Consider the following 144,179-nt stretch of genomic DNA (forward strand, 5'->3'; position numbering starts at 1 on the left):
GGACAGGGAATTCCAGTGCTTGGACAGTGTAGTTTGCTTGCCCCTTACATTTCTCACACTAGGACCGTGAGTTTTACTGGAAATCAAGAGACAGAGAGAACATATTCGGTTTAGATTCATTTAAACTGTTTGGCCTTCGCATCCAAGAGAATGTACTTTCATTATCGGCTTTTGCACCATATTTTCCGAAGGAATGGGGAAAGCTACTAACTTTGTACCTTATGTAACACTGAAAGACAATGCACAGCCTAACTTTTTCCGGGCCCACCCCTTTCCAGTTGCCCATATCAATGATGTTTCGGTGAATGGTTTCACTCTGACACTTGTTAATGGCCTAGCATTGAAATCTGCAGCAATTTGCCGAAGCGTTGCACTTCTGTCACATTGAACGATTTTCTTCAATCGTCTTTGGGCCCGTTGTTGCAGGATTTTTTCCGGCAGCAGCGATGTCGAGGATTTGATGTTTTAGCGCATCCCTGATATTCACGGTACACTCATGAAATGGAAATTACGGGAAAATCCCTACTTCATCGCTACCTCGAAGATGCTGTGTCCCATCGCTCATGCGCCGACTGTAACACCACGTTCAAACTCACTTAAATCTCGATAAAATGCACATTGTAGCAGCAGTAACCGGTTTAAGAACTGCGCCAGACATTTGTTGTCTTACATACGCGTTGCCGACAGCAGCGCCGTATTCTGCCTGTTTACATATCCCTGTATTTTAATATGTACGCTTATACCAGATACTTAGGCGCTTCAGTGCATGTTCTCTACATAAAATGAGAGGAGGATGCCCATGGATGGAATCTGTAAGTCTATTTAGTTCATTCAGTACATAAAACAACGGACCTCATGTCTGACAGTCAGGGATAGTCTAGCATGGCGGACGTTCTTTGTAGAAAAAGTGCATGAAATCAGTGGAAGGAATTACTCGTGACAACAAATTGTTACCTGCCGTCAATCTAACAGAATGACAGTGTATAGGAAGTTAATAAGAATGGGGTCCCACGGCCGAGCAGTTCTTCATAAGCCACACATTGCTGTAATCAATGCGAAGTGACACTTGAGGTGGTGTGAAAAGAGGCGTCAATGGGCAGTGAATGACTGGAAACGAGTTATTCGGAGAGACGACTCGCACTATATCCTGTGGCAATCTGATGGAAAGCTTGACTAATATCTGCAGAATCTCACCCTCCATCATGCATATTTCCCACAGCGATGTACACGGGATGTGATGATATGATATGGATGTGTTTTACGTGGTTATATTGCAGTCCCCTTATTACGACTAAGAAAACGTTATGTGTTGAAGGATGTGAACACATTTTCAGGATATTCATATGGTTTACAGCATTATCTCTCGCATACAGGAAAGGAACAGTTCGGGGATGATGATTGTATCAGCTCCCAACAAAAGCAACATCTGTGAGGCAACTGTTTGTGGACAATAACATTACTTCTGCCAGGTAGGAGACGAGATACTGGCTGAAGTAAAGCTGTGAGGCGGGGGCGTGAGTCGTGCTTGAGTATCGCAGATGGTTTGCCGGCACGGTAGCTCAACGTGTTCGATCAGAGGGTTAGCTGCCCTCTGTAATAAAAAAACTTAGTTAATGGATCAACGACGAACTCAAAACGGATGTCTTGCGACATCCGCCCCGAGCAAAAAAAAAAAAAAAAAAAAGGTAGAGCACTTGCCCGCGACAGGCAAAGGTCCCGAGTTTGAGTCTCGGTCGGGTACACAGTTTTAATCTACCAGGAAGTCTTAACATTTTGTTGTGTTAGATCTCCCGATCTCAATCCATTGGATTTTAATTTTTGGAGGGCATTTAAAGGTCACAGTGTATTCAAGAACTATTGTGAATGTTGACGTTCTTCGCCATCGCGTTCAAGAAGGATTTCCTCGGGTACAACAGTTATCTGGAATATGAGAGTGTGTAAGACACTCTATGATGAGGTGTTTAGAAGCTTGTGTCCGAGCTAATGATAGACATTTTTAGCATTTCATTCAGCCGTTAGAACCAAGTTGGAAATCTGAAAAAAAAGACAAATAGAAACGAAGCAAATATGCAGTAACAAAAAGAGTCTGTAATAAAGCAGAAATCAATCGCCTTACTTATGCGCAAACTTTCTTGCTTATTTTTAACTCCTCTATTCATCCGTTTGCAGGCTTCCTACGTGTGTGTATACTCAGGCGCCTGGTAATGATTCAACTAGTGTGGAAACCCAAACAGGATTTGTCGTTTCTGGACCTGATAAGTAATTACAGAGAAATCCCACTCTCTACAGCTGGTACCTGAAATCTTTGGTGACCAGCTGCCCCGTTTCAGGTGTCCGTCACTTAAAAATTTGTGGATAATATGTTTTAACCCGACTTTAAGCTTTCCGACATGCTATCACAATGAATCATGCCTCAAAATACGCCTTTTCAAGAAAACGTGAACATTATTATACACAGAAACTCTCAAAAGTGCTTGTCCATATTGGAAATTATTATTTTAATTTTGTTTTTCCGCAGTTGGCCTGTAAGCTGTTTTTGAGCAACGTCTTTCGTAGAAAAGTAGTTTTTCAAATTATATTCCTTCACATCAGACAGTTATTCGCTACACAACAAACAAACAGGTTTATCTTCGTACATGGTAAAGAAATAATCCTCCATCCATTTCTCCTGGAATTGGTGACATTCAGCATCTACTTTTCTCTTCTTAATGCCAGGCATATTGCGAATAAATGCAGTAAAGGTCCACAGAAACACTTGCACAAAATTAATTAAGTAGCACAGAACATTACATGTGAAAAGTCAGTAAATAACTTCTTTGCTTATCAGGTTATGGCCCCTGCTGTCTCGTTCAAATAATCACATTTCGCGATTAGTCGGTAATTTTCGTTCCATTGCCACCTACTACCAACGTTTGCTATCTGTCAGTATGCTGGATAGACGTACGAAGTACACATTGTTTTTGTATTGTCAGCACTGATCCATAGATGAAAAGACTTCAAGGTGTGAGCTGCTTTCCCCATTCTCCAGACGCACATGGACACATGGGCCAGTAACTTCGCACTCAGGCTGGCTGCTGGCGGCTAAATGGCACTGCGCATGAGAAGAGTAACCAAAAGAATCACAGATCTACGTCCTGAGCTACAAAAGCGAAAAGAGCCGAGCGTCGGCGGAATTATCCGGACGGTGAACAATACGTTCGCCTCGCTCCTTCTCCCGCGAATTTCATCCGCTGACCGGACTGAAACCAACCGCGGGACGGATCCAGCCTGTGGGCCGAGTAGTGTTGTCAACCTTAGCGGAACTGCTCTACGCACTGTAGAGAATTTTTATCCTTACGGCGTAACGGTAGCATACTAAAACTGTTAAAATGTAGTGTAATTTAATTTCCCTTACCTGAACGTAAAACCCCCGTAAACTTCCATTCCAAGTACAAAAAATACGTAAATCGGTATTACGTTAATCTTAAAACGTTCATAAATATTGACAGTGCATGTTACGTACAGTTTAATCTGCACGTTTCATGCTCATTTCGGTGAACAGTATGTGTTCTCTAATACTGCCAAACTAGCAAAAATAATACTAATATTGCCGTACGGGTATGCAGATGTTCAACTGGTTTTCTCCATGTTGACAGACATTAAAACTTAAAACCGTTATAGGCTATAACGTGAAATACTTAGTGACTTGTTAAGAGTACGACTAGACACAGAAAACAACCACAATTGTTGCATTTCGCATCCAGGTATGGAGAAGTATATCCTTAAGTTTGGAAACTGTTTGTTTCAGCTCTCTAAAAAAAAAAAACGAGCAGGTGATGGAAACGACAACCGAAGAATTGTAATGATAGGATACGTAAACAAATTGGAATTCTCTTCGAATCACTCAACTGTGTAGCTTATGCTATCATTACAGTCTTAAAATAAATAATGAAAAATAATAAATAATTCACTAAAGATTGCATTTTATTATCGTAAGTCGTGATGACAGCTAAAAGCAATAAAATCCATGATGATTCAAAAAAACTTTACAACTTCGGAGTGAAATGGAAAGTTATTGAGATATCTTACAGAATCAGCAACGGTTTCATTTTGTAGCAAACAACATCAAGTTTCGCATAAAAGTGACAGTGTCATTTTGATGTGACTATCATTTGTGATGCGGGAAACATTCTGTTGGTAATGGTGGTAATCAGTTTCCTCCCACGCTCGTTGCAGCAAATCGGACATATCTTGTCCAACCCGTCTGAACAAAGTTCTTATGCCAAGAGTAAATTTTAGTCCTGCTTGGAGGTTCTTAGCGTATTGTGTGCGAAATTTAAATCGAACAGTTGTTTCAGAGTTCGTTTCATGAAACCAAAATACACAGCGAGCAGGCTCCGCATAAAGAAGTAGTCATTTTAACTTTGCAGTACGTTGGCACCCGTGGTGGCGGAATAGGGTACTGATGGACTATGTGAATCAAACTTGAGGCTTTTTGCTAAGAAATGACACATCTACCGATTCTGTAAGTTATCTCGATAAATTTCTGTATCATTCCAAAGCTTTAAACTCCTTTTTGACTCACCCTATATTGTGTAGAATAAAATATGTAAAGTAATATCTTTATCCAGAAAGTAAAAGTTTATTAACACCTTCTTTCGTCATTGAAATGTAAATGTACATTATCCTAATGCGTTAAGCAAGATAAAAATTTCTCCTTCTTATCCCAAAACAACATTAAGTTTGGAAAGTGTCTGCAAAGCAATCACAAAGTGGGAAAAATATTGCTATATTTACAGACTCGTATACTTCACTACCATTTTAAGAAACATTAAACCATTTTATACATAAAGCTAACAACACGCCCTTGCGAATGAATGAATATCTTACACCTTGTAAACTCAAGTTCCACATAGAGAGTAAGGTACCTGTTGCATCAAACTACAATTACTGTACTAGCAGCGACCTTGTGACTGACGCTTATCTTCAAGTTCACCGCAGCCCACTTGGTAGTGGTAGCGCCCCCTCCTCCACCCCCCTTTCGAGCATTTGATGTAGGACAACAAAAATTTCAATAAAATTTGATTTTTCAAACAGATGTTCATCTGAAGATACATAAGACATACATGTTCGAGGACATGTAAGAATGTTATCCAGTTTTAAGTATGCCAGAGTGCAGTGCCACGCCTGTTCACACAGCATTCTTCTATCTCATGTCACTCCGTGGAAATCAAACGTCTATATTTTGTAATGGCTGCCATCAAACCTATATTCACGACAGTAGAAATTAAAATATCCTGTGGCGCCTTTCCTGCCCCCAGTTGGCTGGTTTGTCGTCCTATCCCCCATAAAGAAAAGCTCACGACTGATACTCGATGGGATTATTTGTGAGTGGGAGAATAAGAACTCTTCCGAAAATTTGCCCTCTTTATTGCCTATTAGCTAATAACTTCCTCTTTTATGTGACCAAAATTAAGAATAGGAAATATAAAATCAGTAAAGATAAGAGACAAGTAAGACAGTATACATTTCTTAAATTCTTAGGTCCCAGAATTTTTTTCCATTTAATCATGCTACATCTTTACACGGCATACTTTCCTTTCTGCGGAAGAGTCTATTAGTTCAACAAAGTTCGTCAAACGTTTTGCCACACGAAAAATCAAAATGTATTTGTCTAATACTGAAATAGCCATTAATACGAATAGTACCAAAGTCTGGTGCTGTTTTTCGACTTGGTTATGTGTATTTTGTCACTGTCTGCTAAATGAAACGAATAAATTGCAGGAGTTGTAAGACTCGCCAAATAAGCAATATTGTTTTGGCACAAATGGTCATTTTATGTACCTCATTTACAGAAATAACACGTCAGAACATAATTTACGAAGTACAATATCAAATGCCTATTAGGCCGACTACAAGCAAAACGTTTTGCGTTAAGAAGCAGTTTCATAGTTCATTCATACGCTCCAGTTTCTCAAGCATGAGATCGAAAAGCGGTAGTACGAAATTTTTGTGTAGATTTGGAATCGTCATACTCTTACATACAATTTTTATAATGTCCCTGTGTCCTCTCCTTCCTCGTTCTAACAAACAATCTTGTCGTCACTAATTCTGTAACTATTCCTGCAATTGTGAAAATTTTTCTCCGGTTAACTTCGCTAACGCTGCAAGAATCACACGTTCATTTAGCCCACGTTTACTCTCCGGTTAGGCTCTACGTGTTCGTACAACTCAGCGTTTTCCGCACTGTCGCGAGAATAGAACTTAGAGCGGCTGATAACTAGGAACTGTACAACAGGTAGTGTAGCGACCAGGCAATAACTTTTTGTAAAAATATCATTTTATGGGGTACACCGAGAAGATAATATGTAATCTTTATTGCCTGTTATTCCTGTTAGTAGTTTATTTCCACTGTGGTGGTCTGAATTTACGGATTTCGCTAATAATTATAGCAATGCTGATCATTTGCACACCAAATCGACCACATAAACAAACAGCGACTGGCATTCGCCCGTTCTGGTTTATTCGGCTCAGCTCATATCGCCCTGTCCCCATTTGTCTGCGGGAATGTTTTTTTTATTTCTAGATGTGACGGGGACTCCCCTGGCAGACACATCACATACACTATGCACGCATTCAAAAATCAACCTATAATTCGTTCAGAAATCAACTTCGAATGTGTTCAAAAATATTCAAAAACCAACTGGGAGGCGCTTCAAAATCAGATGAATAATCGACAGACCAATGTGCGCTGGATGCTAGGCGCTATGTGGAATAAGACATTTTCGTCAAAAATATGAATCTGATGTCCCCTGAAATCGCCGCCCGGGGTAGAGACGCCGGTTTGCCCCCTCTCCCCTTCCCTCGGACCTACCTCTAGATCTGGGCCCCGTTCATCACTGTCGTCCTTGTTATCGCTCATTGTCAAATGGCTAGCTAGAATGTACTTGTTTATATCTCAAGTTCTTTTTTTACCCTATAAATGGTGAATATTAACAAAACCGACCAACTGCAGGGCCACATTCCTGACTGGAAATGGAGGAAACAACGTCCAATGAACATGTGTCCCGAAATGGGCGGTGTGCGTCCAACGACAACACATCGTCCCGAACACAGTACAGAGCTGCATCGCATGCACGTCACAGCAAATGTGCAAAGCGGCCTCCATTGGATGCAATTCAAGCGTTCACACGTTGCATCATGAACTGCCACACTGCTTCTCACGTTCCGGCCTCACTCCGAATAGCGTCAAAGGCATCGTGAACACGCTGTTGAAGGGTACGCACATCACGAACTGGTTCAGCATCCACACCGCTTACCACTTTCCTGATGCCCCCAGAGGTAAAACTCCAAGTGGCTTGTCCGATGATCTAGCAGGCCATGCTCCAGGGTATCCACGTCCCATCCCACGTCCAGGGATTACGTTGACCAGGTGTCGGCGAGCAGTAATGCGGAAGATAGATGGTGCTCTGTCACAAATAACCTGTCATATTCCAAAGGCACATGCTCAAGTAGCCCAGGCATAATATTCCGCAGGAAGTCCATGTACGTTCCCCTGTCGAGGTGTTGTGGAATAATAGCTGGCCCAAGTACGTGGTCGCCAAGAATCCCGGTTCACCCATTGATGCTGATGAGATCCGGCAACCATTCCCCGAGGATTGTCTGTAACTGACGGATGACGATTATGCAGACTGATGGTGCCAGTTCTGGTAAAGGTTTTTTGGTAGGTATGGAGGACTTTTAACAGTCAATGCTATCTACCGTGACAATGATGCAGTTCTAGACACATGTTCATGGGACGTTTTTCCTCATTTTTTAGTCAGGAATCCTTTCTCTGGCAGCTTGTCGCTTTTATTAATTTTCACCTTGTATGTCGTCGTCAATTTATGTGGGTTGTATAATAAATAGTATTTGTATTGTATTCGATTGGATTTCGTGTGCATAAATGGACAAACCAAAATGGCCAAAGATTTATTGAAACATGCAAAAGTTTTAACTTTAAAATCACGTCAACACGTTTTAAAAAGAATCTATCCAAACAAAAAAATTTGGCAGTCACCCAACACATTTATCGAGTAATTTCAAATCGATCATGCACCAATTTCATACCCTAACTACAAATAAATTTTAAATGTTCAAGATGCTGACCATTATTCAACGCGAATAAAAGCATAGCTTCTACCTCCAAAAATTTTTCAAAATAAAAAATGTTATACCGATATTTGACACTGCTAAAATAACACCAGCTATATCTAACAAGCGAACTTGATTAAAAAAAAGCAATCCAACAATTGGCAAAGCCTAACAGAAAATTTCATCAAGACAGCATACAGTTCAATTCCTCTTCGAAAGAAACAAAAACACCTTTGGTGGAAGGCGGATCGTGAAATAGCTGAAAATACATACAACTCCTTTCTAACTGTAAGAAAACCCAACTGACTAAAAGAAGACACGAAAATGCCCAACTTTTAGAAATCGAAAGAGAATTCCAAAAGAACAATACAAAGAAACCTTTATAAAACATTCAAACAAAACGAACCGGCTACCAATCTCAAATTCTTTGCTTCAAACATGAAAATGGCAGTTTAAATATTCACAACCACGAAAATTGTGAGGTACTTGCTAATTATATTAAAAATGAAGAAACAGGGAAAACGTGGGAATTTAAGGAGATGGGACCTGGATAAACTTACTAAACCAGAGGTTGTACAGAGTTTCAGGGAGAGCATAAGGGAACAAATGACAGCAATGGGGGAAAGAAACACAGTAGAAGAAGAATGGGTAGCTTTGAGGGATGAAATAGTGAAGGCAGCAGAGGATCAAATAGGTAAAAAGACGAGGGCTAGTAGAAACCCTTGGGTAACACAAGAAATATTGAATTTAATTGATGAAGGGAGAAAATATAAAAATGCAGTAAATGAAGCAGGCAAAAAGGAATACAAACGTCTCAAAAATGATATCGACAGAAAGTGCAAAATGGCTAAGCAGGGATGGCTAGAGGACAAATGTAAGGATGTAGAGGCTTATCTCACGAGAGGTAAGATAGATACTGCCTACAGGAAAATTAAAGAGACCTTTGGAGAATAGAGAGCCACTTGTATGAATATCAAGAGCTCAGATGGAAACCCAGTTCTAAGCAAAGAAGGGAAAGCAGAAAGGTGGAAGGAGTATATAGAGGTTATATACAAGGGCGATGTACTTGAGGACAATATTATGGAAATGGAAGAGGATGTAGATAAAGATGAAATGGGAGATAGGATACTGCGTGAAGAGTTTGACAGAGCACTGAAAGACCTGAGTCGAAACAAGGCCCTTGGAGTAGACAACATTCCATTAGAACTACTGACAGCCTTGGGAGAGCCAGTCCTGACAAAACTCTACCATCTGGTGAGCAAGATGTATGAGACAGGCGAAATACCCTCAGACTTCAAGAAGAATATAATAATTCCAATCCCAAAGAAAGCAGGTAATGACAGATGTGAAAATTACCAAACAATCAGTTTAATAAGTCACATCTGTAAAATAATAACGCGAATTCTTTACAGACGAATGGAATAACTGGTAGAAGCTGACCATGGGGAAGATCAGTTTGGATTCCGTAGAAATGTTGGAACACGTGAGGCAATACTGACCCTACGACTTATCTTAGAAAATAGATTAAGGAAAGACAAACCTACGTTTCTAGCATTTGTAGACTTAGAAAAAGCTTTTGACAATGTTGACTGGAATACTCTCTTTCAAATTCTAAAGGTGGCAGGGGTAAAATACAGGGAGCGAAAGGCTATTTACAATTTATACAGAAAGCATATGGCAGTAATAAGAGTTGAGGGATATGAAAGGGAAGCAGTGGTTGGGAAGGGAATTAGACAGAGTTGTAACCTATCCCCGATGCTATTCAATCTGTATATTGAGCAAGCAATAAAGGAAACAAAAGAAAAGTTCGGAGTAGGTATTAAAATCCATGGAGAAGAAATAAAAACTTTGAGGTTCGCCGATGACATTGTAATTCTGTCAGAGACAGCAAAGGACTTGGAAGAGCAGTTGAACGGAATGGACAGTGTCTTGAAAGGAGGGTATAAGATGAACGCAAACAAAAGCAAAACGAGGATAATGGAATGTAGTCGAATTAAGTCGGGTGATGCTGAGGGAATTAGATTAGGAAATGAGACACTTAAAGTAGTAAAGGATTTGTACTATTTGGGGAGCAAAATAACTGATGATGGTCGAAGTAGAGAGGATATCAAATGTAGACTGGCAATGGCAAGGAAAGTGTTTCTGAAGAAGAGAAATTTGTTAACATCGGGTATAGATTAAAGTGTCAGGAAGTCGTTTCTGAAAGTATTTGTATGGAGTGTAGCCATGTATGAAAGTGAAACGTGGACGATAAATAGTTTAAACAAGAAGAGAATAGAAGCTTTTGAAATGTGGTGCTACAGAAGAATGCTGAAGATTAGATGGGTAGATCACATAAGTAATGAGGTCTTGAATAGAATTGGAGAGAAGAGGAGCTTGTGGCACAACTTGACTAGAAGAAGGGATCGGTTGGTAGGACATGTTCTGAGACATCGAGGGATCACCAATTTAGTATTGGAGGGCAGCGTGGAGGGTAAAAATCGTAGAGGGAGACCAAGAGATGAATACACTAAGCAGATTCAGAAGGATAAGGGCTGCTGTAGGTACTGGGAGATGAGGAAGCTTGCACAGGACAGAGTAGCATGGAGAGCTGCATCAAACCAGTCTGAGGACTGAAGACCACAACAACAACTTGCTAATTATTTTTAAAAAACTATTAAGCTCTACAGAACCGGCGGATAAATTCCAATCACAGAAAATTGATAACACCAACCAAAACTCTAAAGAACCTCACGAAATCGAAATAACTGAACAAACTAAGAGACTTAAAAACAATAAAGCATCCGGAGAAGACGGTATAATTGCAGAACTACTAAAATCAGCTGCCTCTAACACTATAAAAGAGATCACCCAACTAATAGGACATTCCTGGTAAACTGAGAAAATACATGAGGACTGGAAAACAGCCCTAATTCACTCATTGCATAAAAAAGGGACAGAACAGATGTTAATAATTAGCGAAGAATCTGTCTTCTCCCTGTCACATACAAAATTCCTTCGCAATGTTTACTTGACCGAACCCAAGAACAGTTAGAACCTAAAATTGGTGAATACCAAGCAGGCTTTAGACCAAACAGACCCAGTCCGAAACAAATTCTTAATTTAAAACTAATTCTTGGGCACCAAAGGATTTCTAGTAACAATATTGCATATAGAATAGTGGATTTTAAAAAGGGCTAAGATTAAGCTGATCGTGAATCTCTTTCCTAAATTGTAAAGGAGCAAGGACTAGATAAAAAAACTAATACTGATTCAGGAAATGTTAACCGACACTAGCTCGAAAGTTAACTTCATGGGAGAAATTTCTGAACCATTTTTTATAAAGACGATGTCAGACATGGAGATGGACCTTCCCCATTACTGTTTAACTGTGTTTTGGGAAAGGTAATTACAGATGGCGGGAGCAAAATCCGAGTCAAAACAGAGATCAATCAATCAAGTTAGGCAGAAGTAACATTAGAATAGATTGTCTCACTGCTGATGATGATATGGCAATTTTAACTAGGGATATAACCACAGCTCAAATACAAATTAAAGTTCTTAAAGAAGTTGTGAACAAATTAGGACTACAAATATCATTCGATGAAACGGAATATACGACATGCAACAAACAAGCACCAAAGTTTTTGAACACAAAATATGGAAAAATAAAAAGGGTTTCTCAGTTTAAGTACCCAAGGGAAGTCATATAAGAAAACGGTCTGGAAAAAGATGCAAACGAAGATCGCTGTCAAAAAATTGCAGCCGCATTTATATATATATATATATATATAAACTCACGTTCTAAATTCAGTAAACTTAGGCACCGTATGAGAAATTTATGGCCTGAGAAGAAAGGAGGAAACAGAAGAATACACGGATGTACATGGTGACATGAGAAAACAATTATTTAAATTTTATGAGCACTTTAAAGCAATGGCACCGACTAAGTAGACAAAACCAATAGTAGAATCCTACTAAAACAGAAGTAAGGCCAAAACTGAGCCAATGAAATGGATCGCTGCGATGAAGGAGGATCTTAATGTAGCCTGTATAACTGAGGCAGACGTTACAAATGGGAAAACATTCATAAAAGATATTTGATTGGAAAGTTGGGCAGAGGGAAATTAGAACTGGAACACCGTGGTCTGATGAAACAAAGAGACTTCATTCTGAGGGGATGAAACAAATTTGGAGGTAATGGAAGGCCTACTATCACAAGCGACATTGACTGATTGTACCTCGCGTGGTGCTATTGGGCCCCATACGTGATTAATAATAAAATGATAATAAAAAATTGTATTTGATATGTTAACGGAATGTAGTAGAATTTGAGTACGCTAGTAGATGAAATAACTTATTTTTGGCTGGCAACACGCCGGCCGACGGTTGGCCTCCCGTACTCTACACGCTCTGAAACGGTGTATACACTACTGGTCATTAAAATTGCTACACCACGAAGATGACGTGCTACAGACGCGAAATTTAACCGACAGGAAGAAGATTCTGTGATATGCAAATGATTAGCTTTTCAGAGCATTCACACAAGGTTGGCGCCGGTGCAGACACTTACAACGTGCTGACATGAGGAAAGTTTCCAACCGATTTCTCATACACAAACACCAGTTGACCGGCGTTTCCTGGTGAAACTTGTTGCGATGCCTCGTGTAAGGAGGAGAAATGCGTACCGTCACGTTTCCGACTTTGACAAAGGTCGGATTGTAGCCTACCACGATTGCGGTTTATCGTATCGCGACATTACTGCTCGCGTTGGTCAAGATCCAATGACTGATAGCAGGATATGGAATCGGTGGGTTCAGGAGGGTAATACGGAACGCCGTGCTGGATCCCAACGGCCACGTATCACTAGCAGTCGAGATGACAGGCATCTTATCCGCATGGCTGTAGCGGATCGTGCAGCCACGTATCGATCCCTGAGTCAACAGATGGGGACGTTTGCAAGACAACACCCATCTGCACGAATAGTTCGACGAAGTTTGCAGCAGCATGGACTATCAGCTCGGAGACCATGGCTGCGGTTACCCTTGACGCTGCATCACAGACAGGAGCGCCTGCGATGGTGTACTCAAAGACGAACCTGGTTGCACGAATGGCAAAACGCATTTTTTTCGGATGAATCCAGGTTCTGTTTACAACATCATGATGGTCACATCCGTGTTTGGCGACATCACGGTGATCGCACATTGGAATCGTGTATTCGTCATCGCCATACTGGCGTATCACCCGGCGTGATGCCATTGGTTACACGTCTCGGGCACCTCTTGCTCGTATTGACGGCACTTTGAACAGTGGACGTTACATTTCCAATGTGTTACAATCCGTGGCTCCACCCTTCATTCGATACCTGCGAAACCCTACATTTCACCAGGATAATGCACGACCGCATGTTGCAGGTCCTGTACGGGCCTTTCTGGATACAGCAAATGTTCGACTGCTGCTCTGGCCAGCACATTCACCAGATGTCTCACCAAATGAAAACAATAGTGGGCGAGCAACTGGCTCGTCACAATACGCCGGTCACTACTCTTCATGAACTGTGGTATCGTGTTGAAGCTGCACGGGCAGCTGTACCTGTACAAGGCATCCAAGCTCTGCTTGTCTCCAAGGCTATCAAGGCCGTTATTGTGGCCAGAGGTGGTTGTTGTGGGTACTGATTTCTCAGGATCTATGCACCCAAATTGCGTGAAAATGTAATCACATGTTAGTTCTAGTATAATATATTGTCCAATGAATACCCGTTTATCATCTGCATTTCTTCTTGGTGTATCAGTTTTAATGGCCAGTGGTGTAGTAACTGGCCTGTTATGTTGCATGTAGCTTTAGGTGATTCGTGTTGCCGGCCGAAGTGGCCGTGCGGTTAAAGGCGCTGCAGTCTGGTACCGCAAGACCGCTACGGTCGCAGGTTCGAATCCTGCCTCGGGCATGGATGTTTGTGATGTCCTTAGGTTAGTTAGGTTTAACTAGTTCTAAGTTCTAGGGGACTAATGACCTCAGCAGTTGAGTCCCATAGTGTTCAGAGCCATTTGAACCATTTTGATTCGTGTTGCAAGTACAAATTCGGTGCTGCAGCATCCGAGCGACGTGTCCGCGCATCGCGCCTGATTCCCTTAGGTCACTGTGGCGGTGCTGCAACGCCGCAGCCGTCGCTCGGTGACCCGCTCCGCGAGAGTAACAGGCGCTCTCTGTCGTGCAGACCTCCTGGACGTGACGCAACGCGGCCTGCCGTCAGCGTGTGGTCCGGTGACGGCTGACGCGGCGGCCGCCGCTCTTGTGTTCCGACACCTCCGCCAGCTCCCCCGCCTCCGAGAAAGTAGGACGGCGCCCCCGCCCCCGCAGCCGCAGCCGCATAAATCGGTCGCCGGTATTCTCCACGCCGTTGCACTTCGGCCGGCCTCACCTGCTTCCGTTCCGGGAGACCGCTTTCCCTCTCGTTCTGCGTCAGCGAGTCGCACGGCCGGATCCTTCTGGAGAAGAGTGTCCTTCGTTGTTGTTGCTATAGCTGCTCGTTGAGGGCATTCAACATCGCGGGCGTCATCGCCCTTACAATTACTGCATCAGACGAATAGGGGTGCAAAAACGTAAGATAAAAAAATGCTAAAAAGGGACACATTCGCTCCCTCTCACTCTTCCTCACATAAGCACGCATTTAAACCTGAATCTACAACTACATGACTAATCTACAACTCATAATTAAGTTCCTAGCACAGAGTTCATCAAACCACCTTCAAGCTACTCCTCTACCGCTCCCAGGGAACGAGGTGGCGAAATGGTTAGCACAATGGACTCGCATTCGGGAGGACGACGCTTCAAACCTGTGTCCAGTCATCCAGATATAGGTTTTCCGTGATTCCCTTGAATCGCTCCTGGCAAATGCCTGGATGGTTCCATTGAAGGGCGCCGCCGATTTCCTTCTCTCTACTTGCCACAACACGAGCTTCTGCTCCGTCTCTAATGACCTCGATGTCGACGGGATGTTAAACCCAATTTTTCTCACTTTTTTTCTACCGCTCCACTTTCTAACAGCACAGGGAAAAACGAAAAGTCTAATCCTTCCGTGTGAGCTCTTATTTCTCTTACTTTATTATGATGATCACTTCTTGTGTTGGTCGGCGCAAACAAAATTTTTTCCACTCTGAGGTGAGAGTTGGTGTTGAAATTTCCTGAGAAGATCCTTCCGTAGTGAAAAACATCATTGTTTTGATGATTGTAACCCTAGTTCAAGTAACATATCTGGGCACACTCTCCTCTATTTGGCGATAATACAAAACGAGGTGCCCTTCTTATAACTTTTTCATGTCCTCCGTCACTCCAACTCGATGCAGATAACACACCGCACAGCACAGTAATACTCCAAAGAGGCCGGACAAGCGTAGTGTAGGTAGGCCCTTTAGTAAACCTGTTACATTTTCTAGGTGTCCTCCAAATAAATAGCAGTCTTTGTTAGCTTTGCTTTCCCCACAACATTCTCTATCTGATCATTCCAATTTCAGTTGTTAGTAATCATAATTCTTAAGTATTTAGTCGAATTTACACCCTTTGTGTGATTTATCGTCCAACCGAAATTTGGGGGATTAGTTTTTAGTGCTCATGTGGATGACATCATTATTTAGAGTCAACCCCCACTTTTCGCACCAAACAGATACGTTGTCTGAATCATTTTGCAGTTGGTTTTGACCATCTGATGACTTCAAAAGCCGGTAAATGCCAGAGGACAGAGATTGTCACCTACATCGTTTACGTAGCGCAGGAGCAGTGGGGGCCTGTAAGACTTCCATAGCGAATGCCAGGTATTACTTGCGTTTTACTCGACGACTTTCCGACAGTTACAAAAATATCTGACCTTTCTGAAAAGCAACCATGAATCCAATTACACAATTAAGACGATCATAGGCACGCAATTTTACTAGACGTCGCTTGTGACGAACGGTGTAAGGATCCTTTCTGAAATCTAAAAATATGAAATCAATTTTACGTACCCAGTCGTTAGACCTGATTACTTCGTCAGAATAAAGACCTAGTAGAGTTTCACAGAAACGATATTTCCTGAATTCGTGAATTTGTTTTTAAATCGTTTTCCTCGAGGTAATTCATGATGTTCGAACACAGTTATTCTTCCAAAATCTTTCTGCGAATCCATGTTAATGGTAAGGATATTGATGTAACAAAATTTTCCAGTCATTGGGTACGGTCTTCCGACGAACGAGCAGTTGTACGTGATTACTGATTATGGAGCTATTGTACGCTGAAAGGAGCTTTACCAGTATGTCAGTCTGGTCCAGTGGCCATGCCTTTGTTAAATGCTTTTAGCTGCTTCGCTACACCGAGGATAGCTACTTCTAAGTTACTCATGTAGGCAATTGTTCTTTATTCAAAATCTGCAATATTTACTTCGTCTTCATTTCTGAAGGCGTCAAGCGAAATTTTATCTGTTTTGCTGAACAGTTGTATTTGGCGTTCACCTCTGAACGGTATAAGGGAGCTTACTGATTCAAGACTGATTAGTAAAATATTGTTGCCAAACTTGAAAAGCCACGAAGAGGCAAGTCCGAAAAAGACGACTCATTGATCACTAACATAACTGGATGGGCCAACACAGAAATCTTCCACCTAAGAGCTTAGGCAAAAGTGCAGACAAAACACATAATCGTAAAACACGTGCCGCATTCATCTCATCGTAGCCTAAAATTGAGGAGAAATCTGCCAATAAACCGACTTATACCCAATCGGCATTATATAAACGACGATCGGTTAAAATGTGGCGAACTGTAATCAGCTCACCACATACATTACAAATGGGTGGTTCTTAACGTCTGAGAAGAAAGCAATAGGTCAGGGCGCTGTGTCCTATTCGCGGACGTGTTAAGCAGACTTCATCACTTCTAACTGGCCGGAAGGAGTTGCGCCAAGGCCTTATAGTCCCTTGTTATCCGTCATGCCCCGTCACTCTTTCTCCCAAAGACGCATTACAAACCTTGTCAGCAGTGAGAACACTGCACGCAGAGGCGTCCGGAATCGGGTTACGTTCGAAAGAGTACATGCCTCCTTGGTTGTGGACTCGACCAAGTCTTTCCCATGAACCCCTACTTCCCAGCAGAATAAGACGCCCTTTCCTTGTCTTTACGATTGAAGTAGGGCGTCTTGGATGTTATTGTTGGTTCTCAAACGGTTCAAATGGCTATGAGCAATATGGGACTTAACATCTGAGGTCATCCGTCCCCTAGAACTTAGAATATTTAAACCTAACTGACCTAAGTACATCACACATATCCATGCCAGAGTGAGAATTCGAACCTGCTACCGTAGCAGTCGCGTGGTTCCGCTCGACAACAGCGGCCAGTTTATGTTCGGTTCTAAACGGTCTATTCACCACGGGCTATGTTCGACGCTAGCGTACAACAACCACTCACAGAATGCAGGAGGCAGTAGTAACAGTGGGAAGTACACAAAGCGTGTTGGGGGGACATGGAAGCAGTGCAGTTATTGTCAGAATGCTTAAACGGAGTGATTTATCTGACCTCCAAAAGGGTACGATTACTGTCTTTCGAGTCTCAGGTGGAAACATTTCCTAAACGGCTAAATTTATAAACCGGACACATGCCGCCATGGTTAAAGTATACCGCGCACGACAAAAACGTGCTACCGGAAACCGGCGCAGAGCACTGGTGATGCATCACGGGTTGTTGAACGTATAACACATGGCTTCAACATAAACAAAGCAACAGAAGCGGTGTTCCTGGACATAGAAAAAGCTTTCGACTGTCTATGGCGACGCTGGGTTCCCCGACGGGCTGGTGCGTCTCATATACTCATACCTCGAGAAAGGAGTTTCAACACTGACGTGCAGGGAAAACAAACGACACGGTATCCATGCGGGAGTACCCCAAGGAAGCATCTTAGGGCTCCTACTGTTAAACCTCTACATAAAAGATCTCCCAACCACACACAACACAACGATTACAATCTATGCGGATGACACCGCCATCCTCGCACAAGATTGGAAACCATCAAACATTACGTCACGATTACAGACAGCACTCAGAGTGGCTTGGTCAGAGAAATGGCATGTTAGAGTAAACGCCGACAAGTGAGAAGCCGTTCTGTTCACTAGAAGACCGAAGCAACTGCGCAAACATCGAGACTGCAGACCAAGAGCACACATGCATCCCCAATACGTTGCCGTGAGAAAGTCAAATACCTCGGTGTCTGACTGGACCGGAAATTACTCTGGGGGGACCACATACAACACACGACCAACAGAGCAAGCGCGAAGCTCAAACAGCTCTACCCTATGCTCAACAGGTTAGCACACTGAACAGACGGGTGTCGAGGTCCATGTACATGACACTTATTCGGCTCCCCATGACGTATGCAGCTCCTGTCGGGGGATAAGCTGTGCCCACACGCCTGCGCCGTCTGCAGATCATACAAAACAAAGTACTGAAAATCATAAGCAATGCTTCACGATACACACGCATCGCGGATCTTCACCGGGAATATCGACTTGAGACTCTCACGGAGATAATCCACAAACTCACCATAAGACTATACAGAAACTCAAGACATTCGCAGAACCCGTTCATTCTGAATCTGGGGAACTACGGCTACAACCATAGATGGAAACATAATAGACCAAAAAACATACTTGCAAGGGCCTAACATGTACGGCCAAGTACACGCAAACACAACGGTACAGGTGAGCTCCTGTTTATCAGCCACCATTACTGGATACCCAGTTGGAATACACCTGCTGAAAAACCGGCACCACACAGGGAAGCCGTACCGTATACTACGTGCAGAAAAGCTATACCCACCCACCACACAATGAGGTTATTTATGGCCGATCTCTCACTAATATATAACGACCTTACTGTTCCAGGAATGCAGCGCCTGCAGCAGACCGGAATACATCGCCATCGCCTACCACGGTATTGATGCATGATACCCACACTAACAAACCCAACCTTTCCTGAACTATCGCACCTAGTAAGCCACTACTGCTCTTACTACCCATCCCAGTGTCGCAGAGGTTTTTTTTCCCCTCGGCACAAGCCTTGGCACTTTTTTCCCCTCTGCTCTTCAAATCGTTACCCTCATTCGCGTCCACAATCTATCACCTGATGGCTCGTGTTAATGTGTAACTCACCCAGACGCACGGATAACATCACAGCCAAGCATCCTGCGATCCACTGGTTAGACAACTGACATGTTAACGGAGGTGACAGTGGAACTTTTGGTTTGGTCACCACGTTGGTGCGTGCGTAGAGGGGCCCCATCTCTTTTTTAAACAGGCCATAGGTGACAGTGAGAACGCAGGCTGCAGAGATGTGTATGAGCGAATTGGCGTGGAACAATTGGGCAACTGACCGCCCAGATCAACCAAGGGAATATAAACAGTGTCTCCTCAACGGCCGTTCAGCGAACGTTGCTGCATATGGGTCACGGCAGCAGGCGTTTTGTTCATGTTCCCATTCTGACTGCTGTTAATCGGCGACGAAGGCTGGAATTTGTACGGAAATACCGTAACTTGACGTCCACCGAGTGACGACAGGTGGTGTTTTAATTAAGCGCGTTTTATGCTTTATCGAGCAGTTGGAAGTTGGCAAGGATGCCCTCACAACGACTTTTGGGAGGGTCCAGACTGAAGGAGGGAACAATATGGTCTGGAGAATATTTTCTTGGCATTCCCTGGATGCTTGTCATTCTGGAAGGTACAGTGGATCAACCCAAGCTTGGGTACCATGTCAGTCCCTACATGCAGTTTGCTTTTTCTCTTGCCACAATGGCATCTACCAACAGGACAATCCAACACACAGCTCGCACTGTCTATAAGGGGTTCGAAAAGCACCAAGATGAGTTTACAGTATCCCCTGCCCACCGAACTACCCAGATTTAAGCCCAGTCGAGAGTATGGGCGTACCACCTCGATGGCATTGTTCGCTCTATGAATCCTCAACTGAGAAACCAAGCGCACCTTGCTGCGGCACTGGAATCCGCTCCACGTCCCTGTCGGTACCTTCCAGATCCTATCTGACACTCTTCCTGCACCACCGTGCGACAAGAGGCGGTTATTGTGGCTTCTGATTGGTGGTCACAATAATTTGATTGGATCATATATCTGCTAGGTACATATCCTGGTGATCTGTGGGATGTCAAGTGAATCAGATCAGGTATTTGAAACCACGATCACGTTTCATCTGATCCACAATTCGAAGATTCGCATAGAGTTCAGCTTTAAAGGCCATAAACTCACTAGTTAGACGGAATCTGAAGATACAGGTGGCATAAACGACTGAACGACCAGTAGTGTCCTCCCGTTTGGTTGCATCACCATACAGGGTGGTCCATTGATAGTGACCGGGCCAAATATCTCACGAAATAAGCATCAAACGAAAAAACTGCAAAGAACAAAACCCGTGATGCTTGGAGGTGTAAACCAGATGGCGCTATGATTGGGCCGCTAGATGGCGCTGCCATAGGTCAAACGGGTATCAGCTTCGTTTTTTTAAATAGGAACCCGCATTTTTATTACATATTCGTGTAGTACGTAAAGAAATATGAATGTTTTAGTTGGACCACTTTTTTCGCTTTGTAATAGTCACAAACATGTGGTTCACAATTTTAGACGAACAGTTGGTTCAAAATGACTCTGAGCACTATGGGACTTAATTTCTGAGGTCATCAGTCCCCTAGAGGTGACAAAAGTGGTCCAACTAAAACATTCATATTTCTTTACGTACTACACGAATATGTAATTAAAAAATGGGGGTTGCTATTTTTAAAAAACGTAGTTGACCCATGGCAGCGCCATCTAGCGGGTCAACCATAGCTCCATCTAGTTTCCCCCTTCAAGCTAAACAAGTTTCGCTCATTGTAGTTTTTTCGTTTGACACTTGTTTCGTGAGATATTTGGCCCGGTCACGATTAATGGACCAGCCCATTTATTGCATTAATTTCATGGTACTCAGAAAGTTACAAAATTTGTTCTTAAAACATAGTTTCGAGTCAACAGTTTGTTACACTCTGTCAATAACAGTGGTACTTTGCTCCAACTCTGTCTCTGTATGTTTATCAGAGACACTCCTACAGCCAGTAAATGCTGCTTTGACCTTGTACCGAACGGTTTCGACGCTCGTGGACGAGACTGCAAGTCGATCCAGGGATGCATGGATGTTAGTATTCTTTGGGTTCAACATACCAAGAGCCGCTGGATCGATTTCAGACTAACCAAGTGAAATGAAAACTTTTGGAAGAATGTGTTCCCAGCACTGCAGCTGTGCCGGCGCAGTATCTGTCGAAAACTGTGCGTCCAAGATGTTTTCTTGCAACATCTGGTTTATATCAATGGTAAAGGACTCATTGACTGTTACTCTCACATTGTCTAGAATCTGCTCAGTTCAAATGGCTCTGAGCACTGTGGGCCTTAATATCTCAAGTCATCAGGCTCCTAGAACTTAGAACTACTTAAACCTAAGCAACCTAAGGACATGACACATATCCATGCCCGAGGCAGGATTCGAACCTGCTACCGTAGCGGTCGCGCGGTTCCAGACTGAAGTGCCTAGAACAGCTCGGCCACACTGGCCGGCAAACTGTACAGTCGACTGTAGAGTCTGAGATGAGGCGATAACAGAAACTGACAGAACTCTGAGAACTAAAAAAATTGTGTTACCATCATTGTGCCTTCAACACTCTTTTTACGTAGCTTTCTCCGTCCCTTTCCATCTGTAGCTGCTACGATTCATTCCATCGATAACAATTTGTGAAACGGTTGTTCTGGGCCTGCCTCTTGAGTCACTTCTCAGCATCGTTCCATCTAAAATGTTTTTCATAATACTATTATTTCAAAGTAGGTGTCAAATTAACTATGCTTTTCTCCCCTGTATCATATTAAATAATTCCCTTTCCTCTTTAGTCTGTTTTAGTATTTATTCATTAGTTCTTCTTTGAGTCCAGGGCGCTTTCCTGGCTCTTCTGCACGAATTTCTAGGGCGCCAGATTATTCCTCATCTTGTTTCTCCAGAGGGAACGTTTCACCACCATACCTTGAAACGCTCAAGATAAAATGTCATGATAAATTTCTTTCTTATACTTATATAAATGTGGTTGTTTCTGAATAAGTTAGTGTTATTCCTGAAGTTAGTTATTGCAAATCTTTTTTTAAAATTATATATTCTCATCTGTTATTGTACTTCTCAAATAGCAAAATGCACTAACATACAATAGCAAGCTACTTTATTTCTGTCTTAATGTTTGCCTTTCTTTGTCTGATTTGATTTATCTGTCACCATTATTTTAGTCTTATTTGTGTTTGCTTTCAGTTTGTAGTTGCCTTAGTTGCCTGAGGCATCAGACAAAATTTTTAACATATAATTTATGACCTTCGCAGAATCTGCTAAGAGTACTATGTCTTCAGCAAATCAAATACAATCTATTTGTTTACGATTAATTGTGATATCATTTGGGTCAATTTTCATTTTGTACTGCGTTTCCAATAAATAAATTTCGTAATGCCACCGGTATTTATTTCTGTACTCTGTTTTCTGTATAGATCGGTAATTAACCTTTTATCACTCTACAGTATTACAGTTTTATTTAGTTTTCTAAACAGTGTCTCCCAGTCTACTCTGTCAAATGCCTTCTCTAAGTCGATGAATGCAGCTTGTATTTTCCTGTGCATTTCATTTCTTCTTCCTAAGGTCAGTTGTAGTCCCATTGTAGCTTTCCTGATTCCTCTTTCTTTCCTAAAACCAGTTGGGATTCTGCTAAACTTTAGTTAATCTTACCTTTTAATCTTTTCTCAACTATACTGAGAAGGATTTTTGAAGTATGGCTTAGTAACACAAAGGTTCTACAATTTGAACGATCATTAGTATTTCCTTTCTTAGGTGTGGTAACTGTGTTCCGTTGATACAGTTACTTTCTCATAGCAGACAAAAATAATTCCATATTATTGTTCTTTGACCTTTGTTTTCAGTATTATTCAATAACTCGGCAAGGATGTTATTTGTTCAAGTCACTCTGTAACTGTTCACGTTGTTTAAAAGAATTTTCTTCTATTCCCTGGTAACGGGCGGGCGTATGAATTCACTTTCTGCTTCTTCCATTCCGTTTATACAATCTGAATCATCTCTGACGTCTTCTCCATCCTACAAATTTTAAATGCTTTCTTTCCACCTCATTATCATTAGTTTTCTGCTAGATCATCATCTCCTTTGCGTCTCCATTTCCTGCGATCAATTGCTTCCTTTCAAATATTGCTGTATGTGCTGCCGTCCATGTCATCATTCAGGATCTGAAATCCTTTCCTCCCTCACCTCCCCATCCCTTCCTCATACCCTTCCTTCTTTCTTAAGATATATCCAATCCATTTTCGTTTCTTTCTCCTTATTACGTTCAGTAATTGTCTTTGATCTCCTGCTCTTCTCAGTACCTCTTCACTTTTCACCCTATCCATCCAACTTTTTCTTTCCATGCTAGACCTTGTCCACATCTTAAAAGCCCCCAGCCTTGCTCTTTCTTTCTTCCTCAATGTCAATGTTTCAGAACCCTACAGGAGGACACGCCATACAAAACGTTTTGTTTCTCATTTCCTCAATTCTTTGTCCATACTGCTGGAAAAAATTCTCCATTAATCTACACTTACCTGCTATTTTTTAAGTTGAAATAGTGTGTTACCTCTTTTGTCTTTAATTCTGCTGCCATGAGTATTAAATTTAAAATGCAGTAACCTAATTTTGAGTACATATTATCTCTGCCTTTGCTAGGTCGTCTTCTCTCCTCTACTTATTTGTGTCATTCTATGCGGCACACACTTGTTACTTGGCTTTCGATTTTTCTGCATTCGTAAAACTCTATTTTTCTTAACCTGTTTCGTTCTTTTATGAGGTCTAGTATTCCTTATGCTATCCATGGTTTCCTTCACTTTTTTATTCTTCTTCCTGTGTGCTCCTTTCGAGATACATATTCATAGTCCTTCCCAATACACCGTTCTAGTATTCCTATACACCACTCAATGCCAGCTGTATTTTGTTACATTTAAATATAAAATTTCACTTGGCAGTAATTATTTTGAGATTACTATCAATGTAAAAACCAGGCTATGAATGAACAAATTTTATTTATGTGGATACCTTAAGAGTAAAGGAGAATACTCACCGGAAAGAAGCGTTGAGCCGTCGACAAGCGCACACAAAAATGAAAGAGGACATGCTAGGTTTCGGAGCAATCTCTTCTCGAGTTAAAGTACAAATACACACCGGTACGCATACACACGCCCCTATATGGAGCCAGCTGGATGTACAGTGCCACTGCTGCACATTCTAACTACTTCTCCTTTGTAGGAAAGGCATACAAACAAGTCGGGGGCACAGCCATGGGCACTCACATGACACACTCCAATACCAACCTGCTTATGGATCATGCAGACGAAACCTTCCAAGACTCCAGAAACTCCAAACGCCCAGTCTGGTTCAGGTTCATTGATGATATATTCAGTATCTGGCCAAGGCAGCCTGTCCTCATTCCTTGACAACCTCAACACATTCTCTACCATCCACTTCACTGCTCCTTCTCAACCCATTGTGACACCTTCCTGGATGTTCACATCCATTTCTCTGATGTCTCCATCCACACCTCTGTCCACATTAAACAACCCACAATTCTAGTCCACAGAGGGATTTCAAGCGCCATATCCTCACACACCCCCAATCCCCTCTCCACCCTCAATAATTAGCTACAAAGAAGCGCCTCCCTTGTTAATCATTATCACCTAGGACTGGACCATTTGAAGCCTGACCTTCGTCAGGGTTTTGATTATCTTTCATCATGCCCTCAAATGAGCGACATTCTACCCAAGTTCCTTCCCATCCATCCCAAATAAAATCCTACTCCGTGCCTGTGCCACTCCCAGTCTCTTACCATAATTTTATTTACCTTTGTAATATCCAGGTGCAAGTCCTGCCTAATGCTCCAACCGTACCCTAACTCTCCTGCACGCTGGCTGGTGTGGCCGAGCGGCTCTAGGCGCTTCAGTCTGTAACCGCGTGACCGCTACGGTCGCAGGTTCGAATCCTGCCTCGGGCATGGATGTGTGTGATGTCCTTAGGTTAGTTAGGTTTAAGTAGTTCTAAGGTCTAGGGGACTGATGACCTCAGATGTTAAGTCCCATAGTGCTCAGAGCCATTTTTTGAACTCTGCTGCAAACACTGCACAGATTTTTATGTCGGTGTGACTACCAACCAGCTGTCCTCCAGGATGAATGATCACTGCCAAACTGTTGCCAAGAATAAAGATTCATCACCCAGTGGCACAATGTGCTCAGTTTCAACGGCTACTTTACAACTTGAGCCATCTGGATCTTTCCATCCTACACCAGATCCTCTGAATTACACAGATTGCAATTACCTTCCACCTCACAGTTCCCCTTCCTCATTTCATGTCCCCACATCACCTTCACCGTGCGCCGCTCCGCACCGGCTCCGACACCCACGCGTAACATGCCTAGCAACACTTAGGAAAAACCAGAACTTGTTGATATTATTTGTTGTTAGGAGAAAAATAGGTTTAAGCTGCAGCGAAAGACAGGTAATGTGCATTGCGTAAAAGTAAAGAAGGAATAGGAATATCGAAGACCTAGAATGAAGAGCTTGTATTATAAAGCATGTAATTCAGGAATGCAGTATTTCGCCTCTACTGTTCAATCTATACATCTGCACATCTGTCAGAAATAAAAAATAGATTCAGGAGTGGGATTACAACTCAGAGTGAACGAATATAAACCGGTAAGACTAGGTGATAACATGTACTGTCCTCGGTGAAAGCGACGAAGAATTAAAAGACATACTGAATTGAATGTACACTGTAATGAAGATAGAATGTGAACTGAGAATAAACTGAAAAAAGATGGAAGTAGTTAGGAGTAGCAGGAACAAGATTACTTATCATCTAAATTATGTGTCACGAAGTCGACAAAATGAAGGAATTCTGAAACCTTCGAAGCAACATGTAAGACGGACGAGCCAAAAAGGACAGAAAAAGCAGACTAGCACAAGGAAAAAGCACATTCTCCGTAAGAGAATTCCACTAGTTCGAAACTTCAGATTCATTTTGTGGAAGAAATTTTTGAGAATATGCATTTGGAGCGAAACATTGTATGGAAGTTCATCATGGACTATGATCAGGAAAGAGAAAATCGAAGCCCTCTACCACTTGCCAAATACCGAAGTTAACACACCAACCCAATGAAGATAAGGAATGAAGGCCAGAGTAAAGACGAAGAATGATATTGTAGACACAGTAGACGAAGGTTTTCCGTTTTGTCAAGTACACAGTTTTACGCTTCAGAACATTTAACGGAAGTCTCCAATTTTTGTGCTTCTTTGATATTTTATTAAAATGCGACTGAATTTGAGTGCAGCTTCGATCAGAGAGTACTTTATTATAAATCAACGTATCATCTGTGAAAAGTTAATAAACAGCATGGACAGAAAGGGTCACAAAATACACTACCCTGAATACGGATGTAATTACTTCCACATCCGTTGATGTGAGTAAGAGTATAAACACCAACGTCATCTTTGCACATCAAATGAAGCGTAGGCGACTGTTAAATGAAACTAGACATGCGGATAATCGGTTACCTCCAGTTCTCTGCAAATAGCGCTGACGTGCGTCTGATTATGATCGTAAATATCAGCTTCCGTCATCCTGCGGAGTCCTAGATAATAGTCATTAGAAGATGCTTGTTCTTTAGAACTTCTAGATTTTTTAATGTTTTTGCTGCATTTTTTTTCAGTGTTGGCGCTTCTTGGAGCAGTGTTTTCAGCAGAAAAATTACCTGGTAAGAAGCAAGCAAGTAATCAGTTCGATTAACCATGATTTTATTGTGCTTCAAAGTTTGTATGATCAACGTAATGTGAATACCACTTTCCAAACCATGTTTTGTTCAGTTTTCACTCTGGGGAAAAACCACGTATACCAAGTGGGGTGCAAAAGTGGGCCAATGCGGATATGTCCCACACTGCAACGGCAAAAACAGAACCAGAGGGCAAAGAAGCACGCTAAGAATTACCAGAAGCTAAGACGTTTCAAGACGACGTCCCGCAAGCTAGTACGCTCTCATACAAAGTCTCTGAATCTTCTAGAACCTAAAATATTCCAGAGCGAGAAGATGAATTAGTAGCTGTTCCATGGACTTCGGAAATGACATCAGATGGTGTGGGTTGCGGTTGCTGGGACTTCTGGTACGCAATCGTCATTCCCTGTGTCTCCAAAGATTCATGTGCCTTTTCCGGAAGCTGGCTCCGCGGGAATTGCAAACAAAATCGTCAGTAGGAGACAGAGCAATGCGGAAATACTTAACTCCACTCCAAACAAAAATTATTTGAAAGCTGAAGGGAAAGCACAAAAAAGAGAAGGAAAGAAAAACCCTAAACGAAACCTTTTTATTGGGTCGAACCAAAGGCCTCAAGCTGTAAAGAAGGCTTAGAGAAAGGGACAGATGGAAAGGTTAGACCAGCACAAAAAGACAGAGAGAAAAAAAATAAAATTCTACTTCATCAGGAGAAGAAGACGCAAGTGAATTATGCATGTTTTTAATAGCCTATATTGAGATGCGTTATCAAAGGACGGACTAGTCCAGGTTCTATATCGTGGTGTCTGGCCTCATGAACAGTAGTCCAGTGATCAGGAAAAAGACAACTGCTTCGTCTGCGATGCCGGTTCTTTATAACATGTCTTTTAGGACCTGTTATTAAAAGCAATGTCTATGTTACTGTTACGTTATGAAAATTTGAATTTCATTGTAAAAAAACAGTTTTGGTAGCTAAAATAGGATTATGGTATCCCTTTGTAGTATTCTTAAGGGTTACTTTGTGTTTTCATATATTTTTTGCAGGGAAATAAAACTTGTGTCTTGTTTTCAAGTTTTTTTAAATGGATACCTCATTTCACCCAAGGGTGGTGTAAAACCGTATATTCTGCAACTAACAAGATTCTTATTTTTTATGTTGAAACCAAACTAGTACATGTCGCTGATTATATAAAATCTTAATAACCCTAATTTATTGATCACTGAAAATAATTTATGTAAATCAGATATAAGGTACCCGGTTTTGTCCAAATTTCCCCTACTTTACTCTTTGTTGTAGCTTATAGCCCCGAGAGTAAATCGAAGAAAGACGGGAGTAATGAGAAGTAACGGAAAGGAGAATAGTGAGAAACTTAACATCAGGATTGGCGGTCACGAAGAAGATGAAGTTAAAGACTTCTTCTACCTAGGCAGTAAAATAACCAGTGACGCACGGAGCAAGGAAAACATCAAAATCGAATTAGCTCTGGCAGAAAGGGCATTGCAGCCCAGATGATGTCTACTGCTGTCAAACATAGGCCTTAATTTGAGGAAGAAATTTCTGAGAATGTACGTTTGGAGCAGAGCATTGTACGGTTGCGAAACACGGATTGTGGGAAAATCGGAACAGAAGAGAATCGAACCACTTGAGATGTCGTGCTACAGACAAATGTTGAAAATTAGGTGGACTGATAAGGAGGTTCTGCACAGAATCGGAGAGGAAAGGAATATGTGTAAAACAGTGACAAGAAGAAGGAACAGGATGATAGGAAATCTATGACTGGAATACATTCAGCAAATAATATAGGTTATCGGTCTCAAGTGCTATTCTGGGATGAAGAGGTTGCGCCGAAGAGGAATTCCAGGTGAACCGCATTAAACCAGTCAGAAGACTGCTTACTCAAAAGGCCGAAAAGCCCTTATTACATAGACGACTTGGCAGGACCGACACCTCGTATTTTCCTTCCCAAGCACGTAAGCTTTATAAGGAGTCGGCCACGTGCCAGATGACCTGTATCGATACTGCATCGGCGAAAGGTCGGATATTCGGTACCCATCCTCTGTGTAGCATTAGTTATCGCGCCACTGCTTAGTGACGCACGTTACGTCCACTTCTACCAAGGTCGGAGGGGTAGAATGTAACGCATCGTTATCAGAGATATCGTGCATATAATACACAGTTGTTCAGTACTTGGTATAGAGTGACTCGCCCTTGCAACGGACATTTGTTATTATTTTAGATGGAGTTGCATTGAATGGTATATTCACTTTACTAAAATATAGTTGTTACTCAACTGATTGCCTCAAAGGTGGCATCGTTGTCATAGAGGTATTATAAAGCCGCAAGTTTGCTTTCTGCGAATAACAACACTGACTCTAGGATTCTTGAAATAAAAAATATCTGCACTTTGAATATCTGAATCTTAAATCTTCAAATATCGGAACAACAAAATGTAACTGTCATCGTCATCCCTGAGCAGTCAGTTCGAACGACAGTTTCGGCTTTCTACCGCATCACAAACACGACATGTCTCCGTAACTCCACAACATCCCGCCAACATCCCAAAAAAGATATACAAAGATACACCAGAAAGCAAATAGGTTTAAATCGCAATCAAGGAAATTAACAAAATTCTATTATTTTAAATTTACAGATAATTTATGATAGGGCTACGTCTTGAAAATCTATAAAGATATAAATAGTAGTTCTTGAAACGAAGAATATTAGAAAGTTTACTCTCATACGAATATTTGGATTTGTAATATGAAATTACCGATACCCGACCGTGTAAAAGGATTCAGAATGTGTCTTAGGCTTGGTTGCACCTCAAGCAAGAGGATATGTGGAGAAGAGAAGAAATAAAGAGGCCATGGTGTACAAAAAACACCATACTGATATTCAACTGACCAAAACACAGAAATTTCAACGTTGCCTCCCGTTACTGTGTGTCCAGTGACTTAACCGTAAGCCGCGCGGGGTAGCCATTCGGACTAGGGCGCCTGTCACGGTTCGCGCGGCTCCCTCCGTCGGTGGCGCGAGTCCTCTTTCTTACATGGGTGTGTGTGTTGTCCTTAGCGTTAGTTACTTTAAGTTAGATTAAGTAGCGTGTAAGCTTAGGGATCGATTACCTCAGCAGTTTGGTCGCACAGCACTTACCACAACCACTTAACCAGAAAGTATCCTCGCTCGAGCTCAATCCCATCGCGATGTATAAAATCAACTTTGGCTGAGAAGTGTATTGTTTAGTTTTATCAGCTCAAAAAGTGATAGTCAGTGACACAATCGGCCACAGGAATTAATTATATTGCACGAAACTCTAATTTGTATTATAAGGAATGAAGTGATGTAGTAAGTACTTACGTGGTCATGTTGGTTACTGTGTATGAATGTTGAACCAAGGGAAGGTAAGTGTAACCCGGCTTCGGAATGTTACCCATTCATCTTTTGTAACACGTAACGGACCATCAGTCTCAATGCCCCAACCCATCTGATGAATCTCCGTCAACAGTACTGCATGCTCTCACTCCATGAGGACGTTCGGGATTTAACCAAGAACATTGATATGCTGTCTGGCAATCAGTAACTGTACACCACCTCCTCTGCACTTCATGTAAGCCGGATTCTAGAAACTGTAACTATTTCATCACTCTTTACCAAACTAATCAATATCGGATCAAATGATAAAGCACTGTCGTGTTTGAGTTACCATACCCATGACGAATATTCTGAAAGCAAATACACAGGGTTAGAACTTCAATAGTGGCAACTATTTATTTACAGCTCGTACAAAGTAGATAGGTGTTTCAAAGTTTTACTGACCTACAGAGTAGTAACCAGCATTGTGTATAACCCGCTGCCAGCGATGTGGAAGTCGTAGAATACTCTTAACAGTGCCAGTTGTGTTGACAGTTCGAGCGGCACGGTCTATTGCCCGACGAATTTGTAGCAATTCTGAGGCGAACACCGTGAAGTCTTTCCTTCAGTTTAGAAATCGAGTTGAACTCACGATGGCTTAAGTCAGGGAAGTGCAGTAGGTGGTATAGCACTTAGTAGCCCCATCAGTCAAACAAATTATAGACAGCTTGTACTGTACGTGCTTGAGCACTAACCTGCAAAATGATCAGGTCCTGCAGAAAGTGTCATCACTTCTGTTTCTTAGCTGGTCGTAGGAAGTGTTCGAAAAATGTCGATAAACGACAGCGTCATATGCAATCAACCTAATACTGCTGCTCAGATTGTCTCCCAAATCGTTTATATAGATAAGGAACAGCAAAAGGCCTATAACACTACCTTGGGGAACGCAAGAAATCACGCCGCCAGACGCTACCGACCAGCAGCTACCACTAACACTGCCTTAAGCGATACAGCATGCCGACCGTGCAGAGATATGGGACAAGGCAAAGAGTAAGATACATGTCACAGAACTGCTCAACTCCAAGCGGAGAGAGTAATAACATAACGCAGAAGCTAATTAGAAAATTTGAAAAGTCGATCAAAAGTACATCTTCCGAACGATTTCTCGATAACAATGAACTGGAAATGCGAAGATAAATAAACCACGTGAATGACAGCTATATTTGGACTTCAAGTAGGTGTCACTGACATAAAAATACACTCCTGGAAATGGAAAAAAGAACACATTGACACCGGTGTGTCAGACCCACCATACTTGCTCCGGACACTGCGAGAGGGATGTACAAGCAATGATCACACGCACGGCACAGCGGACACACCAGGAACCGCGGTGTTGGCCGTCGAATGGCGCTAGCTGCGCAGCATTTGTGCACCGCCGCCGTCAGTGTCAGCCAGTTTGCCGTGGCATACGGAGCTCCATCGCAGTCTTTAACACTGGTAGCATGCCGCAACAGCGTGGACGTGAACCGTATGTGCAGTTGACGGACTTTGAGCGAGGGCGTATAGTGGGCATGCGGGAGGCCGGGTGGACGTACCGCCGAATTGCTCAACACGTGGGGCGTGAGGTCTCCACAGTACATCGATGTTGTCGCCAGTGGTCGGCGGAAGGTGCACGTGCCCGTCGACCTGGGACCGGACCGCAGCGACGCACGGATGCATGCCAAGACCGTAGGATCCTACGCAGTGCCGTAGGGGACCGCACCGCCACTTCCCAGCAAATTAGGGACACTGTTGCTCCTGGGGTATTGGCGAGGACCATTCGCAACCGTCTCCATGAAGCTGGGCTACTGTCCCGCACACCGTTAGGCCGTCTTCCGCTCACGCCCCAACATCGTGCAGCCCGCCTCCAGTGGTGTCGCGACAGGCGTGAATGGAGGGACGAATGGAGACGTGTCGTCTTCAGCGATGAGAGTCGCTTCTGCCTTGGTGCCAATGATGGTCGTATGCGTGTTTGGCGCCGTGCAGGTGAGCGCCACAATCAGGACTGCATACGACCGAGGCACACAGGGCCAACACCCGGCATCATGGTGTGGGGAGCGATCCCCTACACTGGCCGTACACCACTGGTGATCGTCGAGGGGACACTGAATAGTGCACGGTACATCCAAACCGTCATCGAACCCATCGTTCTACCATTCCTAGACCGGCAAGGGAACTTGCTGTTCCAACAGGACAATGCACGTCCGCATGTATCCCGTGCCACCCAACGTGCTCTAGAAGGTGTAAGTCAACTACCCTGGCCAGCAAGATCTCCGGATCTGTCCCCCATTGAGCATGTTTGGGACTGGATGAAGCGTTGTCTCACGTGGTCTGCACGTCCAGCACGAACGCTGGTCCAACTGAGGCGCCAGGTGGAAATGGCATGGCAAGCCGTTCCACAGGACTACATCCAGCATCTCTACGATCGTCTCCATGGGAGAATAGCAGCCTGCATTGCTGCGAAAGGTTGATATACACTGTACTAGTGCCGACATTGTGCATGCTCTGTTGCCTGTGTCTATGTGCCTGTGGTTCTGTCAGTGTGATCATGTGATGTATCTGACCCCAGGAATGTGTCAATAAAGTTTCCCCTTCCTGGGACAATGAATTCACGGTGTTCTTATTTCAATTTCCAGGAGTGTAGATGCAAAGCACCTCTGGGTCTGTGGATATTAAATTTCGTTCCCTTGCTGGAAATTAATAAAATAGTCTGTCCAAACTCTGGCCCTAAAAGACGTTTCCATCGTCAGGAGCGAGGAAGAATTTAGCATATTTATGTGCAACTGTCAGACTTACAGGAACAAATTATTGATAATACAGAATCAAATTATGGGAATTATTTCCATAATTCTACACCCTTCTGCAAACAAACCTGTTTCAAAAGAAGTCGTATTTTGACAACTATTTCCCAAAATTTTTTCTCAGTAAAGTCCTTTATCGTTCATAATATTTCCCTTTTTTCAAGAAAGAGGGCACAATGTGCCTATAAAATTACATTATAGAAATTTATTCACACTAAACGTTCATGTTACTGCACAAAGGAATCACTCATTTCGTCCAGAAGTATTTATCATGCCATCATAGTACAGTAAACATGTTTTCGGCAAAAAGCGGAGTTGATGGGTCCATTAAAAATGTTTGTTGGAGACAACTTTTACTTTCTATTGATTATAACAGAAGGGAGTGAAAGGGGCATGAATGATGGGAAATAGCAAAGTTACGAAGATATTATACGAGTACAAGCCAATAAATCGATGGAGTATTGACAGACTTGAGTTTCCATAATGGGAGCCAGAATGAGTCATATGGCTTATACGTCCTTAGAAGCTAGAAGAAAATTTCTTTCTTCCATTTCAGTTGGATTTTTAAAATGAATATGTTTAGTTACAATGTAATCCATGCATTTAGATAAAGTGTACACGTCTGACTCCTTTTCTCGAGTTAGGAATTGCAGCCTGTGGCATCTTTGACATACAGAATAATGAAATTAGGAATAATTGGACAGCGCAATCATTTTCTCACATCAGTTTAAAATCCTCTGCTTTGTGAGTAATCTTTCAGAAGTCATCATTGCACACAACGTCCAGCTCTAGCCTGGCGACAATGAGAAATCATCTTCACTTAAACCTTACCAAGAATTCAATGTTAAATCCTAGGATGTCTCCGAGATCTTTAGTATGGGGCTTGTGAGGTTCACCTTGTGCCAAGTATGCCGTGTAACACTGAAGTGGGTGTGTGCGCATGAATATTCATGTGGAGGTGATACGGAAATAGAAGCGTTGCATCAGAAACGGTGCTCGCCTCTCTGTCCATGTCCAGCCAGGGCACTAGTGCCCTGGTGCTGTCTGAGAGATAACTGGTTCGAATTCTAGGGATGGAAGTAAATTCCATTTGCAAAATGTGGCCGACAAGGTGAAGCGAAGTAGCGGCGTACAGTCCATCATCATTAATCTCTGCACCAGTGTTCTGGGTCGTATTCTGAACGTGGCTTGGTGAGTACGGAGACAAAAACCTGTATGGAGCACGTCCCATGGTGCTCTCCAGTAGCACTAGGGCATCGGGTTTCATTAAAGTCTTTCGTTCTGCGGTCATCATCTACACATCATTAGTTTCTTACCTTTCTTGTATCGTTACCTCGGAACGAAATTAGATATCAGCCACTATTCTCAACGAAGTTAAGCAGCTAGCTATTATTGTTGTAAGGGAATATTGATACTTCTGTTTTAAAGTGACAACAGACAAATAATATTTAGTTAACGCTGTAACGAACTGAATTTATTTCCTTTTATTGGTTTTTCAACTAAACCTAAAAATGGCTGTGCTGTTTTCATATTACTATCTACTTTACATTTATCTTAGTCAGCTATTCCACATTTTCGTCATACCGGAAGTTTATTTGGTTCCTCGGTCTCATAACATTGACACCACTGGCGAAAATTTTCCTGCAATATTTGACTGATAGAATCGGTTACCGAAAATAACGGATACTCGACGCCAATTATTCCGCAAGATGTTGCCGGCCAGTGTGTTGTCTTCGCTGAGTCCGCGAAAGTGTACTTTGATTCAAATTACATGCTTCAAATTATTCATACATTCATTGAAAATGTTCTTAGGACGCTCGGCATTGAATTGTTCATTTTCTAAACCAGGAAAGTAGTTGTCATAGAACTGTTCTAATGATTAAAACTGTCGACTATTTAGATTGGTCGAACAAAAGGAATTAACTGTATTTTAACGAATAGAACTACGCTCATATTCCGCACCGGAATAATAAATACTTCCTGTTGTAACATTTTATTCGTTGCCCTGAAACTGACTACTCTGACAACTCGCAGTGTTGACTATTAGTCAAGGAAAAAATAGATTATCAATATCTTTGACGAACCCGAACATATCTGAGGTGAATTAGTTAAGCGCTTCACTCGCATGGTCAAAAAGATAGTGATCTATTTGGTGTGAGTTTCTTCATATTTCTCAAATCACTGAGGCCTAGAAAGACCTAAATACCGGCTACTAATTATATAAAACCGCCTGATTAACAGAAATCCGCTGGAACTGTTACAAAAGAAACAATTTATTTTCGCTTGACACGTTAACTAATTTTCTTACAATAAGAGAAGCGTAGCCAGCGAGAAATTTTGAGTGACATCTATATTTCTCTTGTTGCCATGTTAAAATCTGTCTTCTTTTGCAACAGCAACGCGCAGATCACAGTCTGCACAAGATCACCTCACTAGCGTGCTAAGGCAGCAGTATGCCGAAACAGTGGCATATTAAATGAGGAACCGAGGAGAAGTTAAGTCAATACCTTATTAAAAAATTAATTCTCGCTATAAAACTAAACGTGTAACTTCTTCACTTAATTTGTGGTATAGCTCTACATTTCGACAGCAATCCACGACTCTTAAAACTTATATATATATATAACTCCGCTGTACCGGTCCCAAGCCCGGGGCCTCATTATGCAAGTGATGAGGAAGGAGGAGGGGGAGGAGTAACAACCTCGTTTAAAAAACCAGAGTTCACCTGGCCCGGGTGATAGTACTCTGTCAGGGCCCCTTTGCTAGGGTTACAGCGAAGACCTCAACGGTAGTGAAGGCGGAGAGAACGAATCTCGGTACGGTGGAACTAGCGGAAGAGGCACATAATACAATAAATCCACCTTGCGTCTGACTTGTAACAAGCGGCACTGTGGTCGGCGTCTGTTCACCAGAGGTGCGGCCGTAATACAAATTCTGGAACTAACCACTCCAGTCTTAACCACTGAGCTTTTCTGAGCTCAACCCTTTGATTCTAAGTACTATTATGGAGCGTTTTAGTAATTACAAAATTACCCCAGGTGGTAACAAATCCTCCACCATCAGTGGCGCAACTAGTCTATCGGATTCTGGGGAGACTAGGCTGAAACGCTATATCCCAAACCAGAGGAAATCGAAGTCTTTTGACCGACTCATGCCCAAGGTCGAAACATTTTTTGGAACTATCAATATTAACTCTCTCTTGACACCAGGAAAACTCTATAAATTAGGAGACACACTAAAAGAACAAAATATCAAAATTTTAGCCCTGCAAGAAACAAGGTTGCCTGATGAGAATACCATGGATTTTGGAAACTACCGATTGTTTAAAAGTAAAACAGACAAAAGAATTCGTAAAAACACTCCGCATCTGGGTGTTGCATTCGCAATTTCGCAAGACATTCTTGGCTCCGTAATCGAAGTAAATCCAGTAAACAACAGACTAATGACAATTTCCATGAAATGTGCAAATAAAATGTACTGTTTAATTAACGCACACATGCCTATCAACCAGGAGAATAAAACAAATCCAGAAAAAGTAAATAAGTCATGGGAAGTATTAGAGAATACAGTCTCCAAAATTCCTCAAAATTATGTAAAGATTTTAATGGGTGATTTTAATGCACAGTTAGGGAAAGAGAGAAAATTTAGAAAAACGGTCGGTGAATTCCCTGCACATAAATGGACAAATCAAAATGGAAAGAGGCTGGTAGAATTTTGCAGAAATTTCAATCTCAAAATTATGTCAAGTCATTTTAAGAAAAAACCTTCAAAACAAAAGACATGGGGATCACCTAACAAGGACATAGGTGAATTCCAAATTGACCATATTGCAATCTCGTATCCATGTCACAAAGAAATTTTAAATGTTCAAGTTCGTAAAGGCGCCAATATTGACTCAGACCATTACTTAACCCGTGTGAAACTAAAGCTAAAACCCCAAAATTTCAACAAAAGGACACCATTAATCCCCAAATTTGACACCAGTAAAATCCAACCATCATTATTAGCAGACGAATTTGACAAAACAAGTGCACAAAATTGGGAACAACTCAAACACAAGATTATCAAAACAGCTCAAGATCAAATTCCTTTACGAAAACACAAGAAACATGCTTGGTGGAATGAAAACTGTGATCATGCAATCAAAGCCAGACAAGAGACATTTAAAGCATGGAATAGCAACAAGACAGAAGACACATATGATACATTCCTGACAACTAGAAAAGACACTTCAAAACTAATTAGACAAACAAAAAGACAATATGAGAATAGTCAACTCTTAGAAATTGAAGATTTTCAGAAATACAATACCAGAAATTTTTATAAAACTTTTAAAACCAAAATAAAGGGGTACCAACCCCAGAATCTTTGCTTCAAGAAGGAAAATGGACAGTTGGCTCTTAACAACCAAGAAAATTGCAAAGAAATTTCTAAATATTTTAAGAATCTTCTAAATTGCCCCGAGCCCACAGAAAGATTTCCACCAAAAATTCCCCAACAATGCAATCCAGTTTCACTTGCACCAAATGAAGAGGAAATCATTAAAGAAATTCATAGGTTGAAAAACAACAAAGCATCTGGTGAAGATGGAATTGTTGCAGAACTTTTAAAGGCAGCTGGTCCAAAAACCGTTAAAGAAATTACTTCAATCATGCAAAACATTTGGCAAACTGAAAAAATTCCTGATGAATGGAAAACCGCCTTGATTCACCCACTTCATAAGAAGGGAGACAAAACTGATGTTAATAATTACAGAGGAATTTCTCTTCTTCCAGTCACATACAAAATCCTCTCTCAATGTCTTCTGAACCGAGCACAACAAAAACTTGAATGGAAAATTGGCGAATATCAAGCAGGTTTCAGGCCAAATAGATCTTGCCCAGAACAGATTTTAGTCCTCAAACTAATTCTCAGACATCAAAAAATTTACAATAAAAAACTAGTTTGTACCTTTGTAGATTTTAGAAAGGCTTATGACTCAGTGGATCGTGAATCTCTTTTCCAAATTGTGAAAGAACAAGGCCTGGATCCTAAAACCACGGCAATTATCAGAGACACGCTAACCGGTACAAAATCAAAAGTAAAGTTCAGAGGAGAAATTTCAGAATCCTTTGAAATAAAAACAGACGTGAGGCAAGGTGATGGACTCTCTCCGTTGCTATTTAACTGCGTTCTAGAAAAAGTAATACAAGAGTGGCGCGAACGAAAATTGGGGTTCAAAATTGACCAACCAGTGAAATTAGGACGAACAAATATTCGAATAGACTGTTTGGCCTTTGCAGACGACTTGGTTATTCTAACGCAGGACATCCAAATTGCTCAGAAACAAATAGAAATTCTTAAAGAAACAGCAGAAAGAGTAGGTCTCCAAATCTCATTTGAAAAAACACAGTATATGACTAGCAACAAACTGGCACCCAAACTTTTGGAAACTAAGTATGGAAAAATCAGAAGAGTTTCGCAATTCAAATATTTAGGTGAAACAATCTCAGAGACTGGTCTAGAAAAAATTGGAAATGAAATTCGTTGTCAAAAGATGGAGACAGCTTTTAGACTTACAAAAGACATCTACAACAAAAGATGTCTCTCGAGGTACTCTAAATTGAGACATTACAACACGGTCATAAAACCAGAGTGCCTTTATGGGGCTGAAACGCTAATTTTAAACAGAAAAAGGACATTCAAGAAATCCAAAAAAGAGAAAGAAAAGTAATCAGAAAAATTCTAGGTCCAAAATATACTGAAGAAGGAACATACAGGCTAAGAGCAAATAGTGAAATTCAACAATACACCAGCATATATTCGGATATGAAAAAACGCAGATTAAAATTTTATGGGCATATTAAAAGAATGGATGCTACCAGACTAACTAAACAAGTAGTGGAATTCTACGAAAATCGAAGTAAAGCTAAATTTGAGACAATAAAATGGATTGCTGCTATAAAAGAGGACATGAAAGAGGCAGATATAAAACAAGATGAAATTCAAGACAGAAAATTATTTGGGCAAAAAACTCATGACTGGGTAGTTGGTCAAGCTGAAAAACCAAAGAAAACTGGAACCACATGGTCTGATGAAAGGAAAAGAGCTCATTCCGAGAGAATGAAAACAATTTGGGCAGAGAGAAAGTCTAAAAGAAAATAACTGAATGCCCCGTGATTGTACTTCGCGTGGTCCAGTAGGGCCCAAACGTGAATAATATATATATATATATATATATATATATATATATATATATATATATATACTGGTATATCACAGAAGATAAAAAAAGTTACGCATAATTACCCATCTGACAAAATGCTCTGTCTTTTGCGTGGTGTTATTATGCAAAATCTCGTTTCACTATCTCGGGCCGTTTAGGAGATATGAGAGATGTTATGAATACTTAATTCTCACTCGCACGCGATCGCTACATACAGTCCATTTTGTTGAAACTGGACGTAGAAATTTTGCTCCTCTCTAGTTTGATGGAAAATTCAGTATGTTAGCTAATTTCACATGCAGCAATATAAGATCTGAGATACACTACACACAAATTCGTAACGACTCCTATTTTTGATTGAAAACAATTCAAATTTCGTGCAGTGATGTAAGTAGTCCCTAAATATCACAGTACGAGCAACTATGACCTTTAATGACAAGTGAGGCAGTTCGGCATAAAATAGCTGCAGAGTAGCCGACGTGAAAACGCAACCGCTCTGCCACACCAGCGCGCCAGCTACCGGCTTGCTGAAGACACGCAAGCAATGATTCGTTCACTAGATAAGAGTGTATCCGCTACCATCGGCGCAGCCACCGTGTTGCTACTGTGTGCTACCGCATTAGAAAAGACGCGGGTAATCTTCGCGCTAGTTCAAGCAGCCTCGCGCTGGTATCAGGTACGCGGGTTGCACACTGTGCCCTACGGTAACTGTGTGACTCTACTGGTCGTAGACAACCGATTGTGGGGGACAGTATTGTTGGAACAGCAGTGTTGGGTGGGCGTTCATTTACATTTTCACTTGATAAGTGATCTCTATTTACAGATGCTCTACAACTGCGCTACAGAGGCACAAACTGAATTCCTAGTCAAAACAAAATCATAAATTATACTATTTCTGTTAAGTGTAGCTGTAATGTGTGGGAGTATTAAAGCATACAGACGGGGCCTACTCTAGGGTCGGACAAGTAGGACATTGTCCGCTGCGCCAAAATTTAGGGGCGCCATTTTCGCCATAAGTCTGAGAAAAATATTAATACCAAAAAATTAAAAGAAAAGTTACTGATGAGAACATAACATGTATACTGTAGTCATGCGAGACGTTTCCGTCGCGTCGGTAACCTACACACTCATTATTATGATGATGTCTCTTGTTGCGAGGCCTGTAGCGGCGCGATCTAGAGCCTCCGTTTGATCTTCGCCGCTCCCTGCGGTGCCGAAGGCCTTGTCACTGTTCCGAGACATCATTGTCACCGTTGTGTGACCTATTTTTATGTGACTCGCGGTAAAGCGAGTTGCAGCCGTACACCATTCGCGGTACGAAATACGCAAAGCACGTGTCCTACCCGTAATTGCCGCTTTTTTTAAAGGTAAATGCACCTATAACTAAGTGTTGTGTAGCTGGATAGACACTTGAATTCGTCCAAAAAGTTGTTTAATGAATCGGTAAAATATTATCTCAAATTTTAAGATATTCTATACGTATACTCATTTATATTTCCGTTTTAATAAAATAATTTTTTGAACCAATACAAGAAGATATTTATTAAGTTCGTTGCTTCCATAAAACGGGCTTTATATTAATACATATGAACAACTGGACTGAATTAAATCTCTAAATAAACAGTTATACGATTATTTTTAATGAATATTTATAATTTGATGAAATATTTGTCATTGTAAAATACATATACAATACCACCAGAATTTCTTTAAGTTCATAGAGTACGAAAAATATTATCCATAGGATACAGATATTTTTATGTTGATTGAGGGGATATGATTATAAAGTTACCCTAATTACGATTTCAGCTTGTTTAGATTAAGGTAAATTTTATTCTTTTGTTGTATTTGTTATAATTTTCGGTACATAATGTGAGTTATGTGTGTGCCTTTTCGAGAATGTCTAGCAGTCAATGAAAACTGTCTGGTCACCAGTACGAAAAAAAATCGCCTTGGAGGGGAACGCGAAAGGTAAAAACAAGTTGGTGCATTGAAAACTTACATCAGAGCTGTACCAAAACAAATGCCGACTCCTAGAATCCATAGTCCAGTCCGTTTGTACAAGAAAATACGGAATCGTAAAAGGATGATAATAACAAACAAATGTCCCAAGTTCAATTGCGAATGACGACACTCTTACTTTATCTTTACCAGATGAAAGATTTGAAGAAAGTGACACCAATGTGACACCCACAGAAAGCGTCTTACAAACTTTGAGCCAGCTTCTTAGCAAATAATTGTAGGAGACAACGAAATAAGTTTTGTAGTGAGATAAGGTCCACCTAAATCGTTGCATAATTACAAATTTCCTTCCAGTGACACTGGTCGACATTTTAGCGCTAGTTATTATACACGAATTTTAAACAATGTACTCTCTTTCACCAAACAACGTTTACTGGTCCTGCTGCAAAATTTTCAGCTGTATAGTTAGTTCTCTTTCAAAGGAGGCTTTTAAAAGTTTGAAGCCCTCTGCGAAACCTCAATAGAGCTTGATGTTCCCGAAAATTGTATTCAGTTCAAAAACCATGGCTAGAAACAAACCAAAGTTAAAAACGTTATAAAATTAGACATGTGAACGCTCAAAGAATTATTAATGCTGAAACGAATCGTAGGAACGAGGTGCTTCTATGAATGGAAGTAACTACTAAAATGCTTGGTAAAAGTTATCTGGATTATCTGAGTCCTTCGAGTACAATAAAGGTAATTTCTTAAAAATAGTTGACTTGCCAACTGAACTTGATCCCGTTATGGAAGGAAATGTCTGCAGAGTGCTAAAGAAAGAAGGGACTGAAGCTCACTATCTCTGCAGATATATATAAAGGAGATAATAGATCTAAATCAGATTTTAAAATCTCCTGTTACTAATGGAATAAAAATATCCAAATATTTTTTTCGTAATTTTGGACTGTATTTCTGACATTAGTAATGTAGAGCAGATGCTACCTGTAATCAGGAATGTATCAATCAATAAATTAGGCGCTAATGATGAAATAATATCAATTAAAGCTTTTTTTGGGTTCTTACCAGTTGAAAAGATGCACATGGAAAACTCATATATTGTAATTGGGAACTAAATAATTTTCGTTTAGATTTGCAAGACATCACAAGTCAGGGACAATGAGTCCAATACGAGGGGCGATAAAGCAGAAGCGTAATCTAGAATTAAACAATTTAATTCACAAGCTTTCTGTGTTCCATGCAATAGCCGCTCTCCCAATATTATTGTTAATAGTATGACAAAGGCACCCTTTGAAAACTAATTCATTTAATGGTGATCAAAAAATATACTTATTTTTTGAGTATCTACCTTTCAATAGGCAGTACTGTTAAAATATGTTTAAGGTTCAGCTTTGAAACCATTGAGTGGCACTAGATGGGAGCCTTTCAGATCCCAACTGGTAGACATATGTGATACTTTGCAAAGCATTTACCAGAACCAAGAAATTGATAGTTTAATAAAATATGAGGCCTTGGGTTTATTAAATTCTATTAAACGATTTCAGTTTTTTTATTAGTTATTTGGTACAGAAAACTAAATTTTATTTGTCCAGTAATCAAGCTGATGCAGCAAAAGTGTGGCCTAGCCTTTGTACCTGATTTTTTTACAAACTTGCATAATATTTTCTATGACACTTCGATTGGATTCTTCCTCTATGAAACTAATATTGTTGCAAAAGATTACTGAAACTGATTTGAAGTCTAATTTTTGATCAACAATAACAGCACAACCACATAAGAAGAACGAAAAGGAACATATCACACGAAGCACAACCTGTCAGACATCCAAATACAATTATTTTCATTTCAAAATCGACCCACCACGAAATGCAGTATATGTTCGAATTGAAGAACTTAGTAATCACAGTAATCATTTCAATTATTATTTAATACATACATCTTTCAAATGCCATGTTTAAAGAAATAATAAGAATTTAGGATTTATTTTAAGTGATGGTCATTGTGTTGACAGAAATTAGTTAGAATTGGCAGAAGAAATTTCAGTACTACCTACACTTTTGGCCAAACAGCCTCAGATCTTACTGTTGCTTTAAGAATATTGTTAATGATACCAATAACTCTAGCAAGTGGCAAATAGAGTTAAAATTAATTAAGAGCCTTTCTTGCATTCAACTACCACACAAAATCCATTAGATCTTTTTGTGAATTAAGCTTGATATTGCTGATCAATTAAATTTAAAAAAATTGATTAGAAAGTCTGCAGAACTGAAAGCAAGAATAAAACTTCGTGATTTTAGCGTATTTCATGTTACAGCATATTATATTCAAAATAATGGTATTTTAAAATGTAAAAAAATACATGGTTACAATTTACAGGTAGGTACAGGTATTTCTCAATTCTGTTTTGTACTGCTTGATTATCAGTGTCATTTTACATCATATGGTTTTTTCTCAATATATAGTTTTAATGAACTTTAAAAAAATTATATATATATATATATATATATATATATATATATATATATATATATTCTTAAGTGGGAACAATTTGTCTTTTTGTTCAGGGTGATTTAACAGCTGGAGCAGGCTCTAATAGTGACTATGCTGCTCAAACCTGAATCCTCGACAGATATCATCAAATTAAAATTATAGTATAATTAACACCTGTGCTGTGTGCTAACCCACTGTTTTTCAGGAGGTTGTGAATTGTTTTTTTTCTTATCCATGTCATTAGAATGTTCATGTATGCCATCATATGCTGGTTGGCGCCTTATTAGAACTGATCGTCTCCATTTCTCAGGGTGTTCGCTGCTTTCTAGACTATGCACCTCTAGCTGACACTCAACTATGGCCTCTCTGATTGTTCACTGAACTATGTCAAGCATACACTCACTGACTACATTACCAACCAGCATAAACCCACTAACTACATTATTGGTGTCATTGCAATGCTGTGCTTCATCAACTACTATCTTCATAAGAGGAGGATTCTTTAACTGAAGGAAATCTAGTCCTTTACTAGCAGTGTGCTTGATATGTCTTACTCCACCACACATCTTAAAATGAACTTTATTCATATCTGTTTTAATATATGCTGATAAAGTATGACATTATTAACAAATTAAATCAGACAAAGAAGAAGGTCTTTGGAAAATATGCAATACCAGTTTCCAAGTAACTCATTGTACCCCTAATGTCCGTGATTAGCTGCTGCATGGTCACTGTAACGAAATTATTAGTGAAACAAGTTGATAACTTACGACTGACGTAGAAAGTATGTTATTCAGTGTCGTAGACTTGAGCTGGAGTTGTTTTTCCTCAAGACTCTCCCATGTGGGGAAGCAAGTGTGGTGTAACAGAAAGTAGACGAAAATGTGATGTCGTATGGCATGAATTCCGGGGAGAAACCGAAAGGCAGATTCAGCCGCCTTATTGGAAGCATTTTCCTATCCTCAATGCCCACAGGCTTCCTTTCCAAAGCATGAGAGCTGTGTGTGTAAGAGTATAGGTTGAGAGTAGATGAGTGTAACAGTGTATGTGTAGTCTAGTGCTGTGCTTATGTTGGAGATGATGAGATAAATCAGAGGATGAAAGCTGATGCCAGCACATGGCCTACTCCTCTTAAAGAACATCAGGCAGCCCAGCGAGCTTAATGTCCCTATCCAACTGGCTGGTCCCCATCAACCATTGTACAGAAGCTTGGAAACTGATCTATGACACACTCATGATCAGGAACTTTGGGCCACCACATCTCCTTCCTGTTCTGTTGTAAAGGCAAAGAGGAAATTGTCAAAATCACAGGGATCCCAACAGTCACCCCTCCAAGTACTGGCTATGTCTGTTAGTTCCAAACTTCGGTTACTGCCAGAAGCTGATGCATCTACCTCAGCACGGCTGTTCAGAATTAGCAGAAATTACTGCAGGATTCTTACCACCCGAGTGTATGCAGGTGAGAAAATAACGTCGCAAAATCTATTACGTTATTAGAGTCAGAACTTAATTTCTTATTTAAATATGTTGTCTTGATAATTTTGTATGCAAATAGTTGTTTCTATTTGTTTCATGTTGAGAGGAAGACTGGAGCAATACACCAATGGCAGAATCTTCGTTGCTGCCGCTAGGGATGGTAAGCCGACACCTGCAGCACATAGAAGAACATCCTCATAGCGACTGATGCCCACCTCAATTGAATTACCTAATAAAAATATTGTATTCGAAGAAAGCTGAGAGTCATTGCGCTAAGCTAATTAGCATGTAATGATATTATGATTCATTGTACTTTTTGACGGCTTACTCTCAAGATCTGAGGTGAACATTCGTGTAATGACTAACGATGTAATGAAAACTGGAAGGAGTGAAAGTCATTTCTTCACATTATCATTAAAGAAGCCTACAGTGATAAATTATTTTACAAGAACAAACAAAGTCACTTTTCCTGTGTTTATTGATAAATAATACAGTCAATTGAAAATAATTTGGTATTTATGATTTGTGGAAATATGACAGCTCAGCCAGAGATTACTTACACTGTCTAGTACAAAGTTTGGCTCGATGTTATTCTCATTAGAGTCACATGCCTCCTGGACAGGATGGCCTGCGTGTTCCTTGGACAATGGGGACTCTCATTGACTTAACCCCTCAATGCCAGGTGTTGCGAATTCGCGTCGTACCCCATTCGACTTTAATCAGTGTAAGGTTAACTGTATTTGAGCGCCGTTGTCGGTAGATGCAGATTCTACACGTAGCTGTCAACACTTTTAACATTTCCTTTCATGCCCTGAGTGTTTCGAGTACTTCTAGAGTGGCATATCTTTTAAATTTTTTCTTCCATGAAGAAATTTATTCAGGCATCAAGGGGTTAACATGATTCAGCAGCCCTTTCCTATAGGTTTTACGCAATCCCCAACAGTTTCAAGTACCACGTGCATGATTGTCATATTCCCTCCCTTGGTACACGCAAACTATTAGACCCACAGAAACAATGTAGATGACCTCTTTGTAGGAAATTTAATGAAGTTGGATACTGTATTGGCATATGTTTTTGCTCGAGGTCGTAGTTTTGGAATTATTTAATAAAAATGTACAAAAGTTACCTTCAAATGCGTTTTTCATGACTATCCCGAAAACTGTGCCCTCCAGCGAAAATATAGCCCTGTACAGAATTTAGCTACATTAAACTTCCTACAATAAAGTCCTGTTCATTTTTCTATAGGACTAATAGCTTATGAGTAGCCGAGGGAGATAATATGAAAATATCCCGTGTGGTCTTTGAAGGCGTTGCGGGCTACATAAAGCCCACAGGCTGGGGCAGCTGTACACAGACGACTCTGTGTCAGGCAGTCGCTCCCGCACTCTTTTTCAGGCAAGCCAGGAGTCCGTCACACTGCAGTTTCTGTTGAACGAGCTGGAGATAACAGATCTCTGATTCATGATCGGGAACCGTTCACGCCGCCTCAGCGGCGGTTGCACGTGAGCTGTGGGAATTTGCGCTCTTTTTCGTGATCTAGTTAAGAAGTTTCGAAAATATTCCGAATCTAAAAGCAAGGCGCGATTATTTCATCCTGTCTCATAGGCGGACGACGAGATTAAAGTTCTCACTGGCGGCTAGAATTTGCTGAAGACTTCTGACATTCAACAGAAGAGAGGTGGGCATTTCTAATAACAATTTTCCTTCCCCTGATAGGTCAAGCCAAAAAAAAAATTTTAAAAACCGAGGCCAGAGTGGCTGACGCCGGTTTAGGAACTCTCTTTTTTGTCTATGGGACGCCAAAATTAGACAGACGAAAGTTGAGTAGAGTTTTTCGTGGCAGTGTTCTCACATTTTTATCTACTTATTTACGCGTCAAGTTCCGTTGGACAAAATTGAGGAGCAAATATCCAAGGTCATGGAACGGGTCAGTACATGAAATTACAACATAAAGTAAGAGCCAAAAATATCCTTATAGAATGGGAAGAGTTACCCCAGCATATAATACCATACGACATAAGCAAATGAAAATAAGCAAAGTAGACTACTTTTCGTGTCAAACGAGTACTCACTTCAGATACCATTCGAATAATAAAAATGGCAGCATTAAAGTCATTGAACAAGATCCAGAACATGGGGTTTCCACAACAGTTTACTATCCATCTGAACACTCAGAAAATTGAACTGTTCAGTTTCATTAATCATATGCCCATTGTGAAATTAAGACGCCAGGTTTTATTGAATTGTGTGTTGGAAGCTATAAAAACTAAGTCTTACTGTGATTAACGTTAGTTCATTTTCTACAAGCCATGAACTTAGGTCTTGAACTGCACTTTTTGAAACAGAGCCAATGTTGCACACAACATCCTTTGCTACCAAGCTAGTGTCATCAGCAAACAGAAATATTTTAGAATTACCTGTAATACTACAGGGTATTTCATTTATATAAACAAGGAACAGGAGTGACCCCAACACTGAACCCTGGGGCACCCCCCATTTGACCATACCCCACTCAGACCCCACATCACAGCCATTCTCAACACAGTGAGTAATGACCTTTGGCTGTATGTTGTTAAAGTAAGAGCTGAACCAATTGTGAGTTACTCTCTGTATTCCGTAATGGTTCAACTTCTGGAGCAATATTTTGTGATCAACACAATCAAACGCCTTAATTAAATAAAAAAAAGTGCCTAGCATTCGAAACGTTTTGTTTAGCCCAACCAGTAAATCACAGAGAAAAGAGAATACAGCATTTTCCGTTGTTAAGCGACTTCTAAAGCCGAACTGTACATTTGACAGCAAATCGTGTGGTCTAAAATGATCAATTATCCTTACATACACAGCCTTTTCAATAACTTCAACAAATACTGATGGCATAGAAACAAATTTTAAATTGTCTATATTACCACTTTCTCCATTTTTATAAAGCGGCTTTACTACTGGGTACTTTAATCGATCAGGAAACTATTCATCCCTAAAGGAAAAATTACAAATATGGCTAAATGCAGGAATAACATGTGCAGCGCAGTAATTTAATATTCTGCTAGACACTCCATAATAATCATGAGAGTCCTTGGTCTTCAGTGATTTAATTATTGACTCAATCGCCCCCTTTTCTGTATCACAGACTGCCGGCTGCGGTGACCGTGCGGTTCTAGGCGCTCCAGTCCGGACCGCGCTGTTGCTACAGTCGCAGATTCGAATCCTGCCTCGGCCATGGGTGTATGTGATGTCCTTAGGTTAGTTAGGTTTAAGTAGTTCTAAGTTCTAGGGGACTGATGGCCACAGCAGTTGAGTCCCATAGTGCTCAGGGCCATTTGAACCATTTGTATCACAGACGAGTATTGCAGACATCAATCTCAGAAAGGCATTTGCCAAGACAGTTATATGATTCACTGCAGAAGCCAAATTTTTCTTTAATTCACAAGCAATGCTCACAAAATGATTGTTAAATACTGTACATATATCTCATTTATCAGTAACAGAAATATTTTTACTGCGAACTGACTTTATATCATCGACCTTATGCTGCTGACCAGATACTTTCTTCACAACTTACCACATGGTTTTAATTTTAAGCTGTGAAATAGCTATTCTATTTGCATACCACATGCTCCTTGCCTTCCTAATAACATTTTTAAGTACCTTACAATACTGTTTCTAATGGGCTACTGCAGCTTGATTGTGACTACTTCTAACATTTTCATAAATTCCCACTTTGTTCTACATGATACCCTTATCCCACTAGTCAGCCACCTGGGCTGCATATTACTGCTAGTACCCCGTTTAGAACATTCAAATGGAAAACAACTCTCAAAGAGATTGAGAAATGCATTAAGGAAAGCATTATATTTATCATCTATGTTATCAGCAAAATTAACAATCTGCCACTCTTGTTTCTTGACAAGGTTTAAAAAACTCTCTATTGCAGTTGGATTAACTTTCCTGCATAGTTCGTAATCACATGTGACATTTGTTTGAGTACAAAAGTCTTTTACTGTTAAAATTTGTGCATCATGGTCTGAAAGGCCATTCAAGATTTTACTAAAAGAATTCCCATCTAGTAATGAAGAATGAATAAAAATATTGTCTTTGGCTGTGCTACTGTTCCCCTGCACCCTAGTTAGAAAAAAAAGTCTGCATCAGATCATATGAATTTAGCAGGTCTAGCAACATCCTTTTTTGCATCATCAACACAAAATTTATATTGTAGTCACCACATTTAACTAAATTCTGGTACTTCCTAAAAAGTGAATCAAGAGCCCTCTCTAGCTTCCAAGTCAGAGTTAGGGGACCTATAAACAACAACAATTAGAAGTTTTGTTTCACTAAATTCAACTGCCCCTGCACAACATTCAAATATCTGTTCAGTACAGTGCCGTGATATGCACTCATATGGAATACTGTTTTTTACGTACATAGCCACTCCCCCCAAACCGCAAGGAACTCCTTGGAAAACAGCCAGCTAATCTGTATCCTGTTAAAGGAAACCTCTCAGTTGTCAAATTATTTAAATGTTCCTCTGACATAGCAATAATTTCAGAGTCAACATCTATAAGCAGCTCATTAACTTTATCTCTAATATCTCTTATATTTTAATGAAATATACTAGTTGCTTCTGTACTCGGAAACGTGACGTCCTAGGAAGGTGAGCCTTAGTTGAAGGGACTTCCTTTAAACAGGTATACGTATCAGCTGACTTCAGTCTAAAAAAGGTGCAGCTCCAACACCAACTACTACAGGAATTTTTCCATGAGTGATCTCACCACTACCCACTACACTGTCATCTATAAGCTTTGCCAGCCTCCCCTTCCCATACCCAATGAGGTGCACGCCATGCCTAGTGAAATCTGATCTAATGATAGGCCCAACTGCCACCACTGAAATGTGACCCATGCCCTCTGCCATCAGCGGCCAATCCAGCCCCATGTTAACGGATCTAACAGCCGCATTAAGATGAGGCCGACCATGACGGTGAACCAGTTGCACGAAATGCATATTAGTACCACCCGTCTGAGTAGCTATCTTTATCAGATTACCACCTACACCATATTCCCCGTCCCTATCAAGACTGTTCCCTGCTCCACCCACTATCAGTACCTGATCCTCCTTCGTAAAATTCCTACATAACTCCCTTATGCGGTCAGTCACCTATACCGTGCGAACTACCTAGCAGCAGAATCTTCTTCTTTCTCTTTGACTATGCAACTAACCTAGGCGACCTAACTGCTGAGGACTGCTGCATGTTCCCTACACCTACAGTTACAAGAGATTCCTCTCCACTCAACTCTGACTGTTGGTCAAATCTATTGCTGAATACCTCCTCCCAGCTGGCTTCTTGCCAAGTGCCAGTTCCCATTCCCCATCACCCTTCGTCCTCCTCAACCCATCTAGTCCCTCCTTTGCGCGTTGTAACTGCACCTCAAGGGCACGGATCTTAAGCTCCTGCTCCTGTATCAACTTATTTCTATTACAGATTCTGCATTCCCAGGAGAGGATCTCACTAGAACGCCCACTGGCTTCCCCACTGCATTCCCCACAATGAAAATACTTTTAACAAACCCCACACCGTAATCCACTACTAACAAACCTCCAACAGAGTCCACACTTCTCACCCATGGTAAATTTTTACATTTACTGATAAAACTGTACGTCTACGTTACCTAAGATCAGTTACACCAGTAGAGCTATTTATACAACTAACAATAGCGGTCTCGAAATTCTCTGTCTACTAAGAAAAGCAACTACTTGTATTAATACTAGTACACCACAGCTAATACTAATACCAACAAAACTTCACAAAATTATTAGATAAAACCAAAAATTGACGCCGCCACTGGACCACTCAACGAAGTTAAAACACTGAATGAAAATTTTACTGAAATATTTCACTAGAAACAATAAGAAACGTCAGCTGAAAACTAAAGCACGAGATTTACTAATCGACTTCAGCGCACAGAAAACTCTAAAAAACACAGCGGCGAACGTCTCCAAAAGTTTATTAAATTTTTGTTTCGCCACAAACAGCACGAAACACCACTGAATACTATTAAATTTAATAACTGTATAACAGAGCACAAATAACTTCGTCAGTACTTAGCTTTATAACCGCTACAGCTGCAACTGCACCCCGCAAAATGTAAATACACTACTCAGGCGATAGTCTTGGGCGAACGACGTAAGCACACTCACGGATAACAGACCGCTCCAATCAATAACGCAGGAAGAAAGACTGAGATTAATGAAAATCCACTAATATGTTACTTTTACAACAAATATTAAAACAAATAAACTTTGAAATAAGAAACTGAAGACTAAAACTTTATAAAATGTTGACGAGCAGCTTCAACAGCAATCCAGCACACGTGACTTCACACCAAAGACCCCAGTCCAACATTTCCATTTAAGAAGATGCTAACCACTATCGGTGACTGAATTTAACTGAGATCCATAAGGCACCGTGTGATACTACTGGAAGCTGTATTAAGGAGTCTTATTTTAGACACTCCAGTTATTCCGCCATTCGGGAGTGGACGCTTACTACAGTGTATCTTATGTTATCATGTCCTACTTCTCAACTTGCAAATTGTTTGTATTAGTTCCTGTTCATATCTGAATACCTTCTCTCCTTGTACCATGTGGAAAACAATTATTTCTATCACATCATTTAAAGTCGATCCAATCGAAATCTCTGGAAGTAACATTTATTTTGTGCTATGTTTCTCTGTATCTTGCGGGCCAATCAAGGATGTATTATGTGTACAAGAGGCAAGTTAATGTTTCGTCTACATTTTGTTAATTTTGAACGAAGATGATCGTTGTGTTTAGTGTTTCCTCATGTGTGTATATACTTGTTAAACGAATGTGCCATAATTGCGTTCCATTTCGGTAGTTAGTAAAATCTGTCTTCCTTTGATTATGGATTAACCAGAGCCATCAGCTATACTCATAAATGAAGGAGACATTTCTTTACCAGTTCAGTTGCGAAAAATTTTATCCAAATGACAGGTAGCGTTTCAATTAACCTTCCACTGCAAGGATTGTTCTCTTTTATATAGTCCCCCATTAGCAGGTACGTTCAGTTTAGCTCATACTGCGAGGATTAATTATTCACTAGTAACAGATATCTTTCATCATCAGTATTTCGAATGAATTTATGCTATTGCAGCGTCTAACGCGAATCCTTTACAGAAGAATGGAAAACTGGTAGAAGCCGACCACGGAGAAAAGGAGTTTGGATTCCGGAGAAATGTAGGAACACTCGAGGCAATACTAACACTATGGCTTGTTATAGAAGATAGGTTAAGGAAAGGCAAACCTACGTTTATAGCATTAATAGACATAGAGAAACCTTTTGACAATGTTGACTGAAATACTCTATTTCAAATACTAAAGGTTGAAAGAATAAAATAAAGGGAGCGAAGGGCTATTTACAACTTGTACATAAACCAGATGGCGGTTATGACAGTCGAGGGGCACGAAAGGGAAGCAGTGGTTGAGAAGGAAGTGAGACAGAGTTGTAGCCTGTCTCCGGTGTTATTCAGTCTGTATCTAACATTCTGCATTGTGTCTGTTTGTTCTATATCGTGTCTCCCTACCACTTTCGCGCAACGACGCTCTGAGCGTGTTTTTTAGGGAATTGACTAGTTTGAACCCGGGACCTGTTGCTGGTAAGGAGACGCCAGACCACACATGACATGTAGAATTCAGAAGAGTTCAGTGAGACTAGCGATGATATAACCAAATACTTAAAGATTTCAGCGTCAGCTCCACTGCACTCCCTGTAAAAGAATCTTAATACTAACTAAATTTAGTGGAAGGGGTTCAACGCTTTCCTATTTTTAGTTAGCTGGTAAAATAACGTCGAAAAAGCAGTTAAGTTTACCACTGGAAATTTTATTCTACTCACAAAACATCGTTTATAAATTGCACTATTGATAAAATGAAATGTTTTAGTACGGGATGGTAAAAACCAACTGCGTTCAACAAAAATGTGAACGAATATTCCCTGAATGGGTTTCCAAATTCTACAATGGATCGAAGGATGACCTATGCCATATCACATCTATAATCTAGGTTTAAATTAAGTTTCACAAGAGAGAAAACTATGAAAATGGTCTACAGTGACCCTCAATCATCTTTAATTTATTATCTAACTTGTCGTAAATTACAGTGGCTTCTCAATAACTATATAACAGAAAAATCATCGCATTTCAGATTTTTACTTCAAGTGGCAAATGTGAACACCATGAGCTTTAATTGACGATTGACACTAGTATTATGCAAAAAGGGGGTGTAACAGATGAGACTTCTGCAGTTCTGAGTCAAGCTTTATGTGCTGTTATGCGGTATCGCGTGCGTTCATTACCTTGTTGGTGTTCGTCAGGGGGCGGCGGGCAGCATAGCTCCGCTCACATCGCCGTCTCGGGAGCAACTCTCTCTTAACTTCTCCTTACTACAATTTACCGAAGTTGGTTTAAAAAAAAACTATCTGGCTGTGTTTTCATCTGACCAATCAGGGTCTCAATGTTAACCTTTAGCTCCGCCTACAAAAATTCTGTCTATCCAATGACAAACGTTATACTTTTCGTGGTGGGGCAATGTTTTTAAAGTTTGCAATGTAACAGAGACGCGAAAAAGTCTCACGCTAAAACTTGCAGCTGGTGTGGTCCTTTTAGCGTTATCGTAAGATCTAAACTGTTCTTCTGGAGGGCTCTATCTTTTAACATGGGATGGGGGGTGGTCCTGACGTAACAGAGACGCGAAAAAGTCTGACGCTAAAACTTGCGGGTGGTGTGGCCCTTTTTGTGTTATCGTAAGATCTATACTGTTCTTCTGGAGGGCTCTAGCTTTTAACATGGGCTTTGGGGTGGTCCTGACATAACAGAGACGTGAAAAAGCCTCACACTAAAACTTGCGACTGGGGTGGTCCTAGCGGTTAGCTGGCGACGTGGGTGTCCGTCCCTTATCGTAGGGCCTTCTAACTTAACACGGTTCTGCTCTCAGCTTCTGTTCTCATTTCTCCCCTCGGAACTGCGTCTGTCTCACGGTGGGAAGGTATGACATGCATTTAGACATTCTTGTGTTAGTCTGTGGTATTTCATTTGCTCACTCGCTACTCGTATTACTTTGGTTAATTTAATGTCACGATTTACTTGGAGCTATGTGACATACTACTGGATTTGCTTATCATGTCAGGGTTTTCATGGAAGGTGTTGTATTTGCCTGACACCTTACATATCACCACCCTTCGAACTTAATTTTTGCACTGAATTTAGGCAGTGATTGAATCTTTGTCTAAGTCAGTCAAAAATTATTCCTTTATCTAAATTTTGTTGCCTACTGTTCAGCCACGTTATTCTGGTTCTATGCTAGTTTGTATTACTAATTTATATTTTTATATTCTTCCACATTATTCTCAAAAATGACAAAAGAAGAATATTTTTATGTTATTATTAATTTCTAATTATTTTTCTTTCTTTATTTAAGTGTGAAGTTTGTTTTTTAAGAAGTTTGTTATCGAAAGTGAGGAGTCTTTCACATCGATTTTCTTAGAAATATTTTTTTTATAAATGTAGCAATTAAGTAACATCTATTCCTAACACATTTTCTAAATATCATGTACAAGTAAAATGTTTTTGTTTCTAGACACTCATTTCAGCATTGTTACACTAACAAATAAGAATTATTTCCAAGAATTGCTTTGACAAAGAAATATACATACACAAGTATTGAGATATTATCCTTACAAATGGTACAAATGTTAAAAAAAAGGAAATCATCCAACAAGATAATTTTTTATTCTTTGTTTTTATAAGGAGAAAATAAGTAAAATACAGTTATTCTTTTATTTTTATGAGGAGAAAATAAGTGGCATATAGTTTTAGTGTTTATTATGCCTTGCTTTTGTTCTTTATATACCATTTCAGAACTAATGACTTATTTTTATCGATAGTCTATTTTTTACTTAAGTTCATAGTCAATGACTGTTATTTTGTAGTTTATTAGCTGTCTGGTGTGCTTAACGTATTTAGTTTTTTACACGTTTCTTTTGCACAATTCCTATATCACATAATTTGATTTCACACATTCACACAATCCTAAGAATCTTTAAGCATGAGGTTGGCGAATGTTTTTTGCACGAAGGTGATGGACTTGAGCGAGATGGATGTGGGCAAGTATTTGATGTACAGCTTCGTTCGTCGTTCCTTGTTGGCTTTGCAAGTGTGTGTTGCTGTTGTGGAGGTCCCATAATATAATGGAGCTGTGAGTGCAGAATCTCGTGGTTTACTGGCTTTGTATGCGTGAAAGTCATGGTTATGTGTCGCTGAAAGCGGTCGTTTTTCGTTGTAACACTCCGCAGACGACTAGTTTACAATAGGATAGGGATTTGGGAAGGTATGTCGTCTATTCTTCACCCATCTTCTTTCTTGGTCGCAATCTTGCGAATCTTCAACTTCTGGTGGGTACTCAGAGAGCGAAAAGGAAAAAGGCTACGATTGTGGATGGGGCCGTAAACTGCGAGTTGCACAATCATACGCACAACTTTATTTTTCTAAGAACCACTTACGTACACATTACTTTAGAAGATCACAATTAGATAATATGGCTGAAGGCCTAGTTAAAGAAAACTTCAGATCCTTTCTGGGCTGAAGGCCCAAAACCACACCAAAAACAAGAACAGCTGAAGGCCTGTCTTAGAAATCAAAAGCAGTTAAAAATAGAAGGTAAATTTTAAAAAACCATGCAGTTGAAAACAATTAGCGGCTGAAGGCCTACACTACATGTCTGAAGGAGAACTATAATTAAAACACATTAATAGACAATGTTTTTCTAACCAAGAAATTTCTTTTCAAACTTATAACAGAACAGCCGAAAGCCTAATAAGGAAATATTAACTTATTGCTGAAGGTCACAAACAAATTTGAAACAACAGCTGAAGGCCTGAACAACAAGTCAGGCAAACAATTTAAAATAAACCTCTTCCTTCTTATAAAAAATTTTCCTTTAATGGATACACATGTATGAAGGCCTTATTAAAAGGGGCTCACGTAAATCCAAGGCTGAAGTCCACACACAACACATCGAACAACTAACAGCTTAGGGCCTGGATTACAAAAAATTTCAGATAGAACAAATTTTAAGGAAAAAAATATTTTTTTAATTAAAATCAATCTTCAAAATTTTAATTTAACAGGGCTGAAGGCCTTTATGTAAAATTTAAAAGAAGCTGAATTAATACACGGCCAAAGGCCTCGCACAAAACTTCAAACTAAAATGAAAATCACTCTCTAAAACAAACAGAACAAGTGGTGCTCAGAAGTGTTCTAAGAGTCGCCCTGAGAAGGTAGCTCAAACATAAGGTGAGGTGAGACAGTGAGCCAAGAGTTGAAGTTAAATAATCGGATGGCAACCCAAACTAGGAATGTCCCAAGGACTGACCAACAATTTAAATTCCCTTCCGTCCAACTAACTGCACAATGATGGAAAATATCGGCCGAGGACTAGGATACGAACAGCACTACGTCTTCAGAAACTGGCGTCTAAAAACAGCCAAGGGAACAATAACCACTCTAAGCAAAATATTAACCAAACAGCTTAAAACGCTGTCAAACTACACGCCGTGCCGGACAGCATCAACACGACAAGGAAATATACACTGCTGGAAAACTACGCTAACGACCAGGGTAGGTAACTGGGGCGTTAACAGCCACAGGTCAAATAATACCGCTGGTGCACTTGACTGGCAAGTAACAGTCAATTTAATAATTAATCGCAATATAGGAAGATGGCTGCAAGTTTTCGCCGACTCCAACACATCATACATTTCTGCTAGCCCGAACAGCACAGGGAGCAACAACCCACAAACAAACGAAGAGATGTCACAATAGTTGAGGTTTAATAACACGTTAACTAATCACTCAACTTCAGCATCCAGGTTCGCGCCTCACGATCAGACAGCGCGTGCACGCAGCCAGCAGTCCCAGCCTGGCCCCACGCTGCGGAGACATCCCCACTGCTCCGTACCAACTGACTGACCACCGCGCACACCACCACCACCCGGTCACACCAGAGATAGTACGACGGTACTAGTATCGATAAGCGCTGTTGCTGCCACTCAAGGTGGCAAGCCAGCAACTTCGTTACGCCATTAAGTAAGGAAGAAACAAGACGCCACTCCATATGACAAAATGCCAAAGAACAAACGGCACGAACACGAGCCACACACGACTCATCCCTGCTAAGACATTTGTACGTGGGACATCCTATGTACTTCACACCATATTATGCCAGCCAGTCTTAAAATGCCTTGTATAAGGCGAAACGCATCATTGGAGAACAAATAAAATAAAAAAATCCTGTTTTGCAACCAAGAGTGTTTGTTCTTTCATATTATTACCACCGGTTGGTGTACCACACAGACATGAATTGGAGAAAGTAAAGTAACGGATGCCCCGCTGACATGCCCCTGCTTCCGATAAGGGTCCTCTATAGAGTTCTTTCATCAAACATTTCCTTTGGTGTTTCTTCAACTGTATTTCATGCGTCCAGTGAATATTAAACGTTCTTAAGTTTCCACACATTTACAATTCTTCAACTTTCTTTTTCTTCAGGTTTACAATGGTCCACATACCTCTTCCATACAGAGCTGTACGCTAGATATGTTCCTTACAGAGCTTCTTCCTCAGTCTCATATGAACAACAAATACCAGAACAGCTCTTTTTCTGAAGAAAGTTTCTCCACCTGTATCACTCTGTTCCTGAGCGTGGAACACTTCAGCAAAAAAACTTGTAAGCACACTGATGTCCAGTCTGCTGTTCCTCAAAGTATAGCATTTCTAGCAGGCTGCACTGCTTAGCTCGCTTCCACACTATCTCTGTGTACCTGCACACTGTATCTCTCCTGGAGCTCCATGATTTTCTTGCGAGATCTAATCAGAAATTTGGAGCGAATTTCGGTTAGTGGAAGCATGGCTTCCCAAACAGGACGCCTCTCTGGGCCGAGTTCGATATCGTGCGGATACAGATCTGCCGTTTCATCATGCTGCAACACTTACTTGGGTGAGATCGCTATTTGCTCTTGGCTTAAGTCGTGTCTTCGTTTCTGTTTCACTTACGTATCTTGCACGGCGTGCTGTTTTTGATACATGTAGTATCCTGCACAGAAATATTTTAAACTTAACTGGGACTCATTTTTCTTTTCTGCTAGGTTGCAAAACTTGGGCCCAGCTGGATAAAGACATCTAATTGAGCTTGTCATAATTAGCATACATATCAATGTCTGTCTCTTTCTCTCTCTCTGTCTCTATCTATCTATCTGTCTATCTATCTATCTGTGGAGTATGTCGTCCGTGTTATTTCTCAGCTGGAATTAGGTATTTTACAGCTTTCATGTAACATTTGAGACGTTTTACAGTTGTTCATTTGAGGCTGCCTGACATGCAACCAAAGATTTTGAATATTAGAACGTCTTTATAAAATGTGACAACATTCGTCTCTTCATTGCATTAAATGTTCCCTTTGTGTGAGTTTGAAACAATGTGTTTTTGTTTATTCATGATCAGTATTGGTATTTATCCTACTCGTTGCCCCATTTAATGACTCTATTCCTACAAGTAAGGTACGAGCTTTGTACCACCCCGCACTATGCTGTATTTTCAGTGCTCTTTTCAGTTCCACGATAAGTACTACTGTTGCAGTGTGCCATTGAATGCAATTCCGCCGGCAGCCACAAGTCAGATCAGGACTCTATATAATTTCGTCGATCAATGTTAGGATTTCAATATTCATTTTCTTGAATACTTAGATTCAGATCGTCCAAACTACAAAGACATTTGCACTGAACACCTCTTCGCCTGTAAGATGGGGTCCGTTACTCGAAGCATTCACAACTCATGCAGAAAGTCATGCTGGAACTAAATTCTATGACAAACAAATATATGAAACCTACGTTGCACTAGCGAAAGTCTAATCATTTTCCGCAAAATCTATTCAAGGTTGTTTATGAAAAAGGACCGAGATTCAGCTAAAGAAGTCTTTCAAAATTTTTCTTGTGCGTTTAGATAAAGTTACAAGACAACAGAGCTTGCGGCTTCGACCATCCTGTGGAATCTTGCTTCATAGACAGAACTCTTTCACGTGTTCCACTGGTGTTCGCTAGCTGTTTTTACGGTAAGCAAATTGTTTATTCTTATTTCTACAGCTCTACGTCAGATTCGTCTTTCCTTCGCTTATCCTTGAGCCTTTTTTTCCTGTGTATTCCTGACAACTAGTCTTCTACGTGTCTCTAGGATAAAAGTAGAAGGACTAAGTCGTCTGCGAATCTTAGCATTTTTGTCTATTCCACTTTCATTTCCATTGCTTGTCCGAAATTTTCTTTCTGTTCCTGCAATGCTTCTTGAACGTGTTCTTATTAATGAGAAAAAGGAACAGAAAAAATCTGGAACTGACTATTTTGCAAATACCTGTGAAGCAAGCACTAAGAACTACGTGATGTGCCTGTGACTTTTTATCATTGAAATAGTTCACATTAATACTAGTTACTGGGGAACATATAGTGAATATTCAAACAAAACAAAACGCTTTTGAGCCAGATAAAGAAAAGAAAATAATGGCAGACAGTTTTTCCTCGTAAAAGCCACTTTTGAAGAAAAGTACTGGTGTCTGCCCAGGGGAACGGAAGCACAGCTGAGGAAAGGAACGTGGCTGACACGTGTTGGAAGACTGGGCGCTTCACCCAGAAGCGCTCTCTCAACCTGCTCGTCACAGTTGGCGCTGCGTAGGTGGACCAGAAACAGCTGCCGTGCGTCATTAACATGACAAATGAATTAATTATGGCAGCCATTTGCATAGAAATCCAGTGACAGAAAGAAAAGCTGCTCGTACAGCGTATGCATGTTGTTTTAAACATGGGCGAGTCCCTTTCACCTGCCCGTTACACTCATACTGAAGGTGCTAAGAAACATAACTCCAAAACGCGTCTGCGGTCTAGCAGATTCATTTGCCATCAGATTAACAGAAACGTTATTTGTTAGTTTGACTCACGTCCAAGAGATTAAGAGCGATTATCAGTAAATCGAATGAGCAGTCTCCCCTGCAAATATGAATGAGTAACTTGACGAAACCCAGAAGAGATGTAGTGTCCAAACTGAAAAGTTGTTGCATCATGAGAAGCGGCAGTTTTGTAAGCGATACTGGCCACACTGAGCACTTTTCCTACGTACATGTACAGTGATGTGTTGGCAGAAGAGCCAACACCGTGTTGCTAGAGGAGGCCGAAATGCACGCGTTTAAGCTCACGCAAACTGGCGTGAGGTCTGGAACAGGACAATGTAATTAATATAGCCAATAAGGTACGTTGCTGCTGGAATACTTAACTTTAATCCATAATTGGTGTACATCGCTCTTGTTGATACATTAATAACAATCTCAATATAAACTGATAATGGCGCCTTCCTAGGTCGTAGCAAGTGACGTAGCAGAAGGCTATGCTAACTATCGTCTCGGCAAATGAGAGCGTATTTGTCAGTGTAGCATCGCTAGCAAAGTCGGCTGTACAACTGGGGCGAGTGCTAGGACGTCTCACTAGACCTGCCGTGTGGTGACGCTCGGTCTGCAATCACTGACAGTGGCGACACGCGGGTCCGACGCATACTAACGGACCGCGGTCGATTTAAAGGCTACCACCTAGCAAGTGTGGTGCCTGGCGGTGACACCACATACAGGGTGAAAAGTATTTAAACCGACTAATACTGGGAGGTTGTACGGGACATCAAAACAAATATTTTTCCCTAATGTCATTTTTTCCTATGAAGATTATTTAAACCGGTGGAGGTCGTATTACGCTCTTCAGTTGTAGGCAACTGCTGTCCACCAGTGTAGTAGTGCATTCTCTGTTTACTAATGGAGCGATACACCTGGAGTGAGTTCACTGATATGGTTGGTGAGTACTACGTAGCGCACCACAACGGACGAGCTGCACAGCGGGTTTATCAACAACAATATCCTGATCGCCGTATCCCGCATCATACGACCTTTGCTGCTGTTTACCAACGTCTGCGGGAGACCGGGTTATTTAGCATATTACCTGGACAGGGGCGACGTCGCACGGTAAGAACGCTGCAATTTGAGGAAGCTGTCTTGCAGCATGTGGAGCGGGATCCTTCAATCAGCACTCCTGCAATTGCACGTCACATGGGGACGAATCAGACGAATGTAAGAACAGTCCTTCGAGAGCAGTTGTTACGTCCATTTCACTTACAGCGTGCCCACAACCTGGAACCAGTTGATTATCCACCCAGAGCACAGTTTTCGCAATGGTACCTGGAACAGTGTGAAATGCATCCTACATTTCCATCCTCTGTGTTGTTTACCGATGAAGCAACGTTCGGGCGTGATGGCGTCTTCAACATGCACAATTCACATGTTTGGAGTGAGGATAACCCACATGCCACATTTACTAGCGCTCATGAAGTGCGGTTCTTCGTTAACGTGTGGGTCGATGTTGTTTGGGACTGTTTAATTGGGCCGTATCTGCTACCTAGGCCATTAAATGGTAGGCACTATTACAATTTTCTCGCAAGAGCATTGCCAGAATTGCTGGAAGACGTCCCGCTCCCTACAAGACAACGGATGTGGTTACAACATGACGGGGCGCCGGCGCATTTCAGTCGTCGTGTGCGGCGATTCCTGGACCGACGGTTCCTAGAAACGTGGATTGGTAGAGGCGGTCCTGTACCATGGCCTGCTCGATCCCCAGATATGTCCCCTCGGGACTTTTTTGTGTGGGGAAAGATGCGCAACCTTGTTTACGCAACTCCTGTTGCATCAGAAGAGGATCTGGTTGCCCGGATAGTAGCAGCAGCAGGAACAATTCAGGATACTCCTGGGGTTTTTGCCCGTGTCAGACAGAACATGATCCGACGGTGTAACCTTTGTTTACGTGTCAATGGAGGCATTTTTGAAAATCTACTGTAATTTAAATTGGGTTGTGTTAATGTGTTGTATCTTGGTCATAAAAAAATGGAAAAGTGTTTGTTGGTTTAATTAATTTGTCGCCAGAGAAATCTTCCTCTACCAGTTTAAATACTCCTCATAGGAAAAAATGACATTAGGGAAAAATATTTGTTTTGATGTCCTCTACAACCTCCCCGAGTTTGTCGGTTTAAATACTTTTCACCCTGTATAAAGGAGACTCTCCGAATTCTTAAGAATAAATTATTGTAAGGTAATCAGTCCGCGTTAGCGAGAGAGAGAGAGAGAGAAGAGAGAGACTGTATTGTATAGCGTGGTGGGAAGCAGACTTGTTTACTAGTTCTGAGGCCTAATTCTAGAAAACCATTGCTGTAATTTGGAATTTATTAAAAGAAAGTAATATCCACCGGCGTGCGCAAGCTTTGCAGAAAGTGTATGTCACGCTTGGGGAGCATTTTCAGTTTTCGTTTGTAACTTTTCGTAACTTGCGTTGTTTGACTATTAAGATACTGTTCTTTCATTATCTCGTAAATGCACGTACTCCGCGAAGAAATATACCTCTTCTCATTTTCTAATGCTGAACGTAAATCTTGTTTAAAGAACTGATTTTCAGTTTGCATGAAAATTTTGCCACAAAGATTAAGTTTCCAAATGTCAGCTACTTTAATAACCAATGACGTAGATATGCTCATATTTGGTTTCTGATGATTACACAAGTCAACAGCCATTTTGCATCTGTGATGTGATACATAAAATAGTATGTATTTTGGTGTATAGAATCCGAACATATCTTTCAAAATGTTGTAGCACGCACTATTTTTGAGGTTTAAAAACTTTTTTATTTTTCGTGTTCAGTATTTCGTTTTTTGCTGTTTTTCTGTTTTGATGTTGAATTGTTTGTTTTTGATTTGCAGAGGAGAGCTAGAAGATTTGCATATCGTCAGTAAATGGCTGGTTTGGTAATCCAGTGGCGTGAAAGAGATCCTCAGTGAGGGCTTCCTGTGAAACACAGTGCAAACATTTTTTTGTTTAAAACTTGCACTAAGAGAAATGGCAACTAGTAAATCTCGTTGCTGTCTAAACCACCCCGACAACTTTTGTTATGTGTGTGGAAAATTCACTCCAAAAGCCCAAAGAAAACCAATCACTGATTTAGTTAAGAAGGCATATAAATTGGATTTTGATTGTCCTGTTGGTTATCAACATAAAAATCCTGTACTACAATCTTAACCGAGTGTTTGAAAGGAAAACGCCGAGCCATGCCATTCGCTGTTCCGATGGTGTGGTGAGAGCCTAAAGACCATTATTCAGACTGTTGCTCCTGCCTTACAAATATTTCGGGACATTGAAGCAAAAGTAGACATAAAATAAAGTATCCAAATGTATCTTCAGCGCAGTTGACTGTGCCCCATGACAAGGGGTTGCCTGTTCCTGTCTGGAACTTGAAAACCACAAAACCAGGCGCCATGTCCAGTGAATCAGAAAGTATTGAACATATGGAAGAGTACTGCCCTCAATTGCGTGACACTAGGCCTCAGCTCTCAAATCAAAAGAAACTGAACCATTTGGTTCGCGATCTAAAACTTTCGAAACAGCAAGCTGAACTCTTGGGGTCGAGACTGAACCAACGGAACCTTCTAGCTCCAGGGACAAAAATTTCCTGTTTCAGATCAAGAGGTGCTTCCTTCGCTCAATATTTCGATATTCAGAATTCAATGTGAGTATGTAGCGATGTCAATGGTCTGATGATGCAGCTAGGTGTACAACATAACCCACAGGAGTAGCGACTATTTATTGACTTGAGTAAAACCAGCTTGAAAGCAGTACTACTGCGTAATAGCAATGCATTGCCGTTGGTACCTTTGGCTTACGCAGTAGACATGAAAGAAACTTACTTTGCTGCTGGAGGCAATCAAATATAAGGATCATGAATGGCAGCTTCGCTGTGATTTAAAAGTTGTTGCACTCCTTACAGGTTTACAGGCTGTATTTACGAAATACTGCTGCTTTTTGTGCCTTTTGGACAGCCGTGACACCAAGAACCACTATACAGTCAAGGAATGGCCTATAAGGAAGTCATATGTTTCTGGAAACGTAAATGTGATCAGTACCCCATTGGTTGAGCCCGAAAAACCATTTTGCCTCCCCTTCATATCAAGTTGGGCCTTATCAAGAACTCTGTAAAAGCTCTGGATAAAGAAGGCAAGGCCTTCAATCACTTGAAAAAAAGGTTTCCCAAATTAAGTGAGCAAATCTTATTTGCTGACAACAAATAAGAAAATTGTTGATACCAAACTCATGGAAATCGAATTAGCTGTTTGGTCTTCTTGTAAAGCAGTTGTGAAGGACTTTTTGGGTAACAGAAAAGACAAAAACTATGTTACCATTGTGAATGATCTGTTGGGCAACTATGAGAACATTGGGTGTAAAATGTCGCTTAAAATTCAGTTTTTATATTCTCACCTTGATTTCTTCCGGGAAAATTTGGGAGCCTTAAGCGATAAGCATGGTGAACGCTTTCACCAAGACATTCTTATCATGGAACACCGTTACCAAGGCCATTGGAACCCTTCGATGATGGGTGACTACTGCTGTGGTCTTGTTAGGGAGAGTGATGAAACGGCAAAAAAAAGAAGAGCTCCGTCGTCGCATTTTTCAAAAACCAAAGACGATTAAAGGTGAAAATATCTTCTGAACTAATTTGGACCTTTCATTGGCAAGATAGTATTGATTTCAAACGTTCTAAATGTGCGTTTTTGTTTGACTTAATTGTGTCAATTTTTGCTATCACCATTTTTTATTCTGCTGTGTATCTATGAAATGTGATGTCATAGAGAGAAACAAATTTTACCAGTGTATTCAGCACCCCATAATTAGGTAAATCCACCCATTTACGAACCAGATGCAGAAAAAAAGTTTAAATTTGTTAAGTAGTCTTACTACAAACATGAAATTCAATTAGTTTTAAAATTATTCGACATTGAGCCTCCGCATCCCACTGGCTAATGATTAGTTCTAAGAGAAAAGTATTTTGGATTCGCATTGCAATTTACGAGATCCAACTGTTAATTTATGTTAAGCTGGCACTACATCTTACAATTTACATGGCAATATTAGTTTAATAATGCAGAGCAACGTAATTTGATTCGGGTAAATAGTTGCAATATGTAGCAGTTTATCCGTTGTCTTACACGTAAGACAAGCTGATCATTGTTTATGCAATTAGGCAACAGAGATTGCCTTTTCAAATTACAATGACTTTCAGATGTTTAGTTCTGTGGCTGCGCAATTGTTTTTCGTTGGAAAATTAATCGTTGAGATTACGTCTAAGGTTCACACACCAGTACTGTTATCACATATGGCAGATCAGATGCTTATCGGTCACAAGGAATGCGTACAGTGTACGTAATTATGCACGTAGGCTCCTCTAGCACAGAAACCGTATATGTAATATAACTAACGATTACATACAGGTACTACTGAACATAAAGTTTTGTTACGTACACGGTCAGGTTAAAGTAAAAAGGTTTCATTGAAACACAGAAGTAGAAACACTCTTTTGAAAAGTTAAACTTAGACATACACACAAGTAGGAACTTAGAAAGTAGAAAACTTAAACTGAATATTAGTCTCAGCACAAATCTTACACTCTTATAAACCTATAAAGTTTCACGTGAGTAGAAGCATAGAAAGAAGATTCATTGCGTGCAGCACTTTCTGAGATACAGATGTAATCTTTTTGATGGTAAAATAAAGGGAAGCTCCTGGTTAAGCAACGGGAGAAAAAGTATTTTATTACTGATAAACATACTGAAGCGGTTGAAAATCGATTGGAATTAAGCTTTGCTTTCTGAAAATAAAAAAGTAAACTGTTTTCTTATTTTAATCAGCCAAACATTTTTGACGCCTATGCGCTACGTAGTGAACAAAATAAGGGAACAGCATCTTTTTTTCCTTTTTAAAATGCTAATTTTCTAGAAAGTGCCCTACGCCGTGAGCATATATGTATTCACGAAAAACATATTTTCAGTTCAATATAGTTTCGAACAATACTTAGTGCATGTAATAATACTCTAGTCTATAATTATAGTGCATTTTTATTTAATATGTCTTTATTGTGTCGGCATATAGTTTAGGCATAAAAATAGTGCTCTGACCAGTAATGAAAGTAGCATAATTTTTACAATCTAGTAAGTAGATACCGACAAATGACGTAAGTGAAGAAACACGTCTGGATTATCAAATAAATGAAAACTTTTCTTGTTTTGAAGAAGGCATATTTTGTGACAGCAACAGTTATTTCGTAAACACTGATAGATGTAAGTACTGAGACTTTTATAAATATTATTGTAAAAGGGAACATTATGTGATCAAACAGAGCGTTTCCTGTTCACTATTTGATCAAAAGTATTGGGAAACCTATTAGCGCACAGTAATATAGTGACTGTCCACCCTTCGACTCGATGACGGCTTGAACTCTACTGGGGACACTTCCAGCGAGCCGTCTGAATGTCCTTGGAGGAATGGCAGCCCATTCTTCCTCAAAAGGCGAAAGCAAAGAAGATTGTGATCTTGAACGATGGGGTATGGAGCGAAGTCGACATTCTAACTCATTCAAAGGTTTTCCTCTCTGCTTTATGGCAGGGTGCATCGTCATTCACATACAATCATCGTTTAATCCTCTACTGAACGTAATACACTGTAAAATGTGCTCGTATCGCTCCGCATTTACCATTTAGTGGTCAAAAAATGGGCTGTTGGTAGCTCTTGCAAATGATTATGAGGATGAATATGACAACAGAGTATAAAGTGCTGGAAACAGAGGCACTTCATTGATGTCTGGTTATTCCTTCGCGTACCCACTTCATAACCACATTACCAACAGTCGGCTTGGACAGCTTCGGAAGGCCTGAAATGTCCGTCACAAGTCTCTTACTCAGGCGACAACCAGTGAACAGTACCTGTTCGAAGTCACTGAGCTCTCTCGACTGACCCATTCTGCTGTTATTGTTTCTCTACTGACAACACAGTACTCCCCACCTCCCTTTACACTGGCAGGCCATCTCTCGTGACATGTAGTGGTCATTTCTGCAGTACATAGGACTGTCCAAATATGCAAATAATGTATCGTTCTTAACTAAATAGTCGCCTACGAGTACACTTCACATTATGTGTCGGATTTACACTGATCAGCCAGTATATTATGGCCACCTATTAAATAGCCAGCATGTCCGTTTTTGGCAGGGATAACAGCGGCGAGTATGGAAGCGCTGAGGCGTTGGTAGGTCGTTGGAGGGAGCTGACATCTCATCTGCACACACAAAGCACCTTATTCCCGTAAATTCTGGGGAGGGGAGGCGGTGAGCTCTGATGCCACTTTCAATCACATGCCAAATGTGTTCGATAGGGTTCAGATCTGAGGAGTTGGGGGCCAGCACATCAATTGGAGCTCGCCATAGTGTTCCACTGCACCACACTACTGGTCTTGCGACATTGTGGATTAACTTGTTGAAAAATGCAACTGTCGTTGGGAAACATGATGCTCTTTATGGTGCATACGTGCTCTACAATCAGTATACGATACTCCCTGGGCGTCATGGTGCCTTGCACGAGCCCCACTGGGCCCATGAAGGCCCACGTGGATGTTCCCCAGAGCATAATGGAGCCGCCATCACAGTGTCCATCCCACAGTACAGGTGTAAATGAACTGTTCGCCTGGAAGACGACAGATTCGCGCCCTCCCATCGGCATGATGAAGAATGTACATTACATAATGCAACGCTCTGACACTGCGTCCAACATCCAGCGTCGATGGTCACGTTCCCTTTTCAGTCATAGTTGCGATGTCGTGGTGTTAACATTGGCACATGCATAGGTCGTCGGCTGCGGAGGCCCGTCCTTAGGAGTGTTCGCTGCATTGTGTGCTAACACACACCCGTATTCTACCGAACATTAAAATCTGATGTTAGTTCCGCCACAGTTCGCGAATTGTCCTGTTTTACCAGTCTGTCCAGCCTACGACGTCCGACATCTGTAATGAGGGGTGGACGGCCAACGTCAAGACGTCTGGATGTGGTTCCACTTTGGTTTCGCCACGTGTTGAAGACACTCTCCATAGCAGTTTTCGAACACCCGACAAGTGACAGTGCTGTCACCTGGACGGGTTTACATCGATAGTAGGTTGGTGGTCATAATGTTTCGGCTGATCAGTGTATCTTGTGATGTATTGGGTTAGTGGAGTCGGTCCTCCAGGCAATGCAGTTTTTCATTTCTGCTCTGTCCCCTTGGAGTGTCCGCTTTCGTCTGTGGTCTCGTGTTGTCGATCTTCTCCTCGTCCGTGCTGTACTCATAGGTTCTAGATTTTGGCGCGGCAGTGCATGCACACATAACTGCACTCAGTTACTAGAAATACACTGATGCGCCCAATCCAGGTAACTCGAATTCATCGTAATCGGACAAATCCAAACACGCGTACACCAGCTGTCAAATTCTAATACCTCGCGGTTTGCGGACCTTGGCCTATCAGACCAAAGACATTCATTATGGTTTCGACGGCACACCGTATAATGTCTGTTTGGAAATCTGTTCGCTTCAGAAAAATACTTATTTACTATGAGAGAGCCCGCCCGGTTAGCCGTGCGGTCTAACGCACAACTTTCCGGATTGGGAAGGAGCACCTGTTCCCCCTGCACGAATCCGCCCTGAGGACTTGTGTCGAGGTCCAGTGAGCGAGCCAGTCTGTGGATGGTTTTTAGGCGGTTTTCCATCTGCCTAGACGAATGCGAGCTGGTTCCCCTTATTCCGCCTCAGCTACACTATGTCGGCGATTACTGCGCAACCAAGTTCTCCACGTACGCGTACAGCACCGTTACTCTACCACGCAAACACAGTTGTTACACTCGTCTGGTGTGAGACGTTCCCTAGGAGGGGGCGGGGGGGGGGGGGGGGGTGTCCACCGGGGGCCGAACCGCACAATAATCCTGGAAGAGTGGTTCGGTGTGGGGTGGCGGAGGGGTGGAGTGGACGGCGGTAGTCGTCGTCAGGTTGTGGACCACTGCGGCTGCGGCGGGGACGGAGCCTCTCCGTCGTTTCTAGGCCCCCGGTTAACACACAATACAATACTATGTGAGAAATCAGAAGCTGAAAACCATGGTTAATACCCTCGACGAATGGGAACATAAGTGAATACACTTTTACAAATAATGAGAAAAACTTTAGGGAGCGATGTGGAGCATACACTACTTTTATATGTTGACATTGTTGCAGCGACAATGTTGTCGCAGTCCGACTGCAACAACATGTTGTTTTATACAGAAAAACAGGTACTGAATTACTCCTGCAGTGGAGGGCCTGATCGCATTTAGCAGCTTTCTCAAAAATTTCCATTACGGTTACACCCCACCACGTTGCTGGAGCCAGTGATAATGTGGCGACGACGATGCGTTACGCTGATATATGGCGAGTCTACTATCGAAATTTTTGAGAACATTATCCTTGGAGAACAGCGGTTTTTTAATTACCTAAAAATGAACATAAACATCCACAACAGCAAGAAACTTCTTTTTTTATCAGGTTACCGGTTTCGGTCTGTTTTAGACCATCTTCAGACCTCACACCATGCTGGTAGACGGTGGCAGCGAATAGAGCAGGAGTTCGTGGAGTCGTAGCGCATGCTCCGTTCACTGCCACCGGCTACCAGCATGGTGTGACGTTTGAAGATGGTCTAAAACAGGCCGAAACCGGAAACTTCATAAAAAAAGAAATTTCTTGCGGTTGTGGCTGTTTATTTCTGTGCTATTGAAACAATGTCTGGAAATCCGTTATACATCTGTCGCAGGTAATTATAGAACTACTGTACTGTCGCAGCTGTCGTCGGGTGGCTGATGCCGTGCAGGCTGAAGGTCCAGTGTGTCTACAATTTGAAATACACGACACTGGCGTATTTACGGGGTAGATATATTCGTCTATACGGTGTACTACTCAGTGGCACCCGAGAAACAGCTTCGGTTCAGCGACTGATACGCCACAGTTCAATACTTATTAACATCAAAGCTTAGTCCCCGAAACGTTCAAACTTAATATCGTGCTATAACGTTGTTGCTTTAATTTGCTATGAAAGCAGTGCTGATAGACAATAATAGCGGGTTAAAAGCTGTGAGCTGTCTGGGGAAGTTAACCTTGCATTACTGAGCAACTGTTTCACCAGGTATCCAGTCTAGCTTACCAAATTTCCAACCAGACTAACATTAATTATAATCTTTTAATCGTCATACGACAACCGGTGATATATATATATATATATATATATATATATATATATATATATATATATATATATATATATATATATATATATACAAAGAGAATTTAAATAAAAAGAAGTGAATCAGTTTATATTTGGAAATTTATTTCAACATTGATCATTGAAATTTCAGCATATTAAACTTGATTCATACTAAACTGGTGCCTTATTTAGGATTGTGAAAATGTGAGTTTGTAATCTTACAGAACACATCAAATATGGAGCCAAGATTGGGAGACTGCATACAACACTGCATTCATAAAATAACACACGAAGAACGTTGAAACATATGCAAGAGGAAATTAACCACTACCAACCTATTCAATTTTCACCCAAAGAAGTTACATTCGTAGCGCAATCCTGTCCGTCATGTAATTACCACACACTAGTATACTAAATTCATACTAACTCTCTGTGAAATCTTCCCGAAAAGAATAGCTGAGGGCTACTTTGATGATTACACCACGTGCTTCACGTGGTCAACTTGGTTTACACAAACAGTGTAACTCCACAATAATTTTGATAATTAAAATATATTAATCGAAAAGCAATTTACAAAAGAAAAATCTCGAACTGGTTACTAACGTCTTACTATTAACCTGATGGGTCAAACAATTGTATAAGCACGTGGTACTGGTCTCGCAAAGTACACCCCACGTGGGTTGAACATAAAGAAAAGTTGCTATATTGGAAAATATTGTCAAGACGAGACGTTATAATCTAACGCACATTCCCATTTAAGATTGATGATCTTAGTTAGAGTTACTGATCAACACGTGGTTCCACTTTACTCACAAAGTAGTGACAAAGCAACTACCGGAATGTATTCTGAACTTCACACTCGAATTACACTGCGTTGCAATTTAAGATAACATTAGATATTTTAGAGCTAAACCTGAAATAAAGATGATTAAATTTTCAGTTAGGCTGAACTTAAGAAATCCATTGTCCTACGGACTTAGCAGACACACGCTTAGCCGGAGATCTTACCACTTCAGACGCTCGCCACGGACAGACTGCCCTGGTCCCTTCCTGAGGGTGGCTCACAAATACAAACGGAAGTGGCCAGAGGGGCAGATTCCTATACCTACATGACAAGGGACGGACAGGACCATACTAAGAATAGAAACCTCTCTGCTTTTAGAAAGCGTAGCTACCTGTTCCGACATTGGTCCTACTGTTCTCTAGCAGACAGGCTTGTCTGCTACCCTCAAGCATGCAACTAGAAATACATTTGCTCTATCATCCTCTCACACAGAAGGGAAGGGGGATGACAGTATCTTATCATATACAGTATATAAAAGAAAGCGGATGTAGGTTCCGTATGAGACTGTGTGACATGAATTACATATAAACTGTGTTTTGAAGTGTAGTAGTGTGACAGATCGTTCTTGTTTATGTGTAAAAGTAACACGTTCCACTACTCAGTCTCCTCCCAGATAGTCAGAAACGCCACAGTAAATTTAGAAGAGGAATTTATGCCGTAAATGACAACAGATTTAAGAAATTAACATGAAAGGAATCCAGCAGAGACCTTTCAGTGCATAGACATTCTTTCACCAGTGATCCACTAATCTGCGGTCATTGCACTCGTGAGTCCGCCCGGATAGCTGAGTGGTCAGCGTGACGAATTGCCGTTTTACAGGCCCGGCTTTTATTCTCGGGTGCGTCGGGGACTGGGTGTCTCCATCACCATTTCATTTGCGTCCGGCGCGCAGGTCGCCCAATGTGGCGTCGAATGTAGTAAGACCTGCACCAAGGCGGCCGGACCTGCCCAGTAATGGGTCTTCCGGCCAATGACGCCAAACGCTCATTTCCATTTCCATTGCACTCGAGAAAACTATCTGCGAACGCCCACGAATAGAAACGCAGTACACAGTTCGCAGTTCACTCAATATTAATCACTGACGTTTTGTAGTTCACTTCAATCCGGTACACTTGTTAATATAAATGCTAATCTATGTCTTTACGCCGAGCACACCAGCCACACCTTCACGTCAATACAACCAGCGTCCCTTCTACATGGGATTGACAAAATTAAGGAAACGCCACAAACACAACACATTACCATGCCTATCACGGTGTAAGAAACCCATTGGCATTCAAAACAGCTTCCAGTCGCCTCGGAATGAATTAATGTAGGTGCTGTTTGGTTTTCATTCTCCCTGCAAAACAATGGAAAGTTCAGGTAACGATGATGGAGGTGGACAGCGATCAAGCATCCATCTCTCCGAAGTAGGCCACAGAGACGTACAAGGGACTTGCTATCAAAATTCCAACAAAGTTCTGGTTTGCATATAACACTTTTACGTGTACATTAAAAATATGCGCACAATATTTGTCATCGATAATTCCACTGTACTTGACAACCATGTACATGTTCTGACACCGTTCAAAAATGGGTTGTTGGTAGATCTTTCAAATGATTATGAGGATGATATGATGACAGAGTATAAAGTGCTGGAAAGAGAGTTGCTTATCACAGATGGAGCACTTCATTAATGTTTGCATGAAGCTGTTTTCAGAGTCAGACTGCTGCGTTTGAACATCACCACTACCTTCGAGCTGTATTTAAATCCTCCCTGATCTGAAATACATTTAGTGCATTCGCAATTGCGAATATGGACGACCATCACCTGCAGTATGGAATGACGACAGTGGAAATTTGTGTCTGACCGGGACTCGAACCTGAATTTCCCGCTTATCGCGAGCGGTCGCGTTACCATTTGGCTACCCGTGCACGACTCACGGCCCGACCTAAACTTTCATATGTCGTCAACCACCCGTCCACAGCCTATACTGGTACACCCTATCCGTTATGTATATTCTCGTACAGGCGAGACATTTTACTTGAAAGCTGCTTGCCCGGTGCGGGCGGATAAATAGATATTGCAGTGCCTATGTTATTACGACGCAAAGTTCCTTTGGAATAAGAATAACACTGGCACTGCAGTATCGTATTTATCCGCCGACACCGAGCAAGCAGCTTTCAAGTAAAATGTCTCGCCTGTACGGGAATATACATAACGGATCGGGTGTACCAGTATAGGTTGTAGAGGGGTTGTTGACGACATATGGAAGTTTAGGTCGGGCCGTGAGTCGTGCAGTGGTAACAAAATTGTAATGCGACCTCTCACTATAAGCCATAAATCTGGTTTCGAATGCCGGTCCGGCACAACTTTTCATTCTCGTCATTCCACTCTACAGCTGATGGTCGTCTATATTCGCAAATGCTAATACATTTAACGTATTTCATAACGGCTGTAGTCGCCACACTGCCAGTTCTTTTAGATATGCATAAATGTCCACAGAATCTTTGCATAGTAATTCAGAATAATAAAGGCACTGCAATGTCATATCTCTGATCTGAAGTCAACATATTCAGTTGCAGTCCACGAGTACCGAACAAAGTCTGCGAAGACTGGAAACCAGAGCTGACTGCGTAGAATACACATCAGCAACGAAATTGAGTCTCTCGGAGACTGTGTGAAATGATAATCGTTAAGGGTACTGTGATCTTCAATCTACTTCAACACCGCCTTAAACTGTCTGAATAATAGCACATCAGGTGACTGAATGTAAGGTGTGCAGCCCGGAGAGATGGTCTTGACTGTATGCACCATGTTTTGAGGTCGGATGGCATCAATATGGGTAGAGCCACGATATGTGCCAAGCGATTGAACCAGAAGAAGAAACACCATCGCTGCGCAGTCGACATCTTGAAAGAATTGCTCAGTATTTATTTCCTGATTATGCCGGCCTTCGAGGTAACTTGAATCAGACGTTTGGGTTTCAGCAGACTGACTTGTGTGTTCCTGGTAAATTATCAGCATCTTTGGAAACACCTGTCCACTTGCCTATGTAGCGGGTTGGCTATGTTTGGATTAAAGACATGTCCTGACTCCTTTCCTTCAAGGTAAATGAACATGAACATAAATAACATATTTGGTTAACGTGCGCCGGCCGGTGTGGCCGAGTGGTTCTAGGCGCTTCAGTCTGGAACCGCATGACCGCTACGGTCGCAGGTTCGAATCCTGCCTCGGGCATGGATGTGTGTGATGCCCTTAGGTTAGTTAGGTTTAAGTAGTTCTAAGTTCTAGGGGACTAATGACCTCAGATGTTAAGTCCCATAGTGCTCAGAGATATTTTACTTAACGTGCCTCAATTACTTCCCCTCAGACAAGTTATTAGCTACGCATCTAGTAGACTGTGCTTCCAAGGATCCGGTACGTGTTATTATGCCTACTGAGGAAAACAAATTCATAAAGTTTAAGAATGCTCTCCACCAGGAGCGATGCCCGTTTGTAGTGTGCGCCGACTTTGAATACCTCCTCGTTCCTGTGACCCACTGTGAAGGCGACCCTACAATCTCACACACCACCTTTACAGAGAAAAACGTACCATACGTGGCAGCGTACCAAATTGTCTCGTCATATGACTCAACGTTAACCGATACAAACCTTACGCTGGGGATAATCCTGCGGTTTGGTTGCTCTCTGAGCTTGAAAAAATTTCGCATAAAGTTGAAAAGCTTTACAGCGGCAACGTTCCCATGACCAAATGGAAGGAGAATGAAGATTTGTATAATAACGCCGCTGATTGTTATATTTATGGGCTGCCGTTAGACAGACATCGACTTTACTCTGTACACACACGCACACACACACAAATACATTTTCATATATGTTAGGCATTCAAGCTTTTGTCTGGTTCCTATTGTCTCAGAATTAAGTCGACAATATTTTCCATACCCAGAAACTTACAAACAAGGTTTTAGATGCCCTTCCCTTGACTTCCCTTGAGAAATACTGTGACTATGGCCAGAACCACGTAGGAAGGCGAATCCGCGCATAGAGGCAGAGCGACACGGAAGCATGGAGGGGATGAGGTCCGCGCATGCATGGAAGAGACAGCAGGCAAATTCCGTGATGTCGAACGTGATTCGCAGACAAGAATCAGGATAATTTGTCTACAATACATCGTATTATAGGTTCAAATGTATAAGAGGGACTAATGGATTTTAAAACCGATTTCGATCAATCGCCTGCATCAGGGCTGGCCACGGCGTACCAAACTTTACGCGTGGAGCGTGTGCAGGCCACGGGCGGTCCTTGTCGGAGGTACCCTCCATCGCGCGAAATTTCGTTTAGCATTGCGGTGCGGCATCTTTCGGTCGCCACATGTCTCTGAGTTTGGCAGAATCGTGCTGTTAGTGGCGTTTAACCTTCGCTATTTGTTCGAGGTATGGTGCACGTTCACAGATCTAGTGACTGTTTCGACAAAAAGACACAGTCAAGCGATCAATTGTCGCAATCCTTTAAAATGAATGGGTATGGCAGGAGAGAGGAATGAGAATTCCCAATTCACATAACGACATATACTGCATCTTTTCTACGAAACGACATTACAATGCTATGAAGAAGTGATTTAAAGATTTATTTGACAATGAAAGTGCAAAAAATTATTATGTTCGACAGACGGGATTACTATTCTTTACATAAAAAAGCACTTTGTGCTAAATTTGTACTCCTAGAGCATGTGAAAAAAATTGGTCGTACGAATGGTAAAATTCCTGAAGTCGCATGCGTTATTCCATTGTCAGCTGCGACCGTTTTCAGTGGAACTGAACCTAGAGCATGAATACTTCATACATTTCTGGGAAGTGCTCTGGCAAAGTCAAAACGTATTCCAGGAACGATTTTTCGATTTAAAACTCGCTATTGTTGAATTTATGAAGGAAAAATAAGTGCAGGAACGAAAATTAGAATTGTGGACTTCGCATTTTAAGTGGAACTGACTTCACACTGCCCACCGTAAGACATTGGAAAGGTAACTTATTTCTTATTTTATGTGGATGCATTTAAAAATACAATCACGTCGTTGATGAGAAAAAATTTTGGCAAAGGCCGTCCACTTCCTTAAGCTCACTGCCATTAAAGAAAACACGAGGTGTGAAGAATTCATTGTGGTCTTGAAAGAGTTACGAGGATAGTTTTATAAAGATTTTCAGGACAGTGTCTTGCGTAAAATATTCCGGAGGTAAAATAGTCCCCCATTCCGATCTCCGGGCGGGGACTACTCAAGAGGACGTCGTTATCAGGAGAAAGAAAACTAGCATTCTACGGATCGGAGCGTGGAATATCAGATCCCTTAATCGGGCAGGTAGGTTAGAAAATTTAAAAAGGGAAATGGATAGGTTAAAGTTAGATATAGTGGGAATTAGTGAAGTTCGGTGGTAGGAGGAACAAGACTTTTAGTCAGGTGAATACAGGGTTATAAATACAAAATCAAATAGGGGTAATGCAGGAGTAGGTTTAATAATGAATAAAAAAATAGGAGTGCGGGTAAGCTATTACAAACAGCATAGTGAACGCATTATTGTGGCCAAGATAGACACGAAGCCCACACCTACTACAGTAGTACAAGTTTATATGCAAACTAGCTCTGCAGATGATGAAGAAATTGATGAAATGTATGATGAGATAAAAGAAATTATTCAGGTAGTGAAAGGAGACGAAAATTTAATAGTCATGGGTGACTGGAATGCGAGGGTAGGAAAAGGGAGAGAAGGAAACATAGTAGGTGAATATCGATTGGGCGAAAGAAATGAAAGAGGAAGCCGTCTGGTAGAATTTTGCACAGAGCATAACTTAATCATAGCTAACACTTGGTTCAAGAATCATAAAAGAAGGTTGTACACATGGAAGAATCCTGGAAATACTAGAAGGTATCAGATAGATTATATAATGCTAAGACAGAGATTTAGGAACCAGGTTTTAAATTGTAAGACATTTCCATGGGAAGATGTGGACTCTGACCACAATCTTTTGGTTATGAATTGTAGATTAAAACTGAAGAAACTGCAGAAAGGTGGGAATTTAAGTAGATGGGACCTGGACAAACTGATTAAACCAGAGGTTGTAGAGAGTTTCAGGGAGGGCATAAGGCAACAATTGTCACAAATGTGGGAAAGAAATACAGTAAAAGAAGAAGGGATAGCTCTGAGGGATGAAGTAGTGAAGGCAGCAGAGGATCAAGTAGGTAAAAAGACGAGGGCTAATAGAAATCCTTGGATAACATAAGAAATATTGAATTTAATTGATGAAAGGAGAAAATATAGAAATGCAGTAAATGAAGCACGCAAAAAGGAATACAAACATCTCAAAAATGAGATCGACAGGAAGTGCAAAATGGCTAAGCAGGGATGGCTAGAGGACAAAAGTAAAGATGTAGAGGCTTATCTCACTAGGGGTAAGATAGATACTGCCTACAGGGAAATTAAAGAGACCTTTGGAGAAAAGAGAACCACTTGTATGAATATCAAGAGCTCAGATGGGAAACCAGTTCTAAGCAAAGAAGGGAAAGCAGAAAGGTGGAAGGAGTATATAGAGGGTCTATACAACGGCGACGTACTTGAGGACAATACTCTGGAAATGGAATAGAATGTAGATGAAGACGAAATGGGAGATACAATACTGCGTGAAGAGTTTGACAGAACACTGAAAGACCTGAGTCGAAACAAGGCCCCGGGAGTAGACAACATTCCATTAGAACTACTGACGGCCTTGGGGGAGCCAGTCATGACAAAACTCTACCATCTGGTGAGCAAGATATATGAGACAGGTGAAATACCCTCAGAATTCAAGAAGAATATAATAATTCCAATCCCAAAGAAAGCAGGTGTTGACAGATGTGAAAATTACCGAACAATCAGTTTAATAAGCCACAGCTGCAAAATACTAACGCGAATTCTTTACAGACGAATGGAAAAACTAGTAGAAATATTGGAACACGTGTGGCAATACTGACCTTACGACTTATCTTAGAAGAAAGATTGAGGAAAGGCAAACCTATGTTCCTAGCATTTTTAGACTTAGAGAAAGCTTTTGACAATGTTGACTGGAATACTCTCTTTCAAATTCTAACTGTGGCAGGAGTAAAAAAAAAGGGAGCGAAAAGCTATTTACAATTTGTACAGAAACCAGATGGCAGTTATAAGAGTCGAGGGGCATGAGAGGGAAGCAGCGGTTGGGAAGGGAGAGAGACAGGGTTGTAGCCTCTCCCGAATGTTATTCAATCTGTATATTGAGCAAGCAGTAAAGGAAACAAAAGAAAAGTTCGGAGTAGGTATTAAAATCCATGGAGAAGAAACAAAAACTTTGAGGTTCGCCGATGACATTGTAATTCTGTCAGAGACAGAAAAGGACCTGGAAGAGCAGTTGAATGGAATGGACAGTGTCTTGAAAGGAGGATATAATATGAACATCAACAAAAGCAAAACGAGGATAATGGAATGTAGTCGAATTAAGTCGGGTGATGCTGAGGGAATTAGATTAGGAAATGAGACACTTAAAGTAGTAAAGGAGTTTTGCTATTTGGGAAGCAAAATAACTAATGATGGTCGAGGTAGAGAGGATATAAAATGTAGACTGGCAATGGGAAGGAAAGCGTTTCTGAAGAAGAGAAATTTGTTAACATCGAGTATAGATTTAAGTGTCAGGAAGTCGTTTCTGAAAGTATTTGTATGGAGTGTAGCTTTGTATGGAAGTGAAACATGGACGATAAATAGTTTAGATAAGAAGAGAATAGAAGCTTTTGAAATGTGGTGCTACAGAAGAAGGCTGAAGATTAGATGGGTAGATCACATAACTAATGAGGAGGTATTGAATAGAATTGGGGGGAAGAGGAGTTTATGACACAACTTGACAAGAAGAAGGGACCGGTTGGTAGGACATGTTCTGAGGCATCAAGGGATCACAAATTTAGCATTGGAGGGCAGCGTGGAGGGTAAAAATCGTATAGGGAGACCAAGAGATGAATACACTAAGCAGACTGAGAAGGATGTAGGTTGCAGTAAGTACTGGGAGATGAAGAAGCTTGCACAGGATAGAGTAGAATGGAGAGCTGCATCAAACCAGTCTCAGTACTGAAGATCACAACAACAACGTCTATCATACATCTCCTTTTGTGCGCTTTTGGAGACCGACTGCTGTTTCAGATGAAAGCGCTCCTATGCATGTCCCGATGTAGTTGACGGACTTTCAAGGTAAATCCAGTATTGTGACAAATCTTTTACGTTAAAACTGTCCAGGACGTCTTCATTGTTTCCCTGAGGTTGACTTTCCATGTCTCCATAATGAGGTTGAATATTTCGGTCGACATATTTGTGTGGAATATTTTTTTTTTGATTACGAAACTTAATAAGTCATAATTATGTGGCAAATTTCAGTGCGAAACGCTTTGAAATTTTCTCTTTGTACCAGATAAAAATTATCTCTTCAGTATGACAAAAATAATTAAGTAATACTGAAAATTTGTTTTGTTTGTGGCGCATGTTGTTGAGCAATAAGAGATATGAATCCAGATAGCACGCACTGCGGCCGCTCTGCCATTTACACTGTAGCGCCGGAGAAACTGGTATAGGCATGGGTATTCAAATACAGAGATAGACTATATGATCAAAAATATCTGGACACGTGGTTGAAAATGACTTACAGGTTCGTGCAGCCCTCCATCGATAATGCTGGAACTCAATATGGTGTTGGCCCACCCTTGGTGACAGCTTCCACTCTCGCGGAATACGTTCAATGAGGTGCTGGAAGGTTACTTCAGGAATGGCAGCCCATTCTTCACGGAGTGCTACACTGCGGAGAGGTATCGATGTCGGTCGGTGAGGCCTGGCACGAAGTCGGCGTTCCAAAACATCCCAGAGGTGTCGAATCGGATTCACGTCAGGACTATGTGCAGGCCAGTCGATTACAGGGATATTATCGTTGTTTAACCACTCCGCCACAGGCCGCACATTATGAAAAAGTGCTCGTTCGTGTTGAAAGATGCAATCGCCATCACCGAATTGCTCTACAACAGTGAGAATGAAGAAGGTGCTTAAAACATCAATGTAGGTCTGTGCTGTGACAGTGCCACGCAAAACAATAAGTGGTGCAAGCCCCTTCCATGAAAAAGAGAACCACACCATAACACCACCGCCTCCGAATTTTACTGTTGGCACTACACACGCCGGCAGATGACGTTCACTGGGCACTCGCCATACCCACTCCTGCCATCGGACCGCCACATTGTCTACGGTGATTCGTCACTCCACACGGCGTTTTTCCACTGTTCAATCGTCCAATGTTTACGCTCCTTACTCCAAGCGAGGCGTCGTTTTGCATTTACCGGCGTGATGTGTGGTTTATGAGCAGCCGCTCGACCATGAAATCCAAGATTTCTCACCTCCCACCTAACTGTCACAGTACTGGAAGTGGATCCTGTTGCTGTTTGGAATTACTGTGTGAGGATCTGGATAGATGTCTACCTGTTACAAGTTACGACCTTCTTCAACTGTCGGCGGTATCTGTCAGTCAACAGACGAAGTTGGCCTGTACGCTTTTATGCTGTGCATATCCCTTCACGTTTACACTTCACTATCACATCGTAAACAGTGGACCTAGGGATGTTTAGGAGTGTGGAAATCTCGCCTACAGACTTATGACATAACTGGCACCCTGTCACCTGACCACGTTCGAAGTTTGTGAGTTCCGCGGAGCGCCCCATTCCACTCTCTCACGATGTCTAATGACTACCGAGGTCGCTGATATGGAGCACGTGGCAGTAGGTGGCAGCACAATGCGCCTAATATGAAAAACGTATGTCCTGGGAGTGTCCGGATACTTTTGATCACGTAGTGTATGTAAACAGGAAGTATACGTCTCTGCGGTCGGCAACCCGCATATAAGACAACAAGTGTCTAGCGCAGTTGTTAAATCGGTTACCTCTGCTACAATGTCAGGTTATCATGATTTATATGAGTTTGATCGTGGTTTTAGAGTCGACGCACGAGCTATGGGACACAGCATCTCCAAGGTAGCGATGAATTGGGGATTTTCCCGTACGACCTTCTCACGATTGTACCGTGAATATCAGCAATCCGGTAAAACATCAAATCTCCGACATCGGAAAATGATCCTGCGAGAACAGGACCAACGAGCACTGAAGAAAATCGTTCAACGAAACAGAAGTGCAGCCCTTCCGCAAATGTCTGCAGATTTCAATGACGGGCCATCAACAAGCGTCGACGGGCGAACCAGTCAACGAAACATCATCGATATGGGCTTTAGGAGCCGAAGGCCCGCTAGTGTACCCTCAATGGCTGCACGACACAAATTTTCACGCCTCGCCTGGGCCCGTTATGGGTCTGTTGATGACTGGAAACATGTTGCTTTGTTGGACGAGTCTCGTTTGAAATTGTCTTGAGCGGATGGACGTGCACGGATGTGGAGACATCATGAATTCATGGACCCTTCATGTCAGCAGAGGACTGTTCGAGCTGGTGGAGGCTGCGTAGTGGTGTGAGGAGTGTGCAGTTGGTGTGATATGGGACCCATGACACGTCCAGATACGACTCTGACAGGTGACAGGTACGTAAACACTTTGTCTGATCACCTGCATCCATTCATGTCCACTCTGCATTCTGACGGACTTGGGTAATTCCAGCAGGACAATGCGACACCCCACACATCCAGAATTGCTACAGAGTGGCTACAGGAACACTCTCCTAAGTTTAAACACTTCCGGTGCCCACCAAACGCCCCAGATATGAACATTAATGAGCATATATGGGATGCCTAGCAACGTTCTGTTCGGAAGAGATCTCCACCCTCTCGTACTCTTACGGATTTATGGACAGCTCTGCGGGATTCATTGTGTCAGTTCTCTCCAGCACAATTTCATAGTCGAGGTCATGCCACGTCGTGTTGCGGCACTTCTGCGTGCTCGAGGGGGCCCTACAGCTGTACCAGTTCCTTTGTAAATGCGGCTCGTCGGCAGTTTTCCCCTCTTTCCCCTCCTGGTGCTCAGACAGCGCGGCGTGGCGCTGTTGGTAATCTCAAGTGAGGCAAAACGCTTCGGCACCTTTGTTAGGGAATGGCTCTCTAGCTAAAGTCTTGGCCGCCCCTGGTCTACACGAACGAAATCTTACTTCGCGTCTTGAATGTAGCTGATACAGCTTTGTGAAGATGTCAAGAACAATTTTTCTCAAAATGACCTCGAAACTGGTAGCAATAACTGTCATTTATTGCGATTTGAATTGTATTACAAGCAAAAATGTAACACACAACAAAATTAACTTCATACACATACTGAAATGTTTATACTTGCGTGACAACTGCTTGTACTCCACAGATTTTTTAAAAGTACGTGTAATGCATTTATGTGGGTGTGTGGCTGTAGGTACATGTAAATCATTGTGCATTAAAAACTGTTACTGGGAACAAAGACAAATGCAAAAGGCTATCTTGTAAATGGTCGTTATGTTCTCATATTTTTCGCTGTCAACCGGCATTATGAGAGTAAACCAACACGTTCGACATTACAGTGAGAGACCGCATCTATGATCTATTGAAGCAAACAGTTATAGGGAACGCTGTCCGATACCTCGACAGATAACTACCCTGTCATTTTAAGGCATTTCCCATTTCGAGCCTCGAAAATGACTGGGTTTACTTGTTGAAATATCGGAGTGTTTGATGAATTTATCCGACCGCATTCTCGCGAGTTATTACAGCATAAAACACACTTTGATAAACTTAGCTTCTCCTTGGGCAAAACGTTGAACATTATAGCGTGAATGCTTCACAGGCTACAAATTCCCAATCAATAAAGTCTAGAAAGTTCTCACACATTATGTATGCAGTTGGTATGCTGAGAAACACATTTTTTTTACCCATGAGTCCTTAAAACCAAACTCTACGTCGTAATACCATATTCACTGCTATTTGAGTCTGTGTCTGAACCATCATTTACGATGATAGGTTCTAGGCTTTTATCCATATTAACATTTACTAGTCTTTTTCCCGATGCTTTTCAGCGTTCCGCAGACGGTGTAACCACACTGAATGAGGGACGTTGTCTATTGCTTCATGCACGAGCGATTCAGTTTTTCTTTTTTTTTCTTTTTCTTTTTGCCTACCACGTATCCATTAACCTGAGCCCAAATTAAATCCGTCGTATTGAACTGACAGTGATATGTAGGTGCGAGCAAAACTGTGTGACCACATCCAAGCGCAAGAAAGTCAAGTTCGTACGTTTTGTCGCGCGACTTGTGTGTGTCTGAATTAAGGAGCTGGCTCGTATTGTTCGGAAGCCGGAGCACAACATCCGCTTTCCTGGTGTTTGTACTTGGTGTTTTCTCTGCAACAGCTGAATGGTAATTGGCTGGTACACTATAGTGACCGACTCCGAAACAAAAGTTGTTCAGTGAGCTACTCCTTGAAACTGACAGCTTTCGTTTCCGAATGATAGCTACTGCTGTTTTTCGGATACCTAGATGCAAATTTACTCTCATGAATAAAATCAGAAGAACAGCCAGCACGCAGAATAATTATCCGAGAATCTTTTGCTACGAGAAATTTCAAACCACCAGTATCATCACTCATTTTACAGCAGATATTAATGGAACAATTACAATTCACTTACGTTTCATGAAGGTAATACACTGTTGAACTACCTCGTGAATCATTACAAGAAATGTGGCCAGTGCTGCGCCTATATCACTCCTTAAAAGCGCAGGATATTTACCACTTATATACATTTCAAAAACAGAGCGCTTTAAAATTTCATCGTCAAAACGATCCGTTTGTCTCGATTTAGGTGCTTTCCAGATGACACCAAACCAACATTTCCTGAAGTTTATACAGCTCTTACACTTTCCTTTACCATTCTCTCTACAATTCCCTTGCCTATATCGCAGGCTTCCGCAGGCTGTTCGTGTGTCTTCAAATGCAAAATTAGGAATCCTACTTCCAAATTCACATTTGAAAAAGTTATAAATGTGGTTAATAATACCCCTCGCTTGCTTGTAAAGCACTTCTCGTTTATTGACGTCACGTAACATTTATTTGGAAATGGCGATAACACAGTTACAGATACACGTTCACAGCTATACTGCAACAAGAAAATAACGTTGACAATTTAATGAATAATTCGGTTGTCGCGAATTACGGCAATAGCTCACATGCAGGAGAGAAATTATCGCCGTCTAGCTGAAAATCGTTGCTATCCCCCAGGAAAAAAATGGTTGTTATTGGCAGCTAGAGGTCAATGGAGGGGGGTGAGCAGAACGGCTGAAAATTGGGCCACCTTTCTACTCGACGCGGACTTTAGGAACCCCGTCCCAGATATTCCTAACTGGAAGTACCTCTCACCTATTATCAGCTCACCTTCTATCAGAAAAGTAATTACTTCAACGGCTCCTTGTAACTATAGTAACAAAAATAATGTCGGGCATAATATCTGGCAGGAAGCACAATTATCTGAGACATTTTCCAAGACGAGGTTCCTAGAACATTTGTACGGACCGTTAATACTATCCAACGCCGTGGCGTTAATTGCCACAAAAATCACCATTATTTAATCATGCAACTTTTTCCGTTACAATAAGTAGCTGTCACGTCAAAATTCATCACCATTTCCTTCAAATAACTTCGATCCAGTGTGCAAGTTTTCGCCCAGATTGGTGTATTACTTTCAGTGTAAACGTCACAAAGTTAATCATGTGTGCTCACTTCTGAAATTACTTCGTTGAATTTTACAGTAAATATGCTCCGCATTTTAAGTGGATACATTTGTTTTTCCGTTGTAATTTATTCACATGCACCAAATCACCAAAGTTCAACGTTCATCGTGAATGAGACCTGGACAATACACAGTGATTACCTTCGGCAATGAATTCCGGACAGGGTTCATTACAAACAAAAGCCTCCCATCCTATTTATAAAGGAAAAATTGACATTCAGTTTCATGTTTCTGGTGCTTTAAAATAAAAACACTGTGATAGAATTTTGCAAGTTAATGCACTTATAAAACATGTCATACAAACATTTTTCGTAACTATGTCGACGTTTACACAAGTAATAGAATTAGCGGTGAGTGCTAACAACAAATTCCTGTTTATGTTTCAAACGGTTCTGTTGCAGGCACATGTTTCGTGGGACGTTTTTATTTTAAAGCCGGCCGCGGTGACCGAGCGGTTCTAGGTGCTTCAGTGCGGAACTGCTCGACTGCTACGGTCGCACGTTCGAATCTGGCCTCGGGCATGGATTGTGTGATGTCCTTAGGTTAGTTAGGTTTAAGTAGTTCTAAGTTATAGGAGACTGATGACCTCAGAAGTTATGTCCCATGGTGCTCAGAGCCATTTTGATTTCAGTACTGAGTACTAGATCCATTTACAATGACACATACTATATTACACTAGACACTGGGCATTTCACGGTGGACGACACTTCGTGTCGTTAAAACTCTTCCATTTTGTCTTTCACACGTTTATGCAGCGAAGGAAGAAAAACTCAACTTGTGTTCACATTTACCGTGAACACGAACTCGGAAGCATGGTGCAACGAGCTTATGGCGTCATGACATGGAATATAGGCTTTGCGGAACATTCCTGAGCGCTAACAGCACAATCAAACTTGAATAATATAACTCTCGTTGTTTTTCCGCTTCCATCAAAAAACAATGAAACAATTACGCCTCCAACATTTCAAGAGCCTTTATAGCATTCCTACTCTGGGCATGCTATCGACATTGCAGTGTTCGTTTCAGTATGTCCTGAGGTGAACTGTCGCAGATCCGATCGAAACGTCAGTGCTATTCCTAGAAGATGCCCGCAATAAAGACGATGGAAACTTTGATGACGCAGCTGTTCTAGGGCTTTACTAGCTACCTGCTCCGGCGGCACACGGTTAAGTATCGGCGGCCGGGCGACTTGTTTCGCCAAACGGTAATAAATTACGTACACAAATCAGTCTACGTGTTAGTGAGAACCTTATCAAACTCCCTACAGTAGTTCTTGAGAATAGCCTTCATATTTAGAGAGAAGAAACAGTGGTGGACTTTAGCTTAGTGGCACGTATGCAGACAGACATCTATACATTGTGATGAAGCTTCGCTGCTCGCTGGAGTTGCGGCGGTTGTTTACTGCTTTTCCCGCAAGGTACCACCTCCTCTGTAGCTGGCCTGTTGAGCACTCCCATCACTGCCACGAGATGGCACTCAAACACCAACTAAACATGGTACAGATAGCTATACGTATATTACATACTCATCATTTCTATAATCATAAATTACATAAACAAACCTGAGCCGTGCTGCGGCTCGCGTTGGTGCTAATTTAGATTTCCGTCCTCTGTTGGAGGCCAGACCGTATCGTTTGCTGACATGGTTGCGGTTGTTTGTATTCTTCTCGTGTTGACTGGCGCCACTTGGTTTTCCAAGTGTTGCCTGTCCGCTAGTGGCAGCAGCGACAGTTATCGATATGTAGTAACTGTGGTCCTATCTTTGGGGCGACGTTGTGGTTCTTCCGGGTCTTGTCAGTAGGTAGTTCGGTTGGGGACTCAGAAGGAGCCAGGTCCGCTCAGTGCGAGAACACGCCGGGACCGCTGGTGGCGCAATTGGACTGCTGGATCGAAGACCTGCGGTCACGAGGGTGCACGACCTGGTCGTAAGCCGGATCCTGCAAGCTTTAAGTTGAGTGCATTTGGATTCAAGTAGAGAAACCTCCACCAACGCGAGATCTTGCGATTCTCCAGTGACTTGGTTTCGTGTTGCTGCTCATAGTGTTGCTGAGGCGAAGAGCAGCGAGTGGAGTGATGTGGAAGGCAGATCTGATTAGCTTTCCTGGACTTGTAATGACTATTTATTGCGTTTAGTTTGTTACTACTTGTTAAGTTCAAACAGCGGTATTTTTCCTGCCTCGTGGCCGCTAATGCCCCAGTTACCTGCCCTGGGGGTTAGTGTATGTAATGGCAGTGTACGTTTCCTGGCCTTGCCGCTGTTGTCCGGTGAGGTGTGTAGTTTTGACAGCTCTCTTGATTGTAAGTTGGTTGGGGATTCTTCTACTCTGGTGGTAGTGATTCCTTTCTTGTTCCAGGCGCTCTGAGCACAGTATTCTGAGGGCGGAGTCCAGACCGCCATTTCCGGCTTTTGCGTATTTTTACATCTTTGTAATTGGTTTATTGGACGTCAGGTAGCCTCAGCAAGATTATCATTAGTCATTCGTCAGACTGCCACTAGTCTGAGTTACCATCTTGTGAAGTGAATGCAACTCTTGGCTGCCTATCTCATCGTTCGCGAAAGTGTTTTTTGGTGGACCTACTCAGAGGTCGATTCCTGTAGCACCGTCTGTGACTGGCCCTTGTCTTTTATTATTGTATTTGCTGTTTTATTCTATGTTCTAAATTTTTTTATATAATTGCGATTCTTGGTGTTACAGCAGGCTTAAATGATTGTGCTACCAAGTTTACCATCATTTTGTCTTACCTGTTTGGTGATAAGTTGCTTATCCTTTTAAATTAATCTTTGCTGTAGTATTTGCTGTTTACTGTATGTTTTTTTTATAATTTTTATATAATTGCCATTCTTGACGTTACAGCAGGTTTAAATGGTTGTGCTACCAAGTTTATCATCATTTTGTCTCGCCCGTTTGGTGATCAGTTGCCTGTCTTTTAAATTAACCTTTGCTATAGCATTGCTGTTTTACAGTATGTTTGTTAAATTTTTAATAATTGCAGTTCTGTGTGTTAAAGGCCTTCAGCTATGACTGTGGTTACTTGCCTTAAAATTCTAATTGGGATCACATTGGCTTGTTTTTAAAACATTATTTGCTGTGTCTGTATTTTATGCTCATTTGGTAAATTGCAACGCACTTAAAACACTATAAATTACACAGTTGTTTATTCCTTCATTAATAACGGGTGATATCTTGATTTATTGCTGAGTCATGAATTACCATTTCAAAATAAATGTGTGTAATTGGAAAAGGGAACCACTAGTAACTGATTACGGTCCCGTCTACAAACGTAACCTAATCCTGCCTTCCTTGACTACCAGGTTTCAAAACTTTCCTTGTGTATCAGTCTACCTATTAGTGAAAACGGAATCATAATCCCTCAGTAGTTCCCCAGACTAGCCTTCACAGCCAGGCAGAAAAATGCGGTGGGCGACTTTCTTTGGTAATAAGTAACTTCTAACGAATAATATGATTTGATTCAAATTGACACTGGCTCTGGAACCTTGCGAACTTCTACTACCACAATGCCAAAATTTCAGTGATGAGTGTACATCTGAATGTTGCTGTTATTTTTAAGAACATCATCTCTTCAAAGTTCAAATGCCAATATAACAACACCGAAAAATTAATATCCGAGGGCTATTCGTAACGCAGCCTTCGTTTATTTTTTTAAAAAATGTGGATGCGCTACCAGACTTTGTTTCACAATACTGTGAAAGTACACACACTAATTTATTTTTGCAAATTGAGCCAGCTACACTGAAACACTTGACGTAAGTTTTAAAATTTCGCATCCTGTACTCACCTGGCATCACATTTTTGATAATGAGTGAAGCTGATATAAGACAATAGTACCATCCATGCTGCATTCACTTGCATCTACATCTACATACATACTCCGCAATCCACCATACGGTGCGTGGCGGAGGGTACCTCGTACCACAACTAGCATCTTCTCTCCCTGTTCCTCTCCCAAACAGAACGAGGGAAAAATGACTGCCTATATGGCTCTGTACGAGCCCTAATCTTTCTTATCTTATCTTTGTGGCCTTTCCGCGAAATATAAGTTGGCGGCAGTAAAATTGTACCGCAGTCAGCCTCAAATGCTGGTTCTCTAAATTTCCTCAGTAGCGATTCACGAAAAGAACGCCTCCTTTCCTCCAGAGACTCCCACCCGAGTTTCTGAAGCATTTCCGTAACACTCGCGTGATGATGAAACCTACCAGTAACAAATCTAGCAGCCCGCCTCTGAATTGCTTCTATGTCCTCACTCAATCCGACCTGATAGGGATCCCAAACGTTCGAGCAGTACTCAAGAATAGGTCGTATTAGTGTTTTATAAGCGGTCTCCTTTACAGATGAACCACATCTTCCCAAAATTCCACCAATGAACCGAAGACGACTATCCGCCTTCCCCACAACTGCCATTACATGCTTGTCCCACTTCATATCGCTGTGCAATGTTACGCCCAAGTATTTAATCGACGTGACTGTGTCAAGCGCTACACTACTAATGGAGTGTTCAAACAGTACGGGATTCTTTTTGCTATTCATCTGCATTAATTTACATTTCTCTATATTTAGAGCTAGCTGCCATTGTTTCCACCAATCACAAATCCTGTCCAAGTCATATTGTATCCTCCTACAGCCACTCAACGACGACCACAGCATCATCAGCAAACAGCCGCACGTTGCTATCCACCCTATCCAAAAGATCATTTATGTAAATAGAAAACAACAGCGGACCTACCACACTTCCCTGGGGCACTCCAGATGATACCCTCAACTCCGATGAACACTCACCATCGAGGACAAAGTACTGGGTTCTATTACTTAAGAAATTACCTGGTTGCAAAGGCCACCTGTGGTGGCTGTTATTGGGTCACAGCGTTGCACCCATGTTCGATCATTCTGTATTGGCGACAAGTCTAGTGATCCGGCGGGAGAGGGCAAAACGCTGACGTCCTGTGACATCAAGCAGGCACGTGTGCGTGCAGCAACATGTGATCGAGCATTGTCTTACTGAAAAACGGGGTCTGTGGTGGTGTGCACAAATGGTATGGCTGCTGGTAGCAGGACATCAGTCACGTGGGTCACATCGGTCCCAATGCCCTGGACACGCACTAACTGTGATTTGTGGCTGTATGCAATAGCACCTCACACCATAAGGCTATGAGTTGGCGCTATAAGTCTTTTGTGAATGCAGTCACTGTGCTGCGCTCCCCCTGTCTGCGGCTAACTAAAATGCGGCCATCGTTTTCAAACAAACAGAAATTGGATTCGATCAAAAACACTATGTGGTGCCATTGCTGTCCCCAGTGACGTCGTTCCGTACGCCATTGTCGACTAGCATCTTTTTGCACATTCGTCGAAGGTAGGCGGAGAAGTATACGACGCGCACGTAACCTATGCCGTAATAAATGGCGACAGACTGTCACCCCTGATAGTGTACGATGTGTTACACCGTTCCACTGTTAAGCCAGAGCCGAGGAGGACGCAGATATATCCCGGAACGCCATTCGTAAAAGGCGTCGATCTATTCGGGGGGTTGTCTGGGTAGTGCGACCTGACCCATCTCGTCGTATTCTACGGCCTTCTGCTCAGAGACGTTGCACTGCCGGAATGCTTCGTCCCACACTAGCAGCAATTTCCCGGATGGATGCCTCACATTCTCTCATGCCTACAATGCGACCTCTTTTAAACTCACGGATTTGATCGTACGATTCGCCTTTACGTCTGCAAGGCATCACGCACGTCTGCTCAAGTCACACTGACCCATTACCTTCAGTTTATAGTGACAACGTGAGTCGCAAGCACATTTTACCTGTTGGTTGTGTTGCGCCGCGATATCAGTAGTGACCTAGAACCCGCAGACCGACGCGGTTCAAGTGCCAATAATTAATCTATCATTCCCGCAGAACAGACAGTTTACGGACTTTCTGGTTTTCTACAACATAATATTGGTCTTTTTTAACATAATATTGGTCCTATCTTTTTTTTCTTTTCTTTTTTTTTACATAATATACAGATGCTGCTCTATATGTATTCTTACTTTGAAGTAGTTGTTCTGCTTCCAGTCATTCGAATTTTCGCTTCCACAACTCTGAGAATACGAACACACGTTTTCTTCGTATTTTTGCTGACTGTTGAATGTTATTGCTAACTTGCGAATGCTTACTAGTTAGTACACGTTCGACAGTTGCCGAGAATATTCAGTAGTTGGTAGCAACACCAACTTTTTAAACCCAGCAGTTTCTGTTACTGACGTTATCTTTGAGAATTTTACAATTATTGTTTATCGCTGCAACTGAGAAATATTCTTCATTAATACAAATATTTCTTTCCAAGAAAACCGAGAAACAAGTTCTCCGTCTGATCGAACCTAGCTCTCAACGATAACTAAATAGATAGTACTAAGGAATAATAATAATAATAATAATAATAATAACGATAAGGAATCAACCTCTGCCGCTGCGGGGAGAGGTGTATGAGATATTAGAGGCTCTGTCTCCTTGGTTACTAATTCAACAAAACCATAATGTACAAAAGCAAGCACGATTTCTGTCAGCTCGAAGTGGAACTAGATTAATAACGGGCATTCACAATCACTCTTATTTTATTTTTCGACTGTTCCATTGCAGTCGCAAATGAAATAACTGGTAACGGCCATCAACATTCCTCTTGATGTCATTATTTCTTTTTACACTACTGGCCGTTAAAATTGCTACACCAAGAAGAAACGCGGATGATAAACGGATATTCATTGGACAAATATATTGTACTATAACTAACATGTGATTACATTTTCACGCAATTTGGGCGCATAGATCCTGAGAAATCAGTACCCAGAACAACCACCTCTGGCCGTAATAACGGCCTTGAGTCAAACAGAGTTTGGATGGCGTGTACAGGTACAGCTGCCCACGCAGCTTCAACACGATACCACAGTTCATCAAGAGTAGTGACTGACGTACTGTGAAGAACCAGTTGCTCGGCCACCATTGACCAGACGTTTTCAGGTGGTGCGAGATCTGGAGAATGTGCTGGCCAGGGCAGCAGTCGAACATTTTCTGTATCCAGAAAGGCCCGTACAGGACCTGCAACATGCGGTCGTGTATTATCCTGCTGAAATGTAGGGTTTCGCAGGGATCGAATGAACGGTAGAGCCACGGGTTGTAACACATCTGAAATGAAATGTCCACTGTTTAAAATGCCGTTAATGCGAACAAGAGATGACCGAGACGTGTAACCAATGGTACCCCATACCATCACGCCGGGTGATACGCCAGTATGGCGATGACGAATACACGTTTCCAATGTGCGTTCACCGCAATGTCGCCAAACACGGATGCGACCATCAAGATGCTGTAAACAGAACCTGGATTCATCCGAAAAAATCCCGTTTTGCCATTGTGCACCCAGGTTCGTCGTTGAGTACACCATCAGAGGCACTGTCTGTGATGCAGCTTCAAGGGCAACCGCAGCCATGGTCTCCGAGCTTATAGTCCATGCTGCTGCAAACGCCGTCGAACTGTTCGTGCAGATGGTTGTTGTCTTGCAAACGTCCCCATCTGTTGACTCAGGGATCGAGACGTGGCTGCACGATCCGTTACAGCCATGCGATTAAGATGCCTGTCATCTCGACTGCTAGTGATACGAGGCCGTTGGGATCCAGCACGGCGTTCCGTATTACCCTCCTGAACCCACCGATTCCATATTCTGCTAACAGTCATTGGATCCCAACCAAAGCGAGCAGCAATGTCGCGATACGATAAACCGCAATCGCGATAGGCTACAATCCGACCTTTATCAAAGTCGGAAACGTGATGGTACGCATTTCTCCTTCTTACACGAGGGATCACACCAACGTTTCACCAGGCAACGCTGGTCAACTGCTGTGTGTGTATGGGAAATCGGTAGGAAACTTTCCTCATGTCATCACGTTGTAGGTGTCGCCACCGGCGCCAACCTTGTGTGAATGCTCTGAAAAGCTAATCATTTGCATATCACAGCATCTTCTTCCTGTCGGTTAAATTTCGCCTATGTAGCCCGTCATCTTCGTGGTGTAGCAATTTAGCAATTTTAGTGGGCAGTAGTGTAACTTCACATAGGGTCACTATGGAAATAAAATCATCTTTAATTTACGTTATGAGAGCAACAGGAAACGTAAGTAAGTTATGTAGACGAAGATGTCTGTCTCGTTTCCTCTAGCAGTTTGAAGTTTCTTAACTGCTGCGTCGTATGGCTCTGTCCTGTAGGAGAAGCGTCTTGGACAGTGCAAAATTTGAAACGATGCAGACGTAGGTGCGCCGGTGGCCTTCGTTAAAGCAAGAAGTATGCGTGTCTTCGAGCAAGTAAAGCTCCGCTATAACTTATGTAATGAGACGCTACAGGAGTGCCATCACCGACCAACAGGTTGTTTAACGGTATTCACTCTTACCAGGCGAAAACTGCTTCTCGTTAAGCGGTTTTCGTCACGCAAACTGAGTGGTTTGTTTTTCATTTTCTCACTGCCTTACAAACTAGCTGACATTGACAGTCATTCCTTTGGATGAGACATTTTATCATCTCTTATCTGACAGTCTGCGGTATCCTTCCATTACATGTAATTATGAAACATTTAGAAGTTAAATCGTTTCATGTCAGTGTATAGGCATATTGACACCGGATCTTACGGTCTGGGTAACAGCTTGCACGTCACTCAACAGTAATCGTGGTAACTCAGGACTGAAATTTTCAGAATATAACATACATAGAATGTTACAATGTATACAATTATCGATATATATGGCTCTGAGCACTACGGGACTTAACATCTGAGGTCATCAGTCCCCCAGACTTAGAACTACTTAAACCTAACTAACCTAAGGACATCACACACATCCATGCTCGAGGCAGGATTCGAACCGGCGACCGTAGCAGTCACGCGGTCCCGGACTGTAGCGCCTAGAACCGCTCGGCCACCACGGCCGGCCAATTATCAATATATATGTAGAAATACAGTGCATAGTAAATGCTTTTCTTGGAGAGTTTCGGTGCAAATAGAATTAAATTGGAATTTTGAGGTACATGATACATGTCAAACAACTGCCAATGACAACTTCAACTGTTCCACTGTCTGCCATCTTGTTTTCACATCTTCTACTAGTCCACTGTCCGCCATCTTGTTATCACAGCTAATAGACAGTGAAAGTGACAGCTCTAAACAGTGAACGTGACTATGAGGAAGATGAAAAAAGAAACTGTAAGTGAAACATAATGTAAATTATCTCACACACACACACACACACAACCTTTCGCATAAATTATTAATCTCGGACAAAGCCACAACAGTTCTGAACTCGTAATTTTTGCGTAAGTGTTTTGCCTACATTAAGTTGTATATAGTTGCAGGTGACAAACTGTAAAGAAAAACAGACACTATAAAAACGTAATACAACAGAAAAGCTACACCATGTGGTAAGAAGGTATGAATACACAATTTTATGAACTCCGCAAAAACCTGTAATTACAATTTAGAAACTAATATTTGTATGTATTTAAACAGTAAAGAACATTCCTTATGTTGAACAGCCATAACAGTAAAAAAAAAAATACTGATGATGCTGCAACTGCAGTGAAAACTGTGTGGGGCAAAAATCAAAATTGTGTTTTTCTAAAGGCGGACCCCACTCAAAAACATATGTTATTATCACCATGGTGATCTCTCTACCAATAATCTTAGCAAAGAAGATGGAGTTGCCGACAAAGTTTAAGGGTGACCTCTTGCCGTTGGGGTGGAAAATTGCCTCTAAAAGTCAGAAGGATCAGCAGTATCTAACAGCGTGAAGATGTGGAAAGCAATGGAAATCCTTGGATCAAAAGCACGGAATGTGTATCCATAAGACCGAATAAAACACAACGGTGATCTCTCCACTTTGCCAGACGAATTCGTTCCCACTCGGTACTCAGGTAGATGTCTGTCAAGAAGAAAGTTATCACTAGAAAAAGACTCATTACTCAAGATAACTGTAACTTACCACGGGTCGACGCGTGGAATTTCAGACGCTTGAACGTGACAGGGAAAACATAACATCGGAAAACAGAAATGCAAAGGCTCAGTCTAATTATACTGGGGGTCACTGAGGTGACAGGGAAATAAGACAAAGATTTGTTACCAGTCGAATATATGAGGTGCATTCAAGTTCTAAGGCCTCCGATTTTTTTTCTAATTAACTACTCACCCGAAATCGATGAAACTGGCGTTACTTCTCGACGTAATCGCCCTGAAGACGCACACATTTTTCACAACGCTGACGCCATGATTCCATGGCAGCAGCGAAGGCTTCTTTAGGAGTCTGTTTTGACCACTGGAAAATCGCTGAGGCAATAGGAACACGGCTGGTGAATGTGCGGCCACGGAGAGTGTCTTTCATTGTTGGAAAAAGCCAAAAGTCACTAGGAGCCAGATCAGGTCAGTAGGGAGCATGAGGAATCACTTCAAAGTTGTTATCCCGAAGAAACTGTTGCGTAACGTTAGCTCGATGTGCGGGTGCGTTGTCTTGGTGAAACAGCACACACGCAGCCCTTCCCAGAAGTTTTTGTTGCAGTGCAGGAACGAATTTGTTCTTCAACACATTTTCGTAGGATGCACCTGTTACCGTAGTGCCCTTTGGAACGCAATGGGTAAGGATTACGCCCTCGCTGTCCCAGAACATGGACACCATCATATTTTCAGCACTGGCGGTTACCCGAAACTTTTTGGTGGCGGTGAATCTGTGTATTTCCATTGAGCTGACTGGCGCTTTGTTTCTGGATTGAAAAATCGCATCAATGTCTCATCCATTGTCACAACCGACGAAAAGAAAGTCCCATTCATGCTGTCGTTGCGCGTCAACATTGCTTGGCAACATGCCACACGGGCAGCCATGTGGTCGTCCGTCAGCATTCGTGGCACCCACCTGGATGACACTTTTCGCATTTTCAGGTCGTCATGCAGGATTGTGTGCACAGAACCCAAAGAAATTCCAACTCTGGAGGTGATCTGTTCAACAGTAATTCGGAGATCCCCCGAAACAATTCTCTCCACTTTCTCGATCATGTCGTCACACCGGCTTGTGCGAGCCCGAGGTTGTTTTGGTTTATTGTCACACGATGTTCTGCCTTCATTAAACCGTCGCACCCATGAACGCACTTTCGACACATCCATAACTCCATCACCAACTGTCGATGAATTTCAATTGGTTTCACACCACGCAAATTCAGAAAACGAATTATTGCACGCTGTTCAAGTAAGGAAAACGTCGCCATTTTAAGTATTTAAAACAGTTCTCATTCTCGCCGCTGGCGGTAAAATTCCATCTGCCGTACGGTGCTGCCATCTCTGGGACGTATTGACAATGAACGTGGCCTCATTTTAAAACAATGCGCATGTTTCTATCTCTTTCCAGTCTGGAGAAAACAAATCGGAGGCCTTAGAACTTGAATGCACCTCGTACAGTAATATCAACAGCAGCGGAAAATAGAGTACTGGGAGTACGGTTCGTTATGAATAGGAGGGCAGACCAGAGAATGAGTTACTGCAATACGGTTATTCTCATCAGAAACGTTTGCAAACCATTGGAAACAATAGTTCAAGTACACACACCGACATCAAGAAGAAGAGACAGAGTATATGAGGATACTGAACTGGCAATTCCGTGTGCATAGGGAGATAATAATCTAATAATAATGGTCTATTCATATGTGGCAGTAGGACAATCAACAGAAGTAAGAGTTACGGGAGAATATTGAATTGTTAGTAAAAATGGCATGGAAGAAAAACCAACTGAGTTCTTAAATAAATTTCAGATAGTAATAGAGAATACGCCGTACAAAAATCACAAGAGGACGATGTATACTTCGAAAGGGCCTGAACACACGGAAACCTTCCAGGTCCATCACATCATCGTGAGACAGAGTCTCAAAAATAAGGTGTTGGATTGTAAGACGAATCCTGAAGAGAGATAGACTCGCATCAGAATTTTGTAATGATAAAGAGTAAACTGCAGATTAATTGAATTCTCGGAAGAATCGATGTGGAAAGAAGGAAAGAAGAGCATTACCGATGGAGGGCACCACGAACTTGTAGGTCATTTTCAGCCAGGTGCCCGGATACTTTTTATCACATACTGTACACCACATGACAGAGCTTGAAATGTGTCTCATTGTCCGTCTACATTTGGCCGGCTGGTCGATTCGTGGAAAAGACAGATTTATGGGGCATTAGGATGTGACAGTGGGACGATATTGCATTGCATGCGAACGTGAGGATAGAAAAACTCGTCGCCTAAGTTCTGGACAACCTCATCTGACCACCACAAGGGAAGATCACCGTGATATATACCTAGCACGTGATTTTTATTCCAAGGATTAGATATCTGCTATATTGTTTTAATCCTTTACGATAAATTTCACTTTCTTTCCGTAAGTTTTACAGATGAGGAAATACATGCTTTCCGTACTTGGGTGTGTGTTGTAGCCAGTCTTTAACGGTCGTAAGCCGTAATTTTAATAAAAGTAATCTTTAATTAAGTTAATTGAAATACACTCCTGGAAATGGAAAAAAGAACACATTGACACCGGTGTGTCAGACCCACCACACTTACTCCGGACACTGCGAGAGGGCTGTACAAGCAATGATCACACGCACGGCACAGCGGACACACCAGGAACCGCGGTCTTGGCCGTCGAATGGCGCTAGCTGCGCAGCATTTGTGCACCGCCGCCGTCAGTGTCAGCCAGTTTGCCGTGGCATACGGAGCTCCATCGCAGTCTTTAACACTGGTAGCATGCCGCGACAGCGTGGACGTGAACCGTATGTGCAGTTGACGGACTTTGAGCGAGGGCGTATAGTGGGCATGCGGGAGGCCGGGTGGACGTATCGCCGAATTGCTCAACACGTGGGGCGTGAGGTCTCCACAGTACATCGATGTTGTCGCCAGTGGTCGGCGGAAGGTGCACGTGCCCGTCGACCTGGGACCGGACCGCAGCGACGCACGGATGCACGCCAAGACCGTAGGATCCTACGCAGTGCCGTAGGGGACGGCACCGCCACTTTCCAGCAAAGTAGGGACACTGTTGCTCCTGGGGTATCGGCGAGGACCATTCGCAACCGTCTCCATGAAGCTGGGCTACGGTCCCGCACACCGTTAGGCCGTCTTGCGCTCACGCCCCAACATCGTGCAGCCCGCCTCCAGTGGTGTCGCGACAGGCGTGAATGGAGGGACGAATGGAGACGTGTCGTCTTCAGCGATGAGAGTCGCTTCTGCCTTGGTGCCAATGATGGTCGTATGCGTGTTTGGCGCCGTGCAGGTGAGCGCCACAATCAGGACTGCATACGACCGAGGCACACAGGGCCAACACCCGGCATCATGGTGTGGGGAGCGATCTCCTACACTGGCCGTACACCACTGGTGATCGTCGAGGGGACACTGAATAGTGCACGGTACATCCAAACCGTCATCGAACCCATCGTTCTACCATTCCTAGACCGGCAAGGGAACTTGCTGTTCCAACAGGACAATGCACGTCCGCATGTATCCCGTGCCACCCAACGTGCTCTAGAAGGTGTAAGTCAACTACCCTGGCCAGCAAGATCTCCGGATCTGTCCCCCATTGAGCATGTTTGGGACTGGATGAAGCGTCGTCTCACGCGGTCTGCACGTCCAGCGCGAGCGCTGGTCCAACTGAGGCGCCAGGTGGAAATGGCATGGCAAGCCGTTCCACAGGACTACATCCAGCATCTCTACGATCGTCTCCATGGGAGAATAGCAGCCTGCATTGCTGCGAAAGGTGGATATACACTGTACTAGTGCCGACAATGTGCATGCTCTGTTGCCTGTGTCTATGTGCCTGTGGTTCTGTCAGTGTGATCATGTGATGTATCTGACCCCAGGAATGTGTCAATAAAGTTTCCCCTTCCTGGGACAATGAATTCACGGTGTTCTTATTTCAATTTCCAGGAGTGTATTTAAGTATTAGTTATAAAAATGAATACAATATAAACCTAAGAGTGTAAAGGAGTAATAATTCCGTATATCAGAATTCATTTTTTTTTTTGTATCAATCTACAAGAAACAGAGACAATAGTGTCTCGCTGTTACTATGTTGAGATTTGTTCTGTAAAAGTCTTGTCCGTCAGCACATATCGCTTCGACGTGATATGTAATTGTGAACTGGAAGTTTAAACAATATATCAGTATTATGAAAACCGTGTTTTATCCGATGTATTCCAAAAAGTGAATTCGCCGTATGATCGGTATTGATTCCAAAGATCACGAGTTTTTCACAAGTGTGATAAATCATTTACAGAAATAGAGATAGTTAAAGAGACTGAAAATTTTTAACAGATCAAGAATATGGACAGCGAACAGCATTGAAGTGATAATACTTGATACTCGTTTTCTGAAATTTTAATGTAGCGAACATTACTCTAAGTGATGGTCCATTGTTCAATAATCGACTAATATTAACTATCAGCTTAGCATCACTAGTCGCTGTAGAAAGCAAGTATTGAAAGCATTTTCGCAATGAAAAATTGGTTTTAGAATACAAAGCAAACTACATTTCAGTTTGGTAGGCCCAAAACTACAAAAGCAGATAATGAAAGACATTTTTTATTTGTGATTACTTTCTGTTAGAGAAGTCAATCAACGACGTTTAGTTCCCGGTAATAGCGAACTGTATTTAAGCTGGATCCTGAATAGTTTTGTCTTCTTCCACATCCCTGAGATACATCGATGTGCGCTTCATAATAAAATCTACTGCCAGAACTTAACAAGAAAGAAGCGACGGAAGGACATTGAACTTTTAATACAGCGATCACTAAAAAATAGCCGGCAGAACACCAGATTAAATGTAGTTTGTGTGTGTGTGTGTGTGTGTGTGGGTGGGTGGGTGGATGGGTGGGTGGGTGTGTCTGTGTGTGGGCGCACGCACGCTCGCGCTCGTGTCTTTAGTGCGTTTTCATATTTTAATTGTTGTTGGAGTTTCATGATTCTATCACATTTATCCAAGCTCAATCGTAAAATTTTACACTGGGCACTAAAATCGTTGCTGTACAACCCCCAAAAAACTCACTGCATCACCATCATCAGCATGATCATATTGAGAACGATAACAACAATCAGCGTACACACCCCAATAGGTAACTGTTCAAAATTTATTTAATTTGTATGGAAGACAAACTGTTTCTAAAACGCACCATTCATAAACCTTTCGGACACACGGTAATGCAAATAAGTAATAGTTTTGTTCTTCGCAGAATTTGTGACATTATGCTGAAGACGGTATATTCAACTCTGATACACACATTTAAAAAATGTTTTGCATCACCCCGGTTCCCAGAAATCCTGAAGATAGACGTTGACTGTGGATATTATATCATAGACACAGTCCCTTTGGCTGTTCAGAGATGCCACTAAACCAGACCAAAGATGTAAACAACCATGCATGATCAGCGCCTGTTAGACAGATGGGGTCCGACAGCCGATCAGTTCCAGTCATTCAACCATGAAGAAGGTACACGGCTAATGTTGCCTGTAGTTCAACCACGCTTAGACGTTCAATACCGCGGTTGGATCGTGTCCGCATTGTTACTTTGTGCTAGGAGGGGCTCTCAACAAGGGAAGTGTCCAGGCGTCTCGGAGTGAACCAAAGCGATGTTTTCCGGACATGGAGGCGATACAGAGAGAGAGGAACTGTCGATGACATGCCTCGCTCAGGCCACCCATGCGCTACTATTCCTCCAGTGGATGACTGCTACCTACGGATTATGGCTCGGAGGAACCCTGACAGCAACGCCACCAAGTTGAATAATGCTTTTCTTGCAGCCACAGGACGTCGTGTTACGACTCAAACTGTGCGCAATAGGCTGCATGTTGCGCAACTTCACTCCCGACGTCCATGGCGAGGTCCATCTTTGCATCACGACACCATGCAGCGCGGTACAGATGGGCCCAACAACATGCCGAATGAACCACTCAGGATTGGCGTCACGTTCTCTTCACCGATGAGTGTCGCATATGCCTTCAACCATACAATCATCGGAACGTGTTTGGAGGCAACGCCTTAGACACACTGGCCAGCGAGTGCAGCAAAGTGGAGTTTCCCTGCTGTTTTGGGGTTGCATTATGTGGGGCCGACGTATGCCACTGGTGGTCATGGTAGGCGCCGGAACGGCTGTATGATACGTGAATGCCATCCTTCGGCCGATAGTACAACCATATCGTCAGAATATTGGCGAGGCATTCGTCTTCATGGACAATTCGCGTCCCCATCGTGAACATCTTGTGAATTACTTCTTTCAGGATAATGACATCGCTCGACTAGAGTGCCCAGCATGTTCTCCAGACATGAACCCTATCGAACATGCCTGGTATAGACTGAAAAGAGGTGTTTATGGACGATGTAACCCAGTCACTCTGAGGGATGTACGCCGAATCTCCATTTATGGGTGGAACAATGTGGACCAACAATGCCTTGATGAACTTATGGATAGTATGCCACAACGATTACAGGCATGCATCAGTGCAAGATGAGGTGCTACTGGGTATTAGAGGTACCGATGTGTACAGCAATCTGGACCACCACCTCTGAGAGTCTCGCTGTATGGTGGTACAACATGCAATGTGTGGTTTTCATGAGGAATAAAAAGGGCGGAAATGATGTTTATGTTGATCTGTATTCCAATTTTCTGTACTGGTTCCGGAACTGTCGGAACCGAGGTGATGGAAGACATTTTTCACGTGTGTATTTTACAAAGCGATTTTTAGGGTTCCGTACCACAATGCGTGGAAACGGAACCTCTACAGGAACACTTTGTTGTTCGTCTGTCCGTCTGTCTGTCTCTCTGACCGTTAAGACCCTTTCTAAGAAGGAACAACAAGAGATATCGAGTTGAAATTTATGTCACATATTAAGGTCTATGGCCCCTCAGAGGTACGCGAAATTTAAGCTTCTAAGTCATTGCAAGCAAAATATTCTGTTATTTATGTCACAAAAATACCCGTGGTCTAGGGGTAGCCGGCACGGTAGCTCAGCGTGTTCGGTCAGAGGGATAGCTCCCTCTGTAATAAAAAAAACTGAGTTAATCGATCAACATCAAACTTAAACGGATGTCCTACGACGTCCGCCCCCACCAGATGCAACGAACAAAACGAGATTAAAAAAAAAAAAGGGGTAGCGTCTTTAATTCTTAATCAAAACGTCTTCGGTCCCGGGTTCGATCCCCGCCAATGCCTAAATTTTGATAAATAATCAGCATTGGCGGTCGAAGACTTCCGGCATAAGATGTCAGCCTCATTCTGCCAACGGCCTTGTCAAAGAGGGCGGAGGAGCCGATAGAGGTTCAGGGCACTCTCTTGTCCTAGGGGTGGGAAATTGCCCCTAAAGGCGGAAGAATCAGCAATGATCAACGACATGAGGATGCAGAAGGCAATGGAAACCACTGCATTAAAGACACGTAACGTGTATCCACAGGACATGTGGCCTGTAATTGAAGAAGTGTCATGATGATCTCTCCATTGGCAAAAGATTCCGGAATAGTCCCCCATTCGGATCTCCGGGAGGGGACTGACAAGGGGGAGGTTACCATGAGAAAAAGATTGAATAATCTACGAAAGGATAACGTTCTACGAGTCGTGGCGTGGAATGTCAGAAGCTTGAACGTGGTAGGGAAACTAGAAAATCTGAAAAGGGAAATGCAAAGGCTCAATCTAGATATAGTAGGGGTCAGTGAAGTGAAGTGGAAGGAAGACAAGGATTTCTGGTCAGATGAGTATCGGGTAATATCAACAGCAGCAGAAAATGGTATAACAGGTGTGGGATTCGTTATGAATAGGAAGGTAGGGCAGAGGGTGTGTTACTGCGAACAGTTCAGTGACCGGGTTGTTCTAATCAGAATCGACAGCAGACCAACACCGACAACGATAGTTCAGGTATACATGCCGACGTCGCAAGCTGAAGATGAACAGATAGAGAAAGTGTATGAGGATATTGAAATGGTAATGCAGTATGTAAAGGGGGACGAGAATCTAATAGTCATGGGCGACTGGAATGCAGTTGTAGGGGAAGGAGTAGAAGAAAAGGTTACAGGAGAATATGGGCTTGGGACAAGGAATGAAAGAGGAGAAAGACTAATTGAGATCGGTAACAAGTTTCAGCTAGTAATAGCGAATACCCTGTTCAAGAATCAAAAGAGGAGGAGGTATACTTGGAAAAGGCCGGGAGATACGGGAAGATTTCAATTAGATTACATCATGGTCAGACAGAGATTCCGAAATCAGATACTGGATTGTAAGGCGTACCCAGGAGCAGATCTAGACTCAGACCACAATATAGTAGTGATGAAGAGTAGGCTGAAGCTCAAGACATTAGTCAGGAAGGATCAATACGGAAAGAAGTGGGATACGGTTCAAATGGCTCTGAGCACTATGGGACTTAACATATATGGTTATCAGTCCCCTAGAACTTAGAACCACTTAAACCTAACTAACCTAAGGACAGCACACAACACCCAGCCATCACGAGGCAGAGAAAATCCCTGACCCCGCCGGGAATCGCACCCGGGAACCCGGGTGTTGGAAGCGAGAACGCTACCGCACGACCACGAGATGCGAGCATGGGATACAGAAGTACTAAGGAATGACTAGATACGTTTGAAGTTCTCTAACGCTATAGATACAGCAATAAGGAATAGCGCAGTAGGCAGTACAGTTGAAGAGGAATGGACATCTCTAAAAAGGGCCATCACAGAAGTTGGGAAGGAAAACATAGGTACAAAGAAGGTAGCTGCGAAGAAACCATGGGTAACAGAAGAAATATTTCAGTTGATTGATGAAAGGAGGAAGTACAAACATGTTCCGGGAAAATCAGGAATACAGAAAAAACAAGTCGCTGAGGAATCAAATAAATAGGAAGTGCAGGGAAGCTAAGACGAAACTGCTGCAGGGAAATTGTGAAGACGTCGAAAAAGATATGATTGTCGGAAGGACAGACTCAGCATACAGGAAAGTCAAAGCAACCTTTGGTGACATTAAAAGCAACGGTGGTAACATTAAGAGTGCAACGGGAATTCCACTGTTAAATGCAGAGGAGAGAGCAGATAGGTAGAAAGAATACATTGAAAGCCTCTATGAGGGTGAAGATTTATCTGATGTGATAGAAGAAGAAACAGGAGTCGATTTAGAAGAGATAGGGGATCCAGTATTAGAATCTGAATTTAAAAGAGCTTTGGAGGACTTACGGTCAAATAATGCAGAAGGGATAGATAACTTTCCATCAGAATTTCTAAATCATTGGGGGAAGTGGCAACAAAACGACTATTCACGTTGGTGTGTAGAATATATGAGTCTGGCGATATACCATCTGACTTTCGGAAAAGCATCATCCACACAATTCCGAAGACGGCAAGAGCTGACAAGTGCGGGAATTATCGCACAATCAGCTTAACAACTCATGCATCGAAGCTGCTTACAAGAGTAATATACAGAAGAATGGAAAAGAAAATTGAGAATGCGCTAGGTGACGATCAGTTTGGCTTTAGGAAAAGTAAAGGGACGAGAGAGGCAATTCTGACGTTACGGCTAATAATGGAAGCAAGGCTAAAGAAAAATCAAGACACTTTCATAGGATTTGTCGACCTGGAAAAAGCGTTCGACAATATAAAATGGTGCAAGCTGTTCGAGATTCTGAAAAAAGTAGGGGTAAGCTATATGGAGAGACGGGTCATATACAATATGTACAACAACCAAGAGGGAATAATAAGAGTGGACGATCAAGAACGAAGTGCTCGTATTAAGAAGGGTGTAAGACAAGGCTGTAGCCTTTCGCCCCTACTCTTCAATCTGTACTTCGAGGAAGCAATGATGGAAATAAAAGAAAGGTTCAGGAGTGGAATTAAAATACAAGGTGAAAGGATATCAATGATACGATTCGCTGATGACATTGCTATCATGAGTGAAAGTGAAGAAGAATTACATGATCTGCTGAACGGAATGAACAGTCTAATGAGTACACAGTGTGGTTTGAGAGTGAATCGGAGAAAGACGAAGGTAATGAGAAGTAGTAGAAATGAGAACAGCGAGAAACTTAACATTAGGATTGATGGTCACGAAGTCAATGAAGTTAAGGAATTCTGCTACCTAGGCAGTAAAATAACCAATGGCGGACGGAGCAAGGAGGACATCAAAAGCAGACTCGCTATGGCAAGAAAGGCATTTCTGGCCAAGAGAAGTCTACTAATATCAAATACCGGCCTTAATTTGAGGAAGAAATTTCTGAGGATGTACGTCTGGAGTACAGCATTGTATGGCAGTGAAACATGGACTGTGGGAAAACCGGAACAGAAGAGAATCGAAGCATTTGAGATGTGGTGCTATAGACGAATGTTGAAAATTAGGTGGACTGATAAGGTAAGGAATGAGGAGGTTCTACGCAGAATCGGAGAGGAAAGGAACATGTGGAAAACACTGATAAGGAGAAGGGACAGGGTGATAGGACATCTGCTAAGACATGAGGGAATGACTTCCATGGTACTAGAGGGAGCTGTAGAGGGCAAAAACTGTAGAGGAAGACAGAGATTGGAAAACGTCAAGCAAATAATTGAGGACGTAGGTTGCAAGTGCTACTCTGAGATAAAGAGGTTAGCACAGGAAAGGAATTCGTGGCGGGCCGCATCAAACCAGTCAGTAGACTGATGACCAAAAAAAAAAAAAAAAGTCACGTATTTCGATACTCGCAAACTCACTCATCAAATTGTACAGGGCACTTCCCGTTGGCCGGCCAGAGTGGCCAGGCGGTTCTAGGCGCTACAGTCTGGAACCGCGCGGACGCTACGGTCGCAGGTTCGCATTCTGCCTCGGGCATGGATGTGTGTGATGTCCTTAGGTTAGTTAGGTTTAAGTAGTTCTAAGTTCTAGGAGACTGATGACCACAGCAGTAAAGTCCCAGAGAGTTCAGAGCCATTTTGAACTTTCCGTTGACCCAGAATCACGAAATTTGACAAGACGTTAGGTTTCATAAGGCAAGTAAAGGGAGAAGCATGAAAATTGTTAATTTATGATTATATCGCCTCTCAATGGTGTGAGTAATCGCTAGAAACAACACATGGTTAGGATTTCACGTTAAGCTAAGGATGCCCTTTCTCCTGTTGGATAACTGGGGTAGATAAGGAAACGCATGCTGCTGACCTGGCTTCCGAAAGATGTACTTGCAGCCCGCCATTGTGGTACATGAAATCATTATTGTGATTATTATTATTATTAGCAACGTACATAATTAAGTTCTTTCGGAACTTTCAGAGCGCAAGTCTTAATCGCACTTGTTTCTTCTAATATCTATCTGTGTACGTTTTGTCGAAACAGGATTGTTAATGATTAATTCTACAGGCGGATGTATGAATCTTGAAATGTATCTACATGCCGGCCGCTGTGACCGAGCAGTTCTAGGTGCTTCAGTCCGGAACCGCGCTGCTGCTACGGTCGCAGGTTCGAATCTTGCCTCGGGCATGGATGTGTGTGATGTCCTTAGTTAGGTTTAAGTAGTTCTAAGTCTAGAGGACCGATGACCTCAGATGTCAAGTCCCACAGTGCTTAAAGCCATTTGAACCATATCTACGTATTAATGTTCGAATGCAGACATGTTTCTTCGTGTTCTTCCGGTTTGTGTAAAGCATAACACAGGTCTAAACTCTCATCTAGACCGAAATTTCCTAGAGAAAATTTTCTATTCGAAGGCTGAGGAGCAGCAACGACTCGGAACGACCTGCAGCTGAATCCAGATAACACTCGCCTCCTGTTGTGTCTAGGAATCCTGCATACTCAGTTCCCTAGACAAATAATCAAACAACAGGGATTAATGAGTTTTATTACAGCAAGACAAGTACAAATACTTAACTATGACCTGAGAAGTTTTGTAGTCCTTTATACACGATCATCAACAAGTGCAGTTGCCGGCCGCCGTGGCCGAGTGGTTCTAGGCGCTTCAGTCTGGAACCGCGTGGCCGCTACGGTGGCAGGTTGGAATACTGCCTCGGGTACGGATGTGTGTGATGTCCTTAGATTAGTTACGTTTAAGTAGTTCTAAGTTCTAGGGGTCTGATGACCTCAGATGTTAAGTCCCATAGTGTTCAGAGCCATTTGAACCATTTGAGCAAGTGCAGTTAGATAGATGTGTCGCAAGGTAAGTGGGACATACAAAATAATCAGCCTTCTTCGGAGTAGACAAACACAAGTAACACTTCTGGTCGTAGCGACCGCTAACAAGTGTCTGTCGACTGAACTGCAGTGACTGCTGATCTGTAACTGTGCTACGTAGATTGCTAATGAAGGGGCTACGATGCGTCGGCTAGCAAAGTAAGTGACGTTGAAGCTGCTATCGAAGTGGACGCCACCAGTCGGGAGCGGCGCTTTACGTCGTCTTCACTTAGGGGCCCCTGCTGCCGCGTTGTCGTCGTGGAGAGAGGTCGGTCGGCGTGCGATTGGCTGACCTCTTCTCACAGCCTTCTCTTCTCTGTCGTTCCCGAAAAGCGTGCCGGCGCTGACTTTACGCCGTAACACCTCCAACGTATGATAATCTTCATACGCTACTGCACAGCGAGTTAGAAGCTTCATTATCAAGAAGGGACACAAAACACAGGGCAATAGCGAATTGTTTACTTGTCAACAGTGCCTTCTCTTTGCTAAATGAATGGAACTAACAAAAATGAACTACAATAGATATTTTGGAGTCTCGACTACCGTTTACTGTGTTCGAAAAACAATTGTACAAAAATGAAACTCACTGTTTCTGCTAATACGACACTTAAACTAGTGAAATTAAATACGTCATATATCATATGTAAATAAAATTATACATTTACAAAGTTAGAGTGAATCTTGCTGAATAGGGGTCTATGGTTAGTGACCAGGGCCTCACACTATCTTGTATCGCTTCTGGTAGGTCTGGCTGGCTAAGTCGTTCTAAGGAAGGAGCAAGACGATAGCATACGGCATCGAATGTCGTGTCCAAAGCAACCTTCGGTGTGACCGCGGTTTCACTGTTATACTTGTGCCGGTAATATACATGTTCTGTCATGTTGCGAATTTGTACCTGGAAAAATAAAACAAAAAAACTAATTCACAATTATAAAAATTTGTATATGCTTTCTTCTAGGATAACATTTGCAGGAGAACAAATGTCCTTACGAACTTCATTGTTTCACATGACCACTTGTGCCATGTTTTGGAATATGGTCCTTTCCTTCTCGAGATCCCTGTATGCAAACGCAATCTCATCTCAATTAACTACAGTCATACTGCTTACTCGTCCACTTGAGTTTCTCAGCGTACACAAACCGACGAGATGTTTGTAAACAGTAGCTACGCTACTCTGTAACGGCTTGTCTGGTTTCAGAAGAGCACCTCGGACTTTCACCGCGTGTCTATATCTCATTGGGCACACCACAAGTGCGTCCTCTTTCGACGCACGGCAGCTATTGACAGACCTTAATCCACAACATCTCGACCAGTCCTGGTCATTCCGTGTAGTTGACTCACACGCGCTTGCACAGATGCCCTTCATTTGGCATTAGTCACCCAAGACCCACCATTCCCCCGTTTCATCGCTCCTTGTTTTATAGCAGTGTAGCAGACCACTAATTACGAATCGAGTGAGACTAGACTCTAGACTCGCACTCTGGAGGACGATGTTTCAAATCTCCGTCCTACCACCCAGATTTAGGTTTTGCGTGATTTCCCCAACATCGCTTAAGGCAAATTTCGGGTTAGGTCCCTTAAAGTGGTCAAGGTCGATTTTCCCGCACACCCTTCCCCAAAAGAAGCTCATCCTCTGTCTCTTGCCTTCCCGACTAATTACAATGTTGCTAATGCCGTCACCGATCTATCTCTGGAAAGTCCCTTGGTTTTATATCTGTAGCTTTCTTGACAGTAGGGGTCTACTTTAATAAAACGACAAAGAACACTACAGCATTCTCTCAAAATCATCACAAAGGCGTAAAACATATAGTATGTTCCTGGAAGGACATTGAATATTTCAATGGGTGATACTAGAGAAAACTGGAATAAATCTTCCCATATAATATGTGTATAATTTTTATTTTCCACAGAGATACGGACAGCTGTTAGAATGTAACTCAAACATATACAGATGGTAAGAGCAAAGGCAAGTAATGATGCTCAAAGTTGATTTCCATAAATTCCACCTCCGACTTCAACATGCCTTCGAATTCTCTTCACAGCACCACATGTCTCTCCTGTGCTGTCGTCTTCGCGTTATTTTATAAGGGCGGAATTATACATAACTCAATCAATCAATTCGTCCCTTGTGTTTATTTATCTTTGTGGACTACGCCTCTCAACCACTCCCACAGGAGAACATCCAACGGGGTCAACAAATATCTTCAGCTAATCTTTTCATTACATTTCTACTACATCCAAAATCTTCGGCACTGTACTTTCGCCAATATTGGTCTATCTTTACGATAACCCGTGTACTCCTTCTAGTGGCAAGTTAAGTACTTTTGGATGATTCAACAGGTGTCACACTAAGTGGTCCATTGCCTTGATAGAGATTTTCCAATTAATAACAAGTCAATCATTTCTGTAATCTCATGTCATACTTTGTCTCCCGACTTCATTTTTAATTTACTATTCTAGCTTCCACTTCCATTCCGTCGAGCATTCCAGCGCTCAAGTTTCATTGCATACTATATTACCTTCCTCCTCTCTAACGTAGTTCGTATCCAGCCAATATTTTTTTTATGACATGTACAGATTTAGGAACTTTCCCAGTTCCAAGAATATTTTTGTTACAAGTAGTCGGTTTCGGAGATCATCTTTTTCTTCACCTGTGCCGTACAGCTTCCTTTGGCAAACTTTTATTATTTTGCTTCCGACGTAGAAGAATTCTTTCACGTTTCTGTCTCCAGTCCTTCCTCGTTTTGATATTTAGCTAGCAAGTATTATGATTGCAACTACTATTCACAATTTACGTACCCTCCTCCTTTAAAATGAACAGAAATTCGGTACAAAATAAGATGTCCATTCGATCTAACAAACATAGAACATATTCTTTACTTTCAGCCACAAAGGAAATATTGTCACGGGCTCTTAGTGTTTAGTTCATTCCCCTTAGACATCCATTCCACACTTTGCTTTTACTGTCATTCGAAGAGAAGTTGTCCGATAGTGTCAATACTTTACTTGCTTGTTATAAGGTACCCATATCACTTTTAAGCACAGCCCTTTTTCTACAGAATGCACGAAAATACCATGATATGGCAGAACGTTTATTCAAAAAACCGTACAATTACTTTCAACCGAATAAATTACCGTCGAAACGTGTCTTTTGAGTCTCGAATCGACAAATTAGCATATAATTATAGCTGGTGACACTAACATAAATTTTCTGTGTAATAGTTCCTTCCAGTGTTAAGTTTAAGCGGATGCTTTCTTCTTCAAATGTGTCACTTCTTCAGCTTCTTCCTACCCATCATACGAACAGTAGTCACACCCTCACACACATATTTGCGACGAACTCCCCAAGCAGAGCAATTTGTGCCTCTCAAATATCTGCAAATGGCATGACTGCTCATGAAATAATTTTCATAACGTATTCACTACAATGTCTCAGAAAGAAACCACAACTGATTGCATACCGTGACTTCAAATGTATTAATTCATCTGAAGTTATAACTTAGGTGCAAGAAATAGTTTAGGCGTCTCCTTCCAGTACCGCCTTGGACGTAAACGAGAAACTTCATGGGTTTACCAAAAAACTTATTAAACTGTATGACTAATATGCTTCCCTAAATACCGGAAAAGTAAGAAGGAAATCGGCACCTTGTCTGACTGAAGAACTAAAATAGTTCATGAATCTCAGAGATGCTGCATATCGCACATATAAACTACGCCTTACGTGTGAAAATCATATTGTTTTCAAGCACAAGTGGAACAGAGTCATTCAACCTGTGACGAAAGCAAAACTCAGGCATGCCCGTACATTAATTGACAACAGAAACAGTCCAACCGTCCTATCTAAAAAGGTGCGTGGTCTTGGCGTAGACAGGGTGGAAGCTACAGCTAATGCAGCTGTCCTAGTAAAAGGCCTGAACTGGTACTTCACATTAGCTACAGCCGCAGTTGAACCACAAACGATAAGAGACTCAACGATTACTTCATGTTACTTGCAATACCGTCAAAAACGCCATCATGCGTATGAGATGAGCACCTACTGGACACGATGACATCACAGTGCCTATTATTGGTCCAATACTGTCAAGTACAACAGATATCTTCAGCCACTCCTTAACCACAAGTGTTTCCCATGACGTCGGGAAAACACTACGTAACAATAACGTTTCCACAGCACCCTCGGATTACCGACATATTTACATTCTTCCTGCGCTGTCCAAGGCCTTAGAATATATAGCCATGATCAGCTGATACACTACCTAACCACAAACAAACTAGTAGACGAATACCAGCAGGTTTCCACAAACATCGCAGCACAACTTCTACCTTCAGACAGATGACCAGACGCTTTCCATGGACGCGCCAAGATGCGACTGTCATGTGCTTCTTAGACTTCAGCAAAGCCTCTGACCCTGTAGACATCGATATCTTACTTGCCTCACTTAGTATACTGGATATCTCGGCCAATGCAATGCGTCATGTTCCGCACCATAAAGTCACAAAGTCGTATCGGGCATCACCAAGGGGCTGGGCACACAGCTGCAATGTGCAAGAGGGCATCAGCGTCTCTCCGTGCCCTACAAAATTATAAAAAAATCTTTAGCGGAAAAAGAAACTTCTACAAACACTTATAGCTCCAGTTACTGATTTCAGCGATGTTATTCTGCAAAGGAAACCTCTGGATAGCTCGGGGCTCCTGGAACTCATTGTGAATTCCTGTGTTCGTGAGGTATGTAATGTTCGACTCTTTGATCATGTTTCATTATTTTATGCGTAACTGTCCTGACTCTTTGCAGACAAGCGCAGAGATTTCCATACCCTCTGTATTCTCTACAGTCTTACCATCGTACGCTGTCTCCCATATCTCCTCTTGACCTTAACGCTCTTGTCTGAACGGCACGGCAGAAACCCCCGTTCCCATCAGAGCTAAATCATTTCTGTCCCACTCCATCGTTCTGCCACTTTCTCGAAGTCCTTCTCAACAGCAGGAACCTGAGTCGAATAACTTCGCCCATTATATTAGAGGACTGAATAGGACCTATAGCTTCAGGAGACAGATAAAAACATACGTACTAAAGCAACAATAATGATTACCAGTGTCCCTGTAAACACTCGTTAGCTTTGTACATCCGTCTACATCTACGTGGTGACTCTGCTGTTCACAATAAAGTGCCTGGCAGAAGGTTCAATGAACCACCTTCATGCTGTCTCTCTACCGTTCCACTCTCTAACGGCACGCGGGAAAAACGAGCACTTAATTTTTTCTGTGCGAGCCCTGATTTCTCTTATTTTAACGTGATGATCATTTCTCCCTATGTAGGTGGGTGCCAATAGAATGTTTTCGCAATCGGAGGAGAAAACTGGTGATTGAAATTTCATGAGGAGATCCCGTCGCAACGAAAATCTGTTTTAAAGACTGTCTCTCCAATTTACATATCATGTTTGTGACACTGTCTCCCCTATTTCGCGATAATACAAAACGATCTTCCCTTCTTTGTGCTTTTTCGATGTCATCCGTCAGTCCCACCTGATGCGGATACCACACCGCACAGCAATACTCCAGAATAGGGCGGACAAGCGTAGTGTAAGCAGTCTCTTTGGTAGACGTGTTGCACCTTCTAAGTGTTCTGCCAATGAATCGCAGTCTTTGGTTTGCTCTACCCACAATATTATCTATGTGATCGTTCCAATTTAGGTTATTTGTAATTGTAATCACTAAGTATTTAGTTTAATTTACAGCCCTCATATTTGTGTGACTTACCGCGTAATCGAAATTTAACGGACTTCTTTTAGTACTCATGTGAATAATTTCACACTTTTCTTTGTTCGGGGTCAATTGCCACTTTTCGCAGCATACAGATATCTTATCTAAATCAATTTGCAAGTCATTTTGATCATCTGATGACTTTACAAGACGGTAAATGACAGCATCATCTGCAAGCAATCGAAGACGGCAACTCAGATTGTCTCCTGTGTCGTTAATCAGGAACAATAGAGGGCCTATCACACTTCCTTGGGGAACGCCGGATATTACTTCTGTTTCACTCGATGACTTTCCGTCTGTTACTACGAACTGTGATCTTTCTGACAGGAAATCACGAATCCAGTCGCACAACTGAGGCGACACTTCGTAGGCACACAGTTTGGTTAGAAGACGCTTGTGAGGAACGGTATCGAAAGCCTTCTTGAAATCTAAAAATATGGAATCAATTTCACATCCTCTGTATATAGCACTTTCCAATCAGATCTTCCCCATTTTCCAGTATTCTTAGTTGGTGCAGTCTCCTTAAATTATCTTTCCCCAGAACTCGCTATATCATAAAACATCTGTTTTGTTCACCTATCAATTGTTTTTATACTTGCCAGTAACAGTATTGTTATTGTCATTGATCTTAGGGTATTAAAGTCGCTTTTATGGAGAATTTTGCGAGGGTTCGTGGAATTGCTATGGATGATTGTATATGAGTTCTGAACTTCAATACCACAAATTTAAAAAGAAAAAAATACGAAAATCCGATTTCCGTGTGGTCTCCTTGAATGTAGTTTCCCCGTAGGCATCCCGAAAACCTGGTAGACCAATTACAGCACACGCAGAGGCGTTTAAGTAGGCATTCTTACTGCTTTCTATACACTAACGTAAGGGGAAGACATTCACACTAATACTCGTATGTGGTAGAAAGGGCTGCCCGGTGTAGCCGAGCGGTTCTAGGCGCTACTGTCTGGAACCGCGTGATCGACACGGTCGCAGGTTCGAATACTGCCGCGGGCATGGGTGTGTGGATGTGTGTGTTGTCCTTAGGTTAGTTAGGTTTAAGTAGCTCTAAGTTCTAGGGGACTGATGACCTAAGATGTTAAGTCCCATAGAGCCTTTTTCTTTTTTTTTTTTTTTTTTTTTTTTTTTTTTTTGTAGAAAGGAAAATACCCTCTACCATAGACTTCATACTTGTTTACAGAGTATGGTACAGATATGTTGAGAAGCCTATTCCACTACGTAATAAGAAAACTTTCAACTTTAAATCTGTAGACATTCAATTGCCACTCCTGACTTGTTGATAGTTTAGCAGCGGCTTGTCTTCACCACTGTTTGGGGATGTATGTCGAGGACAGCCACTCTCATTGGCCCTGGTGTCTTAATTCTAAGGCGTTCCCCAACAGCGACATTCCGATAGAGCGTTTATCTTGGGCGTAGCGGACTGCGACAGTGGAACCTGCGCCGAGTGTGAATACGTGTGTCGGTTCCGCCCACGTCGAATCGAGGCGTTACGCAAATAAAGTCCGGAACTCCGGCCCGGGGCTGACCTTTCACCGGCGCATCGCATCGCATCGCATCCCGCCGCGCACTCTCCGTGTGTCGTAAGCTTCTGTGAAGGCGCCCTTGGCTCGCGAATGTAGGATACCGGACCGGACTGGGACGAGCCGAAACGCGACTGGCTCTGTGTGGCAACGCTCCTCTTCCCGAGCGAACGGCCGCGTCGGAGAAGAAGCGGCCGGGAAAGTTCACCGCGGAAAATAGCCGCTTCTGCCTACGTGAGATAAATGTTATAAGAACCTGTTGCATAGCGCAAAACCCCGAAGCATACAGCAGAGGAAGAGGAGAATGAAGGAAAATTTCCAGAATGAGATTTTCACTCTGCAGCGGAGTGTGCGCTGATATGAAACTTCCTGGCACATTAAAACTGTGTGCCAGACCGAGACTCAAACTCGGGACCTTTGCCTTTCGCGGGCAAGTGCTCTACCGTCTGAGCTACCCAACCACGAATCACGCCCTGTCCTGAGGGGCACGATTTGCACGATACGCGAGAAAGAATTGTCAGAGCATGTGCTTCGATCTACATCTACATTTATACTCCGCAAGCCATCCAATGGTGTGTGGCGGAGGGCATTTTACGTGCCACTGTCATTACCTCCCTTTCCTGTTCCAGTCGCGTATGGTTCGCGGGAAGAACGACTGCCGGAAAGCCTCCGTGCGCACTCGAAGCTCTCTAATTTTACATTCCTGATCTCCTCGGGAGGTATAAGTAGGGGGAAGCAATATATTCGATACCTCATCCAGAAACGCACACTCTCGAAACCTGGCGAGCAAGCTACACCGCGATGCAGAGCGCCTCTCTTGCAGAGTCTGCCACTTGAGTTTGCTAAACATCTCCGTAACGCTATCACGGTTACCAAATAACCCTGTGACGAAACGCGCCGCTCTTCTTTTGATCTTCTCTATCTTCTCTGTCAACCCGACCTGGTACGGATCCCACACTGATGAGCAATACTCAAGTATTTATTGATGGACTACATTTTCTAAGGACTCTCCCAATGAATCTCAACCTGGTACCCGCCTTACCAACAATTAATTTTATATGATCATTCCACTTCAAATCGTTCCGTACGCACACTCCCAGATATTTTACAGAAGTAACTGCAACCAGTGTTTGTTCCGCTATCATATAATCATACAATGAAGGATCCTTCTTTCTATGTATTCGCAATACATTACATTTGTCTATGTTAAGGGTCAGTTGCCACTCCCTGCACCAAGTGCCAATCCGCTGCAGATCTTTCTGCATTTCGCTGCAATTTTCTAATGCTGCAACTTCTCTGTGTACTACAGCATCATCTGCGAAAAGCCGCGTGGAACTTCCAACACTATCTACTACGTCATTTATATATATTGTGAAAAGCAATGGTCCCATAACACTCCCCTGTGGTACGGCAGAGATTACTTTAACGTCTGTAGACGTCTCTACATTGAGAACAACATGCTGTGTTCTGTTTGCTAAAAACTCTTCAATCCAGCCACACAGCTGGTCTGATATTCCGTAGGCTCTTACTTTGTTTATCAGGCGACAGTGCGGAACTGTATCGAACACCTTCCGGAAGTCAAGGAAAATGGCATCTACCTGTGAGGCTGTATCTAATATTTTCTGGGTCTCATGAATAAGAGGACGTGTAGAACAGCGGAACTGCACTGAAGCGACAAATAAAATGGTGCAGGCATGCGTATTCAAATACAGAGATATGTAAACAGGCAGAATACGGCGCTGCTGTCGGCAACGCCTATACAAGACAAGTGTCTGGCGCAGTTGTTAGATCTGTTACTGCTGCTACAATGGAGGGGTTATTGACATAACGTGGTGTTATAGTCGGTGCACGAGCGATGGGGCACAGCATCTCCGAGGTAGCGATGAAGCGGAGATTTTCCCGTACGACCATTTCACGAGTATACCTTGAATATCAGGAATCCGGTAAAACATCAAATCTCCGACATCGCTGCAAGAACGGGGCCGACGAATACGGAAGTGAACCCTTCAACGTGACAGAAGTGCAACCCTTACACAAATTGCTGCAGGTTTCAATGCTGGGGCACCAACAAGTGCGAACCATTCAACGAAACATGATAAACATGGGATTTTGGAGCCTAAGGCCCACTCTTGTGCCCTTGATGACTGAAGGACACAAATCTTTACACCTCACCTGGGCTCGTCAGTACCGACGTTGGTCTGTTGATGACTTACATGTCGCCAGGTCGGGCGAGTCTCGTTTCAAATTGCGTCGTGTGGATGGCCGTGTACGGGTATGGAGACAATCTCATGGACCCTGCATGCCAAGAGGGGACTGTTCAAGCTGATGGGACGTGTGCAGTTGGACTGATACGGGATCCCTGATATATCTAGGTACGAGTCTGACAGGTGACAAGCACGTGAGCATCCTGTCTGATCACCTGTATCGGGGCGGCCGCTGTGGCCGAGCGGTTCTAGGCGCTTCAGTCCGTAACCGCGCTGCTGCTACGGTCGCAGATTCGAATCCTGCCTCGAGCATGGATGTGTGTGATGTCCTTAGGTTAGTTAGCTTTAAGTAGTTCTAAGTATAGGGGACTGATGACCTCAGATGTTAAGTCCCATAGTACTTAGAGCCATTTGAACCATTTTGAACCTGTATCCATTCATGTCCATTGTGCAATCCGACGGATTTTGGCATTCCAGCAGGACAACACGACACTCCATACGTCCATTATTGGTACGGGGTGGCTCCAGGGACACTCTTCTGAGTTTCAATACTTCCGCTGGCCACTAAACTCCTCAGATATGTACATTATTGAGCATATCTAGGATGCATTGCAACGTGCTGTACAGGTCTTCACCCCCTCGTACTCTTATGGATTTATGGACAGCCCTGAAGGATTTCTAGTGTCAGTTCTCTCCAGCACGACTTCAGACATCAGTCGAGTCCATGCCACGTCGCGTTGCGGCACTTCTGCGTGCTCGCGAGGGCTCTACACGATATTTGGCTCGTGTACCAGTTTCTTTGGTTTTTTTACTGTGTAATAAGTGATTTGAATGACAGAGAGGAGGCGTGCACGTCGGCCCAACAGCGTCTTCTTTTGTTTGACCAGACAGGTCCGTGTTATGTAACGCAGAATCGGTGCGGAGTCGTCGTAAGAAGTGGAAATGGATAACCTAGTGCCACTATGCCTCGCCGACATCACAGGTTGGAATATCGGCATATGGGTGCATTCGAACGGGGCAGAATGACTGTCTCGAAGGGGCGGGTCTGTCGTATCGTGACATAGAGGTTCCTACAGGGCACACTGCTTCAACAATGAGGCGTATGTGGAGCCAGTGGAAAGAAGAGTGCCGTCCCAGCGCCTACGGGGACTTGACGACCCAATGTGACAACAGCGCGACATGACCGCCGTCTTGCCCGCCTGGCCATAACGGACGGAGCAGATTCGCTCATAGTGTTGGCGCGATGTTGATGCACTGCTACAGGTGTGGACATATCTGCGAGCTGCACTGTTGGCATGCATGCCACGGCATCAACTTTCACTGACCAGAACCCACCGACGCTGCGGACTTTGGAACGTGAACGCCGGCGGTGGCATACTAAGAGGCAAAATGTACTGTTCTCGGACGGGTCCAGTTTTAAATTGTGGTACAATGATGGCCACTTAAACTTTCGACACCGCTGTGGTGAACGCAATCGCGCAGTCTACTATTGAGCGGCACAGCGGCCAAACGCAAAGTGTGATGGTTTGGGGCGTCATTGCCTGTAGCACACGATCTCGCCTCCTACGTCTTGAGGGCAATGTGAACAACTACCGCTTCATCAGGAAACTTTCACAGCCAGAGGCACTGCCTCTCCTGCAGGCCGTTCCACATGCCATATTTCAGCGGGACAACGCCCAGCCGCACGTGGCGATGAATGTGCAAGAACTCTTTGAAGAACGGCGAGTATCACTGCTTTCCTGCCCCCCCCCCCCCTTTTCACCTGACATGTTGCCCATCGAACATATCTGGGGTATGGTTGGCCGGCACCTTGTTCGTTCAGGTCCTCCTCCAACCACAGTAGATGCTCTGTGGGCTCGCCTACAAACCGCCTGCCAGTGTTCCCCAGCAGCGCATTAACGCTCTCTCTGATTCCATACCATGACATCTAGCGGCTCTGATTGCAGCACACGGTGGCGCTGCTCCGTACTGAGTTCCCACACTCACAGTGCATGCACAGATCTGTAAATCTAATCATTTGTGTAGCGTCGGTCCGTAATCGGTGGAAAAAATTTCATTGTGATCACATTTATCAGTCTTGGTATTTCACTTTCTCCAAACAGTTGCGTATGTAGCGTGTCCCAAGAGCAGTGGTCAATACGCAGGGATTTGATAGGAACTATCATTTGAAGCCAGAATTACATGTTTCTGTATTATTGAAAAACTGTCAAGTTAACTCACGTGTAACAGTTGATAGACATTATAACATGCATTTTACAAAGCATGAATTGACAAATATTTATTTTTAACACATTCACCACCAAGCATAACACGTCGCGTTACAAATGTTCAAATGCGTGTGAATTCCTATGGGACCAAACTGCTGAGGTCATCTGTCCCTGTACTTACACAGTACTTAAACTAACTTACGCTAAAGACAACACACACACCCATGCCCGAGGGAGGACTCGAACCTCCGGCGGGAGTGGCCACCTGATTCGTGACATGGCGCCTCTAACCGCGCGGTCACTCCTCGCGGCCGTCACATTACAGCTGCTGTACAGTTTACAATAACTGTTCGGCTGTCCCACCTCCAGTTTCAGTGTATTTTTACACTCTTTGGAGAACACGTTGCGTTGCTTGCTTCATTTCCTCTGCACGTTCCCTAACAAGGGCCCCACCGTCTGTGATGCTACCAAGCAGTTGATCTCACGTATTCAGCTTTCCTTTCTACACCTCAGTCGTAATCGAACCCCATACGCAAATGGCGTATGATCTGACGATCTTGGCGGTCACTTAGCTGAACTACGACGACCAATTTGGCGAATAGGGTAACTGCGGTCGAGGTGTTCTCTCACGCTTTGAAAAGAGTGTGTAAATTTCCGTAGGAATTTTTCTTGTTTTGGATGTCTCGAAACGCACTCGTAAGGTTTGAATTGTTTGCACACGCTCGCGAAGCCTCGGCAGAGAAGCTGCGCTGCAGAGACATGAGTTAGAGGTGATGCCTGTTCTGCGAAGATGAGCGCCAGGTCTATCTGTTGGTCGAGAGGTGAGGAGAGGAGAGGAGAGGAGAGGAGACAGACAGATGAACTTTGGTGACAAACGTGAACAGTCGAGTTTCGGTTTAGTAACAGTATCTAGCAAAAAATAGAGATTTTTGGTAATTATATTATAGATTAACGGAAAATTTATTTTGGAGAGAAAAAGAATTGATTTTTACAGTGGTTACTCTTTGTGAAGAATGAATTATAAGTAATATAGTAATAATGCCGTGTGGCTAGGGCCTCCCGTCGGGTAGACCGTTCGTCTAGTGCAAGTCTTTCGAGTTGACGCCACTTCGACGACTTGCGTGTCGATGAGGATGAAATGATGATAACGACAACACAGCACCCAGTCCGTGAGGGGAGAAAATCTCCGACCCAGCCGGGAATCGAACCCGGGTCGTTAGGTACGACATTCCGTCGCGCTGACCGCTCAGCTACCAGGGGCGGAAAATTATACGTTATGATTAAGTTTTATTTGCTGTAATGATTTGATAATGCAGCATTCTTGGTTCGTCAGGCATCCAGACCAGGAATCTTCTTACTTTTCATTTTCTTTTTAGGATTTATCGATCATTGTGAGAGAAATTTGGAATTATGTTCAAAAAAAATTGTACATATGAAGTTTAATTTTTGTCATTCTTCGATCAGAGTTATGTGGTATCAGAGAAAGCTCAATTATTATTGGAGTGTCATTAAATGTTATTAAGTCAAAAGAAATGGGACTGCCACTTAGTTCGATTAATTCAGAGTCATTGTCCACATCCCAAAAGTCAATTTTCAGTTTATTTAAAACCATTATCAAAATTGTGAACCAAGAATGAAAGCGATGTTTTAGAAAACATAATGCACATTTTTGTATCTCAGTAGTTAGATTTTGCAGTTCTGTTATTGAGACGCGTTATAGCTATGAGAGTAGTTTCCACGACGTTATCCAGTACGACCCAGGTAATGGAGAAACCAACCTGGAAAAGGGTTTCCACTGTAGCGTGTGGATTTTCCTGCGACCGTCGATGAAATTGCATGTTTTGTTGATTCCATTCCGAGTAAATATGGCTTCGTCAGTGAATAATTTAATGAAAGCAAATGACGACTGGACTCGGACGCACTCCGTCCCACGCACTGCTTCACTCACAACACAGCTGAGCGTTCTACGTGCTGGTTTAATGGCAGAAAGACATCCCGAGCAGAGAGGCTGAAGGTAACGACGTATGTTGTGCCAGAATAAAACGTCAAAGAGGTTGGTTGGATAAGACACGTGCGAGGGCGCCACTAGCCCAAAAATAAATGTACCTTAGAAGCGTCCTATCTCGGAAAGAATTCCGAACAATGAATATGCCTGTATGAAGTGTTTTACTTTAAATGAGCGTACCTGTCATATCCCTGAATACTCACCATTCCTTCTGGGACATCTCTTGCACAGGGTGCTTCCCGCACGGCGCAAGCACTGTGCTTGCCGGTATACGGGCATTAATAATGACGTAGGCAATCTGCGATCGCCATATACAGTTCAGCCATTTTCTCGAAATTATATGGCAGGTAACGTACCTGTTTCAGTCGAAGCTGAAAATGAGGAGCGGCCCTGGAAAGAAATTCGAGAAAACCATTGTCTTATATAGTTCCCATCAGAAACTACCCGTAATGGAATGATTGCTACAGTCAAAAATGCATCGTAATAATGTGACAGACCAGATTTATAGTGTGTGTTTCGGTACTGTACTGCACGAAATAATTGCAGGTCTTGTCATTAGGTTTTAGTTCTCTTAAAAATACCACAATGTATAGTTCACATAACTATCAAAAGTGCAAAAGTATCTGTGCAGTAAATTCCTGTACAACACACTCCATTTTTCATACCACGCAGAGCCGCTTTATGTAACTGATGAAGATAATCAGAACACAACGCCGGTTGTTCTTTGAGTTCCCATACCCCAATAAATCGAGACATTCTTTGTCTCAAAAAGGACTTTCTGTTCTCAACCTCTCCATTATGCACAGACTTCAATGGCCAGCAGCAGTACTGATGTCCAGCAATCATATCTACTGCCCAACATTTCACTTTGAGTTTTTGTTTTTTTGTTTTTTTTTGTACAGTGTGAACCACAATTCGCTCACTCGGACGCCACAGCAATATTCCTTACATAGGAACAACGCAAAAATGTTTGTAACGAAATTTCGTCCTATGTATATTTTCTAATTTTAGGCTGCGTGATATGGTCTCTAGCTTCTTGGTCGTTATACAGCAATTCTTATACAAATACGTGCACTTATATAGTACCAATGCGGAGATTAGTTTACAATCGCTTTTATTATGCAATATTTCAAGACGTGATTTGCCTTTAAACGTGTACTCTGTTCTATTCAAAGCACTACACTCTTTGTTTTCGAGGGAATAGTCAGTATCCCTTAACTTTTCTTCAGTTATACTCTTGCCCACAGGGTAAAAGAAGACAAGACTTCACCTCTCTGACGCTTGGTCCACCCCTCCTTCTCCCATGTAGTTTCAACATAATACTCCCATAGCCCAAGATGACCACAGTAAAACTTCTCTGGTGTTTCATATAACATTTCTCTTCCCATTTTGTGTGAATGTAATGCAAAGTTCCTATACCTTTATCGTAAAACAATCATGTTGTCATGCTATTCAGTAGTGTGATGTATAGAGGTGGTACAGCTTACTTCTTTCATTTTAACAAACCAGTCAGTAAAATACGTCGAATTACTATTTATAACATAGAATGCAGCTTTATACTCAATGTTCAAACTCAGTTTATCGCTGTAACAAAAGCAAATCTTATTGTACTTTTTACACAGTGTCAAAGATCTAATGTCCATGTTCAATGTTTACTGCGTTAATTGTACTAACATTACAGCATAATTCCTACTTTACAACCGGGTAATCAATGTGAGAGATCACATTTTTACACTTAGATACTCAAAGGAAGTAAAATACATGTTTTATTGTGCTTCTTACACAGCCTACGTCATCAAATGCTCATTTCTACAGCAGGTACTAGTCAGTGTATACCCTATCTTTTCACAACGTAACACACAAATGGTTCAAATGGCTCTGAGCACTATGGGACTTAACATCTATGGTCATCAGTCCCCTAGAACTTAGAACTACTTAAACCTAACTAACCTAAGGACATCACACAACAAAAAAATGGTTCAGATGGCTCTGAGCACTATGGGACTTAACATCTATGGTCATCAGTCCCCTAGAACTTAGAACTACTTAAACCTAACTAACCTAAGGACATCCCACAACACCCAGCCATCACGAGGCAGAGAAAATCCCTGACCCCGCCGGGAATCGAACCCGGGAACCCGGGCGTGGGAAGCGAAAACGCTACCGCACGACCACGAGATGCGGGCATCACACAACACCCAGTCATCACGACGCAGAGAAAATCCCTGACCCCGCCGGGAATCGAACCCGGAAAATGTAACACATATTAGATCTGATTAGAAAGTTCACATTTACAAATCTTTCACTGTTTATATGTAAAATTCGTTTGTGTAATCTTAGTGATTCAATAGAAAGTTCTTGAATTTCTTGTACATAATTTTACTTCTCTTTACGTGTTTTAAATTAATTTCATCGCTCTACCAATAAATGAACTCTCTTGTCTAAACAACGAGGCAGAGACACTTTCCCATCAGAGCCGAAACTTTTCTCTCCCACTCCGTTCTTCAGCCACTTCTCGAAGTCCATCTTAGTAGCTAGAACGCGCCTCTGCAATAACCTCCCGCATTATCTTAGAAAACTTAAAACAAACCTGCTTCTATTCTTCTCGGTAAGCTGCGCTGCCTCGAAAATTGGCTGAAAGATGTTAGTTCTACCAATAGTCTGCAGCAATACTGTGGTTGACACCAGAGGTAGATTTAAAATACTTTAATTATACTCCAGGTTCACTGATATGGTCAGTTTCGGGGCTCATATATTGTTCGAATTAAAGGAAAGCCGATTGTCACCTTCTTCAATAGTTCATAGATATTAAATTATCCTAGAGTAGCAAACAACGCAGTCCAATGGCTCAAAACGATTCACATATGGCAAAAATTTAACGTATCAGTTCACCATATCACTATACTCATACACATGTGAGGAGTTCGAAACAATTAAGAAAGTGCACAAAAATAATCAGTAAGTCCGGCAACACTGCCTTCCTAAAGAGTTCCGTTTACTCTTTCTTCTTCAACTCTTCTTAATACTTCTTCATTCCTTACTAGGTCTTCCCATTTCACTTTTACCATTCTTCTCCATATCCACATCTCTAGTGCCTCCAGTCTTCCTTCATCTTCCTTCCTCAATGTCCAGGTCTTCGCACCATACAGTGCAACGTTCCAGATTTAAGATTTGGCAAGTCTTTTCCTCAGATCTTTGTTTAGTGGTCTGCAAAGTAATTTCTTTTTCCTCTTCAATCCTTCTTTCGCCTTTGTAATTCTTTTCCTAATTTATGTTGATCAATACATGTCATCCATTATTACACTTCCCAAGTAATTGAAATTATTCACTTGCTCTGTTTCCTCTCCTCCTATTTTCATACTGCATTCTCTCCGCTTTCCGTCAATTACCAGGCTTCTCGTTTTCTTCTTGTTAATCTTCATTCCATATTATTCTAATTTTGTGTTTAGATCATCTAACATTTGTTCCATCTCTCTTGCACTCTTTGCCATTGCAACCACGTCGTCTGCAAATCTTATACACTCCACTCTCCAACCCCCTATACAAACCTCTCTCCTTCTATCAAAACTTTCATTAATAATTTCCTCCAGATAGATATTGAACAGTGTTGGTGATAAACAACAACCTTGTCTTACACCTCTTTCCAGTTCAGTTTCTTCTCTCATCACACCTCCTATTCTTACTCTTGCTCTCTGGTTGAAATATAAATTTCTAATTAGCTGTTTATCCCTCTAGTCAACTTCATGTTTCCTTAGGATTTACATCAGTTTGTCCCATCTGACAGTCAAAACCCTTCTCAAGATCAATGAAAACACCTTCTTTTTCTCCTCCAAGTACCTTTCCGCTATCACTCTCACTAGCCCAATGGCATCTCTAGTTCCCACTCTTCTCCTGAAACCAAACTGTACACCGCCTATTACGCAATTCAGCTTTCCATACAGCCTTCTGTTGAGCGTTGTCAGCAAGACTTCGTTTGCATGCGATATCAGGCTCACTGTTCTATGTTCCTCACTCTTTTTGCTGTTCTTTTTCTTTTCTATAGGTATTAAGATACTTTCTGTAAGGTCCTTTGGTCATTTTCTTGTCATGTATATTTGATTACACAGTTCAATCCGTTCCCTTTTCCCTTCTTTCTCCAATGACTTCGACAGTTCCGCAGGAATCTCATCAATTCCCATTGCCTTTCCATTTGTCGTCTCCTTCATAGATGCTTCAATCTCAGTAGTTGGTATTGCATTTCCTTTGTCATCATCTGCAACTTTATATTCTTCTTCTATCCCGAGCTCTTCTTCACTTGGTCGGTTCTCTGCAGCGTATAGCCATTCTATATATTCTTCCCATCTTCTCATTATTTCTTGGGTTTCACTCAGCATCACCATTTTACCGTCTGCTGCCTCTAATTCCTTTAGTCCATTGTTGTTTCTCTTTTCCCTGAATGTCAAATCCATTGCTTCTTTGTACATCAAATCATATTTTCCTTCTTTCAAAAAATGGTTCAAATGGTTCTGAGCACTATGCGACTTAACTTCTGAGGTCATCAGTCGCCTAGAACTTAGAACTAATTAAACCTAACTATCCTAAGGACATCACACACATCCATGCCCGAGGCAGGATTCGAACCTGCGACCGTAGCGGTCACGCGGTTCCAGACTGAAGCGCCTTTAACCGCACGGCCACACCGGCCGGCTTTCCTTCTTTCTCTAATCTGTCTATCTTGTCACACTTTTCTGTAAGCCATTTATCTTTTTTCCGTCTCCCTTCTCGATTCATTATTGAACCTCCTGTAGTTGTGCTTCCCTTCATCTGTGTTTACAGTTTTCCATTTCCTGCGGTCACCCATCTTGGTTCTCATATCTGGTGTTACCCATTCTTTCTCTACTTTTTTCCTCTCCTTGTCTCCAAGCGTTTCCTTAGCTGCCTTTCTGATATCATTTTTAAAACGATCCTATCTTCCTTCTCTGCATTCCGTTTCCTGTCCTTGAATCATGATTTCACAATATGCATTCTCTAATTTTTCACAATTGCCATTGTCTTTCAGTTTCTCAAAGTTAATGAGCTCTCTCTTCTGTCCTTTCCAGGTTCTTTTCAATTTAACTAGAACCTCAGCTACTACAAATACATGATATGAATAAGTATCTGCCCCTGGATAACTTTTGACACTCTTTAGGCAATTTCGATATCTTTGTTGTAATTTGACCTCTTTTGTTATCAAATAGAGATATCCTAGTATATCTTCGTCTTTTGTGGTTATCAAATAGAGCATTTCCAACTATCATGAAATTTCCATTGCAGTATTCCAGCAATCTTTGCTCTCTCTCATTTCTTTTCCCCAGTCGAAACTTTCCCAGAACTTTTCCTTCTGGTCTTTCACAGACTACCACTTCCAATCACCCACTACAACAATACTAGCATTTTTTTTCCTCTCTCTCTGCTAAGTTTTCTATCTTCTCATAACATTCTTCTACCTCTTCATCTGAATAATTTATTTGTTGGCATATAGACGTAGATGATAACTAACTCTTTTTTCTCCCTTTCAGTCTCATCATCATTATTTTTCCACTAACATATTCAACTTTGATTACCTTAACCTTCAGTCTTTTTCCTATCAAAATTTCAACCCCTTAAATTCCATTTTTATTTTCATCTGAATAGTATAATCGTAAGTCGGCACTTTCTAGTTCTCCACAACCACCCCATCCGACCTCACACATTCCGACTACGTCCAATTTCTTTCTTGCCATTTCATGTTTGTCGTTTACTAACTTCCATTCCTGGAGAAGGGTTAAAACATTCCAAGTCCCAATCCTCAATAAGTCTTCCTTCTTCTTCTCCTACATTCCTTTTCCATTGCCCTAATCTCTGGAGTCCTCGTTGTATACCCCTTCTGGAGATCCGATTGAGGGGACGCTTTACCTCTGGAATATGGCACAAAGTGGTCTATCCCATGAACGTCTATGGAAGTAATTCCAGTGATAGCTATCCATTGCCTTCCACAGTTCTCCACATCCTGTCGGCTCGCTGACCCAGTTTCCAGCTGGCGTTGGTTACCCAACCTTCCACTGGGTTGCTCAGCTTAACAGGGGCACCACGTATAGATGGGATTGTGGAGAGTTGAGGTGAGAGAGGCTAAGACAACTCTCTGTTGAGTTCTTATATTGGCATCTCATCCTCATTTTTAGCGAGAGTCGCAAGGTTGTAGCAGCGACTACTCCAGGTCATCTCCCAGGGCCCAAACCAAATAGAACATAAAAATGTATCAACAAAATCATAATGTCATAGTTCAGAATGAAAAAGTAATTTTGACATAATTTGTAATTGAAGTTAGCAATGGTCTAAAGCTTTAATGTTAATTAATTCGGAAGATAATTAGTTTTGGACAATTTTAGATACCTCACAGAAAAGTTGGAGACATGTACTTTCATTCTTTTCAACCGAGAAAAACAGCAGATGAGATTGGATACGTAACTCGCTTCTTCTTAAACTGAATAACAACAATAATGACTACCACTGTTCGTGCACACACTCGTTACCCTTGTACATCCTTCATTAGAATCAGAACTTTCTCATTTTCTATTGCTCTTAGCTGGTGCAGTATCCTTAAATATCCTCTCTACAGAATTCGCTATGTCAGAAAACATTTGTTTCATGCACATGTAAATTCCTTTTATTGCTGCCAGTATCATTATTATTATTATCTTTATTATTGTCGTTACTACTAATACTGCCAGTATTAATTTTATTAGTTCATAGTCAGTAATATTTACTCACATTGTCGCTATAGACACTAAAATCATTTTAATATTAAAATTGTTATTTATTAGGTAATTATGATGTCAAAAGGATGCTGGATGTGTGAAAACCTGGTCATTCTTAACTTCATAATGCATCACACCAATACAAGATGAATTCTTGCCATATTTCATGCGTTATTAACTTAAAGATCATTTCATGAATTTTTCTGTGAAGGTGGAAATGAAAAAGTCTCTCTCGACTTTATCGAATGGTGACGAAGGGCTCTATGTTTATGTTAATGCACCATATGAGTAACGAACACAAAACATAGCCGCACCAGGAAAGGAAGGAGAATATAAGGGCTATCTGAAGATGGATTTGAAATAAACCAGCCAACGGTAATGGTTTGCGTTAACTAAACTGTTTTAAACCATACTTGTAGCTGGTTGTTGCATTTGAAATCAGTCTACATCGGATCTGTCAATTATAACCACTATTTTGCTTATCACTTTCACATAGATTAAGTTGTGTAGGTCCTTACGTCATCAGTAAGCCTGGCAACCCTCTGTACAGACAATTACCAAACTGCGTCACGTTTATTCTACTCTGCCGATGAACTGTAAGGCCTGGCAGGGTGCTACTATGCTGCTTTGTAACCGTGGATGCAGTTATGCTGCGAAGCATTCAGGTAAGCTTGATCTAACGAGCAGTTAAATGGTTAGAGATGCAGGGAGATCTGTTTGAGTTTGTGCTCTGAAGAATGTGTATGTTTTGTGAAAGACATAATCTCAGTGGTAGTGCATTGAAAATATTACAACTGGTCACTCGTCATATATTATGTATATTTACGTGTCCACAGTGATTAGTTTTGTAGTTATTTATGTACTATGCCAGTTAACTCACACTTAACTGATTGTTATTGTTGATGGGTGTTTCCGATATGCCAGACCAATTCTTGTTATTTTCATCGTTAAGAAACTGTAGTTGTAGTATATGTATTGTTTAAGAAGCAGTGTGTGCACATCATTATCGTGAAGATCAAGTATTAGAAAACGTACAAACATGACTATTCCAACGCAAAACAGTATGCACACGACTAACTGGGCACTTATCATTGAGTGAGCACGTAATTACAGTGATGGCAAATGTCCTTCCTCTGATCTTACTTTTCTGTCGAAAATGTCCACGAGAGTAAATTTTGTTAGTCATTTTTGTACTATTAGTACGGAAAGAAACGAACCGATTTGTTAACATGTGTGGTGCGAAGAAAGAGAACTCAAAAGAATGAAATATATACAAAATTCGACCTTGCAAAAAGTGAGAAACAGGCGACGCTAATAATTACAAGGTTACACTTTTATTGGATTCCGATTGTAATATAGGATGTTAAAAAAATTCACGTCCTCTTAGAGAAGGTAGCGTTGGTCAAAACTGGAAGAAAAAAGTTCCTGTCACGTTAGGTCGGGAGACCAATATCTGTTGGGCCAATGTATTCTCTCACTCTCATCTGCCTGATACGGAAGGCACGGCTGTATGTGGTTGACATACGTCCAGTCACATCCCTCAACCATTCTTCGCAATGAATCATGCAATCTGTAATACTCCTGTTTCCATTCGGGCTGCGTCACATGCTTTGTCCACACGCGCCTGTAACGTCCGTAGACTCTGATGGTTTGGCGTACACCACTGCCTCTAAATGTCTCCACAGACAGAATCGCATCAGATTCTGGTCCGGTGAATGGGGAGACCATGATGCTACCGGGTCGTCTCTACCAATCTATCGCCTATGAGGCGTTCCACTGGGGTACTGTTACAGGACCCTTAGAAAATTAAGGTGTTGCCCCGTCGTACACAAACCACAGGCATTGTCTTTCCGCAAAAGTAACGTTATCTAACGGCGCTGGTAATTCATGGCACAGAAATCGTGATACACAGAATCTGTCAATTTCATTGATAAAGTGTATCGCCCTACAACTCTGTCGACGACAACTTCTTTCCCTATATTGATGCTGAAGCGATCCTGATGCCTCACTCCATGACTGTTTGATTATTTACATCTGACAACACCTTCTTATTGCGGTAATTGTGAATCTTGCCTTATCTGTAAATGCAATGGTCAATAAGATGAAAACGAGACAGAAGGAAAAAAGTAACTGTTCGTTATTTCAAAAGTAATCGCCAAACTATTAACATATATATCCCACTGTGAGACAAGATGGTCAATGGCTGCATGAAAAAATGTCTACAGTTACCAATGGGACCATTATGGTTCCCAGGTGTGCACCTATTCGTCCGAAGGAAATCGATGGTCACGGATGTTTTACTATAGGGCTCCAAAAATGTGGAAATCGCATGAGGAGTGTTCAGGGCTCAACAGAGGAGGCGTAAGGGCTTCCCAGCCAAGCTTCTCCAGCGTACTCGAAGCAACCACCCACATGTTGCTAAGGTTTTTTCTATTACAGAGTTCTTTAGTCTTCTTTCCGCTTAAAGCATTCAGTTCTTTCGCAAAAATATTGAATGAACGAGACAGCAGTGTCGAGCTGTGAAACTTACGAAGCAAGATGCCCAAAAGAAACTAGACCCTCTGTACAGAATTACTGCTGCAGCTGCTACTGGCAGGAACTGCGCTGAAAAGACACTGCTGGGGAAGTAACTTCTGATTTATGTGAAACCATACCAAATATAGCGCAGATCGATTAATTACCTTTACCTAATCCTCCTCAAACGTCACCTGTTTCTGATAGAGCTTGCTTCTAAATGCGAAATACAGGTAAATACGCAAGGCTCTCAAGTGAATCTCCCATTGCGGATAACGAATAGTAGTTGCAAGTGTTTGGTTGATTGTAATTACTTTATTAAAATTTGTGTCTTTTTTTAAAAAGAAACAATTGGTGTTACCCCTTTTCTCAGAATTTTAAAGTCGGTGCATAATATACGTGTGAAGTTACAGAAACAACAGCCGTTTTCCATATTCGGCTCACGTAGCAAGCTATTCCTGCCATTTCTTCTGGAGTATGTTTTTGCCCAAGAACGAAGATGATGTCTTTCCTTTTGTTTGCATGAACCTTCGAGAATTAATAATACAATGCCATACATCACTAAGGGTCGCTCGTCAGTAGACATAACGTAGCAGACGATATGAAAATAATACAACAAATAGAGTTGCAGATGATGAGAGTATACTACGATAAATGTTTGTCGCCATTGTGGACAGAGACAATAAACAAGGTTCGAAACATGTTGTGAAACACGTGTTTGGAGGAGAAATATGCAAGTTAGTCGTATATGCAACGTATTAAAGCAATATTGATGGTATGTATTAATGTCGTTACGAAATTCCTCTGATTTATCAAGGATGCTTTTATAGGTTCAGGTATTTATTTTGTTCGTGCTGCACAGTTTTTTTTAAAAAAGGTCAGGGACTTTTAAATTTTACAACTTATTTTACACTGAAGTTTCTCATAATGACAAATGAGAACGAGTTATCTGCGTGTAGCTTAAAGAATCTTTTTATGCTCAAGATCACTTTCAAAACTATTTTTATAGGGCGGTTTCGGCACGTAAGAACGTCATCCTGCCTAGACCTTCAAAAGTTCTTTTGGTTGTACTCCTATTCCATTACGCGTCCATTACTCATTCCATGTTAATAGATTGCACTAAAATGTTAACATGGCATGAGGAATGAATGCACGATGGAAATTTATGAAGGTGTGAAGGTGTCAGTCCTGCCTGTCGAAACCGGCCAGTAAAAAATAGTTTTAGGAGCGTTCTTCGTTATTAAAAGAATTCTTTAAACTTATTGTACGCTTGTCATTTTACATTTGTTGTTTTTAAATTAAAATTGTTAAATTCGAGTAGTTTACTTTTGTACAAATTTGTGTTATTTCAACACCACAAACTGCTGAATTAAAATCTATTAAATTAATGACCTGAGATGTTAATCCTGTACTTTTTAAAAGAAGGTTTGCACACGGGAACACAGCAGCTGTAAACTGTAAAAGCTTGTCCAACAACTTCTACATAATGTAGTCACAAATAGGAAATTATAACTGTTCTTAAAACATTGCGACGTACAAGTAGTACCTCAAAACTCATGTCTTCCCCATTTCAGTGCACACATCTAAAAGCCATCCTGTGCATGTAAATGTTGATGGGTGGTGTAGAGGTTACCCTTGCGATGGTTGTGCCTGGTCGTGGTTGACTGTGTTAAATTAGGGCAGTTCACGGCACCAGCTGTAGTCTTTTGGGCTTTACCGGCGGAACGGACACTGGTGATCAGGCGGGCTCACATCTGGACTACGCAACGAACGCCCTTCCTGGAAGACTACGTGTGATGCGGCTGTGTGGCGCAACTCAACGTGTCAGCTGCGATCTCTGAGCGACCACACTTTGCTGCGTGCGGATTCTCCCAGCGACCGGCCTGTTCTGCTTACGTCACCACTATGAGAAACACGGGCCTCGCTACGAACTTGCTGACGTCACACTTGTACATCGTGAACACTCGGCTACATCCGAGGCCAGACTGTAAATCAGTATGTGAGTGAAATGGTACCAACTAAACTCGTTACTCTGTCGTGTGTTATCGAGAGCTTGACTGTATTTAAATGCGCAGCTATGAAGTATTAAATTGACGGTCACTGCAATTCGTGAGACCTGTTGTGTCACGTGCTGTGACGCACGCAACATGGCTCGTATATCGCGTTGGCATCGTAAGCGGCTCACCAGCAGCCACGGGTCCCCTGTAACGAGCTCCTGTCTTCGGGAAGGTGCAAACATGCGTGCAGCAACTCAGAACATGCACGCTGGGTAACGATAATCCCCAGGAGACATCTCGCTAATATCATGTAATACAACTTCTAGCCTTGGTAATGGCTCAATACAGCGAGAAAGGGAGTCAGGTTTATCAAGCTGAATCCATTCGAAGATTAGATTCCTAAGAGCGACCAAACTGTGACAATGTTTATTGGCACGATTCACCCACTGTTGCAAATATTCACAAATATTTTCTGTGGGATTAAGATCGAGTAAATCAGCAAACTAATGGAGGTGTGATAGGGCACCTGAAACATATCGAAAACCGTCCATATACGTGCAAGTATCTTTCGTAATCGCAAAGTCGAGCGCCGTAGACCATTCGAAGCTAGCCAACCCTGTCTGCTAATGAGGTGCAACCGCCAGGTATATCTTAGTGGGAAGCGCAGACTTTTACCGGTGTCAATCAGGCGGAGCGCTGGCCGCGAACATTTCGACTTGGGCACCTCGTGCAGCTATACACAAAGCACTCTTGTTTCTGATGATTCACAGGGTGGAAGTCGTTTAGTCGCTTATCCCGTGCTTTCGAGAGGGGTGCGTTCAACAGACAAGTATATAACTACGCCGAGATCGCAGCAAGCCATGTCTCTACGTTGCTGGAAATAAACGTACTTTAAGGTTATGCAGAACTGTGTTTCTTTCCACGTTACATTTTACATTCTAACTTGCCGTGGGAAAAGCTATGACTGTTTTCTCTCCCTTGATTTCATCACAACACGTGGTAATTACGGGGGTTGGAAGTTCAAAAGTGGCAACTATTTATTTACAGGTGGTACAATATAGATACGTGTCTCAAACTTTCACTGACCTTCAAAGTAATCACCAGCATTGTGTGTAACCTGTTGCAAGCGATATGGAAGTCGTAGGATACTCTTAGCAGTGCCAGTTGTGCTGACAGTTCGAACGACGCGGTGTATTGCCCGACGAATTTGTAGCAATTCTGAAGCGAATGCCGTGAAGTGTTTCCTTCAGTTTATAAATCGAGTTGACCTCACGAGGGCTTAAGTCAGGAGAGTGCAGTAGGCAGTGCAGCACTTATCAGCCCAATCAATTAAACTAATCAGAAACAGCTTGCACTGTACGTGCTTGAGCATTGTCCTGCAAAATGATGGTCAGGTCCTGCAGAAAGTGTCATCACTTCCGTCTGTTCGTTCTTGGAACACAACCTACGACCAACTTAGAGACAGAAGTGACAACGCTTTCTGCAGGACCTGAATATCATCTTGCAGCACAATGCTGAAGCACGTAGAGTGCAAGTTGTTACTGATTTGTTTGACTGATGGGGTTGCTAAGTGCTATACCACCTACTGTACTCCCTTGAGTTAAGCCCTCGGGGGCTCAACTAAATTTCTAAACTGAAGGAAACACTTCACGCCATTCGCATCAGAACTGCTACAAATTCGTCGGGCAGTAGGCCGCGCCGCTCGAACTGTCAACATAACTGGCATTGCTAAGAGTATCCTACGACTTCCACATGACTGGCAACGGGTTATACACAATGCTGGTGACTACTTTGAACGTCAGTAAAACTTTGAGACACATATCTATATTGTACGAGCTGTAAATAAATACTTTCCACCATTAAAGTTCCAACCCTCGCAGTATCTGTTCCTATTTTAAGCAAGTGACTTAGAAACAGTTTCTCCAACTTGTAAGATAATGTTTCAGAAATCTGTGATAATATTTGGGACCTTTTCCGTGTTATGATGCCTGGTGGGAATTTTGAACGGTTTGATATCATATCTTGTATTTATCCATGATGGATAACCTGACGGATTTTCTCTTTTACAAACATTATATTACTTTTTTTCAAATGTTTGACCTACGTGAATTCGTTACCTTGTCCCAATCGCAACACTTCTCCCAAATATCTACATGTGGATGATTAAAATTTGCTTCGTACGAAAGTGGCCTATTAATTTTCTTTTCAATTAATTCTGGGCTAACCGAGTATAGAAACGCAGCACTTGCTGTTATCTTACGTAATTACTTTACAGCATCACTTGTGAGTGTAGTATCCCCGTCACCACTGTAATGTCCTCGTCGCCACTGTAGAGTCAGGTGCCATAGGAAACAAGGGAGAGGATGTTGTTATGGGTGGCCGGTAGCCTTTTTCTACAACACAAATGCGCACATGAATTAATATGGCACTTAATTTTCATGTACTGGATACTTAATTTTCATAGAGTGCGTGTTCTGTGGTTCAATCTCATCAGTAACAGTCCTCTTGGAGATAATATCGGTATTCTTGCTATTACAACTAATCTGCTATGTGAACTGAGCTCACACTGCAGTGAATGACAGACGCCAAAATGGAGTGTGAGTTAGTGAGGCCCTCCGGTCAGCGCCGGCGGCCTAAATATTTGCGGCCTAGAGGGCGTTGGCGGCGAGTTGCTCGTGAGTCTGTGTGGCTTCTCCGTGATAGGTGAGCTTGAACCAGAGCCTACTATCGATCTTCGCGCTACATCTTTGCGACTGGCAACAACTTACGCCAATGCAGTGAGACTACGTAATTACAGTACTATGAGACACCCAGCGGCAGGGACTCCGCCATCGTAATTTATTTCTATCACCACATCAGTTCATAGATTTACAGATTCTAAAGCAGCCCAGGTCACAAATTACAAACATATTTGGCTTGCACAAGCTGAGTCTATAACACACAACTTATGAAACATCGAAGCAGTATACTACAATTTTGAATAAATTTTTGTTGTTCGCCCACATCTTAACAAAACACTGAAGCAGCTAAATTGACGACATTTCAAGACAGCATTCCGTGCAAATGGATACAACCACACACATGTAAGCTATGAAGTACAGTCAAGACAAAACAAAGCTACAAAAGAAGCTATTCTGGTTGATCGCCTACCTTACGTGGGGAGCGTCACCTATCGTGGAGGCAAGGTTCTGGGTCGTGGATGAATCAAACCCATATTACAGAATGGCCGCGAGATCAGATATCTGTTGCTGGCCGCTGTGGCCGATTGGTTCTAGGCGCTTCAGTCCGGAACCGCGCTACTGCTACGGTCGCAGGTTCGAATCCTGCCTCGATCATGGATATGTTCGTTGGTTGGGGTTGGGTTGTTTGGGGAAGGAGACCAGACAGCGAGGGCATCGGTCTCATCGGATTAGGGAAGGATGGGGAAGGAAGTCGGCCGTGCCCTTTCAGAGGAACCAGCCCGGCATTTGCCTGGAGTGATTTAGGGAAATCACGGAAAACCTAAATCAGGATGCCCAGACGCGGGATTGAACCGTCGTCCTCCCGAATGCGAGTCCAGTGTCTAACCACTGCGCTACCTCGCTCGTTCATGGATATGTGTGATGTCCTTAGGTTAGTTAGGTTTAAGTAGTTCTAAGTCTAGTGGATTGATGACTTCAGAGGTTAAGTCCCGTAGTGCTCAGAGCCATTTGAATCAGAGATCTCTTGAGGCCCACTAAGGGCCGCGTGGATGCTCTCCACACTTCAGGCGTCTGCGAACTTGGGTGTGAATGCAGCGAAACAATTAGCAGCCGAGTGTCGAAGCTTGAACGTTACGTGCGGCTGAGACAGATCAAGTCAACTGTAGTATAACGTCACCAGGATGGGACCATTCTTTTAATTTTCTAGAACCTGACGTCCTTGCTCGGCAGCCGTGGATGCAGCGGCGAAATATAAGAGATGCTATTCAACTAATCGAACGATTTGCCTGCTTGTCACTTACTAGAGTTACACAGGCAATAGCCAGCCGGTAAGCTATTTCCTACCAATCAAGTCCACACTTGGCTACCAATGAGCCACCAGAGCAGCACAGGCAGCATCCTACCGTACAGTCATCCCCCTCCACAGCAACATCTCGTTATACTGCCCAATGACATGCCAGATATGTGACGTCGGTAGCCACGTGGCAAATGAAATACATAGTACAACGATAAACCAATCCGAAGTTGCAAATTTGACCTTTTTTAGCATTACTCAGAAAGCAGCAGGGCCATAATATCAAACATACACAGCTTGTGTTAAAAATTTTATTTACCTTACACAATTTAATACTAGACAGCTTGGAGTTTAACAACCTCACCACAATTATAATAAAACTTTACTGAAACCCCTGTGAAATTTACTTAACGAATGTATAAAGCATTAATTAAAGTTGCTCCTGGCACAAACATTTAATAAAGCCAAAACTTGCCAAACTCATAACCGGCAAGACTAGGCTATACAATGACTTCCCTTTGCAATAACATTTCATACCAAAGCAATAACGCAAATAAATATTACAAAACCCAAGAAATAAGAAGGTAACTTCTGAAGTCTTAACGCTCCCTACTGAAGGCAGACGTGCCCACACTACCGGCTAAAGAATAATCAAGTAGGTGCCTGTACAGATAAACACTATTTAAAATAACAAACAGTTAATAAAAGGAATCCTTGGCATCTAAAGATTGCTTGGAAGCATACACACATCAAACCTTCCTTTATAAAAATTTATAACTTTAGAACTAACACACAAAGTACAAGTGAAGGGCTTATTTCAATAATGGTACAGGTCCATTACCTACACTTTTCTGTGGATAATGCGTCTGAAATTAATGAGCCAAACAAACAGAAAGGAAGGTTCATCTCTAGCAAGAAGCCATATGCCTGAATATATCTAGTATCCCAACTGCAGATTTTTCAGCGCTCATTTAACTTTAGGACTCTTTATCTCAATATGACCAAAAATCGAAATAAGCCCTTCAAGTAACAACATCCTTAATGATAAGAAAAAGGACAGTTAACCAAGTGGAGCCTTAATGAATCTGATCGGGCACTAATGACAGAGTGCCACTAAACATTATAAGATACATCTACATCTACATCTACGTGATTACTCTGCTATTCACAATAAAGTGCCTGGCAGAGGGTTCAATGAACCACCTTCAAACTGTCTCACTACCGTTCCACTCTCGAAGGGCACGCGAGAAAAACGAGCACTTAATTTTTTCTGTGCGAGCCCTGATTTCTCTTATTTTATCGTGATGATTATTTCTCCTATGTAGGTGGATGCCAACAAAATGTTTTCGCAATCGGAGGAGAGAACTGGTGATTGAAGTTTCATGAGAAGTTCCCGTCGCAACGAAAAACGCCTTTGTTTTAATGATTGCCACTCCAATTCACGTATCATGTCTGTGACACTATCTCCCTCATTTCGCGATAATACAAAACGAGGTGCCCTTCTTTGTACTTTTTCGATGTCATCCGTCAGTCCCACCTGATGCGGATCCCATACCGCACAGCAATACTCCAGAATAGGGCGGACAAGCGTGGTGTAAACAGTCTCTTTGGTAGACTTGTTGCACCTTCTACGTGTTCTGCCAATGAATCGCAGTCTTTGATTTGCTCTGCCCACAATATTATCTATGTGATCGTTCCAATTTAGGTTATTTGTAATTGTAATCCCTCAGTGTTTAGTTGAATTCGCAGCCTTCAGGTTTGTGTGACTTATCGCGTAATCGAAATTTAGCTGATTTCTTTTAGTACTCATGTAAATAACTTCACACTTTTCGTTATTCAGGGTCAATTGCCAGTTTTCGCATCATACAGATATCATGTTTAAATCATTTTCAAGGCGTTTTGATCATCTGATGACTTTACAAAACGGTAAATGACAGCATCATCTGCAAACAATCTAAGACGACTACTCAGATTGTCTCTTATGTCGTTAAAATACATCAGGAACAATAGAGGGCCTATAACACTTCCGTGGGGAACGACGGATATTACTTCTGTTCTACTCCATGACTTTCCGTCTGTTACTACGAACTGTGACCTTTCTGACAGCAAATCGCGATTCCAGTCGCACAACTGAGGCGATACTCCGTAGACACGCAGTTTTGTTAGAAGACGCTTGTGAGTAACGGTGTCGGAAGCCTTCTGGAAATCTAAAAATACGGAATCAATTTGACATCCCCTGTCGATAGCACTTATTACTTCATGCGTATAAAGAGCTAGTTGTGTTTCAGAAGAACGATATTTTCTGAAATCGTGCTGACTATGTGTCAATAAATCGTTTTCTTCGAGGTACTTCATAATGTTCGAATACAGTATATGTTCCAAAACCCTACTGCAAATCGACGTTAGTGATACAGGCCTGTAATTCAGCGGATTACTCCTACTTTCCTTTTTGGGTATTGGTGTGACTTGAGCAATTTTCCAGTCTTTACGTACGGATCTTTCTGTGAGCGAGTGGTTGTATATAACTGATAAATATGGAGCTATTTTATCAGCATACTCTGAGAAGAACCTGATAGGTATACAATCTGGACCGGTGGCCTTGCCTTTATTAAATGATTTAAGCTGCTTCGTTACTCCAAGGATATCTAATTCTATGTTTCTCACCTTGGCAGTTGTTCTTGATTGGAATTCAGGAATATTTACTTCGTCTTCTTTGGTGAAGGAGTTTCGGCAAACCGTGTTTAATAGCTCTGCTTTAGTGGCACCGTCATCAGTGACTTCACCGTTGTTATCGCGCAGTGAAGGTATTGATTGCGTCTTGCCACTGGTGTGCTTTATGTATGACCAGAATCCCTTTGGGTTTTCTGCCAGATTTCGAGACAATGTTTCGTTGTGGAAACTATTAAAAGCGTCTCGAATTGACGTACGCGCCATATTTCGAACTTCTGTAAAATAGAATTCATACCTCAAGCCAAAGTACATTCGCCAGAGTGTCAGAGGAACGGGGTGCCAAGCTTAACGACCTGACGGAGCCAGAAACAAAGAGCGAAGCAAAGACGTGACAGAAGGAGAGGGCCTCCACATGGAGCAGGTCAAACGAATCGCAGTTCCGCTGGAAACGGCCAACTCGTCAAGCCCCGATGCACGCCCCACCGTACCGGACGAAATGCACTGCCCTCCACGTAACTGAAACATAAATCAAGTACCACAGCACACTTGCATTTGCACATTCATACTGCACCAGACATAAAACCATAGCATTTAAAACAGGAAAGTTCTCTTATAAAAGATTTGTAACTCAGCAACTTAAGCATTCATTTAAACACCATAACACCACACGACAGTAACAGCTGACAAGGGAACCTCCCCATGGCACCCCCCCTCAGATTTACTTGTAAGTTGGCACAGTGGATAGGCCCTGAAAAACTGAACAGAGATCAATCGAGAAAACAGGAAGAGGTTATGTGGAACTATGAAAAAATAAGCAAAATATACAAACTGAGTAGTCCATACGCAAGATATGCAACTTCAGGAGAATGTAATCATCGCAGCGCCGTGGTCCCGTGGTTTCCGTGAGCTGCTGCGGGCCCAGAGGTCCTTGGTTCAAGTCTTCCCTCGAGTGAGAAGTTTAATTTTTTTATTTTTAGACAATTATTATCTGTCCGTCTTTCGGGAGTGATTATCACATCCACAAGAAAACCTAAATCGGGCAAGGCAGAAGAACCTTTTTACCCATTCGCCAAGTGTATAATTTAGGTGGGTCGACAACATATTCCCGTCATGCCGTCACCAGTGTCGTATAGAATATATCAGACGTGTTTTCCTGTGGAGGAATCGGTTGGCCTATGACCTTGCGACCAAATGTTTTCGGTTCCCATTTGAAAGGCACGTCCTTTCGTCTACTAATGGCACGGTTTTGCGGTGCGGTCGCAAAACACAGACACTAAACTTATTACAGTGAAAAGAGACGTCAATGAACGAACGGACAGATCATAACGTTGCGAAAATGAAGGAAGTAAACTTTTCACTCGACGGAAGACTTGAACCAAGGGCCTCTCGGTCCGCAGCTGCTCACGCTAACTACAGAACCACGGCGCTCCTGAGCTCACATTGTCCTGGATGTTGCCTACCTTGCACATGGACTACTCAGTTTGTATATTTCGCTTATTTTTTTCATAGTTCCACACAACTTCTTCCTGTTTTATCGATTGGTCTGTGTTCAGTTTTTCAAGGCCTATCCACTGTGCCAACTTATAACTAAATCTGAGGAGGGTGCGATGGGGAGGTTCCGTTGTGAGTTTATTTCAAAGATAAGGACGAGCAGAACTATATTTTCATGAAACACGATGTGATTTTACGAGATAGCATCGTGTTTCGTACTCGTCACTTATGTGTAGATACTTCTATTTAAAAAAAGCACGGTTAACACCACCATAAACATACAATCACTAAATAATGAGCAGCTCGCCAGTCTTACTTACATATATCAGCTGATCCTTTATCAAATAATTAGAAACCAAGGTGGAACGCCTAAGGCCCGTTATCATGATATGTCTGACTTAATTTGTCATGGCATACTCGGGACAAAACTCACACTGCAGACAACACTGATTAACCATTAATAAGCCTGCCCGCCGGCCGGGGTGGTCGCGCGGTTCTAGGCGCTACAGTCTGGAACCGCGCGACTGCTACGGTCGCAGGTTCGAATCCTGCCTCGGGCATGGATGTTTGTGATGTCCTTAGGTTAGTTAGGTTTAAGTAGTTCTAAGTTCTACGGGACTGATGACCTCAGAAGTTAAGTCCCATAGTGCTCAGAGCCATTTGAACCAAGCCTGCCCGGCTGGCGGCGCGGTCTAAAGCGCTGTTTCCCGAGCGAGGTGTGCCAGTCCCCGGCACGCATCTGCCCGGAGGATTAGTCGAGGTTCGATTTGCCGGCCTGTGGATGGTTTTTAAGGCGGTTTTCCATCTGCCTCGGTAAATCCTGGCTAGTTCCCTTTATTCTGCCTCAGTTAAACTATGTCGGTGCAAAAACTGTCTCTACGTGCGCGTACACCACAATTACTCGGCACGCAAACATTGGGGATACGCTCGTCTGTATGAGACGTTCTCAGGGCGGAGGGGGATGGCTTCCACTGGGGTCCGAACCGCATAATAACCCTGGGTTCAGTGTGGCCGGCGATGGGGTGAGTGGACTGCCGTGGCCTGTTGTGGGGTTGTGATTGTGAACCACTGAGGGCTACGGCGGAACGAAGCCTCGCCGTCGTGTCTAGGACCCCGACATAATACACAATACACACACACAACCGCCCGCATCTCGTGGTCGTGCGGTAGCGTTCTCGCTTCCCACGCCCGGGTTCCCGGGTTCGATTCCCGGCGGGGTCAGGGATTTTCTCTGCCTCGTGATGGCTGGGTGTTGTGTCATGTCATTAGGTTAGTTAGGTTTAAGTAGTCCTAAGTTCTAGGGGACTGATGACCATAGCTGTTAAGTCCCATAGTGCTCAGAGCCATTTGAACCATTTTTGAACACACACAACCGTTAATAGATATAACTAAGCACACAGTTGCGCCTGCTTTAATCAAACACACCATATGAGCATGTGGACGGTCCATCCAGGTGACGCTCCGGCAAGCTGTTCTTTTCAACGTTCACTGCGAGGTGAGCACAAAACCAAACACCACGCGTCGTGCCAGAACCCAACTTCGCCGCCTTCTCCGGCCGCAGCACCCTATTCGTAACACGTGCGATGAGCATGCCCAACAGGTAAGTGCCTATCTCCCGACCCCGTAGTAACTCGCTACCAACAGACCACACAGTCACCGCTGCCTCGACGCTGCAGACTTCAAACGCCGGACCTGCAAAGAAAAACTGACTCGCGGCCGCCCAAAGGAAAATCGAAAGCAAAGATGAAACTAGCGGGGCAGAAGCACTGGCGCCAGCAACGCGACATATTACCGCGATGACTAGTTTCTAGCAGGTACCCATTTTCAAAACTGCAGTTATCTGTATGCAGGTTAACTGGCTTTTTCATTTTCGGAAATACCGTTTTGAGTCTGTTACGATGATTTGAAAATGGGACCCGGTCCGGAAGTACTTATCGAGTGAATAAAAAAGTGGGCTTTGCGACTTCGTACTCTTTTTTTCTGTTTAACAGAAGTTGTAAGTAGCCTGTTTATATGTTTGTATGTTGGCAGCGCTATAGACTGTATTGATATCACTGACAGCGCTCTGCGCCCTCGATAAGAGACTCTGTGGTTGGACGGACTTGCAGTTAGCAGTTAGCGGTTAGCGAGCGGACAGTTTGGACTTGCGTCCTTCATGGAGATTCAGTGTTGGTGGGACATCTATTGTAAAATGATAATTGATGTATTTGCTAATGTTTGGGTAATGGAATTATTGACGATTATATAATTTTTGGAACTAGAAGTCACATGATTAAGGTAAAATCTGCTAAATACATTGTTTGCTCTTCAACAAATTCTTTCTTTTGCTAACCAGCGTCTACTAGTAGCTACAGCATATAGTAGTTAGAATCTTTTTATTCAGCTGGCTGTAGTTGCTGTAATTGCTGTAGTTCGTGTTATGAACGTTTTCTCGGAGGTAAGTTACTTATAAAATGTATGGGTTAGTGTTATGATTTCTTCTAATTCAGGGCCATTCTTTTGAGTTAATTTTTTGAAGTCATGTCGTCATTACAGAGCAGTCAGATTACGTTGCACTTGCGTATTGCGGGTAATAAATGAACAGGTTAAGTTTGAGTTGTCTTTGTCAAGGAAAATTCCGTAGGTCAGTGCTGAAATTATAACAAATGAGTAACGAGACAGTAGGTTCAGTTGCATTCGGCAGTTTAAGACTCACACAAAGTAGTTTCACCCACTCAGTTATTACAGGAGACAAAAGAAAAAAAACAAAGAAGTTTCACCTGTCGACCCTTAGCCGAGGATACTTCACTGGAACCTTCTGATTTTCTTCTAGTTTGAGTAATTAGTGCATCATTGGAAATTAGTTATTGTTTACTGCTAGCGCGTAATTGTATATATGGAATATCGTTTGTAGTTGTAGTTTCTTATTGCTGTACTGTATTGTAATGAGCAAAGCTTTTGTGTCATCCACGTAGATTTGCATTAAGTATTTCGCAGTCGCTTTTGCAACTAATTGGATATTGATTATTTTCTGTGCTACTTTAGTGTGTTTTCCTATTTTTGCTTTTCAAATCGTTTTCTTGTGTTATTGTGTGAAATAGTGTGGTAATCATGGCGAGTGAGAAGCGCAAAGCTAAGCTGCAACGCAAAGTCGGAAATGACAGTGACGACGAATATAGCTTGTCCACCCCGTAACTGCGGTTCCTGGAGAAACACTCCAATCGACGAGAAAGTAACTACAGAAATTACCGACAGGCGCTATAGCCATGATAACAGACCTGAATTTAATCAGAACAGGAGTGATTCAAATAGGGCAGGGTCCTCTCAACAACTTGAAATTGTAGAAATTAGACCTCCAAATCCCAGTAACGATGTGCGACAACCAACAGATAATAGACAATGACTCGCACAGCAGGCAGCTACAAAACGTACTTACGTGGCTGACGACGTAGCTACCATGACTATCAATTATGTGAAAGTGGAAGACAGTAGGGATGTGTTACTCCAATAAAATGATATGAAACAGAACAACACTGCATATCCTGTAATTCACATCACAACAAATAACATAAAATTTATGGCAGTACTTGACTCCGGCAGTCCTATTTTGGTAATTAGTGAAACAGCTTTCAGTAAATGCAACAAATACAACGATTGCCCCACACTTCCTTTACGTAAGATTAAATTCCAAGGCGCAATTTTTGGAAAAAGTGTAGATGTACGCCAACAAACTGACTTGGAACTCTTTTGTCAA

This window comes from Schistocerca americana, chromosome 8, assembly GCF_021461395.2.
Source record: "Schistocerca americana isolate TAMUIC-IGC-003095 chromosome 8, iqSchAmer2.1, whole genome shotgun sequence".
In the NCBI taxonomy this organism is placed as follows: domain Eukaryota; kingdom Metazoa; phylum Arthropoda; class Insecta; order Orthoptera; family Acrididae; genus Schistocerca; species Schistocerca americana.